Raw genomic sequence first — 115,840 nt, 5'->3', positions numbered from 1 at the left:
AGATGTTGGGGATGGCAGATGAACACAACTTAGGACCCACATATGCTGCACAATCAGGAGTGTGGAGTGATTTATTCATAGAAGTGAATAATGTAAACACACTTTTTAGTGAGCGGCAGTCTGCTTTGGGTGTGTGTGATTCGGTTCAACTTAAGACAAACTGATGTTAACGTCACAGGAAATAACAATCATGTCTCATGTCGGGGAAAACTGCACAGATGTGGACAGATGAGGTTTCTCTAAGATCGCTGAGATCTCACAGCTTTCTAACCTCTATTTTTTATATACGTATATACGATCTTATATATAATTATACGTTTAGGGCACTTTGACTGTTGTGAATTGGAGGTATACAAATAAAACTGGATCCTGCAACAAGTGTGACAGGATTAAACCGTCATGATCTTTGGTCTGTTACTGGGTTTTTAGCCTTTTTAGAAGATGTTTAAGATAAGATGTGTTCTGCTTGGTTTTTATCATTCTTAGTTTCTTTATGTTATGTTGAGGGTTTGCCAGCAGGGTGGTGACTTTCTTTGTGGCATTCACATATTCTGCCCATGCTAGGTGGGTTCTTTTTATGTACTCCAGCGTCCTCCCACAGTCCAAAGACATGCTGTTAGTTTAGCTGGCGATTTTAAATTGGATTCTAAATTGTGAATGTGAGCATCAGTGGTTGTCTGTGTTAGCCCTGTCCAGGCTGAACCCTGCTTCTTGGCCTATGACAGCTGCAACCCTGAAGTGTATAAGCAGTTAAGACGGATGGATGTTTGATTTTATTTTACATCCCTGTATTTTTTTACTTTAGTTTCTTTTATTGCTGAGTTCTTGCGTACTGTGTCGTATTTTTTGACACTGATGCTAGTGTGGGGTTTTTATCCACATTTTTGTATTTTGTTTTTGTCATTTTTATCTCTCAGTGTTTCCTGTTGCTCTCTCCGTTTTGTATTTCTCTGTTCGGACGTATTAATTTATTCATCTTTCAGCATATTTTTGTGTTTTAGTTTAAATAAATTTGCCATAACTTTCTTTTTCACCTTTTATGGCATGTTTTATGAGGTATTGTGTGTAGAGATTTTCAGATGAAAATGAATTTTGTCCATTTTGGAATAAGGCTGTAACATTACAAAATGTTAAACAAATCAAGCAATGTGAACACTCTCCTGATGGCTCTATATGACACCCTGGGAAGGATATAGTATATCTTAATATAAGTATATCTTATACTGAGATATTCAGTTTACTAACAAATTAGAAAAATGTCAGAAAATACTGTAATTACAAAAGTTTATTTAAGCGAGGCAGACCTTACTGTAAAGGGAATGCCAGCATTCCTGCACAGTTAATTCGAGCTCCCATTTCCAGATGCCTGTGAGAAAGGATCAGATATCTCAGTGGAGCCACTGGAGGCACCGAATGAGTTAATTACCTGCCTCCCATCCGGTGAGTTAGATTGTGCTGTTGAATGGTGAATTAGATATCTAAAATGACCAGTGCGATTGTAATGACAGCTCTCTGTAAGAATCATTTCATCTGCCTACATTACTTTGGAAGACGTGATTAATGAAGCGCAGCGTCCTTCACATTTCTCACCCACTCTCCCTCTCATTCCCAGATATACTGATCTGCTGACATTTACTTAAGTTTGGGCTAATGTATTAATTCCAAAGATAATTATTCAATATACTTTTGTCACTGTTGATATAGCTCAGTGTCACCCTGCGTGCTCTCCTCTGAGAGTTTCTATATGACTTTGCCAGATGGGAAGCGGGCTGCTGCAGAAATCTCGTTCTGTTAAAAAGGCCATATGTGAGAAGGAGCACGGAGAGAAAAACAGACGCGAGGAACATGGTTTCTACAACAGAGGCAGGCAGAGTACAGCTGATTTATTTCTGATGCACTAGGCAGTGATGGAGATCATAGATTGTGCTACAACCAATCCCTGACATATATGAACATTCACCATACAGTCAAAAAATTGGTTTAAAACCAGTAGTAAACAAATAATAACAACACTGAGTCTTCATTAGTTACTATGAAGCTGTAAAGATGCATGTAGCCACCATAAAATAACCCAATGGTTTCTGAACTGCTGTTTTAAAGGCTTGCATTTGACATCAATAATATTTCCGATGTTTTGTCAGATTTGATCATTTCCACCAGAAGGCTCGTCGGTGGTTATCATTCATTCTAATCGTGGATAAATGGAGAGTGTACTGCCTCTGCTATGATCGGGCAGTCAGCTAAACTCCCCACATCAAGACTCTGATGACAAGATTTCCGGTTCACAGGTTTAATGACACAGGGAAAGGTGAAATTGCAACATACAGTACAAGGCATAATCACTTTTACTTATTCACCATGTATAACGATGAAAATATATTAACCCGGTTTTTTAATACAAGTCAAAATACAATATTCATATGAATTACTTCCCTTTTTAACTCAAATACAAATATTAAATTATCACTCTAAAAACTCTTGCTGTAATGAATTCCTCTAATTTGTTTGTAATTGCTCCATTAGCGATTGCTAGCGTAAGTTGTAGGAGATTGTTTTTAACATTAAACTTGCACAAAAATGGCCTTCAAAGAAAATGATCCATACATGCACATAAAACATAAAACACGTCTCTACATACCCACAATGCTACCAAAGGCATAAGATGTATGTGGATGCTGCTGAATTTAACTAGCTAAGGCCACCAAGCTGCACAAGCCTTCTCCTCAATTCACAGACTAACTTCCTGTTTACATTCTAACATCATGTCCTATTACAGACTACATGGATTTTAAGGTGGCACCAGTGAGTTACAATTACATATTTAACATTTAAGACAGCGGTCCCCTTTTTTGCGCTACGGACCGGTTTGATGTCAGACAATATTTTCACAGACCGGCCTTTAAGGTGTCGCGGATAAATACAACAAAATAAAATGATATGCCCAAGACAAGAACTGTGGTATTTTCTAAATATAATGATAATTCACTGTGTATTTGTGTAACTTTATTAGCAGTGTCCTCCTGAAATGCGCCAACAACATTGAGAGTAACATCCTCCTCTCTGCGCCTTAATGCTCTCTGGTCGCTATGGTAACAAATATTTCTTTCAAAATAAGACACACAAGTACAACACGGGAAAAGACTCAGGGAAACAGAGTTAACGATAAAAACTATATTGGAACAGAGAGCTACAACATTATGAGACCTCTAGCAGTCATGTGAAGACCATCTCTGGGGGTAAATGTCATTGGCAAAGCGACAGAATCGCATCGACGGGACTGGCTGAACAAGATGAAATAACCTCCACCTGTCGCTCCAAGCAGTCATGCCTGTGATAATAATAATAATAATAATAATAATGCATTGGATTTTATATAGCGCTTTTCAAGGCACCCAAAGCGCTTTACAATGACATTATTCATTCACGCTCACATTCACACACTGGTGGAGGCAAGCTACAGTTGTAGCCACAGATACCCTGGGGCAGACTGACAGAGGCGAGGCTGCCATATCGCGCCCTCTGGCCAACACCAGTAGGCGGTAGGGTAAAGTGTCTTGCCCAAGGACACAACGACCAGGACAGAGAGGCCAGGGATCGAACCGGCGACCTTCCGGTTACAGGTGCCCTTCCCAACCCCCTGAGCCACGGTCGCCCCATGATGATGGTGATGGTGATGGTGCTGTTTTCTGTTGTTCCTGTTGTATTTGTTGTATTTCTTCTGTTCTTACAGTAGTTTGTGCTGCCTTCTGTCTTCCTGAGTTGTCTTCATACTTATTTGGCTCTCCAGCTTTTGTTTTTTTTTTCCCTGTTTGTTGTCCCGCCCTCATTAGCTTCACCTGTGTTTGATTGGCTCCACCTGTGTCTTGTTCCCACCGTTTCTTTTAACAAGTCATTACTCTGTGTATGTATCCGGTTTCACTTCTTGCCAGAACTAAATTTTTACTCATTTAATAATAAAAGACTTATGAAATCCTTATGATTGTTCTTTAGTAGCAAAGTGTATGAAGTGAAGCTGTCAGGTTACTGATCCACAGTCCTGCTCTTGTCTATGAATCCATGACTCTCATCTGTGAGGCGTTGACCAAACGAATAAGATCACAGATAACTGCTTAAATGAGCTTCTGAGGGGTGTCTCCACTGTTCCTTTAGAGAGGATGAAGCCCTCAGCATTTAATTAGGACATCGCCTGAGTGAGGAGTTTCTGACCAGTCCAGCTGTAATAGTGAAGCAATACAAGCTACCACGAACCACAGAGAAGTTATAATGCTTCCGCTGGTATGTTCACATGCAGCGTTGAAGCATCACCCCCTAAACTATTTGGCATAAAGGCGTCAGTCGCAGTGAGAACAGCCACTGCAGACTTTTCAGGCAGAGAATGTGACTCTTTCTAGAGCTGAGTGGAGCTTTTATGCATGAAAGGAAACTAGGATCAATTTTTCAAAGATCACTGGAGTCATCTGTCAAATAGCACACTCAGCCTTTCAACAAGTTGGACTGCCAAAACATCTGGCTGAGCCATAGCCGCTCAAGTGGGATCCACATGCCATCAACTTTTTTTTTCTCTTAGATTTGGTATTGTCAGAACTGCGACATATCCCCTAAGGAGCTGGAGTGCAACAGGTGTGGGGCTGAATGGGAAACCTATGAGAAATAACTTGGCACAGATTTATATTTCCCTTCTAAGTGTGATAAGACGGCATTGTGAAATCTGAAGGAGTCCAGGAACCTAAAACTCCCACTGAGGATTGAAGCTGATTGGGTGAAACCAAAACCTTGTGAAGAAATCTAATCTTTATAATATATAGTCTGTGATAGTGCAATCAAACATGATCATTAGCTGAACATAACCAGATGTTTAGTGATATATTATCTACTGCTTCTTTTCTGTCTGCTCTGGGGTCATAACTCCATCATTCACATGAGGATCATAAAATATATTCTCGTGTTTTTCTTGTAATTTGAGTTGTTTTCATTCACTGGTCTATTGTTTATCTACAGTTTGATCACAATTCATGTATTTTCTACCTAAAACAGACTTTTATCAATGTTTTGACACCCATATGAATGAAAGGACAGCAACGGATTATACTGTATGAACTGGATAGAGGACTTCAGGTTGAAAACCAAATTTTCCAGGCTTTGGGAGTAATTAGAGACACCAAACTTGGGGTTGAACCAAACTTCAACCCCAGGGGCCAGATCTGATTATAAGACCAACAGAGATGGCACACTCATACGGCAGGGATCTGTCAGTCTGAAGGTAGACCTGCAGAAAGGAATACTCTGCTCGTCATATGTGATTCTAATGGAGACCAGAATTTACAAAAGGAAATTCATGATATTTGTAATAAGAGGCGAAATTAGCAATTTTAACCATAAACTGACTGGCAAAGTGTTTACTTAAGGTATGGATCAAAAGTGGGCAGCACAGTGGTGCGGTGATTAGCACCGTTGCCGTTGTTGTTCTCCTTGTGTTTGCGTGGGTTCTCTCTGGGTACTCCGGCTTTCTCCCACAGTCCAAAGACATGCAGTTAGTGGGGTTAGGCTAATTGATCATTCTAAATTGCCCATAGGTGTGAATGTGGGTGCGAGTAGTTGTCTGTGTCTACGTGTTAGCCCTGTGACAGACTGGTGACCTGCCCAGGGTGTACCCTGCCTCTCGCCCTACAGTAGCTGGTATAGGCTCCAACCCCCCGCGACCCTGGCAAGGATTATCAAATGAGAATGGATGGATCGATGGATCAACAGTGCTGTTGACTATTTTCTATCAGATTTATACAACTAAAACTCTTTTTGCCTTCAGTTTGCAACATTTCAAAACTTCTGGTGCAGAATCTGGACCCTTTCCTCAGACCACCAGTCACTGTTTGCAAAAGCAGATAAACATCTGCAAAAAACTAAAAAGAATTTAAATCATCATCAACTTCTTTTTGAGATTTAACGTACGCACATGCAATCTGTGATTTGCTCAAGTAGCATTTATTTACATGCCAGGCCTGCTCAAGCATGACCAGTCAACAGAACGACGAACCAGTAACTGGAAAACAGAAGGATTTTTCAGTTATTAAAAATCTTTGCTCACAGATATTTGTCGACAGAGATTAGATTTCTACCATTTCAAATGTGAGTAATTGTATCAAAGCAGTGTTAGAAATCAGTAATTACATGGAAACAATACATTATACAATACATAGGGCGATCGTGGCTCAAGAGTTGGCAGTTCGTCTTTTAATCAGAAGGTTGCCGGTTCAAGCCCCAGCTCGGACAGTTTCGGTCGTTGTGTCCTTGGGCAAGACACTTCACCTACTGGTGTTGGCCAGAGGGGCCGATGGCGCGATATGGCAGCCTCGCTTCTGTCAGTCTGCCCCAGGGCAGCTGTGGCTACAACTGTAGCTTGCCTCCACCAGTGTGTGAATGTGAGAGTGAATGAATAGTGGAATTGTAAAGCGCTTTGAGGGTCTTGAAAAAGCGCTATATAAATGCAATCCATTATTATTATTATTATTATTATTATCAAAAGTTCAGTAAAAGCTGTACAACTGTAGGAGTCTGAAGTCTGATGCATTATGTCAATGTACTGATTTTGTTTAAATGGCCACAATTTAGGTCAAAATATGTCTTTGACTGTTATCTTTAGACTTTATTTTGTGGTGTTAAGAGTAACAACAGGGACTGAAAGGGATGCTTTTTAAAAATTTAAACAAAAATGAATGAATAGGAAAGAATACCACCAGAGATAATAACAATCAGCCAAACTGAAGCTTAGAAGATAAGCAAAGGAATCAGAGGAGCCATCAAATGCCTGGGCCATCCTGATCCAGAAAGGAATGTGGCATCAGGAATCCGTTTGAGTTGGAAACAAAGAACAGAATTTCCTTTTTGCATGTCAGTCGACACAAAAAGCAAAACAGCAGGAGCTGGACGAAGCCAGAAGAAGAGCGCATCACAGCAGCGTGCTCGTCAACCACACAGCAAAGTCGACATCACAGCAGTGCACGCATCAGTGGGGTTGTGTGTCCGAGGCCATCTTGCAGATGTCTTTGTTGTGTCCTCTCTCTCCGGGCTGACTTGGCCACTGTGTTTGTGTGATAGATACTAGGAGACACGGGGGGGCTGTCTGTAATATTTCAGCAGCTGTTTCCTTTATGCAGCTGCACCGCTGCAGACAGGACACTTCAAATCATGCTCATCGCTGCCACCACTGTGTGTGTGTGTGTGTGTGTGTGTGTGTGTGTGTGTGTGTGTGTGTGTGTGGCAGTCCAAAGGGATCTAGTGCTTGACGTCATAGTGAGACTCAACAGAGACACGAGGGACACCCTACATCTATCACTATGGATATGATCAGCACAGGTTCACTGCAGAGAGGGCAGGTCGTGTTTGTGGGAAGAGAGCATCACTAGCTGAGTTTCCATCCTTTATTCAGTTTTTTCTTCTCGTGTAAATACTGTTTTAATTTCAGTTTTATTCAATACTCTTTGTGAGCAAACTTGCACATTTGACCTAAATGAAGTGTCTTCTCTCCAACAGCTCTAACTCTCAGAACAGATGTAAAAATGGCTTTCTGTCAATTGGATCAACATTACAGTAATAAACTGTCACTTAAAAAATGTGAAAACTAAAATATATGAGGAGTATTTCTGAAAACAGTAGCAGGTAGCTGCATATCTGAAGAGAAGACTGTGAGTGGATGATGGGATATGATCAGCTCTTGCAAACACTGAACTTTACATTTTAAATGTGCCTAAAACTTAAGACTCCCACATTTTTATATATACATTAATTTTTCTCAGACTAAATGTTTGCCTTATCAGAGATGTGGCCCCTCGCCTCTGCTGACTCTAATCTCTGAACTGGACCTCCCGACCAGCCTTCAGGTGTCGCCTTTTGGAGCATTCTTAACCTGACAAATAATATGGACTACTGTGCAATTACACACCTCTGCAGAAGTCTGTGCTCCGGTTCTGGTGAATGCAGTTCTAGTACTCAGTTAGCATTTATTAGAAGATATCTGTGGCTCATAGTTGCAGCATTATAATGGTTGCTAACCAAGCTTGCTAATATTGGCTGATAATGTAAAACTTCTCCCTTCTTAACCCCTTTTTTTATAGCATAGCAATGGCCTGGATGCTAAAATTCAGGCTTCAAACTAATATCCCAAAAGGCACTGGGTCACTCTTTCTGTCTTTCATATAGAGTTTAAAGGCCAGACTAAAGATTAATGAATGAAAAGACAACAGTTGTTGTTGATGAATTGAGAAAAGTCCAGCAAAAATTAGCATTCTGTTGTTATTCCCATCAAAATCCTGCAAAAGATGATTCATAATAATACAATGGGGCCAACAAATCATCTCTTTGACCGCTTGCATTTAGTCCTTGTGCATGTAAATCTTTGCACACAACTGTTTCATATATCTAGTTAGTGTTATATTTGTTTTGTCATTTACCAGCTGCAAAGACTAGATATCTTTAATTAATGGGCTTCAGTGAACTGTTTTAGTTTTATCTGATGGTCTAAATGCATTTCTAGGATCTTGTCTTCTGTCTTTAGTTTGAAGCAAACGAAATCTTTGCTAGCTATCAGTTAATTGTGAAATGTGGCCCGCTCCGTTACAAGGTTCACACAATCATCATCAATGACAGCCTTCAAAAACACGTACCCATCGAATGCCTGTGTCAACAAAGATTTCTCCCAGCCACAACGAGACAGCCCTCTTTTATTTCCTCATTTATTTTTCATTTAAAGCTGAAACCACATTGGCGTGCCCATGAAAAATACAGATTTCACCCTTGTCCAGTTGGGGGAAAAAGATCCAATGAGGCAGAAAGACACATCAACAGGGAGGAGAGGGCAAGAGAGGAGAGAGGGGAAAATACACACAGCGTGTCCTTTGAGCCGGTGTCACCCTGCTGGGCGGAGTTTGACATTCAGACCATGCGACAAGGCTCGGCCCAGGGTGGACGGCCCCCCTGCAATATTAACTCTCATTTGGAGAGCAGCTGTGGCTATGAGCATGAAACATTGAAGGAAACAGCTGCCATGGATCCAGTGCCATCGCACCACCTCTCGCACTGTCTATTAAAGCGCCCTCCCTACTGTTCCCTTAAGCCTGCATGAAAAAAAAGCACACAAACTGGCTTTTATTCCTCATGTAATTTCCCCTCTAACTTCAGTCTCAGGGTGACTTAGTCTGTCTGTGTGAGGCTTCAGTGGCCTGGGAGATATCCCCAACATCTGCACAACAAAAAGTGCTTTCAAGGCCTCACTGTCTTAAAGACTGAGTGGGCTGTGTGTGACTACAATCAAGGAAATTTCTTAAAAGTGTGGAAAGACAAAGACCAATAGGGTGTAGACATGGAAATGTTTTCTAGATGTTCTAATGCTGAAAGTTTGATGAGCACGAGGAACAATGAGTGCTTTATTCTTATGAAAATGTTAAGCATGTTTTTTAAAGATATCAGTGGGACCTCGGAATTGTTTCTCTGCTCTTTGGAAATAATTTGGTTTCGTCAGCTTCATCGGGCTTGTTGACACATGGTGGACTTCTTCCTCTGGGTTTTGGAGCTGATGCTTCAGGTGGAAAGGTTTAAGTATCTGTAGCTGTTTTCACACGTGCACTGCAGCCCTGAAAACAGCTGCATGTGAGAATACAAATGTTGGACGTGGTTGGATATTTATGTGTTTAAGCTCTGCACAGAGTCTGTGCGATATCTAGTTACACCCATGTAAAAATATGGCAGGTCACTGTCAGGTCAGTTCACAAATCGTAAATGCTAAATGAACATGAAGAGTGCCCTTTCAGCTCAAAACACGCACCGGTACTGATACACAATACTATACGATGTTATCTCTGTTTCTTCCTTTTCTTGTTCAGAAACTTCAGGACCAGCTCATCGTCGCTTGATGTTGACTTTAAGCATATTTTCCTACAAACACAGCCCGTTCAGTGTGTGTTGACTGTATATGTTACACAACAATCTGAAAAATTCAAATTTCAAACACTTTTCTTGCGAGCTCAGGGTGTAATGGCCTTTAGGTGTGTGTTAAAATGTTACCAACTTCTTCACAAGGCTGTTAAATGTTTCCAGCATGATCTCTGTTGCTCTCTGTCACTAATTACAATAGATGATATCTACGTATTGAGCAGTCTGGAAGGCAAGGTATTGATACTGACATTCAGTGGACTCAGGGTACCAACTCTACATTGGTACCCTCAAAAAAAAATCTTAACTCTCTGCTGCTTTTTCTTTCATTTCTCACACATCTGTTACAATCTGTGCACATGTAAATACTGATTTTGAATGAACATTCAGGGCCTCACACACCCAAAACCGTGCAGAGCTGTGGCTATCACTCTGAAAGCTATAGAAGCTCTCCTTCCATTTAACTATCACACATTCATAAGACGTGCGGTGTTTTAAAAGACCCTTGCCTTGTAAAGTAGCTCCTTAGAGACACATGCTAATTTACTTTAGCTTTAGGAGGGGTGGAGGGGGGTGACAGCAATAAAGGTCGTCTGTGATTTCTAGTGACAAGCTGAAAGTAAGTGTACAGGCGTATGAACCTGAAGCTCCGCAGGGACCCGGACCCCCTGGTGTTCTCCTAGTAGCTGTACAAGCTCCCGTCGTCCGTGCAATGTGTGAGTGACGGATTCAAAGGCAAATGGCTCGCTCTGAATTATTGATCAGTCGGGTCACTGTAGCTGCGGATTATAACCGTGCGAACACTTTCCCGTCTCCGCTTGTGTGTTTAGCCATAATGAAAAACAGCAGCTCAGAAAGTGACAAAGAAACGTCATGTACAACAAGAATATGAATAGATTCCTCCTGGAGAGCTCGTGCTGCCATCATCAATGTAAATGAGGCCCTGACTCTTCGCCAGAATCGTGGACAATTAAGCTGTTATTAATTATTCAAGAGTGGAAATAATTGATCAGCAAGGTTGAAGTGGCTGCGGATTGTAATGGCATGGGCAGTGCCACTTTCACAGGGGATAATTAGCAACAGGGGTAATTACACTCACAGCCAATTTGTAATACCAGCGTTTCTTAATGTCTTGTGTGTACGCCGGTGTCTGCGTGCAGTATCAAGCTTTAAGCTAACAGATTTTTTTTTTTGCTCTGCATTTGACACAGATTATCAGTCATTGGTTGGTGGTGTTGCCAATTATTGAACAGCTTCCTTATGGAAATACTACATCCAACTTTTCAAAACAGTAAAGTAGTTTTATTCAAGTTTTAGTTGACTAAATATCATAAGACTTGGAGACTAAATCGGTTCAGACTTAAATATAAAGTTTATATATATATATATACTGGTTTATGGTTTACAAAGAGTCTTATTTTCCTTCTATTTTGTCTCCTTTTTAAGAGGAGCAGGGAGCATGGGAGCTAGCCTGAGTCGGAGCACTTACCTAAACTCTGTGGGTGTGCATCTGCTCTGCTGATATGCTAACCAGATGCAGTCATTTCCATCCACTGTCCGCTGTCATGCTTTGATCCATTTCCATATTGACTGGTCAGCTTGGTCGTATGTCCGAAATTACCAATTAGTACCTCGTTTCCACTCGCCAACTGTATCAGAGGAATCAGTTATGATGTGTCACTGCTGAGAAGGTGATTACTGAAAATTATAGGCCTGTGCAGGAATTCACTAGTCAGAAACATACTTGTAGAAACAGTAGTACTACACTGAGCTCAGTCAACACTTCACATAGAGATTCACATACTGCAACACAGCTGGACTCCCACCTCTCAGAGTGCAGCCTACGTCTAGCTCTTAGTCAGTTTCCTCTTAATTATCAGTGCTGTATGTGCGACGCAGTAATGACTCAGCCTTTACAACCGCTTGGCATTAGATAACACTATAAGAAGTTGAGCTACTGTAGAACTACCCTAAGCATAAATGTAGCTTGTCAGATTGAATGTGTTTGTATGATATAAAAAGTTTTTTGTATAAGGTGACACTTCTTCATACCTCACTGTTCATGGAAAAGGTTTTCAGTCTAAAACTGGGTATTACCAGTTTGTCCTTTCGGGGACATCTGATTCTGGTTTTTGTTTAAGTTGTTTGTGTCCTTCCGCGTCAGAGCTTGATGCGCTGGTTTACAGCAATAGTGGAAAAAGTCTGTGGTGTCACATTTAAATACGCTTCTTGTGTCATTTTTGATATGCATGGTTACTGTTATGCGAGCTGTGGGTAGTGACCGAAAGAACGAGATCGCTGATACAAGCGCCAAAAATGGGCTTCCTCTGAAGGGCGGCTGACCTCTCCCGGCTCAGAGTAGAGCCGCTACTCCTCCACATCGAAAGGAGCCAGTTGAGGTGGTTTGGGCATTTGATAAGGGCGCCTCCTGGGTGAGGTATTCCGGCCATGTCCCACAGGGAGGAGGCCCCGGGGCAGACCCTGTTAACGCTGGAGAGATTAAATCTCTAAACTGGCCTGGGAGCCTTGGTGTTCCCCCGGATAAGCTGGAGGAGGTGGCTGGGGAGAGGGAGGTCTGGGCTTCTCTGCTTAGGCTGTTGCCCCCACAGCCCAGCTCCAGATAAGCGAAAGAAGATAGATGGATGGATGGTTACTGTTATAAACTGAGTATTTTAGCTCAAACCAAGACATTTACCTTAAGCTAACCAAGTAGGTTTTAGTCCCTAATCCTAAGCAGTGAGGGAAAGAAAAAGTAAAAAGTAATTGAGTCCAAAGGAATCAGCAATTAAAAACAAGGTGAAGGCAACAACGGTACAAACACGACACAAATTATTGACACGACACAACATCCATGAAATGACCAACATATACCAGTCTTTTAATTCATTAGTAAACCCCTCATTGATGAAGCACTAATTAAATAATTTTCTGTAATAACCAGCTATGTCAGACTTCTAATAAATACCATATTATTCAGACACCTTTTGAGTTAGAATCTCATACAAAGAGCTGCTACTCACAAAATAATATAAACTGCAGAGGCGGTTAACTGAAAAGTAAAAGCACAATGAATCTCATTATGCTATATGTTTGTTCCTGTTCTCTTTATTGTCACTGTCTAACACACACTCCCCTCTCCGATTGGGCTGTCTCTCATTTCTCTCATGATTCATTTCCAATGTGCCCTTTGCAATTAAACCCGGGGGTTCCTCACTTAAGACCGACAGGCCAGGGGAGGCGGGTGTCAGCTGAGACCATCAGTCATGCATGGACGCTGCTGTGTGGCTCTGTGGATGTGATAAAAACCAAAGCAGAGCACTGCAAACAACTGCTGCTGTGCACGCAGACACACACACACACACACACACACACACACACACACACACACGGATACACATAAACAGTCAATTATCAGTGAAATAGCACAACACTCTCTTTCTTCTGTATACTGTTTCCCTTTCAGTCTCTTGCACATCACGTCGTGTTCCCGACTCTCTCCCCGTCACTCTCTGTTCCCCTCCCCTCTCCCTTTCTCTCTGCAATCTCTCATCATCGCTTTAGCACATTAATTGACTCATTATTCCAATTCGTACTCGGGGAGGGGGAAGGGCCCGTTGATTAACGAAGGCAGATGCCCAGTCTCTGCAGAGGAGCTCCGGATCGCTGTTGTTTGTCCCGTACGTTTACAGGAGTTATTAGAACAGCTCGAGACTGCTGGCTCGAAGGCAGAGGAACATTTAAATGTTCTGACAGTCACTGTGATGTGTTTGTGTTAAATGGGTGATTGTTTAATTAGCACAATCTTTTTTTTAAAAAAAAGATAACCACCAATTTGATTATATGTGGGATTTGTGGAATGGTTATGATGAGGAGTGAAAAAGGTGTCGTTCACAACAAAAATTAAGAATATGTGAAAATTGTGTGGTAAACAAAATAAATCTGAGATGTGATCATCACTGTTTGTTTGTTTTTTTGGGTGATTTTTCTTTTTTGTCTTTTGTCTTTTTTAACAAAACCTAGTTTGAAAAGTTTTGTTCCTTTGAAAATCCTCTGTAGAAAGTGAGGCTGTATAAACTGCATCTTTTAGGTCAGCAATGTTTGTCCATTTAATTCAGTTATTTCTTTTTTTCTGGCCCAAACTAAAAGTTGCAATCATGATCTGCCTAATTGATTATCAATGTCAATAATTATGCAGCATTGCTACACTTTTGACTTTTACATCTTTTGTCAGTTCATATCATTGCAGCCACATCATCTTTGACTTTTGGATGCAACTGCTGCAATTGGACAGACAAAAGAACCAACTTGTGACAAGCAAATGATTGATTTCAATAACAAATATCAAGAAGATAAAAGTAGAAAACCTGTAGAAACACAGTGGCTAACATGCTTCCTTCCATATTAAAAAACATTGGTCAAATAAGAGGCTCCCACATTTCTGTGTTAAGAGCAAATCCAAATCAAGGTCTGTATAAATATCCAGTTCTTTTACTAGTTTTGCCTCATACTACCACTACTGGTAGTATGAGGCAACACCTGGACCCTACAGAGGTTACACAGGTAGTCCAGCTTTTCCACAATGGCACATCAATGCATGCCATTGCCAGAAGATTTTCTGTATCTCCCAGCACATTGTCAAGAGCATGAAGGAGATTCCAGGAGGCAGACAGTTAATCTAGGAGAGCTGAACAGGGCCGTAGAAGGTCCTTACCTCATCAGCAGGACTGGTATCTAAGGAGGAATAGGATGAGCACTGCCAGAGCTACAAAATGACCTCCAGCAGGACACTGGTGTGAATGTCTCTGACCGACGATCAGAAACAGATTTCATGAGGGTGGCCTAAGGCTCCGACGTCCTCTAGTGCCCCTGTGCTCACTGCCCGGCACCATGAAGCCTGATTGCCATTTGCCATAGAATACCAGAATTTGCAGGTCCACCACTGGCACCCTCTGTTTTTCACAGATGAGAGCAGGTTTACCCTGAGCACATGTGACAGATGTGAAAGGGTCTGGAGAAGCCGTGGAGAATGTTATGCTGCGTGTAACATCGATCAGCATGACCGGTTTGTAGTAGGATAATGATGGTCTGGATATCCATGTAGGGACACAGAAATCTACAGGCTAGGCAGCCACACCCTGACTGCCAGGTGTTGCAATGAAGTCTATCAGACCCTACGTTGCAGTGGGTCCTGGGTTCCTCCTGGTGCAGGACAAATCCTCATGAGGCAAGAGTATGCAAGCAGCTCCTGGAGGATGAAGGAACTGATACCACTGATTGACCCCACGCTCGTCTCAACTGAATCCAATAAAACTCCACTGGAACATTATGTTTCAGAACATCTGATGTCCTGGAGCAGAGTAATGGCCTGGTTCAGATACCTGAGGAAACCATTGGTCGTCTTATTAGAAGCATACCCCGACGTTATCAGGCATGCCTACAAGCAGACGGGGGCCATGCAAACTACTGGGAACTGTTCTGAGTTGCTGCAATGAAATTTCAGAAAATCTGGACTAGCCCGCCGCACAGTTTTTTGTTTTTTAATTTGACTGAATTTTGGGATGCCTTTGAATGATTAAAAACTAATATTTTTGAGCAGTATGAATGTTAGAAAACTTCTGAAATATCACCTTAACATGCTTAAAAAAATATCACAAACCAGTCCATGTCCAAATATCCTCGATTCAAGGACTAAATTTATGATGTGTAGAGGAAATTAGCTCCAAATTAGTCCCCTGTTACACCCATTAAAAGATATTAATAATACTTTGTAAAAAGCAAAAAGCAGATTTAGGTCAAATAACACTTTCTATTACCAAATAATTATTTTTAATAATATTTGTATTTATATTGTATATCAATCAGCCAAAACTCAAAGGAGGAAATTGCTCCTGTCTCATGTCCCATCCCCCACCTCCATTCTCTGTCTCCCAGCCCGTCTTCATGTCTCTCTGTATGTGATGCTAGCATAAGATTTTTAGGCCATATTTTTAACCCCACTGTTCTGTAGTGACAGCTCAACATTTAGCTGCCCTGACAAGTCCAGTTAGCTACAAGCCCAAAGTTTACCTGACACAGGGTGGCCTACTTATTGTCTCCCGTCTCTTTTCTTCATCTACACCCCCACCCATCAAATCTACCACCATCACCACCACTCTGTCTCTTAATCCCGCTTTCCTCTTTCTGCACCCTCCTCATCTTGCTACATCCTATTTGAGGGAATTAGGAGAGAATCAATCATTCGTCAGGGCCTACATGTTGTTACAGCCAGCCTTACTTCCCAGCCAGGGTATCTCTCTGCTATCTCTAGGCGGACAGCATGGGATGGAAGGGCAGTTTGGGAGGGGGGATATCATATGAAGATACCAGGAATGCAAAGTGACGCAGGTTGGAGCTCTGGTGGCCGTTGAGTTCCTCTGACAAACTGACTGCAACACCCTGGGGCACTTTTTTTCCCTCTCCTTTCTATATCTGTCCATTTCACTCCTGTAACATCCCCTCCACCACCACCACACTGTTCTGTCATTCAGCGAGAAGGGAAGCCATCATCATCATTGCTGCAGCAGCCAGTAGGAGGTCCTGGAAACCCAAAGTGGTGTGTCCGTCCATTTTTGTTCTGTGCTTGTGGTCTTTCAGTGTTGCTGACTCAGCAGCCTGGACCATAGCTGTAAAAGGGAAAATCTGGCAATTACAATGAAAGATGAGGTGGAAGTGTATACACCGGTGTTATGAGAATACTTTGTGATAACTGAGCTTTAACAGAGGCTGTCTCAAAGGATCCACTTAAAAATAAATCACCATTTCAGCAGAGCCACCTGGAACTTCAGTGGATCCACCAAACTGACCTGGAAACTTTCACTATCACTCAAGTCAGTGTTGACTTCTCAACCCAGATCTTTCTCTTGCTTTCACGTTGGTCGCTAAAAGCTAGAAGGTTAGGCCAATAGGAGGAGCAAAATGGAGTTACAAGGAGCTCTCCTATCAGATATCCATCAAGTCCATCAGGCAGACATATAAACAGAGCTTCAGAAAATATTTAAATGTTGGTTAGAGACAATGTATAAAGATGGACAGACCCTAAGTGAGACACAGAGCACTGGCTCCAAAATGCTGTGCTGTGAAGCAAGACCGGGTGTGTCTTTGGATTTTGCATTAACTATTCATACATGCACATGGATACAAAGAGTCATGGATACATTTTTGGTTTATTTAATCATTACTGTATCCGAACGTTTTAGGCACTCATTTACAAAGAGTAACAGAAACGAGTCCTGTACCCACAAATCTACTGTAAATGTGTCCCTACAGGAAGTTGAGTGTTGATGGGAATTATTGCAGCATAATGCTGTAATTCACAGTAAGTAGGATGTGGGAAACATTGGTCATTTTCTTATTTGGAGCAAACCAAAAGAAACCACCATCTTTAAAGCTTCAAAATTCATAAAATTGTATATTTGCCAATTTATTTATGCGTCAAAACAAAACTGTAAAAATATATCGAGCTTGTGTCAGAAACGGACCTTAATTCAAAATAAATTATTGATTTAGAGCAAATGAACCAAAGACACAAAATATTAGTTCATTTGCAGGTTTTGGGGTTCCTGTGGTAATCTGCAGTATAATGGATTATTGTACTGACATGACTACGGCATCTCCCCCAAGTTGCAAAGATGTTTGTCCTCCCATGCGCTGTACTGCTTATCAGTTACTAACAAACAAACAAACAAAATCTTTTTGTCATGTAGGTAAAAATAAATAAACAATGTTTAAATCCTGTGACAATGTTAGGACCAAGTATGTGCATTGTCACTGCAGTGGTTGGTCGACAGACAGAAAATAGTTCCTACATGAAACTGCTCTGAACAACCTCTGTGGGTTTTATTCGTTTTTCTATAATTACATGATTCAGTATTTCCTGTTCGTACCATTTAGTTTCAGTATATTTAAGATTAAGCAGACATCTCTACAGCTGATATCTCAACAAACAGCAAAACAAACTAGATGGATAAATAACACCACAGGTTAGAGGAAAAATATCTAAATTAAATTTGTGGTGAACTGTCCCTGTATAATATCTTTAAATAAAAAACGTTTTCTCTCCTTTCTCACCCAAAATAGACCAAACAGGCAAATTCTCCCTAAATAATATCTGTTCCTCACAGAGGGCAGCAGCAGTCGAGCAACAGCACATTAAAAAACAGTCCTCAGCAGTCGCTCCAGTGTGCAGCTAATCGGAGTGAGTATGTTGTTCTCAGAGCTAATGTCACCTTGCTATGAAGGCACATATTGCGCAGTGTGAGAGCAACTGGTTTTCAGCCCACACAAACAAAACAGATGTTGTGGGTGTCAGGGGTCGGTGTGCAAGCTGCACGGGCCTTAATCAACTATTTAAACAGCTGAGAGCTAATGACGTCATTACAAACACAGATTAACAGGAACTTCAACTCCCTCTGGTGCAACTGGACACATTTTCATTTGAATTATTTGTGTCGTATGCTTTTTAATCTCAGCAACGGGTTCACATTATCTGTGCTTATTCTTTTAGTGAGTTTATCTTTGTTTGTTTGCATGTTTTGGATTTTATACATTATAATCCAGTATGTGCATAGTTTAAATGTGGTTTCTTTTAATTTCTAAGTACAAGTTAGTGGGGCCATGTCCTCAATACTGTGCTCCTTGTTCTCTCCAAAATGTTTGAAACCAGCCGTTTGGTAATGATCTGGCAACAATTCAGCTTTTTATGAACCTATTATTGCTTATTACAACCAGCAGTTTTTTATGATTAGCTTTGAAATGCTAAAAACCACTGTACAAGAAAAAAAACGTATGTAATGCCCAACACTACACACATCCTTGCATCCACATCGGGGTTCTTCGGCACTCAATGTACAGTTCAGTTAAGTTTGCTTTTCATCAAAATACTGGTATTATTGTGGATTAAAAATCTGTGTGGCTTGGCTCTAAACATTTGGGACGAGGACGCTGTAAAGTTTTGATGTCGCGTACTGTTTCTGAAACCTCCTCCGGGCACGCCAACTAGATGTACATTAATAGTGGCAGCTATTGAAGAAGCATCAGGGTTAAAATGAGACTTGTTAAATTTTCATTGTTAAATTTAATGTAATTTACAGTAAACCACGTCACACACGCCTTAGTAAGGACACGTGTGAACTCCATCAAATACGTATGCAGTACAACCAGCTGCAAAAATAACCGCCCACACCGTTACGGCACCAAAATCGGCACTATGCTTGTTTAGTAAACACCAACTGTATTTGGTATTTGCACTGCTGCAGACCATAAATCTGGCCCTAACAGTTTGCTTCTATTGGCTCAGATTCAGCACTCTGTTGAAGTAGGCTAAGTTACTTTCATAAGGATATGTTTGGTTTCCAAGTGCTTCTGGCTTAGCAACATGTTAGCATTAGCCCACTTTTCCCAACATCCGATGAAGAGTAAAGACCTTTAAGAGCTTTTATGATTGGCTTTACAGGCTTTTTTTTTCTTTGTTTTTTTCTTCTTTTTTTTAATGTTTCCTAGAAGGGGTTTTTGCTAGCATGTGGCTAAACATCCCTCCAGATGTTTTAGCATTCAATACGAACATGGAGGTCATTTTTTTAATATAACAGGACACAGGGTTTTAATGTTTATCCCAACACATATGCAAACAACTGCAGAAAACATCATTTAAAATATCATCATTGTCTCCAGTGGTAAATGTTATGTTTTTTTAATTGTCTTATATGACAAAATAAATATATGATTTCCCATGTAAGACTTGGGAAAAGTGTTATTTTACTGGATTTCAGTCTAAAAGAGAAAAGGGTTTTTTTCTATTTCTTTTTCATTTGTGAAGTCAGGAGATTTGGATTTATAACTAAAAGTGATCAATTTAATGTGAAATATATTTACAGGATAAATTCATGAAGGAACTATTTTTGCAAAACTTCTCACTCTCTCAGAAAAGTCATCATACTCGGTGGCATGAGATTTCTGCTCGTCTGCTGCTAACAAGCTAGCACTAGCATGTGCTAATATAATTGTTTTGAAGCATCTTCCACCAAGTCACCGCCCTCCTCCCCACCATGCTTTATCTAGACTTGCAGATGGTGACCCACTCTAATAATAGTCACTTAAATAGGACATGACTTTCTGATGCGCACATATGTTTGGTTCCTGCTCCCTCCCTCTCTCTGTCTCTCTCTGTCTGTCTGTCTTTGTGTTTGGCCCATTTGTTTTGCATCTCACTTTGTGCGTTGAAGCGCTGGCCGCTCGAGGATCTTCCTCGCTTGTCGTATGCTCTGACGGACGGCCTGCTCATGCAGAGCAGCCATGGTGCTGATGCCGGGCATGAAATGAAACATTCTCTTTATCAACTTGGCATGTCAACAGAGAGAGAGAGTGAGGGCTGAGGGAGGAGAGACGGGGAGAAAGGAAGATTCTCTGAAGACAGAGGAGAGGGTACAGAGGGGTATCCAGACAGAGAAAGATATTATCACACATGGCTAACTAGCCATGAGCCTGGTCAGAGAAGTCATTTGACAATGCATGTGCACATATGTAAACACACACACACACACACACACACACACACTGCTGCTTCAGACTTGTGCTGCGCTGACATCAAAGCCTCTCCTCAGCCCACGTGAAGGGAAAACCCTTCGCCATGACAACACAATGTTATTAAACTCATAAAAAGGATACATTTTAAATTCTCTGAAATGATTTTATGTTCTTCAAAACAATGTTATAAATAAAAGTTACACCAAAACCAAATCTCAGAGTATAGCATGTTCCAGAGACTCTAATCAGATTAAAGTTTTCAGTAATGCATGTAACGAGTCACTGTACTAAATTCAGTAATCACATTACAGTTACAATTATGTTGTTACTTCCATATTTTGATGTATAGCAGCTAACAAAAGCTGTGATGAGCAGTCAGGCTTGTAGCGTTGGAGCCTCCATTTCTACCTGCACACGTTTCTCTACAGCTGCTGTGGTGATCGCTTTGGTGTCTCTTTGAACTGGTTTTCTACTTTTCTTTGTGTTGCTGGTTTTATTTTCATGCTTAAACACTAAAAGAGAGATCTTATGTGTAATAAGGATTTGTTTCGGGGTGTGGGAGCCTAAAGTTTATTTTGTTAACTTTTCCAGAGTAACTCAAAGGTAATGCAGAAAGCAGTGTAACAAATTAATTCAATAGAGTAACGTAGCACATGACTTTTAAGAAAGCCTAGCCCGGTGCACAGTCCCTGCGATTGCTCTATTTTCCTTTGTCAGTGCAAGCTTCTGCTTCAGACTGCTACATGCAGCATATATGTAAGGAAGGTTCAAATTCACTCTCTTTTAATTCTTTCTAGTTATGGGCAAAGAGCATGACAAGGATCTTACATATGTCAGAGATTATAATGTGTGCCAGACTAACTGCACTCGTGGACATGCCAGAACCTCGTGGAATGATCCCTTGGTTGTGACAGAGCCCTTTTTATTTCCCTGATAAGACTTGACTGTGGTGGTGGTGGTGTGGCGATGGGTTGCAATGCTGACTCCGACCAGAAGAGGGCTCCCTCAACCTCTGGAGGCCTTTGGAGGTTTACAGCTGCAGTGAAGGGGCATGTGAGTCAGGAGAGGGTGATCTCAGAGAGGGTTTATCGGCTGGAAAATCTGAGTGGATAGATCAAAAATACTAATGCTGAGGGAGAGAACGTGCATGTCTGCACAACCACTGCTTAGCACAGAGAGGCTCCCTGTGAGCAGACCACACACTGCTCAGTGCCTCCGCTGGAAACTGGGATTCCAGGTGTGCTGGGGAAAAGAGCATTTCGTGTTTTGTGGAAAAGTGATGTTTCCACTTAGAGTTTAAAAATGCAAAAATCACTGAAACTGATCTACCACACCGGTGATAAATTGGTCACTCAGTGGGGACTATTGGGGAGGTCAGTGGATGCCACCATCAGAGCAGTCTGGGTGTTTTAACGGCTCCACCGTGGGCGACTCCGATCTGACACACCTCACATCCCTGTCTATTGGAATACCGCGTGGGCGGTGTGACAGAACATGTTTCCCCCGCTGATATCTTGTTCCCCCGCCGGTGCCATCCGACAATCAGAGTTGCCGCTCCGAGGAGAGCAAGGCTTTATAATTGTAACCACATCCAATTAAGTTTTCAATTCAGCCCCCTATTAATCAGGCCAGTGATCAGAAAGGCAGAAGCCACAGAGCATTTCCTGCAGAGACCTGTGAAGGGAGCAGCGTCTGATTCACAACAAGAGGATCGTTTCTGAGGGGAGTATTTTTCTGCCTCTCAGTGTTTGGGGTTAAACTGCAGGAGGGGGGATGTTAATTCTGTGCCACAAAAGGCAACCGACCGTTAACAGAGAGTTACATCCTGTTTAAAAGTTGTTTCACTTTATCTCCTTCCTTTTTCATTCGTTTATGTGCTTCAGATTGTGGTTTTTGGAGGAGCTTTTTATTGTTTTACAGGTTTTTATGTAACATTGTCAGTTGAAATCATGTTTTGTTTTAGTTTGATTAAACTTGACACTTTTAAAAATGGCTGCTATGCCTTATCTGCCAGACTACAGACACCTGACAGTGTTTCTTGAACGTTGCATCTCATTACCTTATGACCATTTGTGACCTTTGTTTAATTGCTTTATTTTCCACTGTGTATTGAAAACATACCAATAATCACAGGGGAAGTCCAGCAATTTAGTATTCTACTTATTAGTAATATGCCTTGTGAGAAACAGAAAAGGTCAACACTGAAAAAGCAAAGGCAAAGATATTCTGACTTTTAGCTCTCAGTGCAGACAAAGCTTTCTCCTGGAATTCTGTCCCAGTCACACCAGTCAATAGTCACAGCACTGCACTCTACCGTTATGTGACCATGAGGCAGAAAGCTTCAGGGCTGAAGAATGAAGCCTAGTCAAAGGTGACAAAAATTGCAGTTCCTCTGATGCCCACTTGAGGCTGGATCTAGAGCAAGTAAGTCATTTAAGACTCACATGTTAAACTATCCAGCTTTTAAACATTATAAAACACGTTTATATCCTCATACAAAAATGTTTTTGCCCATATGTGGATAATTTCCCCTGTTAGAACCGCTTTAATTGACAGCTGTCTCAACACAGCCAGTCAGTATCTGTGAGCCCACAGCTCCACTAATTCCAGTCACTACTAGACCTCTGCACTGTATTTGCTCTCAGTGGGTTTTGGAAGATATTATTGACAAATAATGTGGTTTGCTGTCCACTACAAATCATCCAAAAAGTTTTTGCATCAGGATAAGTGAATAAAATTCTAGTATTATTCTAGTCTGTCCCTTAATACTGATTAGCTGTTATTTGTATCTTTGCATTTCGATAATACAGTTTATGGATGCGCCTGGTTAGCCAGCTTCATGGCAGATAACTTGGCTTCCATTTTCTCTTCCAAATATATTAACGTCTTGGTCCAAAAGTTCCACACAGTGGCACCTGAAATGGAAGCACCAAAATGACAAAACCAATCCAAAACCAGTACTTATGTCATGGTTGCTGTGTCCATTATTCACCTCTGCTGTGGCCTGGTTCTGTTGGAGGTGTCTTCCTGTTGAAAGGGAGTTTATCCTTCCCACTGTCACCAAGTGGCGTTTTCTCCGGGTCTTTACCTTGTAATATAAAGTGCCTTGAGGTGACTGTTGTTGTGAAAAATTCACACTGAACATTTAAATTAACAAGCATTTAAGCTAACATGTTTAGCCAAGGAGTCGCACGAGCAGACATGGACCGAGACTTGACTTCTTGTCCATGACGGTGAATCAGAGGGTAACATTTCCTGAGTATTTAATGAACTCACCTGATACTATATTGGAGATATGTTACAGAAGAAAAAACTATAAACTACTGTATAACTATAAAACTGTAGCAGGAGAAACGAACATTGATTTTCCCTCTGAGAGAAAATTCATGTCCAAGAAAACAGTTTAATAAATGAATTTTTGCTTTCTGAACTGCCACGAGCCTGTGCTGAGATTTAATCAGGCCATCTCTGCCTGATAACTGATACCCAAATCTCAAAAAGGCTGTGCCCCCGATATGACACAGACATTTCGCTAGTCATATCCAAGCCCTGGGTTTTCATTTGATATTATTATTTTTATTCAATTTTATGAGTGGGAATTTCCTTCAGTTTGACCGTTCCTCTTGGGATTGTGTCGAATGTCATGGAAGTGTGGAATGTGGACAGTAAGCTGTACATTATCACTGAAATCCTACGGCCATAAACTATGCACCCATATGTAACCCAAAGCACTGGGGTGTGACAAGGGAAGTGTATTGGGACATGGTTATAATCATGATCCATCTAATGGATCAGGCAGATCTAATCCACACATAGTTACAGTTGAGCTTTGAGCTGCTAAATCCACTCGCAGCTGACTGTCAAACAATAACAGAAATTGAAGTCATTGTGGCGAGCTACCTTTTTTGTAATCCCCGTGATGAGTTAAAGTGTAGGAGAGAAAGCTTTTTGTTGTTGGACAGATTGTAATCTACGTGACAGCGGGGGTCAGTCACCCCGTCCTCTCTGAGGGAATTTGAACCAGCTTTGATCTGAACCACCGTAACGCACGGTACATTTATCGCCTCACTGAAAGAGGTTTTAGTTTAATCTAAAATATTTGTTGGTTAAATTTGATGAACTCCTGCTTTTAAAAGGAGCTTTCAGTTATCTTTAGTTTGATTACATTTTCATTATCGGACTGTAGTTTGGGGGTATACTTGAGCCCAGCTTACTTTTGATTCCCTCCAACTTTTTAAACCTTAGATCTTCATGTTTTTAACTTTACTGACGTAACAGAGGGCCACTCATTCTCATTTAAACTTTTTATTTAGTTCATCTGTAAATTGGGCCATGAAGGAAACTTTAGGTGATCGCACAATAAACTGCTAACGTCTAACCAAACCATCTCTGATTGCTGAAAACTAACAAACTTTGGCTAATCCCAGAAGTCCTGATGGGAATCCAAATCAATGACAGTGAGGAATAGACACAATAATCATTTTAAGTAAAGTGTATATTTTATATTTTATATATCTTATTTTATTGTTTACTCTATTTCATTTGTAAAACATGTATATACACACTCACACACACACACACACACACACACACGTAGAAAAACATATTTAGTACACACATTCAGTAATGTATATACCTTTATATATGGTACATATATTTATTACTTTTTAGATTAACCATTTTTATATTTTGCTTGTTGCACGTTATTGTATTTTGCACAACTCTGTTGCTTGTGAAGCTTGCACACAAGAATTTCACTCGCATGTACTGTACCAGTGTACCTGCACATGTGACGTGACAATAAAGGTGATTTGATTTGATTTGATTTAAAGTCCAGCAAGTGATAAATAAACTGAAGAGTGGTACGTCACTGGGCTCAGACTGAATTCAAGCAGAAATGCTCAAGAATGGTGGAGAGCCAGTCTGCCAAGTGTTATTTAACATCTGGTCAAAAGTTTTGGGGCTCTGTACAAAGGCCATGTGGAGTCATTCCACTGTAAAAAAAAAAAAAAAAAAAAAAAGGAGACAAAACCTCACATGAACCACAGAAGTGTAAGCTTATTAAACCACTAAAGAAAATTCTACTGAAATTTAGAAAAGTAGAATAAATTTTGTATACTAGCCATTATGTGAACAGAGCTGAATACTGTAAATGGTGAAGCCTTAAGTCTCAGTGTGTTCCTTGGGTTCCAGCCTCAGTGGGATAGGAGGGCAACAAAAGATGTGTGTGTGTGTGTGTGTTCAGTAATACATGAAACAGATTTAACTGCATTTGAGGAGAAAGTGGTGACAACATGGCTGACTCATAAGTCTGCTGTCGCTCAGCATGTGAAACAGGGATAAGCCCTCAGCCTGAACAATAGACCGGGCCCCCTGTACAGGCATCTGACATGCTTTAGCTCAGATTAGTGTGTAAAATATAGGTTATCCTCTGAGGTGACAAACGGGCTTCACAGAAGTGTAAACAGTGATGCTGATTTGACACAGTGCTGTTGTTTTAAAGCTCCCCCATTATAAAGCTGTTTATTTGTGTGTATTTGATAAGCAATATGCAAATAGACATGTGCCATAAACTAAGTTCTTTATTGCATGCTTAGACACGTAACCCGTAAACTTAATGTAATCATTAAAAAATATTTGTTATTTTAGTAGTCGTAAGATCAAAGTGCAGATGTTTTAAAAGTTATCTTATACTGAACCGCTACAAAAAGATTAGAGAGCTTTATTAGCACCAAGAAATACATGCGCTTAGTGGGAATGGGACATATTAAAGATTAATCATCACTACAATAATGTAAAGTAAAGCAACTGGTCACAACAATTAATTTAAGCCATTCATGCTCAATAAGTCAGTAACTGTACATATAATATTAGCCAGGAAAAGTAGCTCTATTGTTTTACTACCCGTTGCTTTTAATTCACACATTTGCATTTGTGATAGGGGGTAATTAGGATCTATTTATTATTCACACAATCCCTCATAAAAGGCTAATGAGCATTTGTTTTGACGACAGTAAAAATGCAAGAGAAAACGATTTATATTTGTTAGCACTCACAGGTCATTATGCTGCAGCTATTTGTCAGGGGCGTAGCATCCCCTTGCTTGATCTGAGTCAGGGAGAGAGATCACTCATTCATTCTTCCTCTTGGGACAAAGATCCAGCTGTATTTCTAAGAGACATCATTATTATCATCATCATCATTATTATTATTATTATTGTCGTTGTTGCTGTTGCTTTTATAGTGTATTTGTTTATAGTTTATACTGACTTTACTTTTTCCACTGATGTAATTTAACTGATCCTATTATTAGTTTTTGTGTAAAGCTTTAAATGCATTAAATAAATAGACAAAGTCATGTTTTTGTCTCTTTGGAGTCTCAGAGCCATAATTTAAAGCAGTGGTTCCCAAACTTTTTTTGCCAGGCCCCCCTTTTTTACAAGAAAAATGTTCGCGCCCCCCCACCACCACCACCACCTAAACCCCCCACCACCTAAACCCCCCCCCCCCCCCCCCCCCCGCACAAACACATCCTCCAAACACACACACACCCATATTTTGTTTACAAACTCCATTGCGGTTTATTTCACACCTCAAACATTTAGTAAACAATTAAGCAAATACAAGTAAACGGCAATAAATTACAGGTAATAATAAAATAAACTACTAACTCTTTTACGCTGCGTCCACACCTACACGGGTATTTTTGAAAACTCAGCTGTTTCTATGCGTTTGGGCTTTTCGTCAACACGTAAACGGCGTTGCGATTCACCGAAAACGGAGATTATTTAAAACTCCTTTTTTGCGTTTACGTGTGGACGAGGATTAGAGTTCGTCACGCAACGTCAAAGGTATGTGCCTCTTTTCACGTCACGCTGTGCCCCACGTTATTGTTTACATGAGATGAATTGCAGAATGGCAGATAGAGACAAAATACTGTTAATCTGACTATCTTCACGGTGTAATTATTTTACGTGTAGTTGTTTTTTTTCCTGTGTAATAATGTTCAACATTGCTGTCAATACATTTTTCAAAAAATGCCTCTCTGTGCAAAATGGGTTTAAACACATAAACAGCTGTGGGATACTGTTTGTCCGTGATTTGAACAGGGGGAACAAATTACGGCAGGATCAGCCTGATATTATTTGTATCCCGCTGTAACTTTACTGCATAAAGAGCTAACATGTCCAAAATGTCAGGAGTAGTTAGTTATTACAAGAAGTGTTTGTGAACTAAAAATCAAGAATGTGGGATCCTGTTTGTCCGTGATTTGAACAGCCCAGCGCGTGCTCCCGAAGCAGGGAAACTTATTTTGCAGGGGAGACCTACCTTGGCACTTGTGCAGGTGAAGCCAAAGGGAAGATATGCTTCACCATATTTTCCTGTCTTTGGCTTGGAAGGAAGTTGGTTTGGAAACATATTTGGCGACGCTTCATCTCCTGCTTTGCGTTTGTGTGGGAGCCCCGTCAAAAACCTGTCCACAGTGTCCAAGCGCTCTTTTTTTTTTTTTTTTTCATACCGCGTCCCCCCCTGCAATGGGGGCGGGCCCCACACTTTGGGAACCTCTGATTTAAAGAGAGATTTTGATGCACAGATTGATGAACAAGCTCTACGCTGTCATTGGCTTAGGGTCATGTCAATCAAATCATAACCGCCCCAAAGTGCATTTTTTTAAAAGCGGTTTTAAAACTTCCGAGGCATTCATGTTTTGTGTTTTTTTAACTCACCTCCAGTGCATTTCAAATGTCTATTTTGTGTAGTTAATGAAATAGACTGCAATAAATAAATAATTTATAAATGACTTTTAGAAAAATGTGATGGAAAGGAAGATGGAAACTTTGGGGTGGGAGGGGCAACGAAAGGTAAGGGTTACGGCAGATTTTTAACCGGATATGTTCCGAAAATTGCCCAAAACACCGTTTGACTGTATTGAATTAGCCATTAAGAGCTAAAAGAATATATTCAAAACATTAGGGGTAAATAATAATAATGAGTTTTTTGCATTCCAGTGAATTTGAAGTCAGCTTGCCCCATCCCTTAGCTAGCTTATAATTTTCTGGAAGCTCAAGTTTGACAACCTGGCGTAGTCTGAACTGTGTCCAGTGAGAAAAATGTCGACAGGTAAGACGTACCAAAACAGTTCAGTAAAGTTAGCATAGTGACTGCTGAGTGGAAAATAAGTTACATTTATGTAGTTAGCTTAGCTTAGCTAGCCTGGGCTTGCTTGTTGATAGCTTAGCTGAGATTCACACCAGCTAGTTAAATGCACAGGTGTTACTGCACGGCAGACAGGAAGGCTCTGTCAACTGCAAGACTTGATACATAAAATACGTGGTCATTTAAATTTAAGTTGTGAAGTACAACTTAAAAATGGCTTGTTTGGCTCACTGAATCCTAACAGAACATATATTTGCTGAAAGTTTTAAATATAACTCCTACTAATCATTGAGACAACACTTTTACCAGAGAAATTAGCTGAGAAAATAACATCTAAACAAAACAAGATAAACAAGCATTTTTCTATATTGTGTTACAAAACTGCAAATATGAAAAAACGTACAATATCAGAAGATGTGGAAATTAAAAACATTAAAACAATGAGCATTTTCATGATGGTGCAAGCCTTTAAATTATCCCAGGTATGTCCTAAATAATACACTATCTGACGAATGAGCACTTTCATTTACATTTCCTTTGACAACTTGTGCCACTGTTCTTGATGAGGATGCTCCTTTACAATATGTTCAGCATCCATCGTGGTGGAAACGGTGTAGAAATAGTGTGTGGAGTGATGATTGAGGGGAAATATCAAAAAAGCTCTCCCCTCGATGCAGCGCCAAGACATTAATGGCTCAAAGGTGAGAGGGCCGATGAACTAGCATGTCTCCACTCTCCCGGAGGCCTGCTGGCCTTCACCTGTTCCCTGTCCTCTTCTCCTCCACCGAGTTTTCCCCCCTGCCCCGCAACAGACGTCTTATCAAACGTGACTGATTGCTGTAATCTGGACTCTAGGCAGCCATTAAGCAAATTACCTGAATCATTGCGAGGATTAGTCTCATTAACACATGATTAGCATCAAATTAAAATAATGAGTGTTTAACTTGTGATGTCTTCCAGTTGTTGGAACAGCTTGATCAGCCACACCAGGCTGACAGAGGGGGCAAACCTGCGTGTCAGGGGTCCTAAATTGGCAGGGGCCAGCCGTGGTGAAGGGGATGGACATTCACTGGATTACCAAGAGTCGGCTGGCTGAAGGTAAGTCTGGTAAACCTTTAATCTCAAGGTATTTTGCTGAAACATGTCACCCCAGGGGTTGCATTATAATTTGTACAATGTCCAGTTTGCCAAAATGAACACCAGTATATAAATGTCAGATTTGACAAGAAAGCTGTCCAGAAAAAAAGGAAATATGGCATTTATGTTATGGATTTTGTATTTATTTGCACAAAATCAAAAACATCGATGCCAAATAACATCATAATACTTGGTTAAGGCTGAGTGAATGACAAGCCCAGCAGCCAGACCCTGAACTTCAACAGGTAACAAAGGCAGTGATGAACAGTCAGGCTGCAGCCTCTGTTTCTATCCGCTCATGCTTCTACAGTAGAATCACTGTGGTGATAGCTTTAAAGTGTCTTTGTGCTGATTTTCATCTTTGCTCTGTGCCATCAGCTTTGTGTTCATGCCTAAATACTAAGAGAAAGATCATGCGCACCCTGATTGGGTAGGGATTTGTGTTGGTGTGTGGGCCTGTAGCCGGAGGTTTATATTGTTAAACTGTAATTATGAGACACTGGGTTTCAGGCCATTTTACAGACAAATGTAAGATGGAGTATAACAAATTACTTTGGTAAACTTTTCTCTTGGGAGTAATTAATTACTTCCACTGCATTACTTTAAAAGGGGACATGAAACACTACACATATAAACGCTAATTTACACCATTGAGCCCTGCTCTCAAAAACTGACATAGATGTAACTCTGTCTGTGAAGCTGGATTTAAGAAAGAAGTTCTTAAAGTTAAAGTTAAAAAAACATGTTTAGCGCCATCTTCTGTCAGTACGGAACGTGACGTCATGTGGTCGGTTGGTTGGTTGCGGCTAATAGCTAACATAAACTAATGTAAGTCTAACTAGTGACAGAATCGATTATGAAAAAATGACACCAAAACTAAAAATCAGTTCGAGGGATGTTAAAACCGAGTATATACTGTCTGCTTTCGCTGTCTGTCTCTTTAGCAGTAATTGGCTGTTTGCTGTTTGGCTAGCTGCACTCAAGCGGGAAAATCCAGTTGTTAGTGGAGGAGAGCCTGTTTTAGTCAGGTGACAGGTTGTTCAGACTGACAGAAACAGATTTTTCCTCCTCTGGCCGAGTGTACCGAGCGGCGCGATCAGTGCTATTTTATACAAGCAAATCCAGACAGTTTACAACATAACAGCTCACTACATGCACATCACACCACAAATGTAACTACGTTTCTTACTGAAGCACGAGCACAAATCCCATCAGCACATCTGCAGTGCTCCGAGGAAGAGATGCCCAATTTTTGGAGACCTTTATTGTTTTTTTCCACTCACATCATCTCACTGATTAAACTACTTTATTATATTAGTGATCAAAACCGAAGCCCAAATGTATGTGAGGGAGACTGCGGACATACCGATGGATGTTAGGATTTCCAATCATCTTCGGTAAGAAACAGTTTTGTTTTTTGTGTTTGTGACCCCCGTTTAGCGATGGCGGTAACTCTCAAAGCAGAGCCAATGAGAACCCAGTGAGAATGAGACCCAAAGTGATAGCTTACCAATAATATTATATAATGAAATCGAATTTGCTAAATTCTTATCAATTCCCATCCATCCCTGATGAAAAGTAAAATAAAATTGTGTTTATTCATTAGGTTTTTTTTTCACAATTTCATGCATTATTTTGACTTTATTATTATTATTGTACTTGTTGAGATGTCCTACTGTGATATGTGATATAATGTCACTTATTAATTCTGTTAGGTCAATTTATAATTTAAAATTTTAAGTAATTGTGATTTCATAGTTGTTTTTATTATGTATGCATTATAAATAGATTAAAAAAAAACAGCAACAAGAAAACACCAGGGCTGCATGACGTCTATTTTAAAACTTGCTGGTAACAATATTTAGAAAAACCTTCGACTGTTCGTTCATATCCCAGAGTCCGCAGACATTTAGCAACATCTGTCAAACCATAATTAATCAACATTCACAGATGTTGCTTTCTTTCAACCTGTTGACATTTCCCCAAAAAGCTCTTGGAACAGAGAACATCAGATTACTTTAATAAATACCAAAATGTTCCACATTATCATCCATACAATCCACCATCAGGCCCTTTTCACCTCTATGAAGTGAAGATGAGCAAATGTCCCGAATCAGCTGAGGAGTGCAGTGCACCTTCTGCTCTTATCTCAACAGAAGATTTATTTTAATACCAGAAATGCATATTTAGTAACCGCTAAGTGTAGTTAAAAACTCTAATGCTAACCTGCTGCTTGGAGATTATGGACACAGAATGATATTATGTTTTATCAGAGTAGCGGGGGAGTGTGGATGTCAAGTGCTCGCCCAGAAGCACGATTTAATACCACACACACTGAGTACAATTCCTTTTTTTTTTGTACTAATGAAAACAATAGCAGCACTAAACACTTCAGCCCACATTTAATTTAATCTTTGAGGGATTATCTTCTTCGGCTAATGTCAGAGTGTAAGAAGCCCTGTGAATATTAAATACATTTCCTCTGCAGATGCTCCGGCAACATTGTCGGGATAATGTCAACAGATTTTTTTCTGAGTTTCTTCATATGGGTGGAATTACTTCATGAAACATTTATGGGGAGGCGTTTGCCTTTCCTGAGTTCTCCATTAAGCTTGAATGTCATGACATGAAGGGGTGGGGTTTGAGGATAAAATTTGTGTTAATGGCCTTGTGTTCCTTTGGCTTTGGCTAAATTAAAGGGCTTAGCAAATCCATCTTAAGCGTGACTATACTGCCACGGGGTGAAGGGAGGAGAAACCCGCTGCAGCATTGTGCAGGATATTATATCTTAGAATAATCAGCTGAAGCTCTGATTCAGTGTGTGGTATGAATTGAATAAATTCATGCATTAGTTAAGTTTGAAAAACTAACACACACAGTTTGATCAAAGTTGTTTTTTGATTGTTCTGTTTGAAAGGGAAACTGTTACACTTTTATGCATGTTTATATATGCACGCACGCAGCATATTAATTAAGTCATACTACCAATAGCTTTGGCAGGAGCCAGTACAAATCAACACACTACCAGGCATGAGAACAACAAAGTGTGTGAGGAGAAATATGGTGATATGATCGTGTAAGAACAGAAGAAACATGCAGAGATAAAAACAAGTTCAAACTGTGTCATGTGGTAGTCAAAAATAAGTGAAAATTAGTTCCAGTGCAAAACTAGCAAGTTGACTGCAGCTGTGCACAGTCATTTGAGAGCAGTTTGGGGTTGGAGGTGATCCTCAAAGAATATTTGAATGGTTCGCACTGAAAATCGAATGGTATTTTTGCTTGAAATGCTTTGCTGGAAGTGGATAACGGTCCCCATTAACAGTTCAGGTTGTCAGCTTCCTTTTTCCTGATAGTTTAAGCAGAATGCAGCTTGTTGTAAATGGTTCTTATATAACACTTTTCTGCTCTGCCTGAGCACTCATGGTGCTTTATACAACATGCCTCATTCAACCATTCACACAAGCACTTTTTTCTATGCTTTTTACTACTGAAGTGCTTTCTATCTAATATTCACACACATTCACCCCACATCCACTCCTTGTAGTTCCGTGTGTTTTTAAAGGGAGGGAAGATAGTAAAAAAGTGACTGGATGAATGAATTTGGAGAGTAGAGACAGAAAACAAAGAGAAAAGAAGAACAGAGGAGAAAAGATGTAAATGGGTGCTTATAATTTGAGGTTTTTAAAAGTACGATGACAGGAAACATACACGAGCAGACTCACAAACAGCCGAAGTTCAGAGATTTTAGGCGAGACACTCTGAAGCACTAATATAAATGTTTAAAAACAATCTAAATGTTGCTGAAATTGAAATGGAAACAAAGCAAATAGAAAATTGAGTGTAACAAATCAATACCAATCCATGCCCTGTCACTTTTCTGAGGTCAGTCAGAAGTACAATTTTCAAGATTTCTTCCCCTGAAAATGCTGTAAAGACATCATGAACTAGCTGTCTAATCGGTAGTTCTGTGGTGGAAACCAGCTTTATATCAACCACATTTATGTACTGTTTGTCATATTTAATTGACAAACGGTAGATAGTTTTAATTTTTATCAGAGGAAAAACACAGAAAGCAGATTTTTTTTTTTCCAGACCAATTAATTCCACATTGGCCATGTTTGCTGTATACTTTATATTTCACACACTTCTTTAACACTGATTGTGTTAAATATTATTTTCTTTTAAATGGAGATTGGTTGATGGTTTGACTTGATGGCCGTGAACAGAGCACCACCTTGAATTTCACTTGTCTAAACATTGACGTTTCCAAGTATTCATTAAACATTGCAATGGCAAAACATTGTAAACTACTGTGGTTTTAAGTACTTTCTGAGTAAGTTTAGGTTAACTATTGACACGATGCTTGAACAGACCCTTGGGCATGTTAAAAATCAGAAACATCATCAGCTGTGTTGCCATTTTTCCTCTCAGTAAAAGAAGTTTACAGTAGCCTGTCTCTGTTTGTAATCAGTGTGGATTCGTAAGCGACGGTGCCGATCCTTACTAAAATTCAGCAACTCTAAAATGGCTTTGGTTCTTTCTGAAATCACTTATAAAGTAGACAAATTTAATACCCAGAGCCAAAACTCACTAGCATTTGCATAGCGGCTGACAGTAATTTCCCCACATTGTTATTGCTTTATGTCTGTCTGAGCCCATCTGTGATCTCTGTAGCGGCGAACGGTATTTCTCACTCAGTGCACTGTTGGGCTGGCGTACTGCTTTTTTCTGCAAGTGAATGAAAAGTCATCCTAAGGACATAGCGACACAGCCTAATTGCAGTTGATTAATAAAATACTAGCGCAGGCACCAGTTGGCAACTTCATTATTATGTTTCTCAAACAGATTAATTGCGCTGAACAATATGAGCCTGCCACCAGTGATAGCAAGACTTTGGATACAAAGGCAGTCATCAAGACTGAGCCTGGCTTACATTAGTCATTTTAAATAGCTCACTCAATGATTACTCTCATGTGCAATCTCTGAGGTACAGGGATGTGGCGTTAGGAGCAAGCAGATGCCCAAATGTCTAACAAGTACAACTGATCGTTGTTTTTCAGAGAAAAGACATTTAAATCACTGTCAGCATGGCCACTATAAAAACAACTTTGCAATAAAATCTTTATATTTATCAGAGCATAAGACCCAAATATTCCACATACTCAGAGTGTCTGTAGTTTTTGCTTAGACTCAGTTAATGAACTTAAGCTGAAGGGAAAAGAGGATCCTTCCCTCACGACAGCAAATAGCCAAGGGCAATAGCCGATAACTAATGTGTGGAATATTGCAATTAGCATGGCAAAGTACTTACAGGGATCAAATTAAAAAATTCATTAACGCTCGCACTTAATTAAGAAACACTTTTCAGTTTACATGATAAATTATGACACCTATTAAATCTTCCACTACAAGCTGTAATGGCCTTCTTTGCTCCTGGGTATAGGCAGTGTTTCTTTTCAGGTTCAAAGAACTCTCCAAGGAACTTTTATTAGGAATAATGTTTCCCTGCAAGGGATACAGGAGCAGCCATTTTAGAGAAGACGTGCTAGCATTTCCCCCGTCTGTTGCTGCTGTTGCACCTCGGCATCTTGTCTGAGCGTGTTACTCTTAATTGAAACAAGATTGGAAAGACGCTTGAAATGGGTGTTTAGTTTTAGGGGGATTAAAGTAATAGGTTAAGGTTGAAACTGATAATGTTTGTGAGAAAAGTGAAGATGCTGTAGAGGTCTTAAAGCACTTTCTACTACGCGGTGTTGGACTGAAACAACATGTGTGTCATTATTGTTTCCCACAAAGTTACAAAGTATTTGTGATGATAGGAGATGTGGTGCTCTCATCCTTTCTTGACATTATATATTTTGTGAATGATGAAGGAGAAAACTGAGTCCAAATCCTGTAGTCCTTGTGTTTTTTTCTGCTTCCTTGGTGGGCTCGACATGAACTGTTTGTCTATCTGCTGCAGTTTCTGAATTAACTGATCTCCAGAGGAGAAGCTGAGCAGAAGTGCAGTTGGAATCCATTTGAGTCGGGGGGTATCAAATATTGTTGTGGACCACAGCAGCATTAATCTGGTTAGTAGTCTAGTAGGGAAACAATAGGGACGGGAGGGGCCAGGGCTAGTTGGTTAGCAGCAACTCATCATCAGATGGTGAAACGCATTGCTTTAAAGAAGGAATCAAATGCTAAATTTGATTACACAGACTTAACCCAGGTTAAGTCTGTGTATTTGAAACACTACCCTGCTATGTGTATTGACTTTCACCCTCCTCAGTGGTCATTAGACTTTTCTTTTCTCAGTAAAAATCAATTTTATTGCTTTTAAAGCTAGATTTTAGATTTTAGAAAAGTATCTTCATTGCATACGGTTGGAAGAGTTTGAGAGGAATTTAAAAGGTGTCTTGATTCCTAAACGTAACCAGAAATGCTTATGTGATGTTGCATTGAGTGGCCCCATGAAGGTTATGAACAGACGGGCCCTGTTTACTTCAACATTATAAGACATTAAAACATCATGTACATTTCTACTGTTATTTGGTTATAGTTGTTCATAGTCATGCACCTGTAATATATCAATATCAATATGATTATAGAAATCAGCCACTGTTGTAGAGAACAGATTACTTTTTTATTAAGTGAGTCACTAAAATGCATCAACATGCATCAGCTTTAACTGAAAACTATGAACTAAACTTCTGGTGTTGTGGATAGTGGCTGTAGCACAGCATGTTATTTATTTAATGATATTTCTTTTCTTTTTTTTTTACATTATCTATAAATTACCTGTATTTCAAAAATGTTTACATGAACCTTGAGGAGTGGATTATCTGTTTACAGCCTACATGGTACCTGTGATCTTCTAAGATATTAATCAGTGTTTTGGCTGTTTTTTTTTATTTTTTTTGACTAAAATTACTTCTCCTTTTTTTCAGAGTCATGCAGAAAAAGCTGTGAGAAAACAGCAGTAAATACGCAGGAAATGTGCACTGAAGTTCAGTCACTGCTGTGTTCTGAGGCGTCTGTTAGATCCCTGAGCAGGGAAGCCCTGCAGCCTTAATCATCTCATTTATATACCAAAGATGATTCCACACACCAGTAAACATTAAACTGATCATCTCAATCAAGCAAGTAAATAAATTTGATTTGTAGAACAGCCCTCCACTGATGAACCTGTTGGTACACAACAGAGTAAGAGGAGATTATATCAATGCAGGCACCTGAGGTGGCCTAAATATGCCACTGATTTCTCATAGCAGTCAAAGAGCCCTTGACAAGAGCCCTCTTGAACTTTGATTGGCTCAAGTGGCCATCATAGACAACCTCTTTATTGCGGTAATTTTGGCTTTCTAATATATTCAAAAAGGCAGCTGAGCCTCGGCTCATACTGTAAATTTTCAACGGCACAAATTTGCTCACAACACAAATAATTGCCTAAAATCTCCCCCTATATGCACTACTCTGAATCAAAGTATTGGACAGACAGTTATCTGGTCAGATACTGTACCAAATGTTGTAATTTCTCCGTTACATATTTTTCAGCCTCCTTCTTCATCAGCCCTTTGAGTAAATAATTGGCAGAGCGTGTGACAAAATGGCCGGTAGTCATGAGCGTGCAAATCTGCGGTTAATTTGAAGCATCGAAGCAGGGCCTGGCTCACTTCTGTTAGATTATTTAAAACAAGTGTCCAGAGCCATGTGCCATGACAAAATTATTAACTGTGTATTTCATAATGTTGCTGACAATATGTTAACGTGTTTTTTCGCCTCCCCCTGCCGTGAACAGATGGGTCCTTTTACTTTATTTTCCACATCAAGTATGATTATTTCTTTGTGCCAAAAGCCACCTGCCGTTCCTTGGTCTCTGTTCTAATTATTTATGTTGGTAATACACAGCAGGACTTGTTATCAGTTGGATGGTATCTTAATAAAGGAAGGCACATCAACATATTGACATCATCTTCAAGGGGAAAATTTATCACTGCACAGAAACAGGGAGAGGGGGGTACCGGAGCGGATCAGGCCATGTGCCAACACCTCCAGATCTGACCTCCTTTTGTTCCCAGACTCCTGAGTTTGCTCCCCAGCACACATCTTTGGAACCATGTGATGATAATTAGGTGAAAGCCCATTAAAAAGTCAAATAAGAGAGAATACATTATCATTGAGACACCAAGACCTGATCATTTTCAGTTGTGTGTGACAGAAAAGGACGCAAGGATCCAACAGCTGATTGGGAAAGATGAAAATATCTTTATTTGTTTATGGCACGTAAAGGGTGTGATCACAGCTGGTATTGTTTCTTATGTCCAATTTACAATTAAAATTTCTTTTTGGTCGCTTGTAATTCTCGATCTCCTTTCAAAAGAACTAGTTCTTGTAAATATAAATCCTTGGAATATGTAAGTGGCTTTTGTGGAGAGGGTTCTAACAGGTTGTGACTTTTACAGATGGGTAGTAAACAAGAGAAATCCAAGCCAAGGTTGGCTGTTGGTTATTGTCGCCACCCTGGTGGGGTGCTAAATGCGAAAACTCAAGAACAAGGCAACGTACCTCAGGTGCATCTACTAAATATCTCAGATGAATTTGAATCTCAAACGTCACAGTCAGAGGTCATATTTTCTTAAAATCTTGGAAGTAACCTAGGAATTTCAAATTGATACCATAGGTGCCGCTACTGAAAATCTGAGACACATTTGAATCGTGGTGACCTCGACCTCAAGGTCAGAGGTCAAGTTTTCTGAAAATATTGTAAACCCCCCCCCCCAAAAAAAAACAGGTTCAAGACCTTCGTTACCCGTTTGATAGAATGCAGGTTTAAGCTTCTTCCACATTGACTTCACCTTTTAGTCTCTGAGGCTATTTCCATCTTTTGCATACAGCTGTAAGGCCTCAGGTTAAATAGTTTCTGGCTTTACAGTTTTTCTTTTCCTCCTTGGTTTTCAGCCTAGAATTCAAACACTTTAGGTGATAGTGTTTGTTGATATATTTGATTTGCATGAAGTTCAGTCTTGTGTATTTGGATATGATGAAATGGTTTCCTATTTTCCCCAAGAGGACTGCATCTTTGAAAAGCCACTAATTGGGCATCAAACAATGACCATAAATAAATAAATAGATGAACAATCAACTATCCAAATCATGTGGTACATATTTAAAAATAAAAACTTTTATGGTGCTTCTGACTTGGACAAGTAATGTAAAGGAATAAAGGAAGGTGAGAAAAATCCCTGTTACTGCAATGCTTGTTCGGAGATGGGGGAAATGTTACATCAGCAGTTCCCCGCAGAGCCAGAGAAAGGAGATTGAGTCAAAATACTGCAAATGAAAGTAGCAATTAAGTTAAGTATTCACGGCATTTCAAAGCGTCCTGCGGTGGGGATGGGTCACTCTTAATCAGGGCTCCACTGTTCTAAAATATAGAACACTTGCAATTAAACATAGTCGATACTTTAATCCCTGAGAGCTAAAAATGAATACAACATAATTACAATTCCACATGTACAGCTCTGCTCATTACTAATGTGACTGGAAAAGGATTCAGAAATATGTCATTGATGATGGTTGATGCATTATAATTACAGATTTCTCTATCCTTTTTGAGCTTTTCTATCCATCCCAGGCCAAACACAAAGGCTGACGTATTAGTCCATGAGGGCAGTAAGCCATTGTTGCACTTCCATTACGAACCTGGATTTAAAAGGGTTACAAAATCTTTATCTACCCATTTAAGAACATATATGGTGCAGAGAGGAAAAGCCATTGTGGAGCTCAGACAATGCACTGACCATAAATCCATAATAGCCTTTAGGATTAAAGAATATGCTGTCCGAGTTTAATTACATATCGCTTCTGAGAGGTTTACCCCACTGGGATGAAGAAGCCCACTGGCTGTCCTCGTGACTGCAGATGAGGGAGAAGGCCAGAAAATTAACAGAAGGATTTATTTAATCTCAACTAGTGAAAGTTTTTGTATGTTAATACATCTACATTTAGTTCCATGTGGCTATATAAAGAAAAGAGGCCATCTTATAAAGGACATAAGGTGTGCACACACAGATGTGTGCACACCTTATGTCCTTACATGCCATTTATAAGAAATAAATGGCATGCAGTGCTATAACCCACAGTTTATAGGATGGGTGGGCAACAGTTTTTCCTCAGAAGGCTGCACTGACTTGGATACATTGAAACCCTCAGATACAGTTGAAGCATTGATCAGCTGAGTATAAACAAGGTTCAGGTTTGAACAAATGTGCAGACTTGAATATAATTAAGAACGTGATGCATTGAGTATTTCTTCTTCAGTCACCTTTCTCACTCACTCTGTGTTAATAGACCTCTCTGCACTGAATCATACTTGTTATTAATCTCTGTCTCTCTTCCACAGCATGTCTTTATCCTGTCTTCCTTCTCTCACCCCAGCTGGTCACAGCAGATGGCCCCGCCCCTCCCTGAGCCTGGTTCTGTCGGAGGTTTCTTCCTGTTAAAAGGGAGTTTTTCCTTCCCACTGTCGCCAAAGTGCTTGCTCATAGGGGGTCATATGATTGTTGGGTTTTTCTCTGTATGTATCATTGTAGGGTCTACCTTACAATATAAAGCGCCTTGAGGAAACTTGTGATTTGGTGCTGTATAAATAAAATTGAATTGAATGTGAATGGAGGAAAGTTTTGCTAAATCCACGCTTGCATATACAGTGTTTCCCTCACACAGACTTTACTTGGACAGGCTGGCTGTCTTGGTGTATTTTGCAATTTGACCCTTTTTTTTATCAGTTGCAGTCATTTGCTAAAGAACTTCATACCACAGTTAAATGGGTAGTTTTTGTTGTGGTTTGACAATATGCTGTAAGCTGGAGGTCTACTCTAACCACATCCTGCAGGTAGGTGGAGAACTAGGTGCTGCTACTCCAGACTCAGTGTAGCAATTCACATTTTAATGTAATTCAGGTAGTCATATATTAACTGAGATGGCAGCAGAAGTAACACAGCTCAAGTTCAGCTGTAGTGCTTTTTCAACCTTGGTATACCATGTAGAGTATCTTCTATACCTATGTATATAGTCATATCGATGTAGCAACAACAGGCTCTCAGTTGCAGGTTAAATTACAGTAAAACAAAGTTTTAAAACTAATTAAAAGCATACAGGGTGGTGCTGTTAACACTTTAGCAAGTTACCTTTTTGCTGTCTTTGTTAACAGATTCAGCTGTGGGAACATGATGATAAGCTAATGTGTAATAGGAACACTGGAGTGATAGTTTCTTAAATGACCTTTTTAGTTTCCATAGATATTCAGTTAAAAGTCATAAAGTATTTCTTAATAATTCCATTAACTATTAATTCACTTTTGCAGCTCCAAGGGTACTTTCTATTCTAACAACGAAAAAAAACCTCTTGAGATTAAAAATGTCTTTTACGTGTGTGTCCTGGACAAGAAGGACAGCAGTACAGTCATAACTTCCAGAAACTAATAGGACATACACATATAAATCCACATACCAGTTAAGTAAGGTCAAAGAGTTAAACCCTCCTTCCCCAGAAACAACCAACATTTCTAAACTTATAAACTATAAGAATTTACTGTGCTTACCTTTAAAAATAAATAAAAAAGCAACTTAGTGACCCACAACGTCTGAAGAGGTGTGTGCTGTTGTTTGAACTTGTTTTGTTCTTTCTTCCTGGTCCTCACAGGTTAATATTCCCTGTTGACTGTGGAGCCTTTAAGAGGCGACAGGCTGTGTGTAGGAAACTGTCAAAGGGCGCCATATGTTTCTTCTGCTGTAAAGGACAGTGATTCACTGAATGTAGGTTAGCACCTGCTTCATAAATGTAATACTGGAGGGAACTCTGTTGTGCTGCAAAAGAAACACCTAAATCTGAGATGATTTTTTAAAAACATGGATCATTTATTAACAAGCCTTTTTTATGTCTTCCAGTTAAATGATACCTGCAATGTCATGGGGAGGAATTCATTAGAGCCGTTTATAACAGGTCTTAAATGTGCTCTTTTGATTTTTAAAGTCTTGTAGTGAACACACTGAAAGGACAGTTAACCCTTGTATTAAGAGTTTGCTTTGAATTCCACTAAACTGCATTGAGAGTTGGCATAAAAAGTTTAAAACAAAAGAAAAGCTCACCTAGCTGAGACAGACGAGTACCCCACAGGACTGTAGGACAGTAGCACAATAATTCAGTAAGTTATGGAAATGACTTCTATTGAGTACACTTCTTTGAAGACTATGGGGGAGATTATTAGGTTGGTTTTAATTAGTATGCAAATGTATTTCTTTATGATCACTTTCATCCTTTCTTCATTATATTTCATCTCTCTATTTATCCTTCACGAAAGAGAAAGATTCAATTCACTTTGTCTTGTGTTGGAGCGCTAATTTATTGCTTGTAATTAATTTCAAATGCATTAACCATTAATCAGACACATCTGTACAATTATGTGCTAAGAATCTCTTTTTTAGCTTACCTTCCAATTCTGCAGTCTTACCATTTACAATCAAAGAGATCTAATTTGATTGCCTGAAAGAGGTCAAACAAGTATTTGAAGTGAGATTTTACTGTCTAAACCATTTTCACTTTTTTAGCACAGAATGGTTTTAATAAATCATCATTTTTCTCTCACTCATCTTAAAATCTGTGAATTAAAATGCAGAAAGAGAAGATTAAACAAATTCACTCAAACTAATTTACCTCAGTCACATAACTGCAAATGTAATTTAACAGCCTGTGAAGTATTTTTGCAGATTTTCTTTTATCATGTTTTATTTCTGATATAATTTTCTCCTCTTGTGAAATGATCACAGCTTTTCAGCCTAAAGGATTTCACTAGTAATTTATCATTTAAACTGTGTTTGTAATGAAAACTAAATCTTACAGCTGCTCTTGTGGTTTAACAGTAACAGAAATACAGATGGATAAATTTGCCCCAGAACCACTGAATTCAGCCATCTGAGTTTAGATGTGCTAAAAGAAAATTACTTTATCAAAAGTGAAATTAGAATGATTTAAGAATGCGCTGAGACTATCAGGAGTCATTGATCTTCTTACATACATCAATCTTCTTTATATGTACATGTGATGATTCTGAAGTGATTGCCATTTTTGTTTTATGAGCATTTGTGCGCTTGAAGTTCAAGTGTAAGTTATTTGCCAAAAAGAGACAAAAGATAACATTTACTGACGTTAACATTATTATTCCTGTTCTTGTTTCACTTTTTTATGCATTTTGCGATGTTGTCGTCATCAGTTCTTTGAGCTGTGATATAAAAGGCTAACATTACCACAGTCCTGAGATTTAACAACTGCAGATGTGCTTATCTGGGGAGGCTGCTTAATTGTGACAATGATCATCAGAGACATTTATTTTGGTCATTATTAAATCACAATTATTTACAGTTACTCATTGAGTCTGGAAACGATGCTTTTATTGAACTTTGTAATAAACGAATACATAAGTGTGAACTGCCACAAACTGTTGGCTAGTAAATTTGGTTTTTCATGGAGAGGCAAAAGTAAAGCCAAAGTGTGTACTAGATTGGTAATGGTAAAGATAAGAAATATAATATAAAGTATAATATTATCTTGTTTTCATAAGTTTTGGAAGTCACATTTACTAATGAAAGGGAAAATGGATTAATTTTCCATCGCTAGTACCAACTATAAATATACAAATGACCATAATGGTCCTGTTTATTCTGTGCCTTTTCCTTCGTTTAATATTATAAATTGTATTTATGTTACGTACATCTGTCACTTTTCGCCTACCGTTGTAAAACAAAACTGTATCATAATTCCATTTCAGTTATGTTGGCACAGCATTTGTTTGAGTGTAAAGGTTTTCTTGACATTGGGATAATTCGCTTAATAAAATACTTAACCCAAAGCCTTTACATAAACCTGTTTTTAGCCAAAGCAGTGGGATGCACACAGTGGAACACGGCTGGAAAATGTGAACTTTATACACTTTATAGTCAAAGTGTATAATTTTCTATTATTTTAAAACTTACTCTGTGGAAAATTTATTTCTCTCCATTTGCTTTACTGAGTTTTTAGATTTATTGAACACCCTAATACATGTGTCAGGTCTGTATTATTCATTAACGAAAAAAAGTGCATTTTATAACATAAATTGAGCAAGTCTATTGGCCACATAGGCCACAAGCTATAGCCTGCCCACAGCTGCTCCACTCTGCTTGCTGCTTGGCAACCCATCACCAAAGTTGCTTCTTATTTGCTTGAATTGTGGTTTTTGGTGTGAGTAGAAAAGTGATTTTTTGCTAGTGCCAAACCCTCCTGTCTCCAAATATAGGCCTTTTCTGCTCTTTAAAAGTGGAAAATATTTTGTCTACATCAGGGGTGAGGAGCTCCAGGCCTCGAGGGCTGGTTTCCTGCAGGTTTTAGATGTGTCCTTGATCCAACACAGCTGATTTAAATGGCTAAATGACCTCCTCAACATGTCTTGAAGTTCTCCAGAGGCCTGGTAATGAACTAATCACTTGATTCAGGTATGTTGGCCCAGGGTGAGATCTAAAACCTGCAGGACACTGGCCCTCGAGGCCTGGAGTTCCCCACCCCTGGTCTACATCGACGCAAACCAGTATGTATAACACCAGCCAAATTACAATTTTTGTTCTTTTTTGACTATAGTTTTGTTTGTTTGTTTGTTTTTTCTTTTTCTTCCCCCACACTCACATCTGCAAGAGGAAATCATGGCTAGGTGTCTTGTTGGTTTTGAATGTTTTTGAGATAATAAAGATTTGAGTTTTCTGCAAGTGACACCTGCAGAAGCTATTAAATAAAGATGTTCACCTGTAGGTCTCATCATGTAGCCGGCTAAACAAATCACTCAGGCTGTAATCACTCTGTAATTATCCACTCATGGGTTTTTCTCCCCCTCAGTTTTATTCAGATCCTAAACTCCATGGATCTGGCTATCTGTGTTAATGTGAGCTCAAAGATTTCACAGCTAAGTAAAACAAGATTCTATTGTGAAAACAGCATCTTTTTATATTACAGTAAGAACAGTGGGGGCTGATTAAGTAGACCCTTCCTATGGATTACTGTCGTTGCATTGTTTTTAATCAATGGCGACTAATAAGATCCTACAGAGCATCTGGGCTTACAACGAACAAGATCACATTGTGCCAGATCACCTGCACTAACCTTCTGTCGAGTTACAAGGGCTGTGATGTACAGTGACTGCTTCAATCAAACCAGCAGATTTGAATATCCACAAGACTCTCCAGTAACAGCCTCAGTGTGAGATTTATGCCCTCATTGAGAAAATTACATTCACTCCCTGTCCTCACTGTTTGGCATCCATTACAGTTCATTATTATCTTCTGAAGGCGTACAGCTCTGCAATAAAAGGGAAAAAAAGAAAAGCGGAAGTTTGTGCCTAGATTGGAGCATAAATTGTCCCGTCCCTGCTGTTGCAAAACGCCGAGCCGTATCTAATTATTTTCCTTCTCCTGTTGGGCCTGTGTTTCTGTAAGTCCAGGCATGCCTCTGACCAAAGTGGGAGAGCCCTGTTTCATATGAGGCTTTCTCTCTTTTCTAGTCATGGGTGACCAGATTGGTCCATAGTGAAGCATCTTGACAAGTATGTTCATATTCAGTTAGATGTAATTCACATCTTATACAACAAATCTGTGGCATGCATGTTAACATGGGAACTGAAACCACTAAACATCCTGTACAGTGCTGAGGATTTAAGCAGTTTCAGGAAACTTTTGCAAAACTTGTGGTTTGGAAGGGAGAGGAAGATGAAAAACGAGGAAGATGATGATGAAGTCCTGAATAAAATCTGCCTGCCCTGATCGTCTGATCAGAATCCAAAAATGTGGCAGGAAACTCACCTCCTGGATTTTATCTGTTTACTTTATCTGATATCTGTGTTTTTCACACATTTAGACCCCATGGTGGTTGGTGTGTGCACGTGCATAAAAGTGTGCACTGAGAAAAGACATGCATCTTCTCAAATGAGCTATTATACTAATTTATTATTGAAATGAATAAATAATTGGTAAGTTTCTTCTCTGAACAAATTGTAATACTAGTAGCATTTTATGGTGAATTAAAAAAAAGAGGAGAAATACCAGGATTTTTCTTGTATGCTGCCACATAAAAAACAGAAAAAAGAGGTTTTTGGCTCACCTTGAAAATATCTTTTTTCTTGAAACAAATTTATTATAACACCTGTAACAAAAACAACTAAACTAAAACTATTTTAGAAATCTGACAAACTTTCAATCTAAAAATGACTGAATTCACTTTTTTTTATACCCAAATTTGTGTTGGCACACTGGGCTTCTCTGAGAAATTAATCAAGTATAACATTCAGCCACTAAAACTAATCTTTCTGTTTAGGAATTAAATAACTGTAATTTGGCATCTTAATTTTAAAAAATCCTTCACTAGAGTCTGCTGTTTTTTTGTAAAACGGTGAATTTGAAAATAATATTTGAGCGTTAAGTTTGATTAAAGAGTTTAACTAGTTTAACTAACTAAAGGATTTTGCTAACTACCAATACTGTTAGTTTATGGCAGCCACCACCCAACCTTACATTGGGTGGCACTCTGTATGTGTCAATAGTAGTTCTTGTATTTTGTCTGCAGTCTCAATGAGCTTGGCTTAGTGGCACATGAACCAGAGCTCCACCTGATGCAGGTTCTCGTTATAGTGCAGTGGTTCTTAACCTGGGTTCGAGGGGTTCGGTGAGTCGATCTCAGGGGTTCGGCAGAGCCTCCGCTGTGACATGCACGGCTCATTTTGTGCACCAGTAAAAAACATATCTATGTCTTGAATTTGAAAAAAATCATATTTTATTTTTCACTAAAGAGGGGTTCAGTGAATGCGCATATGAAACTGGTGGGGTTCAGTACCTCCAACAAGGTTAAGAACCACTGTTATAGTGGCTCTCTTGCACAGTGGATATTAAGAGAGAAATAAAGATTGCCATCACTATCTGCAGTGCAAAAGGTGATTTTAGAGGATGGCCTATTGTGAAACAAGATCCTTTGTGGGTAGGCAGATGAACAATATTGAAGACTTCCCCAACAACCACTGAGCCAGCTGGTGGACTGGTAGTAAAACACAAGATGGCAAAAACTGTGGCTAGCTGATTAGCAGTGACTGGACTTTCCACTGGTAAACTATTGGAAGTTTTTCTGAGATGCTAAATGGACATGCGTAGCTGCCAATCACCAAAAATTTATTTGTGGGAAAACCTGCATATTCAGTGTGTATGACAGTCATTTCAGCTGAGCATAGATGGACAAAACTAATCTGATGACAGTAGCAGCAGCTAGGCTAACAGCTGGGACAGCTGATGTTAGGGCTCAAGCAAGGGCCGATACCCTATGTAACACTCTCTCTCTCTCTCTCTCTCTCACTCAGCCCCCCTACTTCTAACGTGCTCAGTGAGGAGTCTTCATAAATAATCTTCCAGCAATCTGCCTCTCCCTTCACTCTCTTATTAATTACTTTTACGGCCAAAATCAAACATCTGTCATGCTAGAATATACAAATTAATTATGCAGCTTCTCCCCTTCAAAATCCATATAACATTGTTCCTCAGAGTCTTGCTGGCTTCACAGGGGAAGGTGTCAGTACAGGACATAAGACGTTTTCGTCTTCTCTGTTATATCTTTACTTCTTCAAAAAGATCTTAATTCTCCTGAGGCAACAATAGTGGCAGGAGAATTAAGAAATAAAAATATTTTTTCACTTGTTTTCATATTAACTGTTTTACCTAAACATTGAGTTCTTTATGATTTTTGCATATTTGATCTTTAATTATGCAGAGAAAATAAACAGAGCGTAATTACTACAGTGACTACCTAAAAAAAAAGTTTTATTTTTGACGTCATCCTGCTGAGGATAAATGCATAAAACTGAATGTGACAAAGCTAAGTATGTCTGCTTTTCCAAAATAAGAGAACAACTATCAAGTGTAATTTCACAGAAAAACAAAGCTTATCATTGGTAATTATTATGTTTTGCTCCTTGTTCCTTGTGTGCTCAATTATTTTTACTTATGTTCCCTATTTCTGGATACTCTGCACGTAACCTTTGTCTCAAACCACTATTAAAGCTGAAAATGGAATGGAGAACAATAAACTTTGCTTTGGAAATAGATGGCGGAGAAATATAGCTTAATTTTAAATGTAGTGTCCTGATTTTTGAGCAGGTCTGTTTCTAAGTGACTGTGTATGCAGCGAACGGTGATCTTCAAGGTCCACGGGCCCAGTGACAGAAGACAGCTGTCTGCCCATCCTCCAGCTTAGCTCTGAGGTGTCCTGGGACTTTGCCTGCTTGCAGGTCAGGACCCTAGAGGGGAGGCACCATTTGGTACCAGTTACTGAGCGGCAGGGGTTGCCGGTGCCTCCTTCTCTCCTTTCAGTCAAGGTAATGTTGGCCAGGCAAACCAGAACAGTTCCTGGCCGGTTGACTGGCTGGCACAGGCAAGAGCTACCCATCATGCCACCGTGGTGAAGGGCCTGGTGACCTTGAGACAGGATGGGCTCCTCCCCCCTCCGTGAGTTCCAGACTGCTTATAAGAGGATGAATGGATGGAGGCACATTTTGTACCTCTGTTTCGACAAGAAACATGATGCATGAGTAGACTTCAGTGTGATGCATCAGCAGGCTTTATCAGGCATTAGTGCCTAGCATGTTTGCCAAGGGGCAGTGCAGTGTTGCAGGGATAAACACTCAAGTTTTTGAATGTTTTGAACTCCAACGTGTGTTAAATGGTGCCAGGGTGAGCATGGGAAAGCGTCAGTCTGTCCTCCAACCCTGGTTGGATGTGGAGTTAAGAAAATGAATGGATGGATTTAAAGATTTCTTTAAAGATCTTTCCTGCTCATGTTCAGTCTGTTGGGCTTTACATCTGTGAACAGCGATTCTACAGTCGATTGATTAGCGGACAATACGCTCACAACTATTCTTTGCAGAGGAGAAACTCAAAAATGTTTAATAAAGAATGCAAGTGACCTACGCTAAATTTAGCTGTATGACTAGGAAAACTTCAAACATTTGATAACAAGGTGTTTGAACCTCCCAGAAATCTCCACTGTTGAACCTGGCATCCTTTGGAGCAGCCTGACATCACACCTGTATGCACGCATGGTATGGAAGTATGTGCCTGCTGCTGCTATGCTAATCTCAGTGCACATGCTTTTGTCTTTGTCATCAGACAGAAAAGGAAATTTACCAATCCAAACAATTTATGACTGTTAAGCGGGCAGCATATATTATGACAAACAACACATGCTCCATTATGCCAGCTGGTGTAATGATGTGGTAATGCCAGACTCATTAACTTCTGCACACAGTTTATGGTGGCCTTTTATGACAGAATTAATTGATTCACGCATGCATTAAAACAAAAATAACTGGAATGAAAGTGCAGTTGGATGCTGGCCTCTAATCCGTCATAAACATTTCTGGTGGTAAAGCAGGGTGACATTATTTATATGAACGACTGGTCACATATGCAATAAACAGCCTTTAGGATCACAGCTAGCTTTGTGTTTCTTACTAAGCAGGTAAATAAGTGATAAGGCTGCATCATATACAGTCATTAATGAGATCAGCTTTAAAAGTGTTTGTTTTTAGTTGGCAGGTTTCTGAAATTCTCTAGATATAACTGTCCTCGTGTGTGACATTTTCCTATATCAATGGAGCTGTTTGTTGTTTAACCACGTATGCACGTTGAATCTTTATTCATTATTTGTTCGACCCAGCTGTTAAATGGAAAGATTAATGTTTATATTGTATTCACACATCATTTAGACAAATGGATTAGATTTTACAGATTGTGTTCAGTGCCACGGCTCTTAGTCTTTTCTCTAAACAATCGCTCTACAAATATTAGAATATATTTGCACTGAGACTTATGTTTGAATGGTTTGTAGATGGTGTCAGAAAGCAGCTTTACTTCACTTTGAGTTTTATTCTCGTCAGTATTAAAAAATGTCTAAATCTAGGTTTGCGTGTCCAAGAGGTTTTACCAAACCTCTGATGGTAACGTCAGTCTTACATAATTTACTTTGCCTCAAAAGTGTAAGTTCCCACTTCGCTAAGGTGGCGTCTTTTATATGTCATTTCTTGACGTCAGCTTTTCGTCCACTTACAGGGTTGTTTTGTAACACCAGGCATCTACTAAACGTCTAGTGTTGTTGTCCGTATAACCTCCATGTTGAACGTTTTTTCAATGTCAAACTTACATGTCAGACTCATTTTAGATGTTGTACTGCTTCTGTAGGCTCATGTTTCCAGAGGGTGGAGGACGTGTTGTTTTTATAGAGCATCACTTCATTTTTCTGTAGCTTTATTTACACACTTGTGTGCGTCTCCAGTCATCGAGACAAACACTGACGAGCAGAAAGTCCAGTTCACACACACTTGCACAAACCTCTGTCGCAGCTTCTCTTGGAGCAGGCTACCGATCACAACCACATCCATTTCCTCTTACAATCATGAGCTTATTAAAATCATTGTACTCCTTTTAAAACTTATGTGGTATGTGTATTTTGACTTTTGTTGCCATGATGCCAGGTCTCTCTTGGAAATGAGATTTTTAATCTCAATGAGATTTTTACCTGGATAAATAAAGGACAAAAAAAAAAAAAAAAAAGGAATTCCAAAGTTTTTCTAAATACTTTAACCATTATTATTTTACATTTAAAAATGGATTTGGATGTTTTTGATATTTCAACACATTTTAGTAGATGGCAGTTTTAACCTAGTTACAAACAAATATGTTCATTAATTAAAATAAATAAACCAGTTAAAGAAAAACAGGAAAATGTTAAATTCGGAAAGAATCTCACTTGTACTGAATACATCAACAGACAACACATAATAAATCATAATTGTTTTTAAATAATCTGTATTCATATGTATCATCTCGATAAAAACAGTGTTGATATTTGTAAAAAATGGTCCACATGACGTCCAAAAAAATGCCCAGTCCAACGTTCAAATATTGACGTCCAAGTTGGGTCATGGTTCAATTCAATTCAATTTTATTTATATAGCGCCAAATCACAACAAAAGTCGCCTCAAGGCACTTTATATTGTACAGTAGATAGCACAATAATAAATACAGAGAAAAGCCCAACAATCATATGACCCCCTATGAGCAAGCACTTTGGCGACAGTGGGAAGGAAAAACTCCCTTTTAACAGGAAGAAACCTCCGGCAGAACCAGGCTCAGGGAGGGGCGGGGCCATCTGCTGCGACCGGTTGGGGTGAAGAAGGAAAACAGGATAAAGACATGCTGTGGAAGAGAGACAGAGATTAATAACAGATATGATTCAATGCAGAGAGGTCTATTAACACATAGTGAGTGAGAAAGGTGACTGGAAGGGAAAAACTCAATGCATCATGGGAATCCCCGGCAGCCTACGTCTATTGCAGCATAACTAAGGGAGGATTCAGGGTCACCTGGTCCAGCCCTAACTATATGCTTGCTATATGGTTACTATATGGTTGCGCGTCATATAGATGTCCAGAATTGGTCATGGACCGATGGACCCAGTATAGACATGATCTGCACGTCTATCTGACGTTCAGTGTTTTATTGGGTTTGTTTTCTGTGGGGGTTTTTTGCGTGTTAGCAGACAGCTAATGATCAGATGCAAGCAGCCTAACAAAGATAAATACTAGATATAGTGCTTTCTGCAGGAGCTTGTAAGCTCATATATTTAAAATAATATTTAAATATCAATAATATTACTTGAATTGAATACCAGATAGTGTTTTTTAAGCTTGAACAAATGCCAAAGAATTTCTTTTTTAATTTATCAAATCACTTCATTTTATTCTCATTCAGGTCTCCAACCCCCCAATCAAATAATCAGAGATGTTTTAGATTCCATCCATGTGGCCACACTGGAAACTGAGTTTGTGCCTGTGCACGAGGATGCTGGGATTGAAGTCCGTTTTAAAAAATGATTTTTTGTGCCATTTCTTTGAATGTACCACAAAACATTTTTAGAAGTAAAAGCTCTTTTGTTGATTGGTTTGTCGAATTGAGCTTTGAAGGTGATTCATGACATGAATGGCAGCATTATGTCTGATGTCTAAATCATGGTCAAGGCGCAGTTTAGATCTCTTTTTCTTGGAAGGAACCTCTAAGGAAAAAGAGGATTTTCTTCCAGCATATGTGACAGTGAAAGCCTGACATTTAATCAAAGATAGAGCTTGCATCAAAAAAAAAAAAAAAGAGGAAAGGCTCAGTCTCCTACCCCAGATGACACACTACCCAGACATCACCAACAATTTAAGCCATATGTTTAAGAATTTCCCTCAAATCTCTGAGATGAAATGAAGAAAGGATTTAGCTGGGAGATCATTTTCTGTGCCTGTGCTGTGATGAGGGTCACATCAAAGCAGTCCCAGCTCTGCATATTGAGGAAATGATTTTTATCTCCTGGGCTGGACTTGAAGGTAATTGTATACAAGCTGTTCTCTGCTCCAAACATAATGAATTCCTTAATCCGAATCCCATTGTTACGAACCGTGCAATTACTGGGGATGAATAATCTATCTTGCGAAGCTGAGCAGATATTGGTTTTAGTAAAGGTCACTCAATCAGTGGATTATGCGTAAATTTATTTCACTCACACTATTCAAATATGTTGTAGACATGTACACACTAACTCTGCAGTCTCTAGGTGCTGTATTTAACACACACCTTCCTTTGAACAGCTTTAGTCTAAAAATGAAAGATATGCAGAGGAGACGTTTTTTTCATGCTCTCAGTCGCACGACTTGATCATTATATGGAGTTGGCTTTGGATATATGTTATGAAATAGAGTACATTATACTTACATAAGCGCTTATAAATAATGAGATTAGATCTGAGCTATTTCCTTGATAACTTGGTAAATCCCATCAGCTGGAAAAGATCTCCAGAAAATGCTGAGTGAAACTTGGATTATTCCTATTTTTTAAATAAGACATTTTCCTGCTGAACCATTTAAATTGTAGATTTTTTGTGGGATTAAATTCAAGCACCAATACCATGCTGTTTCTACAAATTTGTGAGGCATCATTTATCTGGGTCGTTAATACAGAGAAAAGTAGGAATTCAGCAGATATCCGTCATATGATCCATTAAAGTCCACCTGTATGAAAATATTACTGGTGCTGCATTAAGGACAAAAAGTGTGGGCTTTCTGCAAGCTGAAGAAGAAGGACTTTGTCTTTGAATTTTGATAGTACAAGGAGACACTTTGTCTCTCTTCCTCACAGTTCAAGGAGCCTCAGCTCAAAAGCTGCTCAAGATTTCATGTCTTGGGCAATCCTTGTCACAGCTTGTACCACCTCACCGACAGATGTCAGTGAAATCAGTGACAGCCGATCATGCTGATCCCCCCCGTAATCATGTGCGATGATCCTGCCGTGACATGGAGCTGTGGGAAATATGTCCGTCAATACCAGTGCCGCAGGCAGATGCACCAGCATCCTCCTGCCCATGCCTACCACCTGCCCCACCCCATCCGTTCTTCGCCACCTCCGTTTTTATCCCTCCTTCCTTACTGAGCTGCAGCCTTGATCTCTCCATTAAGCCTCTTCCCTCCTGGCTACTGTGTTTAACTGCTTATGCATTTCTGTTTGACCCTTTTGACCCACACATTTCTCCTACTGTGTCATTTCCAGTGTACAACATGAGTGACACAGAAGATTTGTTAGATCTGTGTTGCACTGCATCCTTGGTAGTTGTGTGTGTGTGTTTTTTTTTTGCTTACCTTGTGCTTTTGGCCAGGTCATGCATGCCATGATGCTCACAGAGGGCTGCACAGCTGCTGTCCCTGACCGGCCCTTCCTCCGCATGGCCAGAGTAACAGCTCTGTGAAAAAGGCCACCACACAAACACAGCCTCCCTGAAACACAATGTGGCATATGCTCAACTAAGGAAGCCGCATCAAACATTCTTGCAGAGCTCAGCTCTATGTGGCTTCTCTCCGTGAAGGCCCTGCGAGGCAAAATGTTTCCAAACAATTTCACGTTTTCATGTTGAAACCTTGCACACAAAAAAAGAGGAGAAAAAATAGAGGAGCTTTGCATATTCACACACGCCGCAGGCTAGCACAGTTGCTGCTGCTAGCCAGTGTGTTTCGAGCAAAACCTTGACAAAGGTCACAAACAATTTGTCGGATCCTGTTATTAAGAGTGCTTTAAAAAAAAAAGGAAAAAACAGCCCTGATGATCACTTTGCCCAGCAGCAAGCTTCATCATCTGTAGCCATTCCAACATATGCTTGCGAGATAATAAAAAATGTGGCATTAAACATAGCAGCAGATTGAATTTTGTTCCAGGCTACATATAGCAAGTCAATCCTTCCCTCTGGAAACCTATTTAATATAAGGTAGTTAATGCCAGTGGTCATGATGATGTTTCTTGCATAATATAATTTATGTGGGTAGAGGTCCATAAATGGGAGGCCTTGTAAAATATTTCCATTATGTAGGGAATGTCAGTGGGTAATAAAGGCTTTATTCTACTTTTTATGGCTCTCAATCTGTTGTTGTTCCCAGCAATTTTTAAATCTGTTAAAATTCAGCGAATAACTTGATGTGGGTGTTAAAAGCAGGAAATATCAGTGAGTCTTTTACAAAGTGACTCTTGGGGTGCGACTTTTTGACTGCGCATAAAAAAGACTGCGGGTCCAGTAAAGCGAAAGTGCATCAGCTCGACTCCTCTTTTTATTACCTCTGCTTCTCTTTTTATGCAGAAATTATACATCTTTCTTTAACAGTGCTGTAAAGGTTACACAGTCATTTAAGCAGCAGTTCAGACAGATTGATGTTTGTGTCATTACAGCAGCGAATGAAATGTGCCTCTCTCCCCTCTTACTCCAACATAAAGCAGAAATGAGCTTCATCCATTGATGACATTGGAGATACATTAGAGTCAAAGCTGGGGAGAGGAAGACGGTACTTATTAGCGGATAGTCGATGCGTTACCTGCTGATTATGATAACAGAGTACCCTCTTCAGTCACATTGACTGGTGCTTTTGGGACCTGAAAGTTTAAAGGTTTAATTGATGGCCATCATTGGAACTACAATCTTAGCACGATTTTGCCGTGTCTGTACCATCAGTGTACGTCCGGTTTTTGAAAGCAGAGGTCACTGATTTATTGGATCCAATTGAATTTGAAAGCACTCAACCAAAAATGTTAAATCATTTCTGTCAGTAATCCTTCCAGATAATTAAGGTCTTTTTTTAGCAGTCTGAACACTGTCGTAAGAGAGAGGATTTTGATGTCCACCAATCAGGCACAACATTGAACCTACTTGCGGCTGAGTGATAGCATTTTGGTTAAATTTGCTAAGCTCTTATTTTTCCTCTGTTTCCTGTTTTATTTTGAAACTACCACTTATACTCTTAGACTATACTTTTCTCACTTGTATTCATCTGTTGCCTGTTACTCTATTCAAACATGTCTGTAATTATGTGATGTGCTCATCAAATCACTTTTATCCAAGTGCAGCAGAAATTTGTGTCAGCTTGAGCTTAGCTTTAGTCAGTCCTCCTTAAAGGGCTCACAGTTCCTTGGAGGATAGCACTAAAGAAGCAAATGCGTGCTAGGTACCTGGTCAAGCAGTGCAGGAAGGCCGGCTGGAAGGCACACTGCAAGCCCACTGAAGAGGGAGGTTTTGCTGGTTAGTCACTTTGCAGGATCTACACACTGCTTGGGATCACTTTGGGCTCCCGGGAAGTAAGTTCACCGTGGAGGAAGCAGAGAGGACCTCCATATGGCTCAACAGGAGTGAGTTGTGAGCCAGTGTTGTTGTGACACAAGCCAGGGTCTGATCAGCTCTGAGGTCACGAAGGACATGAAACAACTTCATGACATCAGGCAAATCCCCGAAGATGTGTCTCTGTGCGTTTGAGGGTGTATTCTTGACGTAGGACCACTATAAAACATCTGTAACTACACATTACTTTTAAATATGTGGCTGTTCACCTGTCATGTGGTACCAAGTATGACTGTAGCATTAAAAAAATCACTAAATTGTCAGCTTTCTGAGTGTGTACTAGGGAGTGTAATGAAATGTGGATTGTACTATATACTTACAATAGCACATTTCTTCTACTTTTATGGCGCTATGATTTGTCAGGGTTAATTAGTGGCTAAATCATACAGATGCACTTGCATTAGTGCTGCTCTTTTTGTCTGCACCCATAGGACTCTCATTCCAGTTATCAGTGGGTACAAGAGAAGCTCTGATAACATTAAGGATTTCTTGTTAATCATAATTTGGTTTTGCTGTATTGTATTAATGCATGGGTAATGCATGAGGCAGCACTGACCAATCACACCACAAAACCCATAAAATTGCACCAGCAGTCAAATTAACACTATTGTGTTGTCTCAGCTAGAACATCTGAGCTGCTGTCATCACCATATGTTGCCATACTGTAGATAACTATTGCCTTCTAAGATTCACCTTATCTGCTTATGTACCGAGTTAACACGGAGCAGAGGCTACGTGTGAGATTCTAATACCATTCTTCGTTTATTAATAGAGACATAAATTGTCTAGTCGAATCCCCGACTTTAGCATAATCAGCTTTCTGCAGATAGCTGGAGGCTCTTCAGGACCACCCCTCTCCCCCGTGGCCCAATATAAACAGACAAACACCCCCCCACCCCTTTATACTCAGTGACATGTGTTTGTTTATTTATATTTCACAAATATCATCTGGCTACAAATGTCTGTTCATCCCTCCCCAGGAAAGAATAATCCACAAGATGAAAATGTGTCTCAGTATGTCGCAGTAGAGCTTAGCCTGTAAGACACTGCAATTCGACCTCAATAAACCCATTCACAACGTTCTTCCTGCTCTCCCATCTAAAAAGAAAAAATAAACACTTCCTAAAAAATGTATGCTATGAATTAAGCATTGCCTCATTTTGCTCCGACTTAAGGATGAGGCATCTGTAAACCATCTCTTTTAAAGTGTGTCAATATGCTCTCTGCAGTCTTTGGTGTTGTAATCTTGGGGAACAACATGAAATCAGATCAGAGGGGTGGTTGGAAGGTGACGAGCAGAATATCAGCTCTGGTGTTTTTCGATGATAGCTCGAGCTCCGGCTCAGATTGTTATTTGCTTGGTTTGGGGATGTTGTTACATGCTGGTCTTTGGATTTTGGATCATACAGATATCAGATGCAGAAATTATTTTCTGTGCACTTTTCATTGAGGCCATAAATATGTTTTCACAGAAACTCCAATCATTTCATGTCTTAATTTTTGTTGTTGTAAAAGGAGAAGCAGAAAAAAACCCTTTGAATATAATAGTTTGTTCCATTATCCGTACATGCATATTTTGTGACAAACATTAGTAAGACGTCTGTGCACACACAGTTGTAATTACTGATATCATCATGCTAGAATGAACCCATAAAGCTCACTGGAGGCTGGTCCTCATAGTGAAAACGTCTCTGCATAAAAACATAACTGCGACAAACTGAGATTCTTTTTTTTTTGTAAATAACAAAAGTAGTGCAGTAAGGGCTTCTATGGCTGGACGGTTGTGCAACCTGGAGAGCTTCAGTGAGAGGTGGCGAGGGAACACAGGCAGGGAGGCAGGGACATCAGCACGATCTGCAACACTAGTCACGGCAGATGGACATATCACAAGGCCCGGCGCGAAGTTGCTATAACACATAATGTTGTTTGTGCCATGTTTCCAGTTCTGAGTGCCGGGCAACCGGCACAAAGGCCTGGATCCTGAACTGAAACAGCTTGACTCGGTGTAATGAAATTGCCTGGATCCCAACTGTATCCTCCTTTCTGCATCGCTGTATTGGAACAATCGCTTTGCCAGACACAATGGGGAAAAGCCCGAGAGGATGTTGAAGATACTCCTCAGCACTTGTGTTTCTTTGAAATTTAAATTAAGAAATGTCTTGCTCCATTTGTTGAAGTGAACGTAGTGCTAATACTTCAGTTCACAATGACGTACCCAGACTCATGGATACAATGAATATCTGTCTTTTTGCCTCCCCCACTTCCCCCATGTTTTTACTTGAATTCCTCATCCCCCCCCACCCCCCCACCCCCACCCGCGTGCTCAGCATGAAGCACTGTTCAAATGATCCTCTCTATTGTCTGCTGCCGGTATAAATCCAACAAAGTGGGTTTCAGTTACCACAAGATTATGAGCTCAAACATTACTTTAGTTATGGGTCAATAGCTTAGGGTTTTAATCTATTGGCCCCAAAACTGCACCATCATCATCCTCATCACCATGAAGGGTTTCAGAGCTTTGGCACAGATGTCTTTGGGTAATCTTTTGGGTGCAGACAAATATGCAGAGAGCATTTACTGTACAGCGATACAGAGATGTGAGAAACTTTCACTGATTAGCATGCTAACTGTCACTGAGTCATGTGCAAGTCAACACAAATTGTGAGTGTGAAACTAACATGGACTTCAAGCTATTATCCACTAATGCAGTGCTTATCATGCTATTCTCCGTTGTCACTTGATGTCCCAGCTCCCATCTGTAGCCAGTTTGCTTTAAACTGTTTGCAGTATTAATAAGAAGGGTGCCTATAACCGTTATTTAAAACCATAAAACCAACCATAGTAAATATATAGCCAAGGAAGCCAAAAACAAAACAAATTTGTCAAAGTAAAGTTCATTAAAAAATGCAAGTCGATAAATATGAGTTTTAAGAGGTGGTTAAAAGCTGAAGCAGATGTAGCAGATGTGCTTATGAATGTAATGGAGCTCATGGGGTTACGGATATTTCATGTAAGTGGGTGCCAAAAACATCGGTGGAAGAGCTCCATAAAAAAGCATGATTGTGCCTCAGTTTATTTAACAAAATATTATCATATTTAGTAAAATAGCCATGGCTAGCCATTTTACTGCAAGAGCACATCAGATTTGATATAACATTGTACAAAATGCTTATTTATGTCAAAAACCCTTCAATTATTAATGTTTTTTAGAACTGAGAGTCTTTCTTTTTGTATGCATACATATTTACAGTATGCCATTATAACATATTGTATTTCATACTGTATGAACCAGTTGTATAGTTGTTCATGCCATAGAAATACTTTGTTTTTTACTGCTTTGTATAATAGTGTGATACCTTTGATCCTCTTTGAAACTTTGCCTTTTACTAGTGGTGATATACACAGACAAATAAAATACATTTTCAAAAGCACAAAAACTAAGTAAATGAATTACTTAGACTTGGAAAATCATTACAGAAATCAAAAATCATACAACCCCAATTTCTTTGTAGCATTCAAATACCTCGCTATTATCGCTCCTCTCTGTTTTACTTGTACAGGGATTTAACAAGCAACTTTTCAGGTGCTTTTACAGAGTCTTTGGCCTCATTCTGGGTGTTGAAAAAATAACATTGACCCAATGCAGTCAGGTGTCAGGTGATGTGTGATAACATTTTCCAGACAATCATCATGATAAGATACATGGTGGACCAGATAATCCAATCGAAAGACCACATTGGATACATATTATACAGAACAGATTGCAGACCATTTTAATAACAAACTTTCACAAGTCAATGAAGAAAACATTTTAATATTAAATTCAAAGGCTATAATTGGATACAGATACAAAGAGGATGTGAAAGCAAAGGGAAATGACATGAGGAAAGTAAAAGGGGGGGAAAAGAATAAAAAACAGCAGGATAATAGCTGTAGTTTGTCTTTTATGTGACGCTTTTTACCCTCATAAGAATAAGGTTACTGTCGGATTATGGGCTTGATGGTTTAATATTACAGATGCCTAATTCTTAAACCATATGCTGTAATCGTAGCAGTAATTTAAGCAGCATGAAGAGGGGGTTTTTTTTGGGGGGGGGGTCACTTTAAAATGCAAGGTTCAGCTGAATACCATGTTAATCATGTTCCAACTGAACTTCAAATGTAAACTACTTTCACAACTCTGTCTTTAAAGCCATCAGCATATGAAGGTTCTCAATACACAATAAGTGCTGTCACAGTAGATAGCAACATTAAGATATTAAGATTTGACCTGGTCTAGCCCTTAGCTTCCAGTTCTGACCCCCTTTTTGACTCCACCACCTGTTACAAAGGGTATAATCTCCATTTTGTAGAATCTCATCTACTCATTTAATCTCATTTTGCTCCATTTCGTTTAAATACTGTTCGAGAGGATACTTTACATATTGAAATTAGGAATGATGTATGATGAATGTTTAAGAAGGGTTGACTTACCCTCTGATCCTGTCAGACCTGCTCCGCTTCAGTGTATTTGTCACATTCCTAAAGTTAAACATGCATGCAGATGTTGACCCTGAGTGCTGTAGAGTTTTTATTCACAAGTTTTTTTCACAGCACGGCAAACATAAACAACAACAATAAAGTATCAAAGACATGAAAGTTGATTTTGCTGCTTTATTTATTGACAGTAATTCACTTACTATATTGATTAATCAAGATTTTGAATTGGATGTAAATCCGTTATTGTCGTGTTTATTACTTTATTCTTTTCATAGGGGTAAAGTTGTCTACTTTATCGAACCTCCCATAAACGTCTTTAAAAGTACAGTATGGCATTTATAACATTTATATAAAGGAGCTCTCTGTCCTTGACCTTTTAAATCTCATTCTGGATATTGAAGAACTATAAAGTACTTTTTGTCACGGTTGTGTCGAGCTCTGTGTTAAAACAGCTGCTTTGGTAAGTGTCAAGCTAATGTCAAAAAATAAGTTGACCCTTAATATCTTGAGCAACAGAGAGATCTACAGTTCGAAAATTAAAAACGCCCAGGTATGATTGATGTGGGACAGGAGTGAAGGTCTAGACCTCAAAGTATCTTTGCCTCTGTCGCCAGCGCGCAGAGAGTGATTCTTTGCATGACGATTAAACTTTGAAGTGTAAGGCCAGATCACCTTTTCTTCCAGTGATTTATCTCCCTGTTCCCTTGACTATGTCTGGGGGCTTCTGACACATGGGCGTGATTTATTGCTTCTGACTCATTTAAGTTCTTGAATAAACATTGTGGAAAATTTCATTAATATCTCCAAAGGTTGAACAAAAATGATACCTGTGATGAAGGGAAGTTCTGCGGTACTTAGTGTATAAATATTCCCGACAGGCCAAGGGTAAATGCACTTATCAGATTAGAGGAAATGGCTTTATGGTTTAATAAGAGGAAAGTTGCAGGCCCCATGTTTGGATATCGTTATTATTTACCTAAAGATGATTTTGACTCTAGTCTTTTCTTTCTAATGATGGGAACTTCTGTTGTCTGTGACATCGTTTTAATTTGAATTATTTTACCGTTATTTTACAAATAAGTCCCACTGAGATCAAAATCTCTTTTACAAGAGAAGTGTACAGAATTTGTCCCTGCCGTGTGAAGGTGGACACCCAAGTTTATGAATGCAATAACTCAAGAATGATGCGACGTAGGATTTTCAAATTCATACCATAGGTGCAGCTGCTAAAATTTCAGATGATTTCAAATCTATTCAATTCAATTTTATTCATACAGCGCCAAATCACAACATCAGTCGCCTCAAGGTGCTTTATATTGTCAGGTAGACCCTACGATACAGAGAAAAACTCAACAATCATATGACCCCCTATGAGCAAGCACTTTGGTGACAGTGGGAACAAAGAAACCTCCGGCAGAACCACCTCAACCTAAAGGCCAAGGTCAGAGGTCAAGTTTTCTGAAAATCATGTGTATGCAATAACGCAAGAAGGAAGTCGCCTAGAATTTTTCATAGTTTAGGTGCAGCTCCTAAACTCTCAGGAGAGTTTGAATTCCAGTGACCTTGACCTTAAGGTCAGAGATCAGCTTTTCTGAAAAACACCTAGGATTTTCACATTCACACAATAGGTGTATCTGCTAGAGTGAGCTGTAGCAGTCGTGGCCATCAGTAATTTTCTTTTTTTCCTGTAATATACTGTAAAGTTTGGCATTTTAACATGGGGGTCTGTAAGGATTGAGGTTCTTTTGCAGCCTCAGTGGACGAGCTCCATTGGCTGAAGCCGCGCAGCACTGATTTTAAGAAATGTCATCTGTCCCACTTTCAACCTTGATTGTTTACAACATCCTTAATGACCATTAGTGGGGGAGTAACTATCAGGAATGCAGTGTAACACACTGCCACATGAAGGGTGGTGCACATCCCGACAGTGAACCAGTTTTGCACATTGATGATATTAATAATTGCAAAGTGTTAACAACAAGGGCAGCAAAAACTAATCATGTTGTGGGCTAACCCTTCACATCAAAAAGTTCAATCACCGACAGATTTTTCTTCTTTAAATACAAAAGTACTGTGACATTTGTTCTTCTGAAATGCTGTGAAATAATGGAAAGCTCCCAAGCCTAGCCTTGTGTGACTTTTTTAACGCCCTTATATTCAGCTGCACTGTCGCTCTAAGAAGCATCAGCTGAATAACCCCGTAAAACTGCAACATAATCATAGCCTCAAACCGAGATGAAGCATTTTCCACTAGCCCTCCACTTGACAAAAACTGTTTATATTCAGCCTGCTAAATACATTTCAGCTGTGACTTTGCTTGAGACAAAGCATCACATTAGTGTGGTGGAGATTTTAATTAACGCTAAAAACAAAAGGCATTTGCTGCTGCTCATTTTGACAGTCCAGATATAAGAAGTGAAGCCTGTGTCCATATGAAGTAGCTCATGTCGGCCTGTAATAGTGCTCAGGGATACTTGTCGGACGGCGTGCGGCTGGTGGATGCTCAGTGTGGAAAACAGCAGCCATTAATTCCATCATTAACATTCCTTTGTACAGCACTGCTAGCACAGAAGGCTCCTTTAATTAAATCAGCGAGGAGTGCTGCAACAGTCGCCATAAGGCATTTATTTGTCTATACAGTGTGCCTACGGACGCATCCGTCCAGGCAGATAGTCATACGGTTGTGGGGCATATTTTCACATTAAGCTCAAGGAAGGAACAGCTCCTCCTCATCACAATGAATCTGAGCATGGCTGCTTGTTTTCTGTGTGACTCTTTGTGAGTGGGTAACAACAGCATGTTTTTACACAGCCCTCGTATCTGCAGCTAAGCTGCTACGCTGACTCGGACTCAAAATTGCATTATTTAAATATGTTTTGTATATTATGATTTCACATTGCAAATGTAGCAGTTAATTATGGTAATAATAGTCAGCTTCCTAAAGCCCTTACAATGCGCTTTAAGTGATGCAGGAAGTAATAGAATACAGTATGCCAACATAGTGTGATTGTATAAATCCATCAATCACAGAAGAGAACAATGTGAAAATTAATTAAAAAGTAAAACAAGTAAAACAACTGCAAGATTATCAAGAAATTGAAAAACTTGTATTTTATGATCAAAAGTCAATTTTAAAGGCTAATTATTGCAATAAATTATATTTGTGTTCAGCTTCAATATTATAAATATTTAATACATATGTATATCCCATTTTTCAGAAACTGATTCAAAACATAATCACAGTCTATAGAAGAAGGCTCGGGGGACAACAGATATGGGGACAACCCTTTGTCTGTGGGGCTTGGACCCTAAGTTTAAGTTGAGAGACAGGTTCACGCAACAAGTCTACCAGCTGCATCATAGCAAAGGTACTTTGTTAGGGTTAGGAAAAGATCACGCTATGTTAGAAAGGAAAATTGTTTAGGTTTCTCCACCTGATGCAGGATTTTAGGTAGCCGAACTAGTGTGAAGGCTGTGGAGACTCATGTGTGCAGTCCTCCAAAGAGCATGTAGCCTGGTGGTAGTGATGCCATACGTAGGTCAGATGCTGATTTGTTAAACTGTTGACTTGATCAGGAAATTAATGTTTGGTATGGCAGAAGAGGAAGAAACCAAAAGAAGAAAACTTTTTATTATCATTGCACAGTCGTACCTAGTACAACAGTACAATAGTACAATGAAATTGGAAAACTTCTATGTGTTTAGAAAAAACATACATGATATTGGTCACATTACTTTAACCACGTATCCGATTAAAACACTTGACAGTGTGAAAAACTGAAAGTTGGGGCAGGGACTTAAATACATCTCTGATAAAAGCAAGAGAAAAGCTCTGTTATGTATTTAATCACATGCGTAAAGAGCCTGTTTGGGTCTTTGCACCCACTCGTTGTTGCTCATGTTTGCCTGTGCATGCTTGCAGACACGCATGCCTGCACACATGCCATTGCATCTGTGTTTATAATATGTGCATGTACGGCGTGACAGAGTGGCAAGATCACGGAAGGATTTCCCCAGCGTCCCAGGTGCCAGAGTGTGTGCTCAGTGAAGGGTGAGGACCATCTGCCGGGGCTGGGTGAAATCAGTGCAACATGCAGGTGCTGAGGTATTTATCCAAGCACGCAAGGTAAAAAAAAAAGAAGAAGAAAAAAAGCAGGGGTCAGGACCCACAGAGAGTGGGGTGTCTGGCCTAGAAAATTCAGACCTCATGGTCAAGTGCAGCATGCATAATTTAAAGGTCTGTCACACTTTTTTTGGTTAGACCACAAAAGGCTAATTGCTTCTAAAAGCTGGTTATCTTGCTGCTTTGTGATGGTAAAAACTCAGTGGACTGATGACCGATTGTTTAATACATTATGTTTTTGCTGTTCTGATGAGTTTTACTGCTGAAAAAAACTCAAGTATAAGATGTGAATGTAGTGACATATGACTAAGTGAAATTTGAGAAATGATGATGCAGCTGTTAAACATGATATTTGTAAGCAGTACCTTTAAAGTAATAGTACTGGATTTGTGCCCCAATCCCAATTAAATCCCCATTGGGTATTATTTATAGCAAATCAGTGTTTGCAGTAAATACTGAGGTGCATGGGTGTACGATTATTTGGCCTTCAAGCCATCCAATGGACCCTCTATAAGATTACGTAAAGAGTGTTGGGTGGATTGTTTGTGATTGACAGTGTCTGCATATCAGTATCTTGAACACATTTAAAGATCTGAAGGCGTTCAATGTGCTGAAATATTGTTCCCCTTCTTGTGCACAGCTATGCTGTTTATCCAGTCTGTTGTTCATTGTGACATCAAGGGTTGCATCTGTCAGAATCAAGGAGTGTCTAAGGTCCATTTTAAATGCCACAGTGTGTGCAGGGGGTTGTACTTAAATAATTGCAAGGCTTCTGCTGATCATATACTCACTAACATATGAACAGCGTAAGATCAATATCATGCAGAGAATGTTAAAGCCAGTGGACTGCTGATGTCTGAAACCAGTAAGTGTTATGTACAGAAACCAATGAATCCGCTGCTGCCCCTCATCTGGGAAAACTGTTCATGAGCTGTGGGAACCTGGCTGAAGGAATTTGTTCCATTAATACCTCTTTTCCAGCAAAGCGGTGCCAGTCTGGTTCACATTTTAAGACATCTGAGTATGGTTCTGGCAAAAGTTGAAGTAATTTCCATGGAATGAAAATTTATTGCTGACGGAGTCCTTGTATCCCATCTCAAATCAGTGGTGAATTTCTTTTGGTAACCCCTCAGTTAGCCACTGACATCAGTGGTTCCAGCTTTGGGGCCCGCTATTTTGTGATGTCATGCTTGTGTCAGCTTTTTGTTTTCAGTCGTTGGCAAAAAAATTAATTGATTTTAGATTGGGCATCCGCACCATGTCCATGGGAAAATTCAGACCTGTGAAGCCTGGCTCACAGGAGACAAGTTCGTCCAAAGGTGTTCGCTGGACTTGAGATCGGGGATGTGTAGTTGTTTTTTTCCACTTTAAAATATTTGAACTGTTCTTCGTTCATCTAGCTTTGTTCAGACAGGACAATAATTTGCTCAAACTTTTATAATTTTGCTTATAAGACATTTAGATTTTGACCAAATTCGTGGGAAAAACCAACACAGTTGAAGACAACTGTGGGAATTTGTCAACACAACTGTCTTTCTCCTTTTCTGTTACTTTTCCAAAAGCCTGTTCCTTCCTTGGTTCCATATTCATGTTTGTTTGTTTTTTCCCTGTTAATTTATCTATTAATATTAGCTAAAAGTTAAAACTATAAATCCTGCCACCAAGTCCAGATCATTCATCAAATTTGAAGTTGCAGCATACACATCTAGCCCAATACAGAGCAACCCTGCACCAATGCTATGCCATCAATACATATAACACATGCTCATAGCATAAACCAATTAATTCTGCTTCCATTATTTATGATGTGCCTCTGTCGTTGAGGACACTGAGATGTTGAAATACACACAGTTTAGAGCCCTCCAGCCTGCCATACATAATTCTTTCTGATGAATTGTTGTACAGATGTTTGCATGTTCTGTCTGCAGACTGCAGTACACACACTCAACAAAACCCATCCTTTCACTGTAATCCTGCACGCAGGGAGGGCGGGTGGATAAAATTAAACAGATATGCTTATCTAAACTATTTATTAAAGAACCATATCCGAGATATAATCCTAATATGTTATCCAGAGCCGAGGGGATTTTGGACGTACGTGTATCGCAGAAATCCAGGTGTATGGAGTTGTAAGTCGGAGGATTAGTAGAAAGGTTATTGTAATTTTTTAAATAACACAAAAGCAGATTTCATTATTAAAAGGCTGAACGGACCATCTGGGAGGAGGAAAGTACTTTAGTTTCATCCACTGCGATGTCCTGTACCGTACCTCCATGCACCAATTATTATTATTGTTTTTCATCTGCCCCGCCCACAGGGTCAGTTTAAATGAAAAGCATTTACAAAAGTATATCTGACCATGTACCTGATTTGTAGTATGAGGACACCACAGTCTCTATGAATAGATTAACAGACTGTGTTATATCAGAATCACATTATTCACCATGTACAGTGGTTTTTGCCGTAGTAGTGGACGGCTTAACCTGTACAAAGGGTACACCGGTCTGATACAAGCACCAACCATCAACCATCTGTTGACCTTAAATGCTACTGATAAGTAATAAAAATGCACAAGTGGAGCCTTTCTACTTATATTTAAACAAGATGATGATATTGGACAGCTCCACCCAGAAACATGTACACCAACAGTGTACATGTTGTCAGTGCCAGTGGTCACTTCACTGGGAAAAGACTGAAGTTTATGTTACACAAAAATTAATGAGACTCAATGGATGTAAATTGTTTGGTCTCAGGATTGTCCAGTATCAATGATATTCATGATTTTTTGGCTTCGTCACTAGCATTGTAATAACATGTTTTCAATGAGTGCTGAGCAGTGGTTACTGTTGCCTCAGTTGATCCAAGAATGCCCTTGGTTTGGACCTGGGTAGAGAGTCCACATCCTGCCTCTCTGGCCCATCTTAGAAAATATATTCTTAATTTCTTACTCTTAATTTGGATGAAGACGACATGCCTTAAAAACCCAATTCTGGTTTTTGCTGCAGATTTAATTTGGAATTTGTGGTGCATGTGGTTATGCATGCATGCATATGTTTAAGGAGGCACATACACACTTTCCTAAATGAAAAAAGAAACAAAGAACACTAAGAAATGATGATTAGTGAAACCAGCTTGCATTGGAAGCATGTAGAGCATTTGTCTGAATGCCGTAGATGCTATTGCGTAGGCCTGTCGACAAAAGACAATGAATGATTCAACCTTTATTCAATGGAGAAACTCATTTATTTATGAGTTTCTCCATTTCCTTTGTAGATATAAACAAACATGAGAGAAATTAATACAATTTCAACATGACATTCAAGTAAACAGCCATTTAGGACCATTCATTGTCTCAACAGTAAGAACAAAAAAGATGCTGACAAAATAAAGAGCAAATAAAAGAATCTAACAGTATAAATTTGCAGTTAAACAGAGTAGGGCACATGTAACCCAAAACACAGTACAAAGCAGGGAAAACAAAAGTGAGGAGGAGAAAGTGCTGACAGACTCGCTGTGTGTGCGCTGCTGTGCTCATATTCATCAGACTCCCTCAGCAGACTCGTGTGACACCAGCCACCTCGTTTTTGAACCGCGCTTGCAGCTTTCTGTGACAGGTACGCCAGCCAGCATCACCATATCCAACCACAACAGCCGCGACTCACGGCCCGCAGGTTCATCCGTTCTGACGGATATTTTCTGTTTGTTGCCCGAGGGATTACAGGCCCAATGAAACAAAGGCACAAACATAATGTTTTGTGTTGGAGCTGCTTCTATCTCGTGTCTGCTTCACAGACAATGCAGTTGAAAGTATTTTTTCCCCGTCTGTTTTTGCTGTGTTGTTTTCGTGTAGATCTTGTTCAAAGCGATATTTCACCACCAGACTGGACATTATCTGCTCACAGGTTTGTGGATAAGCTGAATTTGGAAAACATTTTTAAGCTTGTGGGTGACTCCTGCTCATCCATCTGCTTTATTTTAGCAGTTTTTCATCACTCCTGCGAGATGAAATGAGCAAGATTTTTTGTTTTTTGGGGGATTTTTTGGGAATCTTTTTGCTAATCTTTTTGTTTTCTTTTGCTAAACAGAATAATGCATGCATATGTACCTAGACATATAAATACATTTGGGAAAAAAAAGTGTAATTGCAGTGTTGCAGAAAATTTGCTATTGGGAACAAAGTCTCGTTAGGGCCACCTCAGGGGTCATTATGCTGCTCAAGGACATCCAGTCAGGACTCATTGCCTGCAGAGCCAATCAGGCCTGTGACCTTCTGCTTACAGGACACACTCTTTAACAGTCGGGCCCAACCTGCCACCTCACAACATGGTCAGATCCCCCAGACTGCTCATTTCACCACGGCAGCACAGACTGCTGGTATTTACAGCTGATGAGCACGCTCAGTGGGGGCCTGTACGTTGATCTATGTGGAGAGTCACAGTCATGCTTTAGCAGGGGTAAATTCAGAGGCATCGCACAGTCGGGGTTCTCACAGCTTCAGTATTGTTTAGAGAAAAGGGGACGTTGGTGCAGAAGGTCAGCGACTCCATACACAACACAATTAGAGGAAGACACACTGTGGCGTGACTGACTGCATATCTGTAAGAGATTTTCAGTAAAGGGCCTAGTGATTATTGGTGAAAGAGGTACAGGTCGTGTAGTAGCAGAAAATGTTACCCAGATTTACTGAAGTACCAGAGAGGAACAATTATTCTCTGGTTCTGTCCTGTGACAGATGCACAGCCTCTGTAACAATAGACTTCTTATATAAGATAAACAAAGGCTAAACCTAATCAAGAGGTTTTGGTGCCTAAACCTAACCGAAGAGGTAGCAGAAATGCTAAAAATATAGATTTGCCACCATCAAGATCAACATCAGTTACAGCTTTATTAGTACCCATGTATCTGATGTAGATAGGTGCACTGTTGAGTATTAACAATCCAGTATTGACTTTTGGTTTAGTATTCAGCTTCTAACCATCAAAATTATCATATTTTCTTTAGCATTAAAAAACAGATTAAAAAAAAAAACAGTTTAAAGTGTTTTCGTAAAAAATGGACTTCACAAAGACTCCAAAGGATACTAAGGTGTGCACTTCTTGGTATAAAACTAAATTAAGCTTTGCAGAAGAATAGGAAAAAGCACACTGTTAGCACATTTCCTCGGTCAGATGAGACGGAGATAAATTTGTTTGCCTCAGATGGAGTCCAGCATGTTTGCCGTGAACCTGGCCAGGACTACCGCAGGGAAGGCATAGTCCTGGAGGTAGCAGTGTGGGGATATGGGGCTGCCTGAGTGCTAAAGGTGTTGGGGAGATGGTATTTTTATAGATGGGACCATAATTGCCTGTGGATACCAAAGCTGACAAGACACCCAGTCTCCAAGAGCCAGCCTGAAGAAAATATTTCTGCATGATTACAGTCAAGAGCATACTGCCAAAATCAGTGACCCCACATGTCATCTAGACCTCAGTATGTCAAAGAAAAAGGTGGAACAAGGAAACCCAGTTTGGACTGGTTTGTGAGGGTCATCAAAAACAAAATCAGTGTTTCTCACAGATTTAGATTGTTTGTGATGGAGATATGCGCACATGCATATACGCTGCAAAATAGGGGAAGGAACTAATTTCAGGTGCATCAATCACAAATACTATTTAATGTCTGACTGTTGGACTATTCTTTGAAGATTATCCCTCACCTCAAATAAATGATTTTGCATAGTTGTGGCAGACTTGTGAGGCTAGCTGGAAGTGTTTGCTATGGACCTCATTCTCTCATAGTTTTGCAAAAGACTAAGACAAAGCAGAGACACCTGAACCAGTTCTTCTGCTGCTGTAGACCTAGAGGAAGCCTAAAAATCCCAGCCCTGCAGAGCAGCAAGGCCGCTGTGAGGCACAGTCAAAGGCAGTGGAGGGGAAGTCAGATGGGATTTCTGAAAACGCAGGTGAATGAATTTGAAAACCATCACAATATAAACCTAGCTTGCAAGCCAGAGACCTGAGATAGGGAGCACTGAGGCTAGCTGGTTGGTAGCAGCTGAACTTTCAAAATAAGAGAGAGGGACTCTAGCTCAGATGTTGATCAATAATAGATATGTAATGTTTATCCTAAATAGATTAAAAATCATCAGAAAAAAGGTAAAACGAGTCTTCAGATTTCATTGACTTGCTCTTAATACATTGAGGACAGTAAAGATGATCTAGTTTTAAACTATTTGACATTTTAAGGATATTGCACGCTTGTGTGCACACTCAAAAAATGATGAATCCACCCTCAGTAAACATGAAGCAGTCATTTTGAATAAAATGTAACTGAAGTATAAAGTAATTAAAGGTTTAATTATTCAGATAATTAGTCATTAAGGAGAATGTATGAACTGTGAATGTACAGCAATCAAATGTCATTTGACCAGATTCCCTTAAATGCAATATTTTACATTGTACTTATGTAACAAAAGGACATGAAACATTTACATGTAATTAAACAAGTTAAAGTCAGTATTTTAGGCTGATTTGTTTTTGTGTTTGTGTATTCTCACATATGTTTCATACTCCATGTGTCATGGTGTCGGCCAACGCCTCTGGAGTTCCAGAGAGTCGAAGAGTTTCACTTGGCAACATTCAGCTCAACTTCAAACTAAAGAAAATATCAGAAAGAGAGAGACAGATCTTTTATGTTGCTGGGAAAACAGAATTAATTATCACCATAACAAATGTCTGCTGTCTTCATCTGTGGGTGTATGTGTTTATAAGTGTGCTCGTGTACTTGTGCTTCTGTCCAAGGAAGACCGAATTTCAGACATTTGGTGAGAGGACAGTTTTACAAAGTGAGAATATTTTGGATCGTCCCCAAGTCTTTGTGAGTCCAAAATGTATAACATTTTTATTTGCGCCTATCTTTAAGGTTGGTTATACTGAAAAGACTAAACGGTGTTTATTTAATGTGGCTGCAGATGCTCTCTGAGAAATGTTGATCAGGTTTGTCAGGTTGCACCTGTCGTGCTGACACTGCCAGTGCTGTCTAAATTCATTTTGTCACTAAATAACATGTAGGATATGAAGATCATTTGGACATATTTTTATTCCTTAAGCAGTTTCGAGCCCCCATCTTTTTTGCAGTATACTTTAATTTTTAAGTACAAACCTAAAATTAAAAGAAAAAAGTGCAGTTACGTCAGCGCCTCTACTGCTGTGTCTGTCCTGCATTAACTGTTCGTTTTTACTGAAAAATGAATGTTTAAATGCTTAAGCTTACACAAAGGGAGCCTATATCTCCAGGAGTTCATTACCAGATACTCAGAGTTCAGCACATGGAAAGAATCATCTGAAATCCTTTTGGCCGGTTGAACAGTGGACTGTTCAAAAATGTCTTGGGGAGTGACTTCATCCTTCCTGCCACTTTCACACAGTAACCCCTGTTAGCCTTTTGGAACCAGGAAAAAAAGGTTTAACTCACCAAGGCCTACAGTCTCAAAGGTTATAGAATGAGGATAAGTAAGAATGTGTGTCATATATTGTTGCAGAGGTTATTGTTGGGGTGTTTCAATATTTCCCTGCACAAGACAAAAGCAGAACAGGTAATGTGGCTAACACTTTTTGTTCTCACTACTAGCATCAGTCATCCCCAAATTGACTGAATGAAATAAAGAAGGTTAACTGCTGACTGGTCTGTGACTTTAAGCGTAAAGAATGATCAAACTTGCACGTCTTTAAAAGTTTGACTAATATCATTTTTTGTGTGTGTCCCTCTTTGGGCTCCCTTCCTCGCTCTTCACAGATCACTAGCAGTCCTCAGCAGCCCCGGCCCCCGTCCCGATGATGTAATTATTTCCCAGCGGCACCTGGGAGCAACGGCCGCCATTCGGAGGCATCGCTCACAGCCAAGTATGCAGATGTTTCTAATTGCTTTCCATTACCAAGAATAACAGCTGTTTATATCTATCAGCAAATAATTCACAAGAGTTCCAGACTGTTAGGATAACATATCCCACCTGGTCACCATCACCGGTTGTCAACAGCCGAGTGCAATGCTTGCCAGGCCTCTTGTTTACTGAATCCCCCGATAAGCTCAGGCTTAGAGTCACCTTCAGCCATCTTGCTTTGCACCTCTCAGGGTTTCCTATTGTATCTTACAATTCAATCTTTACCATTCATGACAGCGCGGCTGGTATTGTTCTCACCTTGTAACTCTGTCTGTATGTGTTTATGTGTGTGGTCCTGGTGACATGTACTCTAGCAGCAACTACCACAAAGCCAGTTTAAAGAACTTAAGCACAATGATATGCACATTTCTGACATATAAATGAAGGTCAGGCATCATTCTCTGAGCACCGATTAAAGTTCTCCAGAAGAAGGAGGACCAATAGCCCAAAGGCTGCCTCTACTGTAATACTAGAGCCGTCCCCAGACCACCTAGGAGCGGTTGACCCGCTGCTGCAACATCAGAATCAAGGGCAACATTGTCATTTCTTGTAGACAGTATTTAGTTCATTTTAATCAATTTTTTAAATTGGCCTAACAAAATACCTTTTTAAGATTCTATTTTGGTGTTTTTATCAATGTTACAGTTTTGATTACATCAGAAATGTTACATACATATACAAATGTAAATGTAACAACTATAATTCAAACACTTAAAACAGGGTTTAGTGTTTGAATTGAGAAATTCAAAGCAAATTCTTTATAATAACACATCAATTTAGTATCACTAAATTAAAGTATAAACAGAGCACTCACTACAACAGACCTCTTAAAATTCACCACACAGTTGCCAACAACAAAATAAGGAACACATTTACAAAAATCCATGAAACGAACGGTTAATTTCTGTTATTTTTATTTTGACTTATATGCTCTTGGCATTTGATGTGCAAATGTGCTGTTGCACATTTTTTTTGTTCTTTGAAGAAAGGGGTGGTCCGAGAACTCATTGTGCTTGTGACCTTTATGATTCGATCTCAGTTATTATCACTCCAAAGAAGGAAGGGGACTATAATTTCTTCTCATCATATTGCACACTTTAATCATGCTCAATTAATTTGAGGTCGTGGGCATTACACATTCACTGTATGTTACAGTCAAGTGGCAAAGTTCAGGGCGCAAAAATGAAGCCACTGTGCAAGTCCCAAAAATTGCAGTTCCTCCAATGAACACACGAGGCTGAGTCAAAATGTTTTTTCATGTTAAAATGTCCACATTCACAGTTGTTACAACCCAACATGTTCCGGTCTTCATAACAACTGGAGAGCAGGTGATTTTAAAACTATTTTATATGTAGGTGTAATGATACAGGTAGACCTCACAGATATTATGGTTTGGTGTGTGTGTGTGTGTGTGTGTGTGTGTGTGTGTGTGTGTGGTACAGCCCATGCAAGATTTTGTGATTAATTTGGGATGATTCAGATTCTTGTGTTTTTTTACTTAGCAATAATTAGCAGAATATGTTCACTTTTTATAAACAATCCACAATTTATACTCTGGAATAACCATCATGTGCTGACACACCTTTGAGGACCCAGTTTTGTAGATACTTAGAAATGTGATTGCATGAGGCCTCACCTTTAAAGATGTGCTTTCTGAGTGTTTTCTCTTTGGAGGGAGCCAGTCAGCAGCTGGTTCCACGTCTTTGCCTGCTTTGTTATCCCTGAGTTGTTGTGCTGCCAGAGTGAGCAGACTCGCTGTGACCACGGAGCTGTTTTATTTCTAAAGTGATGACTTAGTCGCATGGTGCTTTAAATATTATTGGCTTTGCAGAACCTCTACCATTTCTCTTCATGGGGCATCAACCTTAATTTAGTCTATCAGTGAAATCAGGGAAGCTCATCGCTGTCTCTCCCTTTTACCTCCACACTGCCTCTCTTTATGCTTCAGACTGTCAAATAGCCTTCTATGACGCATCCACCTGTGAGTTTAACATGTCTGCCATAATCATGCCCCAGTTTGAAATACATAGAATTTTTATATTTGGGGTTCCTTTCAGAATGGAAAAAAAATGGAACAACAGCACTGAAAGCAGTGGCAGTGTCCTGATATACCTTTGGTCTCGTGATGGATTGCCGACTTGCCCAGGTATACCCCGTCTCTCGCCCTATGTATAGGTAGCTCCTTTGATTCTTGCCCATTGCTGTATTTTTACATAAATAAGTGTAAAAGCCCCCCAAAATCTAAAAGAGCTAAACATATTTATAGCAGAATGTCACAGATGTTTACATTAAAAACAACATGCTGACTAGAATAGAACACGGTCTCTTTACCAGAAATGAAGTCTGCCTTTCAAGCAACGGTCCTGTTGTCCCTCATTTACGGCATAAAGGCCCAACCCAGTATTGTGTGTGTGCACTGTCTGACATGCTGGCTGTTGGGAATGAGCCATCTGACGGGGAGTGACTGCCAACAAGAGCAGAATGTCATTATGAGTAGAGGCTGCTGCGGGCCTGCCACCATCATAGGGAATTCATCACCACAAGTGATGATGATAATGGACTTTGCTGCAAATGACTTTGGATGAGCAGTGTTTTTGGCAAGCGGCACAGGATCTGACTGGAATTTTTTCTCCGTACCTCAGAAACAGAAGAGAAGGCTACTGGAATTCCAGCTAGGATACGGAGAGGCCGGCAGTAGAAGCGCTGACACTGTAAACATTTAGTAACATTTTGATTAACTGCAATTTGGTGCAATAAATGAAAGTCTTTAAACGACTGTACTATTAATTGGTTACAAACTACTTTCTTGACCTTAGCCACATGCGTCAGTCATTTATAACCATTTCCTATGTTTCCTAATGACGTTTCCAGCAACATCGCGAACACTGCTTTTAATAAATCGAGTTCCATAATTGGCCTTTTCCGTCACATTTGCTACACGGAGAGCCCAGGGATTCAAAAATAATTGTCCAACTTTGCCAGAGTGCTCAGAGCAAAACTCATCAAGTGGTAAATTCTAACCGCCTAGCATCGCCTCCACAGGAGAACATAGCTGTGGGGAGGTGAAAAACTGTGACGACTCCATTATGATCTACAGGAAAAGGAAATCTAACGAGGCTGTGGCTCATTATAAAAAGTGACAAACAACAGTTAGTTGGGATCACGGAGGTTTTATCGCAATTCTTTGAGTCAGTCCCTTTCAGTGAGTATGAAATGCCTCATTAAAGCAGCACACTTGAAAGCTTGCACAAATCGATGTGAGATCAAAATGCAGGTTGCCGTCATGAGAGGGGACATTTCATGTGCAAATTAAATATAAGGTGAAACAGCTTGGTGATAGACTGTTAAACACATAATTAGCAGATTCAGCCCCTTTTTTTTCATAAATGCAACATTCTGTTCATGCATATTCAAATATGCGCCCTGCGCTGCCATTTTAATTGGTTAAAGAGTTTCAACTGACAACAGAGAGGAGAGGGTGGCGGGTCTTTTCGGCGACACTCTGGACTCGCCTGAAAGAGCCGTCAGGCTGTCTGTCATGCAAAACATCTTTCGGGGTTTGTTTACCAGGCATGCAGTGGAGTGAGTACTCTCTGGCTGCTAATGTGACAGTTGCACTCTGGCTTTCAGTTCAGTGGACATGTTGTTTTGGAGAGAAAGCAGGAGGATGGTACCCAACTTATCTGATTACCGATGATGTACATCACACATCCCCGACCGACTTTGCAGCGAGTCAGCCAGGCGAGAAGGAAAGGATGTTGGATATCTGTAAACAAGGCTTGACTGACGTGGCGGCAGACGATTTGTGAGGCTCAGCTGAAGAACTGTGCCACATGCATGCCACTGAACTGAAGGAGATCAGAGGAAAGGCAGGCACACAGCAAGACAACACGGACCAAATTGGCAGTGCTTTGTCACCTTTGTATGCAGCTTTATGACACACTTTTGTCTGTTTTTTAAAATTCATCACAATGATAGAAAAACTCTGATATATACATTTACAATTTATGCAAAACAGAAAAGTACATAACAATACACAAATTTAATGGGAGTTTAATGTGAAAAGATGACATTGTTAAATGGACGATGAGTTAAAGAATGAAGGATAGATAGGATTGATCTGCTAAATACACTTAGTGGTCAAATCTTAGTCATGTTAGCCCAAAACCATGTTCCACCCTGAGGTTTTAGGCTTTCCTCTAAACCCGACTGTGTGAATTTAGCCAAAAGAAGCACAAACTTTAGCAATATTACGGAATATTTTGTGAGATTTTAAAGACGTCTGTTTATAAGTTTCTCCCCTTCAAATATTTCATTTGCAAAGTTTTTTGCTAAATTTAATAACTGGGTAATATCATCAGCTTAAGGCTCAGTATGTTCCTCACTAGACCATTAATTGTCCATCAGCTCATGTGCTTAAACTCAAATTCCTCCCTTTATGTGATAGCCCTTCCATTCATGCATCCATCCATCTTCTACCATTTATACGGGCGTAGGTCACAGTATTCTAAGCCGAGATGCTCAGACCTCCTACTCCTCGGCCATCTCCTCCAGCTCTGCCAGAGAGAAGTAGGGGCATTCACAAGCCAGCTGAGAGCTTGAATCTTTCCAGCATGTCTGCCAAGGCTTCTTCTCCCAGTAGGACAGGCCCAAAGCACCTTAACTGGGAGACATCCATGACACATCCTGGTCAGATCCCCAAAACATCTCATATGGCTCCTTTTGATGTAGAGGACTAGCAGCTGTACACTGAGCCCCTCCTTGGGCGCCTCACTCTTTGTAAAGGAGAGATGCTGATGTTGAAGTGTGCACCTGCAGGAAGAAGTCCTTCCTGCTAAGCAATATTGAGGACTGCCACAACAGAAGGCGGGCCAATGAGTCAGCCTCTACAGATGAAAGACAGCAAGGTCCTGGGCTAGCTGGTTAGCAACAAAGTAACTTTCGGAGTAAAAGCAAGGACGTTGCCTACCAGTATACTGTGCATGACACTGAAGAGATCAAAACTAGCAGTCATACATATTTGTGTTGAACACCTAAATAAAATCTGTGTGTAGGATCAGAGCTTTGTGCACTGCTGTCTCAATTTAACTGGAAAATTTAATTATAATTTTGCACTTGTATAGTAGAGGAGGCACATCATTATCTAAAATGCTATTGTATGTGGAAGAATTAAGAATTAAATTGGCCTAATCCACAATGGCCAACAAAAGGGACCAAAACCCCAAAGAGCACCAAAAGAGCACTCTCCGTGTAATCGTGACTCTTTAACAGATCCATTTCTAGTCTAGAGTGGAAAAGCAACATCCCCTCTCTCTGTCATCATGAAAAGCTGAAAATCTCAAATTAAAGCAAAACAAAAACTGATCTTAGTGGCACATCTATACGTCAGCTACACTTACTGCTTAAAAGTGAATAATTATTCAGTTGTAGATGCTTTCTTTACCTTTTATGGTCCCTCTGATTGTCTCACATACATGCTGTTGCCCTGTGTAACACACAAACAGTGTATGCCTGGGTTTATTGGCAGATGTTTTTTCATGTTACTGAGTACACAGTCATTTCTCTACACCTCTCCTACTGTTATCATTTCATCCATGGGTAACTCGTGATTCTTTCAGCATCGTGTACTCTTATTTTTTTCATGGCTAAATAATGCCACAGGGACTGTGCTAACTGTAACCACCCGTAATCTCAATTTGCAATGCATATGTTTCAAAAAGAGCCCCACATTCAGTATACAAAGCCCCCCATGAGCACTGAGGCAGCGACTGTGTATCACAGGTCCATTAATATGCATAGCTTTGCTAAAAGCGCCAAAGTGACCTACATGACAAGGTTCAGTATACACTCCAACTGTGTGCTACACTTGTGGGACTTAGCTGCGCGTGCTACCTTAATTAGTGTCGTCTTGCCACGGATGGCTTTTTTCTGGAGAGGCTGTTGAACTTATCCGCACACTTGTAAGCCCAGGTCGGCGAAGGTCACCTAGGTCACTCCGAATACCTGGTCCTCGACAGCTTGGGCACCTCTCCAGTGCCAACAAAATGGTTGCCATTAGCCTGTAGAGGATGACCGCTAACATCCCCATTAGATGCACTTTAAACTCCTGCAGTGTGTCCCAGCCATCCAACAATGACACTCTAGCTCTTCCTGGTAATCCCAGAGGCCCTTCACTGACAGGATGTATCAATTAACAGATTTGTTTGCTTTCCTCTCCCCCAGTCTCATTTGCATAGCAGCCGACTAACGTACCGCTCGAGTTCAAGAGCACTGTTGACATAGTGTTTTCGTTTTTTTCCTCTTTCTCTACAGCAGGCATCAGAAGGGCCAGAAATGAAAAATTACCATACATATTACAACTCGGCTGCTCTGTTGATCCAAAAGTATCCAACAGAAATGGTTTGCAGCACGGGAAGTTACAAGATGTTAGCAACCACTCCAGGGCGAAGCATTGTTGACACTCATTCCTGTTCAGTCTTTGTCAAAGGGGAACTTAGCATTTCCAATGCTAAAGGACAGCTGTTGCTGGCAGGCCTCTTTCTCACTGTTTAAGGCGGTAATCTGTCAGGGCGGTATCATAGCCAATGTGCTCTACCCCTAGGTGGAAGCAGACAAATGTGGCTCGGGGCTCCATGCATAGCAATGAGGCCAGACAGATGTAAAAATCCACTGTGGTTTTACAGCCTCAGTGCTCTGTGTCTGTTTGCCTGGATCCTCAGCTTCAACCTCTTTGAACACATCCTATCCCATGATGCAACACTGTTACAAGGGAACATTTATGCTGTTTGAGTGGAGGCCTTCAGCGTGATCCAGAGAGACAGAGCAAACAACACACATTTAAAGTGTTTTCGTTGTTTTACAGATTCTCATTTAAGCAAGGAAAAATATTTTTCGAGACTCGTACTTTTACAGGTTTCTAAACATTTCTGTTACTTTTCTATCCATGTTTCTCTTTGTCTTCACAAAGTCACTTGATTTCATTGTTTGTTGTAAAATGAAAATGCGGGTATTGATAAACTGAATGCAAATGTAATTCATATCCATTTGCTTGTAAGTGAATAAAAATGACTCACGGGATGGATGGTGAGACAGAGTGCAGAGAAGTACAGAGAAACTGCATTTACACACATTGTCAAATTGAAGATAAAACCAGAAGCGTTGATGCCTGCAATATGGTGATATAGCAGTTTTGCGGGGTCATATTTCTTGCGTAGTTTTGGCAATCACTTTGCTGTGGCATTCAGTCCGAAACCAGTGGACAGACATGCTAGACAGCACTCTCAAATCCCCCCATTTAGTGTTTCAGTAATGAAGCACTAGAATTGTTTTTTTGGAAGAATTATCAAGGTGCTTTTTCTTTTAATTTCCCACCCATCTGGATATTAAGCACTAATTTACCATCAATCCACCATGCAAAAATACCCAGGGTCTATGCTCTCTTGTTTTGTGACTGATCAGTGTAGCCATTCATTGTTTTCTTCTTTTGTGTGAGTACTGCAAGTTTTGGGGAAAGCAAAAGTAAAAAACTATAGCGTGATATTAACTGAAAGCTAACTGTAATTATAATCCATGGGAAAATAACCTAAATGTCACCTTGATTGGAATCACCCTCAGTCACCATCTACCGGCACAACCCTACCGCATATCTAGATGTGATCATTTAGGCTTTTTAAAAAGACTGCAGCCTTCAATGTCCACACACATGCAGAGAAACATACACACACTGACAATCCCAAAGATAATTATCTGCACCACTTGCATACTGTTCTCATGATTAGGTGTCAAAGTTCAGTAGCTGATAATGACTGTCACCACACATCATTACCTGCCTGTACAATTTGTGCTTAGTTGGGAATCGGCACACTCGGGCCTAACATATTTAGAAATGTCAATCACATTGAACTAGCAGGGAAGCGGGAACCAAATGTAAACACAGGGAGTATTTTTTGACACCTCACATAAGGGCGCAAGGCAAATTAGTCAGGAAATGACGCCGTAAATATGGAGTCTATCCCACTGCTTAATTTAGCTAAATATGCTAAGGTCTTCTTAATTATAACCACAGCAATTTCCATCACGGCTGCTGCTAGTTTAACTGCAGCATCTTGCAAATCACTAAATTGCAAACTTTTCTTTTTCCAAACAAGCCTGCAACTATGTTGATGTCTATAATTAACATATTTTTTTCTAATCTGACAGAATTTCTTGGACAACAACCAGAAGCCCTTGTAGCTGCCTAAGTAAAAATATAGAAAGCTGAAGTCTTTTTCTACATATCCCATCTGCCTCGGTATCCATCATGTGAATATGTGACTTCTTTAATGGTTTTGGATGGATTGAATTAGATGGATGCAAACATGTACGGTGTGAGAGAGCTACTCAAAGCCTAAAAAAACTATTCTATTAGATATACTTTGTATTCTTAGGATTTTATTCTGTCTGATGGTGTGCTAGATACTGAGAAAAACATAAGGCAGTACAGCATAAACGGTCATACCTCCCTATGTTTTTCTTTGCATTTAGCAGATTACATATTTACAGGACGTGGGTGAAAAGTTAAACACAGTGTTTTTGTTTATAGCATGTTGGGGCACCGCTTTCAAATGGTTTTGGACAACATTACAATTTTTGCTACTTCCATGTTAGTTTAGCATCTTGAGCCAGAAGTTAGCATATTTAGAAAGGGTTCATGCTAAGTCGTTAGCTAAGGCTTTTAAGTTTGGGTAGCAACAGTGTTGGGGTCATTACTCAAAAAATGTAATGGATTACACATTACTTGTTAGTTTTCTTAAAACTGTTCCATATGTCACATAATTAGTCTGTTATCAAGCCGAAACAGAAGCCAGGTGGACTTCCTCCATCTGTGCCACAACAACGAGTTCTCTTTCAGTATCACTTAGATCATTTCCTGTCACCATCTTAATTCAAAATAATCTTGTCTTCTTTCCTTTTTTTAAATACATGTCACACAACATGATAAAACTGCATCATCGCACCATGCAGTGCTCCTGTGTGGGAGCATCTGCATTGTTGTGTTTATTCTGGGTTTTCCTTTAATTAGTCACCCGTCTGTGAAAGCTGTGTTCATTCATGCAGTTCTGCTGTGCATGGCAGGGTAACTTTAAGTGAAGCAAATAAGAAAACTCTGCAACTCTGTCTAAGGTTTGGAGAGAAAAAATGTGACTATAGGTGAGGCTGCACCCGCACACACCCAGTTCAGTTGACACATCTGAAAAGAACCCATTAGAGGCCCACTGTATAAAATGAAGATGGACTACTGTAAGTGACAACGTGAATCATGGGGGCATGTAAAGCAGCCTCTCAGCCAAATGCTAATGATTAATGAGGCACATGGGTAAACCTAGCTGCACATTGCTTCTTCTCCCACGTGCAGTTGCCATCTGCAATAAAGTGTTCTCTTAAAGTTTGAAAAGTTAAAAAAAAAATAATTCTGGATTGTAGATCTTTGAACCAGCAATCCATGGCTGACAGCTATAGAGGCGTTTTGAGACAAAACTAAGACAGCATTGGGGTGCGGTAGTATTTATTTATTTATTTTTAGAACCTTGAGGTGCATATTGAGTCTCTTCATCTTGGCTGAATCCCCAAAGAGTTCCTAGTTTTTATGGTGCAAGTCACACATAGTGTGTTTTCAAGCCTCTTATCAACACTTCAGATTAGCAGGCCTGCAGTTCACACATTTTAGTTCTTGGCCTGTTAGGATCCTCAGAAACATGGTCCTTTGGACATGGTCACACTGCCAACAGATGGTGAGAGCATCTTTAGGCTTAGCGGATGGAGAATGACAGCAGATAGCTGAGTGTTTTGCTTAAAGAGACCCTTCCCCAGAAACATGAAACTCTTCAGGTCAGTGAATGAAATTTGTGTTCCCCTGAGGCATAATTACTGTCAGATTTCAAACTCGTGTGACCATTCGTGGATGTTGTGGGGATGCGACTTTCGTCAAGTTACTTAAATGCATACATAAGGTGACGACGAAGATGATGCCTTATGATGTTCAAAGCATTGATTGACAAACTGTTTTGCAGCATGTTATGTGATGTTATGTCAAGTCTAAAGATTTTCTCTTGTGGGGTCAAAGGTTTAACATTCTTTTGGTAAACTAAAATCACACAATGCTACTGTGCTTTTGTGGATTAAGCTGCCTCTGCTTTAAAGAAATAATATTCTAGTTACCATCTTTCTGACTCAGAATCAGTGATGCAACATTAAGTACAATGTATCAGTTTTGTCTTTGTTGATTTAAAAAAAAATTTAATTAAAATTTATTTAAGTAGTACCAAATCACAACAAAGAACCACACTTATGGAGAGGCGACCCGGGGGACAGGACAAAGACACAGAGTGAGGGGAAAAAGATTTTTATCATATTTTTATGTTACATGCTTCAACTGATATTAAGACTCTTCATCGAGATCCAGATCTCTTTTTCAATGGTGGCCCTATAACAGCAGATAACAGACACATAATACAAACACATTATGCATGTTCATGTAGAATATAGAAAGTGCCTAATTAGCCCTCCTGCTAGTAAACACTGCTGTGTGATACAACCAAAATCAGATAACGGAATCCTTAGTCAAAGTGATTATCTAATGTCATCATATTTAGATTTTTTAAAAATATGTTATTTAGATTTGAGTAGAATGTGTCTGATAAAAGTGAGACAGGCTTTTTTTAAAAATAACTCAAATGGTCAAATATCATGTGTGCTCTGTTTAATCTGCAGTTCCTGATCACAATGCTCGTGTGCAAAGGAAATAAGCAGAAGATGAGCGTCTCCTTGAGTCGTAGCGTCCCACAATATGTCTAATGAGGCATCGGGATAAAGTAGTTTGTTGTCTCGCGTAACCAGATGGATGTAGGCCGTGATTAAAACCAATTAACTCTCCCCCAGATCTAAATAACTTTTCTGTCATTAATGCACATATTTTACACCTCATTAGAGGCACCGTGATTGGAGGTGGAAAAAAATGAAAGGAGAAAGGAGAGGGGGGGGAAAAGAGGGAGTCATTTGCATTTTAGAGTCACAATATGCTTAGGAAGGGAAAACAGGATATTCATGCAGTGAGGAGAGAGAAAGCGAGATGATGGAAAGTGGCTTTAAAACACTCCAGGCCACATCTGTGTGTGCTGAACAAGCTTCAGGAGGTGACACATGACTTCTTCTAATTAACTGGAAGATTTTTTTTTTTTCTTTTTGGGGGAGCTGTTGAAATCCGAATGGCCAATGCAGTCATCACCCTTCTCCCTCCCTTTCCCTTTGCTGAAATGTGCATCGTGGGGTGAAACGGGCAAGATGTTAACTAATTTTATTTTTAATCTTCCCTTTTGCCGCCGAGCGTGTCGTTCGGGCATCACGTCTTCTGAAATTTCCTCGCCTCTTTCATGGAAACATATTGGGGCAGAATTCGCCAGCTGTCGGCCTCCTCTCCCTTCTGCTGCCATTATCCTCAGGCCCCACCCCGCCTTATGGCCGGCCAGCCTGCCAGGAACGGGGCCCGTCCAAAATCAAAAGGTGGCTCTTTTCAATTCAGGCCATCATCATACGTCCCCCAAACTGGAACCCCACCCCTCACCCTCATCCACCCCCACCCATCCACCACCCGCACATACCACATAGATGCTTCAGAAACACGCCGTCTATCTTTGTTCCCACAATGCATATCGTACACAAGGCAGAGCTTTGGCTCTCTAACTCGTGATAGTGCCTCTCGTGTGACCGTATGCCAACCTTTCCATTCCCCCGCCCTCCCCTCCTTCCACTATACACTTCCTCAACCAACCTCATCACCCCTCAGCATGTTCTTCCGTGTATAGGGATGCACACAAGTTATAGAAGATGATTTCACATGCAAACCCCTCCTGCGTGCACTTCCTTCACCTTTAGTATGTTTCATTTTTTTATTCACACAAATCAAGAATTTCCTGTCATTACAAAGAAGATTTTTTTTTAAATACACAAGGTTTAGTTTAAAAGTGTGCGACTAGTGCCATTTGTTACTAGCCACAACAATCTTTTTTGTATTGTCTTCTCCTTTTGAGTCTGTGTGTGTGTGTATGGGTAAAGATGTCATCAATACCAAGGAGGTAAATCAGTGATTCTGTTTGTTTGACTTATGGAAAAATATAGATGCATTTGCATTAAAGTTTAATCACAGGAGAGGGTTGGACAAACCAAAGCTCTTTTAAAAGGAAGACTCATCACTCGTGAAATGCCTCCTGGCAGTTATTTTAAGGATTATCTAAAAACTGCATGTATATGATAGCCAGTCGAATCTAATGCAATTGCTTAAAGTATTTAGAGACTAGTTTTTAAAGCTGGGGATAGAACCACCATTGCACATGACCCCATGTCACCTCCTGCTTGTTGTGCGCCCATAGGAGGAACTTTTGAGTGTCTCCTAGGTGGTTCTGACAACCTCCTTCTGACAGGAGGCCGTGGGGAGAGATATATCTCTCAGCTGGCTGGGGAATGCATCAGTGTACCTCCAAATGAGCTGGAGGAGATGGCTGGGAAAGGTAGGTCTGGGCTTCTCTGCTTAGGATGCTGCCCCTGCAAAAGCAAACCCAGGTAAGCAGCACAGATTCAAATGTCCTTCTGGATCCAGGGAATCAATTCAGCCATGCTGTGAAAGTTTTGTTGTTTGTTGTTTGCCTTGGTGCAGATACCCGGCCTCAAACTGTTCTTGTTACAAATTGTAGTCCTAGTAAGTACTTCCTAAACACAATTTATTCAGATGTTCTTGATTTAGTTTCTGGTTGTGGTACTTGATGGATATTACAGCCCATAATAAGTAGCCAGTTGTAAAAGACTAACAAAATATAAAGAAATCGTTATTGCAAATTGATTAAAATGTCCTATTTTGTGAATTAATGTAAAAAACCAAAAACACACTGAATAATCATGCTGTGCGCTAGCCTGAATTTGCTCTCAGTTATTAAGTATTTATTATTAATGTAATTTGTACCAGTGCTGCAGTGGACTCCTGTTAATATCTCACTCGCATTAAGCGAGTCTGTCTCTTGTGCAGCTTGTCCAGTGGATTATCTAAGGATGAGTTACTTCCTCTGCCCTCAGGCTCTATGTCATATGCTGTTTTAGGACCTGGGGGACTGAGGGGCCCCATCCCTGTTGTTTTCTAATGGATTCTAGTTTCCACTGAGACCTTTGAGATGACTGTATGCAGTGCTGCCGCTCGTCACAATCAGGCCTTGTCTTGTCAGAATGAGAGAGAAAGAGAGTTTGATTTGTCACAAACAGGGTTTTAAAACTTCCAGGGGTTGCTAAGGTGACTCGGATTACTTTAGTGTGCTTTACTAGAAATGAGCCATGAATTAAGGTTGTCTGTAGACATCATGATGTCAAAAACTGGCTTAGCAGTACCATAAACTGTACAGATGCATTGCGAAAATACGGAAACATTTTAAGAAGTGATAAGTAGGAGAATAATAAAATACTAGAATTTCACTCATCAAAACTGTGCAAACTTTTTGGATGGTTTATAGCACACGGTAAGTCTTATGTTTTTTCTTTAAGGCACTAACTGCACACATGCAGTCAAGTTTTACCCCACACACTGTTAGTAAGGGCGACATTAGCCACAGACTAAAACCCTTTTTTTCTTCTTTTTTTTACAAGGGTTTTGGTCTGTGGATAATGTCGCCCTTACTTTACTTTAAAGTCTTGGTCCATTTTTAGAGGCACAGCAGGTTTTTTAGGAGCCCTGTTTTAACTATAGATTGCTCCTTCTGCTTAAAAGGCCTGCAGAGGGTGAAAAAATAAGATGGATTATATAAAAGTCTCAGAAACTGCACAAAACACTTGCCTGATGAACTTTAGGGTCTCAATCAGTAGTTTCCAGTTTTATCAGAAACAATGGAGTGTTAATTTGGTAAGTTATGCTTTCACCTAGAATAAAATTGGCAATTAAACACTTTATGGTTTACGTTAAGGCTTCTTATGACTGACAAGGTGTTACCCTGTCACTCGCTCCTTATTCAGATCTTTGTCCATAATTCTGATTTCAAAATTTCTAGAAGGCAATCTAAAGCCAATTCTTCAAACATAACTTTGCATACCAAAGAATGGCCTCGGAGAAGCTACAGTGCATTGATCATATGTATACAGTTATACCAGTAAACCTAAAGTAACATTTAAATTAATTTAAATTAAAAATTTCAGATAAAGGCACAAAATAAGTGTGGAAAAAATGTATACTGAGCTGGTGCTTCAGTAGGGGTCAGTCATTTGGGGAGTTTTTGCTGCAGCTTTGGCTCGTCTCTCCCGGGGCCAGAGCGATCTGGTGTGGTTGGAACGAGGGAGCATGGCTGGCATTTCCTCATTAGGATATTCGTTAGCCTCATTTTGGTGCTGTCACAGCCAATCTATGTTACAGCTCTCCACCCAGACCTCCATCGTTTCAAACAGGGAGAAAGACTGGGTAAGAGAACACATCTGAATATCTCAATAAACACTCTCTCCTCTGTTCAACAACTCTCAGCTCATTAGTAATGTGAGGAGATTGTAAAAGGAGGCTCAGGTGTTTTTGGTAGATGGAGACAGACACCAAGAAAACAAACGCAACATTTATATTTATTACTGATTTGCATGAATCCTTTACAGTATCAGAAATTATTAGCACATTCACTGTAAGACGCGTTATTTCTTATGGTGAAAGTGATAGTATGTTAGAAGCAGGTTATTACCTGCTCTTGATTTTAAATAAAAAAATAAACTGTAGGAGAAGATTTTGTCAACCCATAATGTAAAATAATAAATTACATATAAGCCGTGTTTTTTAGACCATTATTTTATTGATTTTTATTTATTTATCCTTACATTTCCAAAAGTATGGTTCTATTGTAGATTTAATATTGTTAAAAAAATAATAACAAATCGCATGGTTAACTCTGATTTACAGCGATGGCTCTGTTTGAGAAATTTACCATATTTAAGGTGACATTATTAATCTTAGGGCTCTGTCTGGGTCATTCAGTCGGCTATGTGTGTTTAGGTCTGTGTGTGTATATGTGTCACAAACCAAATGTTATGCTCAGACTATTTATTATTTTCCTTGTGTACCAGCGTTAATTCAGTCTAACGAAAGCGCTCATTAGTTCTAATAAATCCTGTGACTTTGCCTTGTTCCACTGGAGCCTGACCTTTCTCCGTGCACTGCCCGTAAAATCTCCTGCTAGGATTTTCACTGTTTGATGCCTCCGTTAATTGGGAATGATTTGAGCTTTTTCTTCTGCTTTTGTCGCCAGTCGAATTCAGCATGGAGCTAATGGCAAATGTCACTGTGAATTGGCTCCTACATTAGCGGGGAGAGAACGCAATTTTCCTTTTTTTTTTTTTTTTTTCCCCTCCCAACGATATATGTACATCACTAAAATGGACCTTTGGTATGCCATCATCCTCATTAATAGGGGGCTTCCTTGAAAGGGAGCTAAGCAACAGTTGTGGGCATCATGTGGAAGCATCAGAAACAACAGGATTATTTCAACCTCACTACCTCTTGTCATTAGCCTGTGCCCTCCACATCTTAAACAGCGCTAATGAACAACAACGATTTGCCAAGAAAAAAAAAGGCAAGCCAAAGATTAGAAGGACACACGACGATCAGATCTAATTATGTTTGTATACCTCAAACAGAATGGCATTTGGCTGAAAGGTCAAGAGAAATCCCCAGTCTTAATCTACCAAACCTGTGCCTTCTAGCCCTTTTCTATATCGGCTAATAGCAGCTAGCAATAAATAAAGCTGAAACTTAATTCCCGAGAGACTGAGGCAGAACTTTGCCCAGAGGATTCTTTCATCGAGTAAAGTTTGGTTCCATGCTAAATGCACTTTGATGTGTAGGGCTGGATGTGATTTCCCTTGACAAAAGTAGATCAAGGAAAATCTTCCAAGTAAAATTTCATTAAAGCTGGTAGGGAGATGTCATTTGCATAAAGAAAGAACCTGACGAATTTAGGTGTGGGGATGCTTCTAGTTTAGGAAATACAAAGTTTTTGGTTCAAATTTCGCAACAGGTTTGTGTTGGTCCAGCTGACGTTGATATATTTGGGGAAGTGTATGTCCGGCACAACATCAGGATGCACAACTTGTAATCTGTGATAGTGCTGGTGAGGGGGGAAAATAACCCCAAAGCACCTGACTAGTTTAACAGCATGTTGGCTCAGGTGTTGTCATTATTTGCTGTTATATTGTGCTTTGTTCTATACTACTTCACAGTGAGAATCATCAGAATCTCCATCACTTTCTGTGTCTAAGCAGCAACCTCAGAGAGAAAAAATGTAAAAATATACAACAAGAAATTGCCAAAAATTGCAGTTCCTCTAATGACCACTTGAGGATGACTCCAGGAGTGAGTTGATCCCCATAGAGTGCCATTAAAACACAACACGAGCTTACAACCTGGTACGTCAATGAGTAGTTTTCTCTATCATAGGTAATGGGATGAATTTTATTTAAAAAGTCCTCCATTTGGATACTGGAGTTAAAGGTGGGGAATCAGTTTATTAGTGGAGGCAAACCTCCACTATGATGAGTCAGCAAACTGGATGTATTCAACAATTACACATTTCAAGTTAATTATTTTCCATGACAAATTACTAATGTGATGCAACATTAAACTAACACAATAAAAAAAATAAAACAAATGAATAATGCGATGACTCAGTCACCAACATCTTTGGCCAGTCAGCATACCCTAATCTAGTTCTTCTTTACTAACTTAGTCCTACATGTTTATGACACTCCACAGTCATAAAGCTAAGTAAATCGGACATGCCTTTTCCAACATGAATGTAAAATATATTTAGTTTATCGAGAAATCAATTATCTATGTTCAGCACTGAACCACACTTGCACTAAGAAACTCTTTTCCTCACATTGCAGACTTCTAACTTTATTCGTCAACTCAGCCAAATAATGTGCTTATGTCCTTATCTCTGTGCTCACTTACTCGCTCAAATTGTATTTTGTTAACAAACATGAAAAATAGCAGGCGTCAGATTGCAGCCATTCATTGACACGCGCACCCTTGAGACTGTGTCCTTTCAGTTGATATTGCCTTCCGTCCCAGCGGATCTATTTGGAGATTGAGGACGGGGACGGGCCATTTTGAAAATGCTATATTCACCCATCATGTGCTAAAAACATAGTCTGTCATAAAACTGATTATATTTTTTGCTGTTAATGTGCATTGTGGGGAGAAAAAGGATGGCAGCCAGGGAGATGGAGGGGATGAGGAGGGAATGATAGGGAGAACCTTGATTAAAGTAAGATGCATGCGCCTCTATGAATCAGAAAATATAAATCACGAGTCAATGTAGCAGTGTGAATCTCAGCAGGCAGCGAGTAAACAGCCCATTAGATTTAACTGAGCATCATCACGCTCCAAACTCCCTCTCTTCTCTCACTTTTTGTAGAAGCTTTCTTTTCTGCGCCTCGTGATTCCTTAATGCTTCAGCAAACTGACTCTCTGCTTGACTTCAATAAATATGCAACACTAAATATGTTGCAGTATACGTCCTCAAGTTTCCTCGGGGAGAGAAAAAAAATGTGTTTGTCGGCATTGTAAGTAACTGCAGTCTGACAAACTGTGCTGTGACCGAGTTCCTCCCTGCGTTGGGTGTCTCTTTGGCGCCTTGTCTCCTATAGCATGATTCACCAGAGCAATAACGGGGCAGTTAGGCGTGCTCTGGTTTCTGCTTTTGCCCGCATCATCATCATCGTGGATGGACTTTGTCGTTTCCACTGCACATTGAGCATTAGGGCAGCAAAGGTCCGTTTCAGGCACAGCAGCAGCTGGACGATAGCAGATGCACTTCTCCAGAAAGAGAAGCAAGCGTAAGACATGTGGCAGAAATATGGGGGAATGGGGCAAGAACATAACACAAGGGCGCGGCTTCATCTCTGCTGCTTGTCTCGTCTCATCGAGCGTATGTGCCGTCCTTTGCTTCTTACAGGCAGCAGCTGAGCCAGTCGCACTGGGGTCTGTGCACTCCCCACTCCACTCAGCCTGGCGTCCGCCAGCTCGGGGGCTGACATTTCCAGAGGTGCTAAGTCACTCAGCATCTTGTTACTCCCTCTGACAAGTCGAGCTGCATCATAGCGAGTGCCAGCGGACTTGAGCTGAGGCCAGGAGGAGAGGCCTCTTTCACACAAGTCACTGATCTTCCCTGCTGGAGGTGCTGAGATCTCAAGGTGTTTACAGAAGATCGGGTGAGGTGTCAATCATGCTTTTGGCCTGGCACGCTACCCCTGGTGCCAGTCAGGTGTGAGGAGTAGTGTGAGGTCGAGGCAGGGGATTGGTTGATGGAAGGGAAGGGCATCACAGTGACAGCTCCGCGGTGTCAGCGGTCAGATTGCCCAAAACCAAACTTCATGGCGGATTTTCTTGGGTGCAGTGGTCGAGAGTGACACAAGTTCCCCACCCGGAGGTAAAAATAGAAGCTTGATTCACTTGTCATTTTGCACCGAGTGCAGTCGCAACACACCATGAAGGAGTCCGGGATCATCTGCTCATTCGGCCTGTCAGCTGGAGAGTTATTGGAGGGTTTAGAGAAAAGGTCACTCTGCTGCTGAACTGACTGTTCACTCTTTCAGTAAAAGAGAGATGTACAGAGGAGGAGTAATTAGGCCATGGGTCTGCTTCACTACAGCTGCAATTTCCACTTATTTCCCCTGAAAAATGACTTTGAAACTCATGTTTAACTTGTTTTCACAGCCATCCAACAATATGTAGAGGAGATGCCAGGTGGAAAGAAATCAGGCTTTGTTGTAGTTCAGTTTCAAAGACTGAACTGTCTTTACTTATGCAGGAAAAATGTTTAATGAATTGACAGATACTGCCTCAGGGAAGCTTAATATGTATTCAAGCTCTTTTACAGAAAAAAACACACCAAATCCCCCCAGTTTTTAAAAATTTCAGATGAAATATTTCACAGTCTTTTCCAAACTAGTCAACTTCATTCGTTCCGGCATTTCACTACATTGGAGACACAATCCAAGCGAAGTGATGTACTCTCCTGCTTCGTATCCAACGTTTGAGCAAAGCAACTCAACAGATGTAATTTGATGGCCCCATTTTTAATTCCTTTGAAGTCTCTCAGACAACGAGGGGAGGCAGAGAACCACCTTTCTATTATGCATGTGTTGCCATTACCCAGTGAAGAGTTTGGCCTGACAAGGTGGCATCTCCCATCATGAATTAATCACCCTGCACTATTCATCAGAGGTGACTTTGAAATTTTGAGCATTTTTAAATCAGACTGATTTTTTGGGGGGGTTGGGGGGTATAATTTATTCAACTTGAGGTTTATGCAGTACATAATCAGCCATTCCTTGGTGTCTAATTGCCAATATGTACCTCTGAAGGATTCAATACACTGCAAGAAGATTAAGAGGAAAAAAAGAAAGACAGTTCAAAAGAGTTGGAAGTCAAATGAAAATGTCCCTTTGCAGTCTCCTGTGAATTTATTGAGTGGGTTCTGAGTGTTTAACTTTCATTCTGATAATAGTACGGGTGTTTTGCAGATTACTTTGTGCCAATGTTCTTTTTATTGAAAGCAATTGGCACGCAGCACAACCGAGGCCTGTCTGATAAGCCTTGCTCTCAAATTAATCTATTGGAAAAGAGGAATATTTGACTATCAACTCTAATTGTAACATGTTTCACAAGGCTGATAGCAGTGCATGTGGTGTGGACTGCTAATTAAGACAGCAGACAAAAGGAGGATGCAAAATATAAAAAACCCAAGTAGAGAAAGGGATATAGCAGTAGTGCACAGAGGAAGAGGTCATTGTAAGATCTGAAAATGATAAATATTTGCTGTATTTACTGACGGTTCTGTATATTTATGTCCATTATGAGTCTCTCTGGCTGTAAATGTTTCCTTGGTATGTCTAAACCATTTTTAACAATGTGAATCTTGTTTATTTTGTTCAAATGTTTGGTCCTTAAACTGAATGGTTGGGCCATTTGTGTGTTCCTACCATTATCTACAGCATGTCCAAGCATTTCTGAAATAACAGACAGCCTTTCATTTTAACAGATTCAAGGAAATCTACATTTAAAGGCAGCTAAGGTTGAGCTAACACCAGCATCTAGAGGGTTTCACTTACATCTGACACCACTTTAATAGTCATTTTCACCCAAGTTTGTTCTGTTCAATTTTATGTTGCAGCTCTTCACAGTAAGGCTCTTCTCAGAGTTCTTTATACTGTAAGGTAAAAGATGCTGCAGTATTAGAGAACGAACCCCAATTATCAAATGACCTTTTATGAGTGTTATTTGGAACAAAAGGGAAGGAAGAACTCTTGTTTTACAGGATGATGAGTGAGGTGATGATAGTTCACTGTACTCAGAGGCATCCACACTCACCGGATCTCAGTCTCAGTCTGTTCACACTGCAAGCGAAAGCGCATCAAATCCGATTTTTTTGACCCTATGCGACCCGTATCCGATCATGTATGACAGTGTGAACGGCACAAATCCGATATTTTCAAATCCGATCTGGGTCACTTTCATATGTGGTACTGAATCCGATACATGTCTGATGTTTTAGAAAGCGACTGCTGTCTGAACGGTCATGTCGCATTAAATCCGTCTTTTACGTCACTGACACAAGACAGACGCCAATTATCAGCGCCGGAGAAGCGCCCGAGAAGACATCGCGAACGCTTCCTGGCCATCCAGTGTAGATGTCAGTGAAACTGTTGGGAAGACAACGTGAACATTTTATTTGTGCTGTATAATCTGCAGATTCTGACAGAAATCTGCAACTATCCTTGGAAGCACCGCTCCTCTAAAACAGCAATAAGGATCATTATTAGGTTATTTACATTATTATGTAAATAACCTAATAACTTAAAGCAAAAATTGGGAAACGTAAAGTCCAAAGTCTTTATATTAAGGACCATCAGTCAAACAATACTGTTTGGTCTGGGTCTAAACAGAGCGAGTTGTGTGTGACGTCTTCTTCTGCGCATGCGGGCCGCTTTGAGCGTTCACACTGGAGAGCGTTTGCCGTCGCATTTTATTTGTAGTGTGAACAAGCAGACAAAAAAATCGGATTTGATCAAAAAATCGGAATTGAGCATTAAGACCTGCAGTGTGAACACAGCCTTAGTTTAATCTTTTGGGATGTAGTGGAATGGCAGATTCACATCATTGATCATTGACTGCAACAACTGTGTGATGCTGTCATGTCAACATGGACCAATATTTGGACCTTGTTGTATCTATGCCAAGTGAAATTAAGGCAGTTCTGAAGGTGAAAGGGGGGTTCAACCCGACACCAACAAGGTCTAGCCAATAAGGTGGCTGGTAAGTGTATACTAATGGATTAGCATCGTTACTAAAAAGCTCTGGGAGATACTTGCTGTGTGCGGTGAACTTTCACACATAACTGCAGACGGTTTCCAAATCTTTGACTCTACCAGAGTAGCTCTGCTTCATTTGCAGTTTAAAATAATCCTTTGTATCAAATTCACCCTCTGTTCATCCATTAACTAAGAAAAAACTGTTTACACTGCTGTCTCCTTAAGGGCCAGCAGGTGCTGTGCTCATAGCCAGGACTGTGGGCTTGAGATGTCCACCCCCATTCGAAGAAATGACATCAAGCCTGCAAATATAAATTATTACTTGTACACGTATCAGTCAGATGATAAACTGCCACCTTCTCAAAGCAGCAAACTTTTTTTTATCTGCTTTTTAATGTTAGGCCATAGACTGTTATCAGACTGATCAACAGATCCTAAAACATTTGTAATCTGAAACTTGGGACCAAACTTGTGTTAGTAGTAGGTACACGAGGATGATTTGGGGAGGATTTCTTTAAACAGGCCTGTGACACCCTCTGTCCTCTGTTGGTTGGCAGATATTCAGGTGTCTTTTTTCTTCTTTTCTCTTTTTTGTGCACTCTGTTCTTTTCTTACCTCCTCTCCATTGCTCCTCCCTCTTTCTCCCCCTCTCTTCTCTCAGTCTCTGAGAGGGGTTCAGTTTGGGGAGAGGATGTGGGGAACAGCTGGGCCCCATCACTTCTCATTGTGGGCCTGGGAGAGACGTAGCTGACAGAGTGATGCACAGAGCCTGTCCTTGCTAATGACTGCGCCATTCTCCATCATTATCACCATCATTAGGAAATTAGGGGGACAGAAGGTATTTACTGTAAACCTGCCACCTCCCAAGGAGAGATAAATAGAAACTGATAAATGCAATCGTGTGATGCTGCCTGTCTATTAACCTTCCCATTTTCCAGCTCCAGCATATGCACATTTAACAATCATTAATATTCTCTAATTGGGCCAGATTTTAGTGAGGGAAATACTCTTGGTGTTTTTGGTAACGGAGTGATGCTGCATCAAACTGTGACTCTCAGAGGTGAGTTAACAGTACATAATGTCGCTGGGACATTTTTCTAGCTCACCTGCCCATCCCAAACTCCTGAGCTGCACATACATTGTAACTGCAATTAAGTTACAAATGATATAGCAAAGCATCTATACTTTGGGAGCACATTTTCTTATATGCAACTTGCTTGATATGTAGCTTCTACCAAGATGCCATTTTTGACCATTTAAGCTCCACTGTGTGACAGACTGTAGGCCAACTGACATCTTGCTAACTGCTTGGCAGCCGTGCAAAAGCTGATTGTTCGGTGTTTGACTGTGTTACAGCTGGATAACAGCGGGACACTGCTGGCGTCAAGGACACACACAAACACACCCACAGAAATCACACATGCATCCAGTTGTCGTAGGTTTAAGGGAAACATTAGCCTGCTCAGCAATCTTCAGCATGTATGTTCGACACGGGCGCTTATGAAGTACACACAGACTCACTAAGCTGGGGGCAAGGAGACTCTGAACATTGTCTGATAAAGAAGGCCTTCAAAACTGTTTAGCTTTCATGTTTTCAGAGTGATGTGTAATTGTTTTACCTTCTGGACAGCAGAAGAGTGTTTAGTTGGACAGTGCCACTTAGTTTCACAGCACAGCTAATTTGATTGTTTTTACACTGTCAGCACTCTAATAGCCAACATTTAGAAATTCGATATTTAAATAAAGTTCAAGTGTTTATTTTACTGCTGACAAACAACAACAGTGTAATTAAAAGCAGTGACTGACTGATTTCAATGAATTCTGATAAAACTTTGTAGGAGTGTAGAGCGGAGTCATGTTAACAATCCACCAAGCTCTTCAAGGTCACAAGGTCAACTCAGTGACTTACTGGTTGAAAATAGACAAAAAGGCCTCATAACTTAGAAGCCATGATTATTACAATGTGTATGTATTGTCAACATATAGAAGGGACTGTGTAAAGATTTAAAATATCATGTCATGTTTGACCTCTGACCTGTCCTTCAAGGTCTATGGATTGATCTGAAGGTCTAAGTTATAATAATGCTATATAGAGCTATTTTTACACCTGTGTTTCTTACCACCATTGTTTTTATTGACAACATGTAGGCAACATATAGGGAATAATATATGGGAATTCTTAATATCACATTACTGTGGACCCTAACTTTCATAAAATGTATTTTATCATGAAAAAAGTTCAAATGTTATTGCTGTTGTTTGGGAAATTTGACCTTTAACCCCACTCTTATATTTTTAAAGCTGCCTTTCTTTCAAGTTGACCCCAAAATGCGTTACGGCTTTAAAGAATGTATTGTCAAGAGAAAGAGAATGAGCGGCCTAGTTAGTTAGAAATGTACTTTAGTATAATACTAAATGTTAAATGTATTAATATTATTTATAAATCAATAACTATTACCCATTTTCTACACCTACATAACAAAAATCTACAATTTCCACTTGTTTGTATTGCACTACATACTACTTAGAGTACATTTAAAAACACAGCAATGCTATTGAAAATCCCTGTGGTCAGAAGTATAGGAGGCTAAGTGGTGGCACTGTCAGCTTGCCAGTATTTTTGTTTAATGACTCCTTAGTACCAGCCTCACATGGTCAATGTCTGTTATAAACTTGAAGAAGAGCCATAGTTAGTTTTTCTGGCCCCATTTTTTAAGACATTAGACTGTTAATCCGTTCTAAACTTCTCTAAAACATGGAATTATAAATATATAAAATCTGTAAAATAAACACATTGTTTGCTTATTTTTCCCCTAAAATCTCCTAAATTGATCTCAGGATTCCTGGTTGGAAGCTTGCAGTCAACTGTTGAAGGAGTTGCATGTAAAGATTGTCACATTGTAATAATAGCAGTGCTAATTGCATGAGGAGTCTGTGTGTTTTGTAGTACAGCATTTTTATCCCTCCTTACACTTGTTTAAATGTGGATCAAATCATTTAATGTTTGAGAGTGAATGGCTGGATTTTATCAGGCATTAAATGGAAACCATCCCCAGTAGTTTATAAGTACAGTGGAACCCCGACTTACGAAATTAATTCGTTCCCAAGGGTCTTTCGTAAGTCGAAAATTTTCTTAAGTCGAAGCACCCATCGCGCCTTTTGAGCGAACAATAGGCTATAGGCTAATTGCTAACTGCAGCAACAATACGTCGTTCAAGTGGAACAGCGAAGCGCAAGTACGAAAGCCAAGGGGGTTGTCACATGATTCGGAAGACATTGTGGGCATTGTAGGCATTCTGGGCTCAGCCAATCAGAGCCAGCGGATTTCGTTACGCGGGCATTTTGCCGTAACACGGGCAGAAATATTGCCGTTAAGTGCCTTCGTAACTTGAATTTTTCGTTAAATGGGGTATTCGTAAGTCGGGGTTCCACTGTAATTAAAAAGAGAATATGTTCAAATTGGTTATACTGCATTTATTTGAATTAGAATTGTGTTTATGGTTTGCATCAACACCAGGAAGCGATTTGGGGTCACATCTGACAAACATCTATCACGTTTGAATGAGTTACGATGATAAGAATCACAAACAACCTCCTCCTCAAATCACTGGCAAGGCGTTCGTGGGCGCTGTCAATGCAGCTGATGAAATTAGATAACACAAGTGTAATTTTATAATGAAAAACAAAAACGCTGATGTGCCTTTGATGGAGCAATTAGAGGGGGAGATCCTAATGATGATAATTTGAGTTTTAATTCTGAACCCACTAGTGACTGGCAGAGTCTATCAATTACTGCATAAAACAGGCCCCAGCTGCAGCAGCCACGGCAGCCGCCTCCCAAATTGTCGTCTAAACTGCTGTCGTCTCTTCTCCCATCGCTCGCCGGCGTAATTGCAGTTTAACCAGTTCATCATAATCACACAACAGTTTCCCTTCCCAGTAGAACAGGGATGTGATTTTCACATCCAGAGTGTGTGCTGAGGACTGTGTTTGTGCATGCAGATGTCTGTTTCTATATGGATGTATACAAGTGTTTGTTTTCAAGTGAAAAAACAGCCCCCACGCCTATCCCCCCAACCCCTCAGAGAGGGGTTTTGGTCTTAACTCCCCCAAAAATGGCCACGATGGTCAGCTGAGTTTTCTTTCCTAATACATAAAACACATTATTGTTAGCAAGAAATAGCAATAAAAGTCATAGACTTTAGTTAACCCTCATCATAGGTGATAGCTCTGACTCTAACACTAACTCCTAACTCTGTACTTGCACTATATAAAAAAACATACTGCAAAATATAAAAAAAGATTTACATTTCTTTGGAATTCAAAGATTGTCATTATAGTAATGGCTGAGCTATTTGCTACTACCATGCTACAGGTGTCCTCAGCATGTTAAATAAAGTTCAATTCTATTGTCAAATGAAGATACATGTGCATACAGAAGAGTTTACCTTTTTAGTTTCCTAAAAACAGAAATGGACTGATTGCCAAAGTTGACAGGCTAATTAATACAAAAAATAAGTTATGTGTAATGTAAGATAAATTACAGAAATCTGACAAATCAAAGATGTTTGTGTAGCAACAAAAATGTTACATTTAATCTGTGATGTGTAGATGAAGCAGGCAGAGCAATAGAGAGATTTTTTTAAACTTCTCTCATTTGGCCCCCTGCCGTCTAAATCTCCCCTTTTCAAAGGAGAAAAAACAAATTTCAAGGTAGAACAACTCAGTTTTGTTTTTCTGCATCTTAGCCAAATGCCTCTTGATGCCAGCATGATCAGTATTTCCACCACCAGCTGCAGACAGGAAGACAAGCACAGCAAGCATGTTACACTGAATATAAATAAGAGCATGCTTACTTACAGACAGCTCATAGTGTTGGTGATCTAGAACAGCAGTCCCCAACCCCCAGGCCAGTCTGAGTCGTTTGGTACCGGGCCGCGAGAGTTGAGGCTCGGGTGTGAAATTTATGGTTTTCAGGGTTTTTATCGTTAACTCGGTTTCCTTGGGTCTTTCCCGTGTTGTAGTTGTGTGCCTTATTTTGAAAGAAATATTTACACGTTACCATAGCGACCACAGAGCATTAAGAGAGGAGGATGTTGCTCTCAATGTTGTTAGCACATCTCAGGAGGAACCTGATAATAAAGTTACACAGTGAATTCGCATTTATTATTATATTTACAAAATACCACAGTTTTTGTCTTGGTCGTATCATTTTATTTTGTTGTATTTATCCGCGACACCTTAAAGGCTGGTCCGTTGTCTGACATTAAACTGGTCCGTGGTGCAAAAAAGGTTGGGGGCCGCTGATTTATAAGATGTACCACATTGTTGCTTCACGTGCCGTAAATGGCTGTGAATAGGGTCGTCAGCTGAATGCCCACAGTCTCAAAGGGATTCTTTTCAGCTGAGAGGGTAAAAATAACAATCGACTGTGGTCACTGTGAACATTGTCGTGGCTATTCATTGAAAAATGTATCATTCATATGTGTAAGACTCACAGAACCAATTGGAATATATGAGAGATGTCAGTAAGACGTTCAGCAGCGCTTTGATCACCTTGGGTGACTGTAGCTCAGGAAGTAGAGGAGGTCATCTACTCATTTGAAGGTTGGTGGTTTCAGTCTGCCTTCCAAATATTCTTGAGCAAGATACTAACCCCAAGTATCAATGTGTGTGAATGTTAGATAAAAAGCACATAAAAAGTGTCAAGTTGTATAAAGCACTTGGAGTGCTCAGGTAGTGTAGAAAAGTTCTATATAAGAACCAGTCCATTTAACGTTTAAGGAGCTTGGAAAGAAAAGCGTCTGGACTTCTTTAGGCTTCTTGAAGATGTTTCACCTCTCATCTGAGAAGCTTCTTAAGTTCTAAGAGTCCCAGATTTTAAGCCCTATGGGAGTGTCCCCAAGAGGGTCATGGACTCCCTATTCATCCTCTACCTAATCACATGAGCCAAGGTGTGAAAACAGGTTTCGGGTGAACCCATTGTGAAACCTAGCCCCACCCTATTATGTGATTTACTGAGGTCAAATGGTCCAGGATGTGAGTGAGTGTTAAGTCGTCTGTGAAGGGATCTCAAAACTGGATTATAGATGGCAGACAGTTGGTGTCATAAACCACTGCCATTGTTCAAAGTTGGTCGTTCACAGTGGACATAGATGGCTTCTTTCACTCCTCTTTCGAACCTTGGCTGATTGCGACCCACACCTGTTTTCACACCTTGGCTCGTTAGACTACTTTACTTTTACCTTAGACTACGATAACCTGGATGACTGAGAACCTTCACAAACAGTCCATTTAACATTTAACATTCTTCCAGAACAGAAAACTATGTAAGCTGTGCGAAATGTGCGAAATTCTGAGTTGATTTTTGTACCAAAAGGAAAGATGCAGGGTTGCTGTGTGTGGACAGAGTCAATTAGTTAGTCCATTTTAAAAAGAGGTGTAGAAAACAAAGATTTTTTGGTTTTCTTGCATTTTTTCTGGTAAGTTTTTTAAACATGTCATTTCCTGACAGGCTTCTGTTTAAAATAATGTTTATGCAGTTTGCTAATAATAAATTCTTAATGTTTCTAGCTGCTGCATAGATAAATTCTGTATAATTGTAATTTTGTCAGCATTCACAGTATTCAGTCTCTCTCGCTGTCTCATTACATATATCAGACTGCTGCTCAGGCTTCTGTTTGGATAGAAGTAGCTGTATTCACAAATTGTTTTCCACTCACTCTCACTGTGCTGTGTTTTATGATCACTATTAAGCTGCTACCAAAGTAACTCAACACACAGATGTTGCATATTTAAAGACTTCAGGCTGTGTGCTTGCTTTAATCACTCTCCATTTATAAGAAACCAGCCTTTATTTGTTCAGCTATGATTTAAAGCTTAACAACTAACTGAATACTCATTATATTTGAGAAATGATTAAAGACAGAATCTAGAAGGAAATAGGGCATTGGAGGATGGCTAGTTGTTTTCCTGCAATCGTTTTCATTAGAAATATATAATCACACAATCCTAAATCATGCCACAAACATCTTTCATTATCTGTCTCTGCAGCAGACCAGCGACGCTGTCACGGTGATGCAGGTCCAAAAGTTTCCAGAAGAGCAGACGAAGAAGGAAGTCAGAGGGCTGGATCAGCTGTCCTGTGATCTCCCGTGCGAGCCAAGCTGTCTGATTGGCTGGAGGGCTGGAGGGCCATCTTGCCTCCCTGGCAGGCAAGTGGCTCAAGCAGTTTGGTTGAGGAGGTGTGTGTGTGTGTGTGTGTGTGTGTGTGTGTGTGTGTGTGTGTGTGTGTGTGTGTGTGTGTGTGTGTGTGTGTGTGTGTGTGTGTGTGTGTGTGAGAGAGAGAGACGAGAGGAGGGGTAAGAATTTGGAAAAGCAGAGGGTGAAAATGTGTGGCTGTTGGTGTGTTGGGGTTTTATGACAGAGGACTGTGAAGATAAGGAATGGATGGCTGTTCCATATGTGTGTATGCATTGTGGCATATGTGTCTTTGTACTGTATGAGCTTACATGGGCAAGAAAAATCATGGAGGTCATTAAAAATCTCAAAGTTTCTGAAACAAGGCCAAAATAAGGCCTAAACATTACTCGCTCTGCTCGTCTCTTTATACTGTAGTTGTGCAAGTGTTTGTTTACATAAACATGATTTTAATGATAAAACTAACAAGTCAGATATTTAGCAAGGCTTTTTCTTTGTTGTTGCAGCTGATGGGGAGAGAAGTTTGGGCTCTGTTCAGGCATCTCAGGTCTCTAAACAACAAACTAAGCTGACCATGTCTTTATAGACCCGTCTCTATGCAAAGAGCCCATTCTGATGTTGCTACAGCATGTAATGGTGTAACACAGTAACAGGACAAAAGTCTATTTGACAACCTGCTTTAGCTGCCTCTTTGTTTACTTTTTTATCCATCCGAGGAAATGTTGCCTTGTACAATTGATTTACTAGTGAACAATCCACTTAGTCTTATTTTGAAAGTTCAGTAATGTGTACCGGTTAGCACTGGCCCTTCCTGTTTGTGTTTCTTTTCCATCAGGCTGATCAAGGTTTTGTTGAGCCTCACTATCATCAGCTGCCTCACTATTGGTCAGAAGGACATTCTTCTCCTCTGTCTGTAGTAATTTGCCTTCTGCTCTGGTAACTGATGCCAGCTGAAGGGCCAATAAAACCAGTACCTGCAGTTGGTGTTCCCCCAACTCTGTGGAGAGGCAGCTGAGCGATGTTGAAGATCTTATATATTTGACAAAAAATATTTGGCAAATTAGATTATTATTATATGATGATGAATTATAGTATTAAATAACTTCATCAGTGTTCATTCATGCACAGATATCCATTCGTTTTTAAAGTCCTGTTTTGCAACCTTGAAAGCAGACATAACAAGCGACGGGTAAATCTAACAGGAAGCTGCACGCTCATCCGCTATCGTCTCGTCACAAGCTATGCAGCTGACTTTATACCTTTATTTTTCTTAGATGACCAAAGTGGACTTCATGTGTTATTCTGTAATGAGTGCATAAACTTGTCTGGAAAATGTTTATAGAGGTCAAAGCCAAGACTCATTTCCCATAGACTTCTATACATTTAAGGCACATCAGCATGGGGTTCATCTTTTGTAGCTCTACGGTCACCTTTATACTGCCTATGGATGGATGCTATGGAGACCCTTATTGGCATAAATGTCAAACTAAAATGCTTCATTCACTGAAGCTGGATCATCTAAAAATGTAATTTTATTTTCAGTGTAGCTCTTTTTTCCTGTATCTTTTATTAGACTAAACTTAGATGTAGCCCTGTATAAAGTGCATGTACTCCTTCACATATTTATATGCATTTGTTGGGGAAATAATTCAGTTTTGTTTAATTAAATTTACCAGCAACACATTAACAAGTGTTTGTTTGCAGGGGGTGGTGTGTTTACGTGGACTGTATGCATGTGCAGCAGACACATTTCCAAACCTCAGATGGTGAAGCAGAGCCTGTGGATGGGTGGGTCAGAGAGTAGCAGCAGAGGCCAGTGTTGGCTCTGCTCTGGGCTGTAGCAGGGACACAGTGCAGGCTGAAATGTTAAACCAAGGTCCTTTGTGTTATTGCTGACATTATGCTTCATTCCCTAACTCTCCCCCGGTGTGCACTTTTGGTGATCGCACAGCACATGCAGACACAGACATGAGTGGGCGTAGTGGACTATAGGACAGATAATGACCAGCACTTAGCTGCTAATGCCTAAAGAGCGGAGCTTTTGACCGTCCCACTTCAGCTGCCCAATAATTACGTGATCACAATGTTCCCTCTGGTTATTACAAAGTAGATGTGGAATGTAGCTTTACTTTTTAAGAAATACTGTATTGTGGAAATGTAGCTCTTATAGCTGTAAATTAGATTAGATTAAAAAACTAAAAGTTCAGTTTTTACTGTAGGAAACAAGATTCCTTAGAGGAAAACGTTCATCACCCTAAATTTAATTGTTTGAGCACTATTTGTTGAAGTTGTGAGAGAAATTCATTTCTGCAACTCCAGATTCTTATTTAAGAATCTTTACTGTCCAGTTTCAGCTTTAAAACCTGTTAACTGATCCACTTATTTGTGCCACTTTGTGATTTCTGTTTAATATTGGACGCACAACAAAGATAAGTTTGTGCAAAGAGAAGGTATTTGTCTATGTGGAAGGGAAAGTCTCATTAGTATGTAGACTTTTAATCCAGTCAAAGAAACAAAACGGAAGGAAAAGACGAAACAGCACACTCCTGCAGTCAAGTGGCTCATTTTTAACTTTTTAATTAAGTTTGAAATTGCGGTTAAATATTCATAATTAAATATTTACAGTTTTTAAAAATTAGCCACAGCTAATAAGTTATGTTACGTGTTATTCAGTTAATAAAAGATCAAAATGAATCGGTGTAAACGGAGAAGATAACTCTTCATGTCGGTGTGGTGGGTTTATCAGAGTTTCAGTGTGATTTAAACTTTCAGTGAGCTGATGATGAATATTTTAATATTTCTATTTCAGCTCCAGCATGGTTTGGATATTACACTGTGTTTTCTAACAAAAACAGCAGTTTATATTTAGACGAACAGTCTTAACCTTTCACAATCTCCAGTGGTGGTGTTGTCAGTCCACATGTGTCTGTGTGTGTGTTTGTGCGGTGTGACATCATCCAGTGTGGGGCTTCGCTGTCGTGACACCCATGGCCTTCTGGAGCCCAGACACCCCCCGTGGAGACCAGAGAGACATGTCACCTTGATCAGTGTGTCCCCGGGAGACTGCCACCACATACACACATCTCTCCTTTTCTCTTTATAAAATATACGTTCCTGTGGTTATGGGGGCTTCCTCCTACTGCAGATGCCTCCATCCCACCATCTTGCCATCAGCCTTTTATACATAAAGATGCTAATATGCACCCTAAACCCAGCTGACTACCTCTTCACTGACGTTTCCTCAGCTTTCTGTTTGTGTAAGCTGATGTGGGTCATGTGATAGCAGGAAGAACTCAGCCTTCCTCCTGCTCCAATCACACTGAGAGATCATGTTAATGGATCCATTTTTTTCAAAGACTATTGTACAGTTATCGTTTTATAACCCTAATAACCGGCAAAGGACAGCAGTCCTGTGGATTATAATCCCTATGAGGACATTTTGTTCCTGCAGCAGTAAAAATGAAAGGATTCAGGAGGCAATAACAAGCCTGTAGAGAGAATAATGCTGGTAAGTTGGATGTTATTTACCGATACAAATGGATAGATATATGAAAAGGCAGCTTCTAGCTTTACATGATCAACATGACATCACGTCTTTCGAATCAATTAGGAACCGGAAGGCAACATGGACGGAGGCTGGCCAGCAGCTCCAGCCCTCCCACTGGGGAAATCTTTGTCTTTTCTTTCCAAGCGCAACTTCCAAGGACGGGTGTGGTGTCTCGTGAATTAAAAGGCGGAGCGTGGAGGATGGCGGTGGGGTGGAGTGCTCTCCAGAGCAGCCGGTTTCTCTCTTGTGACAGGTGATAAAGTTTGAAATGCCAACCCAGCGCACTCCGGGGCGCAGGTGTGGAGAATATGTCCAGGAATAGCCGAACCCTCTGTTCACAAGTCTCTTGACACCGCTGCGACAAATATCGCCCCTGCTGAAAAACCGCCGGACTGCAGACAATGATACGTGTCACCTTGGGTTCTGTTTTTTCTGCTGCCTTTTTTGTGCACTTCCTGCCGCAGCACTTGTTTGGATGTTTGCATCAGGCCGGTGGTGGTGATCTGTTCACCTTTAATACCAAAAGAAAATCTCTTCTCCAGGCATTATATGGATGGCGCTCCTTCAAAGAATATGTTTAAGAGGTTGTAAACTCTTTATTTTCTGTTGAACACCAACCAAAAATCTTAAACTCAGGCAGCCAAAAGTGGATGAAACCAATTAAACTATAATAATAACAGCTGGGATAGACTCCAGCTGCCCCCACAACCCTGAATTAGAGAAGCAGTTATCATAATGGATGGATAGTTGTTATGTGTTGCAGTTTTAACTGAATTATCATTCGTCGTTTTTATAGTTTTTGTCTAATATTATTATTATTAAACCTGGCAATATGAATTGGCATTTTTACCAGGAGTGTTTAGAATACAGCAAACTGTTGATTTGCTCTCAACTATGAAATTAATCACCATCCGTTTGGTGTCATTATACTCCGAATTTGAAACAGGGCTTTAAATTAAGTTATTGCCATTAGGTGGACACCTCCTCCAACCTACAGGCTCAGGAGATGCCTCACTTAAAGGCAGTTGTCTCGCCCTGCTGAAATAATATCCTCACAATATTTTGTCTTTGAGAGACTGAGTAGGTGGCACTGGCTAAATTTGGGATTTAAGCTTGATTTGGATTTGATCTTTGGTCATGTTTAGGGAAAAATCTTCTTGGTTAAGGTTAGGGAAGGAGGATGCAAAGCTACAAAGCTCCCTTTTTCTAGGTTACCTTGGAGAAGAGATTTCATATCCAATACAAGGACTCCTTCATAATCTGGGTTGTTTTCTGTTCATCACCTAAAGTACGAGTATAAGAGGGCTCCTCCACGCCACATCTATGGGAGTGATTACAACTGATAAGGGCCACTTAATAGGATGAGAAAATTTGAGTGCTTGGGGCATTTTATAATATTAATATGCATTTACACATATAATTACACTGATATCCAAAGGAGCATAGCCAGGTCATGATGGCTGTAATGGCACATCATAAACGGCTGGGCACAAGCTTAGTAAACACGATTTTGTTTGAACACAAAATGCTTTTCTGAAGCATAATTTGGCACCTGCTGAACATCCATTTTGAATAAGCAGACTTCAGTTTTATTGTGCCTTCTTTGGATGTGGCTCCATATCAATAAATAGTTTATACTAGATGATGCAGGCAATTTCTGTTTTATTTGGCTTGTTTCATTTCAATAGCTTCTCCCTTGTTTTAACTACAGCGTCCTCGCATCCGTGCAGACAAAAGCCTTTTGAATGTTACACTGAAGACCCGCGTAAATACATCGTAGTGTGCAGTTACTTGTAATTTTGGACAGCTGTTGCTCTTATCTCAGCTCATTTTACCGTTAACTGCGATGTTTTACTATTCACACATTAGCCTCCTGACCGCAGTCTCTGTGTGGCGACAGGGGCTTCAAGATGTTTTCAAATCTCTGTTGCTAATGTCTTGCTGGGGGTGGCCATCTGTTTTTGCATCTCCCACCGAAGCTGTGCCGAGGACAGGCTCCTGGCTCCCGCCTTCACTCGGCTTCTGTTGGGGGTAATAATGTGTGCTGGTTCTGGGAGCCCAACTGGTGTCCATGAGTTTGTCCTTTACCGCCACTCATCCTTGTCCCAGTCACGCCACAGCGAGGGCAGAGAGCCATGCCGTGATGGAGTGGACTTCAGGGGGCTGCTTTTCATCGCTGAGAGAGGATTCTGGGCAGCCAAAGTGGAGTCACTCTCTCCACACTGCAGTATCTCTCCACAGCACCATGTTGTTAGAGCTGAGCAGCGAGTTCATTAAGCTTTACAGGAATTAGCACAGCGACCGATGTGTAGTCACTTACAGGTGTAAACTTGTCTGTATGGGCTAAGCATTGTATATCCAACTGGAGGAAGGTTGTCAGTTTTTAAAAAGTTGCATTTAAAAGGTGTTTATAACCTTTTAATGTGGTCCGATTTTAAAGCATATAGCCATAATGTGTAAAAATGTAGCCTAATGTCACAATTATTGTTGTTTTATGCTTTGGTGGGGGTAGTACGAAGGCAGTCCAACTGCAGAGAGTGTTTGTTGTCAGTGGAGGCAGTGTCAAAAACATGTGATACATGTCTGGTCTGTGGACTACTCTTGCTTGTGCTGCTGTTGGTCCATCAGCCAGCTGTGGAGGAGAGCCAAGTTATTACATAGAAAGAGCTGACGTGAAGCCGAGAGGTTGAAAACAATGAAAAGTCTCCATTGCAGTCATTTTTTGTACTTTTCATGCAGTATTTTTAATATTTGTTACTTTTTTGTCCATCCACGTCCAGTGACTTGTAGTTGCAGTTTGCACAGGAGCATGTTTGTGGTTGTTGAAACAACAACACATTTGCGGAACCATAAATTATACTTTAGGTGACATTTTCTGTGTAATCTACAAGAATACCTTTCTTTGTAGTACACCTTAACACTGTTAACCTTAACACTGTTAGTTATGGTGGACTACTACTCCTGGCAGGTCAGCTGATGTCTGTGCCAGCCCACATAAGCTTATGGCCCAAATTCATGTTTAGAAGGGTACTCTATCTTAGCTGCTTTAGCCTTAGTTAGATTGCTGCAATCCTCTTTGCAACCCACCTCCACCACAGGTCCTCCTTTTATGCTGTGTCTGAGTAGTTCAGTTTTCTGTTATGTTTTGTGCAGAGGCTTTGCCACCTTACAGAGCTGGGCACAGGTGAAAAAGTTTTCACAGGACTCTGCACAGTACTGTGAAAAAATAAGCTTCTATGGGATTTAAAGAGGGTAAACAGCAGCCAGCGTGCTGCTAATCAAATGCCTTTGATTAACTGATCATCTGCACCTGTGAGCACCTCTGTAAAAGAAGATGTTTTTTGCAGTGTGCTTGTCTGGAGCAGTCAGGTGTGTGTTAATGCAATGCCTCAATCTTATCAGGAGCAGACGTCCCAACAAATTCACCCCTAAGGTCAGACTGTGCTCACAGAAAGTGCAAAAAAACAGGAGCTACATCTTGGACTCTCCAGGCCTCAGTTAGCATGTTAAATGCTAATATAGAAAAAACAATAAAACAACAACAACATATGGATATATTTTCCTTCAATATAATGTCCTTGTAAATAGTTGCTGATCATGGAGAGCTATAATGTCGCTTGATAGACTTGTTGCAGATTCTCTGATGTCAGACGATGGGATACAAGTTGCTTGATCTGCTGTTTAGCTACTGTTTGTTTTATTCATGTGTTCATTCATGTTTTTTTTCCTTTTGTCCAAATTTTTAAATGAGAAATCTCACATTCCATGGAAATAGCAGCTTTACGGTGGATTCGTGTGTATTATTAGTGAGATTCCATATAAGCGTGTCACTTCTGGTCATGTAACACTTTGGGACTCTCTAACACTTGGCATCAGAAATATTGTAACCTTGGGACAATTTAAGTCATTGCTCAAAACCCACCTTTTCAAATTGGCTTTGTTCTCTTGATTTCACTCGATTTTATTTGTACTGGGTTTTATGTTTGTATCAACCTGTGCTGAAACTGTTCGATACTTTTGTAAATGAGTACAGTCATTTTTAAAACTTTACACAGTTAATGACACATAGACTGTTTACACAAATATTTCCTGTGTTATTGTAATTTTGCTGCCCAATCTTTATCGTCTCAGGCCTGTCGAAGAACAAGAAAGTGTCCAAAGTAGAGCAAAGTCAGGACTTGCTCTCAGGGCCTTGCTTCTACAGATGTGCTGATTTTGACACCAAGCCATTAAAGGGGTGACTCGAGCCATAGATCAGGGTAATTGTGGCATTAGGCAGCAAATTGGAGCTAAAATAACCAGATGCAGGGGCAGATAGCCACGTCCCACTCCGGCGATGCTTATCCCAAGTTCAAGGAGAGTTCAAGCATAGAAAAGAAACGGTAACCCCACCGGGTCCAAACGCGCAGACTCTACAAGAAATTATCTTCACAAATATACGATTTCCAAAGGGTGTAATTGTCTTCACGCTTATGGTCATTCGTGCCTCATTTAATTTTCCATAAGTCTATATTTTCCTTTTCCTATTACAAGGATATGTTACACCTAAGGCTAGAGAATGGTACAACCCACTCTCTTTTTCTTTTTCTGTGCTTCAAAAAGCTTTTTCTGAAAAGTCCTGTCAACATGGATTGTAAAAGATGGCAATCATGTAAACTTTTATGACAGCAATAAAGAGCCTCAGCACCACCCACCAATAACCTCCGCCCACCCTGCTCCCCCCCCCTCCATTTCCCATCCAATCCCACGTCAGCCAGCGGCAGCCCAGCCCTAACGGAGAGAAACATGGGATCTGACACTGGCCATTAGGAAGCCATTGTCCGATGATTTTAGAATAGAATAGAATAGAATTCAACTTTATTGTCATTGCACATGTCACAGGTACAGGGCAACGAAATGCAGTTTGCATCCATCCAGAAAGTGCTTTAGTCGTGATATAGATATATTACAATATAAATTAGCAATAATAGAGATGTGTAAGTATATTACAGAAATGGGTCTATTATGGTATGTTATAATGTACACAGTGTGAAGTATGTTATGAATATTCTATAAGTATGTACAGGCTGTAGTGAGTACAAGCTATGTACAGGCTATGAACAGGATATAAATATGAAATAAAAACTATACAGAAATCTGAGATATACAGTTATACAGAATGTGAACTATGTAAGTTAAAAACAGTTGTGGGATTAAAAATTATCGTATGTACAGAATGATTATCTACACAGAACTATACAGTAGTGGTAAAGTGCTAGTGGTTGTGGGTGTGTGTATGTTCAGTCCATGAGTTTAACGTGGGTCAGATGTCAGGAGTCTGACAGCTGTGGGGAAGAAGCTGTTCCGGTACCTGGTGGTCTTAGTCCGGAGGCTCCTGTAGCGCCTCCCAGAGGGCAGGAGGGTGAAGAGTCCATGTGATGGGTGACTGGGGTCTCTGATGATTTTCCCAGCCCTTTTCAGACACCGCTTCCTGTAGATGTCCTTTATGGCACCTGTGACATCAATCTTCACCGTTTGATGTCGTGTTTGTTAAACATGTCCTCTGACAGGAAATCACTGTAACGTGCATTACAGCAGGTTACTGTCACGATCACGCCCCAGTCACTTTATATTTGACTTCAAACTATAGAAAGCACCAAAGTTAAGAACGCACATTAAAATAAACCACTCTCGTCATAACTTCCATTTTCTTTTTACTCACTTTTAATAGAATGAAGGAGGCAGATAAAAAAAGTTATTTTGACGTTAAAGTTATGAACACCTGTTTTCATTTTCTGCTTGATTTCACGGTGTTTGCAAACTGTGTTGTTTTGCTTAAATGTTGTACAATTATTGTTGTTCACATTAACTGTCAAACGCTACAAGCTGTTGAATTACTTTTAAGACAATGGCAAAGAATCATCCTTTCAATCGCATCACTTCATTAGCTCCTACAATGGGAGTCCAATTACCCAGAATTCCCATTCCCGCTCTCTATGGCTCCATCTTTGACCGTCTGCGGGGGCTGGCTCACTGCCAGGATGCATTCAGCGTGCTCTGATTCGCCGTAATTATCTAAAATGTTCATTATTTTCCAATGTATTCAGAAGGTGTGACAGCGTTTAAGTTTTGCCCAGTTTTCTCAGAGGCCAGAGGCAGAATGGCTAAATGAGCGGTCTTAGAGATCGCCTAGTATGGAAATGTGGGCGCAATTAAAGAAAACGATGTGAAAAGACAAAAAAATGTTGCGGTGTAAATTAAAAGATCTGAATAGAAGATGTGATTTTCCTGACCACAGGGCTTAAAATAAAATAAATTAATTTAAAAAACCCTGAAAGAACAAAACATTACAACAGTCATGTTGTCATCAGCCACTTTGACAAAAGGTCCAGAGAGGAAGTCAAGCTTGACAAAGCTTTTTAGATGAGGGTGAGAAGGAGGAGGGGGTGGCAGGGGTTGGAGTCGGGGTGGGGGTGAGGGGAGGTGGGTCCGTGGCTTTAGGCAATGACTAAAACACGATCAACCTTCTCCCCATCTCCTCACGCTGCCGTGGCCCACAGCTCCCCACTAATTAAAGTGATACAACATCTCACAGGCCAGTGCGCACATCTAATGGGCTGGGTGAGGCCCTCCTGCCTCATATACTCTCACACTATAGCTATGAACACACACACACTGAGAGCCTCTCTACTCCTGCTTCCAAGGATCATGAACCCAGCAGGATAGCAGCAATCAAGCCCTCTTATCCTGACCCCAAACATCTATGTTCATCTGCCCTAAAACACGGGTCATACAGAAAACAGAGATTACAGAGCACATGTTGGAGTCTGGTGATACTGCTTAGTACAAGGATGTCAAACTTAGTTTAGTTCATGGGGCCACACTGCACAATTTGATCTTAAGTAGACCAGATCCTGCGTATGTAGGTAGCTCCCACTGGATGCTAAAGCATGCTCTATAATCTCATTTTTTCTTTTTTCTTTTCGTACAGTCCCTGTTTTAGGTCAGATAAGCATTGTGTGTTTGGGGTCAGTATATGAGAGCTTGATTGGGGCTGCCCTGCTGGGTTCATGATCCTTTAGTTTAAAATGCTAATTATACATGATTATACAACTTCAGTCACTATAATCTAATTTCTAAAAATCCAGATAGAAATGACAAAGATTTAATTTGTGAAATACTGAGCGAAGGAAGACTGTGACTGCAGAAGAAGCTGCATAAGAAACACATTAAAGAGACAGACGATGACAAAAAATAGAAGGGAAAACAAAGCAGAAAAAGACAGTATAAGAATAGCCAAAGAAGACAAAAGTCTATAAAGGCTGATGGTGTGAAGTAAGAAAAGGAGGGACAGACACTTCAAATATGGAGAAAGCAAATGGCGAAAAAGAAGGAGCGAAAGATGGACTAAAGCAGGAAAGACTGTGAAGAGCAAACACTTTAAGCACAGAGATTATAAGGAAAGAGAAAGACAGACACTTTGGACAGACAAGGTAAAGAGAAAGTTAAACCCTAAACAAAAACAATAAAAGACGGTAAAACAGGAGGGAAACAAAAAGACAGAAAGAAGCAGCAGAAAAAAAGATAAAAATACTTCTCTGAGAAAGAAAAACGGGACAGCCAATAAAGACAGAAATACAAATATCAATACAAAGCAGGGGTAGAAAGAATGGAAATGAAAGATAAACAGAGATACAATGATGGACTTCTGAAGAAAAGACAGAGAAAACAAAGAAGAGGCGAAGCAAACACTCATCAAGCAGCCTGTGTTTGGTCATTTGGAAACTCTTCTTCTTCTTGGATGATGTTCCCTTGAACTCAGTGTGTGTTCGTGTGTGTGTGCGGATTGGCCGCCACGCCTCGAGTTTTGCCTGCCAACATCAAAAATGAAGTGGTCAGTGGACAGCTTGGCTTGTCACAGGAAGCAGTAGGCAACCATGCCACATGTAGCTCAGAGGACAGGCCAAGGAGGGGCGGGGAGCGGGGTGTGTGAGAGGAAAATAAGGGGGATCGGGGCAGTAAGGAAGCATCTTCAAACACCCCCTAACCTGATCTCATCACGCCACATCTGTTCAGTGAATCAGTGAAGTGCAGGTGCTCCTGGCTAGGCGTCGTCATCCATATTTGATGAGTATTGTAGGAATTTTTTGTGGGTAAGAGTTGAATTTTACAGTGTTTTGAAATATAAGTTCGACCTCCTCTCTGCATTAATAATGAATTCATATCTAATGCCGTTTGACTTTGAAAACTTGGTCTTTACTTAGCTACTTTGGTACTTTACGCAGGCTTTAGCCTCATGGTGTATAATGAGAATAACCACAATGTGACGGTTGGAAATAATAGGAAGGAACCCTAATAATCAGACAGCCCTATGAGCAAGGAGTTTGCATGGGTGGGGAGGAAGAACTCCCTTTTAAGCAATAAAGCATATTATTAAGCAAAGACTAAACAAAGAATAACAGAAAGTATACAAAAGTTGATAATGTGCAGTGTGGCATCCATCGGGAGTGAAAAGAGGGAAAAAATGCTCACTGCACCAGTCTGAGCACAGCTATAGGAGGGTTATAAATATATATATGCTCTACCAAAAGAAAGTTTTAGGCCTAATCCTAAATGTAAAGCGGGTGTTTGTCTCCTGAATCTAAACTGGGAGCTGGGTCCACAGGCTTGAAAGCTGAAGGCTCTGCCTCCCATTCTACTTTTAAATACTATGAACCACAAGCAGTCTGAGAGCAAAGTGATCTATTAGGATAATAATGATACTACGAGGTCTTTAAGATATGGAATTTGTGTGTGAGAAGAAGGATTTTAAACTCTTGGTTTAACAGGAAGCCAGTGAAGAGAAGCTTATGTGAGAGAAACATCTGTTTCTAGTCCCTGTTTGTTGTCTTTCAGGGAGCTTTTAATAAAGAATCCAGCATGTAAGTAAGCAGTGCTCGTTTTTCAATATTGTGGCAAATATGAAGGAAGCCAGCTCTCGATATTTGTCTTTTGTGTGAGTTAAGGAACATATTGTGTTTGGCAATGACTCAAAGTTTTCATACAGTAGTACAGAAGGCCAATGTTAAGCATCTTGTTAGACGCCATGTTTGAGATTTTTAGAGACAGATTTTTAGTGAAGTCAGTGTTTTGATTTTTAGATGTTGCTGACTCCCTCTTGGCCAAAAGGCAACATTTAATGCAGCTTTGAAGTGTTTATATCAACCTAAGCTCATGTTATGACATGCAAACCAGTTTGGAGATCATCATCATCACCATTTCCTGGACAACATTAATGCTGTAGAGAGATATTTAATAAAAGAACAAGTCTCCATCTGCACTTAGACTCAGGTATTATATTATCATCTCCTGTGACTGTTGGAACAGCAGGGGCACAGCAGCCTGCCCCTGTCTGTGTGGTGAGGTGGCATTCAGACTCAGAGGGCTCTTGTAATTGGGGAGACAAAGAAAGAAGAGCTGGCGAGGTTTTAACAATCCCACGTCAGCAAGGCTCCATCAGCCGTGAAACAAAAGGGACCCGTGATTTATCCAGCAGAAGGAGGGGGAGCAAAGGCAGCGAGGAATTATCCGGAAAGGTCATCCTCAATTTCTGTCCAGAAATGATCTTTTCCCACTATGTAATAAACATTTATCTGATCCCTTTATTGGCTTTATTAGATCTGACAGTTTAGTTAAGCCATTTCCAGCCGCCGCCGCGGGTTGTGACAGTTAACGTTGCACAAAAAGTTCCATTGCCTAGGTTTGTATTCACAGGGCTGAAGGGGCAAGGACGCTGGGTCTGGGCCTGGCATTATTACCACTGTGAAACAAAGGCGCTGCAGACCTGCTCACACACATTTAGACGCCCATAAATATCTGAGCAGAACATGTAGGCACAGGAGCAGACTGCATGTTGTGTTATAGGGGAAGCATTTGAATGTTGAATGTGAAGCTGCACTTCTGTAAGAGGTAAATGGATCTGACTAAATCATATAAACAACACCACATAAAAGAGGACTTAAAAGTGATTTAAAGCACTTTAAAACCAGCGTGCCTTCGTACGTGAGCTTTAGCGCATTATGCACTCTTGAATTATGAATGAAAACAACACAGACAAAATGTTTAAACTGCATTTACACCAGGATTAAAATACTTTGTTCGTACAATGGTTTCTACTGAAGCCCCATGCATGACAACAAAACCAATACCAAAAAATAAATAAATCGGTGTCATGAAAATCCAGCTTATTAACTCTATGAGGTCTAATATTAGCCAACACTAACCCTAGGTTAGGTGAATTCCTGGCAATACAGGAATGACAAAGAAATGTAAAGACAGTTAAATATCAGTCTAAATAGATTAAACTAATTAAAGTTCAGAAATTTATTTAAAAAAACAAAACAAAAAAACATTGTAAGGTGGATCTGTTAGATCCCCTAACTGATAACACACGAGTAAAGACACTGTCGAGTCGAGGGCTTAAAGTTTAGGTTACTTCACTGAATAGTTATGCTTTTAACTAAGACTGATTTTCATAAAGTAAATACTTCAAGGCTTTTTGTACATGTATTTGACATATCAGGCATAATAATGTGAACAACAACGATGTTCTGGAAGTAAAAATCCCATTGATACTTTTCACAGGGATTTTGATACTGAGGCATAATAATGTAACCATCCAAAGCAGACTCAGTTCGAGCTACAGCGTTATGAACCAATATACAAACCACAAGTTTTATTATTATTTTTATATTACTAATTATATTTATTGAGAAAACTTGAGAAAGTGGTGATTGTACTCAGGAATGAAATGTATCAAATCAAAAACTGGACGACATATAAAATATATTTTAAAAAGTGGTAATAAAAAGGGATTACATTAAAGAAGCTGTGAATTTCCAATGCATTATAGGACGAGTAGCTTCTTCACTGTTAGGGTTAGGGTAGTTAAGTACACAGTCTTGTACTTTTGCCTTTTTAGTTTTCATTTTCATGTATTTTTCTGATATAACTCAAACATTTTTTATGCTCATGGTTGGATTAGTTCAAGGCTTAAAACTCTTGATGTACCCAACCCTAACCCTAACCTCCAAATATCTGAGAACATTTTGGTACACCAGTTATCAAGTTGATGGCATCACACACAAAATCATAGCATAGGAAAGTAAATATTTCATCAATTGCAGGAAACTTTTGGCTAATTACCCCTTTTTTTTCTAAAGGACATCATGGCTGTATTTCGATATTTACCAACACATTTCTGGCTCTGTTTTCTGACTTGGTATCCTCATAAAGTAACAAAGATTCGCTGTAAATGTTTTCTATGCAAACAGTTGGATAAGACGCAATATATGGAAATAGCTTTCATTGTATTGCTTAAGTACAGCACGTCTTTGTAGCATCTAGTGTATTGTGTAGGTGTTAATGAGCTAGCTGGATCTCTGCACCGGTTGATGTCACAGTGAGGCTTCATACAGCTGAGCAGACAGTAATGTTCTGGATATCCTGGTGAATGCAACCTGCCATCCAGTGATTAGCAGATTACAAATCCTTTATAAACTCCGGTAAACGTTGCTCTGAGACACTCTGCTGTCCTTCTGTAATGACAGCCAATCCTGCTGTTGATGCTTGCATCAGTATGCAGCGATAATGGTGCGGTTGCAGAAGCAGTTGGGGTTGTAAACAACGTCTGTCATTC

The 115,840-nt window shown here is 40.0% G+C and overlaps 1 long non-coding RNA gene across 1 annotated transcript; it reads left to right on the top strand.

Annotated features, from left to right (window-relative positions):
* The first annotated feature begins 28,362 nt into the window (after window positions 1–28,362).
* Window positions 28,363–101,015, top strand: LOC112848319 (uncharacterized). The gene is made up of 4 exons (XR_003222405.1): window positions 28,363–28,602; window positions 29,599–29,736; window positions 71,936–72,042; window positions 100,491–101,015. It is a non-coding gene; the product is annotated as an uncharacterized LOC112848319 (long non-coding RNA).
* The last annotated feature ends 14,825 nt before the right edge of the window (window positions 101,016–115,840 follow it).

Source organism: Oreochromis niloticus, linkage group LG12, assembly GCF_001858045.2.
Source record: "Oreochromis niloticus isolate F11D_XX linkage group LG12, O_niloticus_UMD_NMBU, whole genome shotgun sequence".
Lineage (NCBI taxonomy): Eukaryota > Metazoa > Chordata > Actinopteri > Cichliformes > Cichlidae > Oreochromis > Oreochromis niloticus.
This window is presented reverse-complemented; position numbering and strand designations above follow the sequence as displayed.